At 51.3% G+C, this 140,626-nt stretch overlaps 2 protein-coding genes across 10 annotated transcripts; both read right to left on the minus strand.

Annotated features, from left to right (window-relative positions):
* Positions 1–9,589: 9,589 nt before the first annotated feature.
* ARHGAP23 (Rho GTPase activating protein 23) lies at positions 9,590–90,897 on the minus strand. 6 transcript variants are annotated; one of them, XM_044939033.2, is made up of 24 exons: positions 90,751–90,897; positions 56,871–57,032; positions 54,335–54,362; positions 53,035–53,130; positions 52,841–52,919; positions 52,623–52,677; positions 48,501–49,665; positions 46,736–46,891; positions 46,413–46,524; positions 46,204–46,261; positions 44,638–44,781; positions 39,057–39,374; positions 37,712–37,773; positions 37,314–37,444; positions 36,643–36,770; positions 34,265–34,420; positions 29,242–29,320; positions 26,621–26,694; positions 26,261–26,350; positions 25,485–25,610; positions 19,342–19,383; positions 18,692–18,788; positions 16,592–16,623; positions 9,590–12,077 (listed from the first exon to the last, which is right to left on the minus strand). In XM_044939033.2, exons 1-24 carry the CDS (start codon positions 90,757–90,759, stop codon positions 11,049–11,051), a joined length of 4,428 nt encoding a protein of 1,475 aa, XP_044794968.2. In that variant the 5' UTR covers positions 90,760–90,897; the 3' UTR covers positions 9,590–11,048. The 6 variants fall into 6 exon arrangements, with proteins under 6 accessions (XP_044794968.2, XP_044794969.2, XP_025136028.3 ...); XM_044939034.2 differs by lacking the exon at positions 90,751–90,897 and adding an exon at positions 82,094–82,244 and having other exon boundaries at positions 39,057–39,125; XM_025280243.3 differs by lacking the exon at positions 90,751–90,897 and adding an exon at positions 82,094–82,244.
* Positions 90,898–101,979: 11,082 nt separating this feature from the next.
* On the minus strand, positions 101,980–139,360 carry SOCS7 (suppressor of cytokine signaling 7). 4 transcript variants are annotated; one of them, XM_045164802.1, is made up of 10 exons: positions 135,875–137,091; positions 128,487–128,551; positions 125,819–125,923; positions 125,252–125,353; positions 124,256–124,386; positions 123,617–123,785; positions 121,383–121,511; positions 111,612–111,747; positions 111,039–111,192; positions 101,980–107,602 (listed from the first exon to the last, which is right to left on the minus strand). In XM_045164802.1, the coding sequence occupies exons 1-9, from the start codon at positions 136,840–136,842 to the stop codon at positions 111,069–111,071; spliced, it is 1,929 nt and encodes a 642-aa protein (XP_045020737.1). In that variant the 5' UTR covers positions 136,843–137,091; the 3' UTR covers positions 101,980–107,602; positions 111,039–111,068. The 4 variants fall into 4 exon arrangements, with proteins under 4 accessions (XP_045020737.1, XP_045020738.1, XP_045020739.1 ...); XM_045164803.1 differs by lacking the exon at positions 125,252–125,353 and having other exon boundaries at positions 135,875–137,079; XM_045164804.1 differs by lacking the exons at positions 125,252–125,353; positions 125,819–125,923 and having other exon boundaries at positions 135,875–137,087.
* Positions 139,361–140,626: the final 1,266 nt, after the last annotated feature.

Consider the following 140,626-nt stretch of genomic DNA (forward strand, 5'->3'; position numbering starts at 1 on the left):
GGGAGTCGTGTGCCCCACCCCACCCGCTGCTAATGTGGAGCCCAGTGGAATTCGTACCTTTCACTTTGGTGCCAGCACATTTATAGGAGGAGTTGTGCGCAACGTGTGTGTGTGTGTGTGTGTGTGTGTGTATCCACTGGCACTAGTCCATTTATCGGTGTGCAGAGGAAGGGAAGCATGAGCACGCACAGACATGACCTCCCACATGTGTGTGCAGGGAGGCATGCCCACAGTGGTGCGTGTAACCAGCCTGGGCGTTGGCTCATGCGCACGTGCACCTTGGCGTGGAGAAGCCTGGTGTGTAAGAACGTGTGTAGTATGTGTGTGCAGACGTGGCAGCTGTGAGACCTGTAGGTGCACATGGAGGTGCGTGCGTGCACGTGTGTGTAGACCCCAAGTGTAGAAGCGCCTGAGTGTGTGTTCCCTCATCCCTGCACCCCTGGTTCTGGCTCCCCTCACAAGCCCCCAGCCCCTGGGCCCTCTCAAAGTCCCCAGCACGTCAAAGCCCCCCCAGCTGCATGCGCCTCACTGCTCTGTCCATCAGTGTGTGCTTGACCAAGAAAAACCAAGACGTCTGGGCGGGCCCCTGTACCTGGTCCCCCCAGCCCCTGCCCACTGTGCTGTGTTACTCGCATGGGGGGTTTCTCTCCCACCCCTTCCACAATATGCTGTTTCCCCAGGAGCCTCAGGCCTGAGGCTCTGCGAGGGGCCCCAGGTGGGAGCCCCCCAGGGCGGGCCCGGCTCACACCCCACCCTTCCCCCGTAGGGCCCATGTTGGTGTAGCAGCGATGACTTCTGTGGGTATTCTGTGACCTCTGTCAGTGTAACTTGACAATTTCTAAATGGAAAAGGGTTGCTGTGTTTTCTCTGTCTCTTTTTTAATGTCCCTTTTCTTCCCCCACTTTCCTGCTCTCTTTCCTTTTTGGTTTTTCTAGCTGAGTGTTTGGGGCTTAAATAAAACTTGTTTCTTTTTCCTCTCCTGGATCTCCTTCCTAGAGGCTACTGTCTCATTATTTCTCATCTTCACCCTGGAAGGTGCTGGGGCGGGTGAGGGGAGGGGGAATTCCTGGCAGCCAACTGCCTTACGACTTAGCGGGCAGAAGGCTTAGCAGGCAGAGTGCGAAGTGGGAGGGGTGGAATCAGGGCCCGGGTCGGGGGGCTGTTGCTGCCCGCAAGAGCCCTTGAGAGCCAACATCTGGACGCTGGAGAGGAACACGGCTAACTCCTGGGGTGCCAGCCCTCCACCATCAGCGAGGATGCTATGGCATCACTGGCACCGGCAGGCGACAAAGCCAGGCATGTTAGGCGTCTTTCCGACCATCATGCAGAACAGGCAGCATTGGAGTCCAGCTCTGCCTGACTCCAAAACCAATGCCTTCCCCCCAGAACTGAGTCCAGTCTGCTTACCTCCAGCTGTTCCCTGGATCAGGCCTCAGCCTCCTGCCCTTTGGGTGAGCTGACCCTTTAATGGTCTCCATCCATCCTGTTAAGAACATCAGCTTTCAAACTGTTTTTTTCAGCTGTATCTCAGTAGGAAATCCATTTTACATCCCAGTGATTTAGACATGTCCACATGTACACAAACATCCACATATTTAGTGAAATGGCACCCGCTGTATACTATGCTGACTTCGCTGGTGGCTCAGATGGTAAAGCGTCTGTCTACGATGCGGGAGACCCGGGTTCGATCCCTGGGTTGGGAAGATCCCTTGGAGAAGGAAATGGCAATCCACTCCAGTACTATTGCCTGGAAAATCGTAAACATTTGGTCACAGCCCACTCTGGATTTCATGACCCTTGAAAGGGTCAAAACCCACAGTTTGCAAAATACTAGTCTGAAGATTTAGCCTCAGTCACATTGCATTTCTGCTTTGTCCTCCTCAAAGGTCACTGGTTCCTATTACACCACGGTCGCCTCTGAAATTGGAAGACCCCTGACAGGAGATTTACCCTAGATGCTGGTTGGCTGGGGCCCTGGACCCTGACCCTACAGCCAGCAAGCTGCCTGAACCCTTCCAGGCTACCACGTCAGAGTCTAGCCTGCCCTGCCCTCAAGTGGGCCAGCTGACCCGCTTTGGTTTTGCAGGTTTCCCTGGAATTCTGAAGGCTGTGCCGCTGTCCCAGTGTGCTCTAATCATCCTCGAGGCTGCGCTTCTAGGCATTCTCCAGCGTGGCCGAGACCTGGGGTATTATTGGGTCACCTCTACCTCCTCCTGTAAAACCATCCCTTCCATCCCATGAGATAATTACAGTGGCCTAGAACCACCCTTTTCCAGGCCTCGCTGGAACCCATCACAATTAGGTTGAGGATGTGCTTGCTGTCTTCAGGGACTGCCCCCTCCCTGGGTCACCCACCTGCCATGTAGCCCTTGAGGTCTGACTGAAAGTCAGACCCCACCCCTTTTGTCCTTTTTAAAAGGCAGCAGATCTTGCCTTCTCTCTCCCATCCTATTTCCAGCAAGCTGGGCAAGTAGCCAAAATCCCTTCATCTTCCAGAATCACCCCCATTCACCAACAGTTCAAGATCAAGTCGTAAGTGGGACCATCAGTGCATGGCAGGAGTTAGGCCAGGCGCTTCATTCGTCCTTCAAATACCTCCCAGCTGTCTACTCCTGGCTGGGCACCGCTTACTGATTCACTGGGACTATGACTCAGTGCCTAGGAGGAGACCCAGCCAAAACAGAGGTTCCTGAGCAAAATCACGACAGACAGTGAGCTGTGCCCCAGGAAGGCAAGCAGGCCTGCCAAGGCGGTGGCTGAGTAATGAAGACCACCGCCGAGAGTGTGACCAGAGGCCCTGAGGTCACACTGAGGGCAGGTCTTCAGAATCGACAAGGGGACTGTCTGGGACCTGGTGGCTGGGTGTCCCCCACAGAAGGCCCTGAGGTAGGAAGTCATCTGTGGGTTCTAGAAAATGAATGAAACCCAAGTAGACTGAGAATTGGCAAGGGGGCGCAGCGTCACAGGAGGTCTTGGTCTTGGGCAAATGTAGCAAGGAAGGCAAATTTCTTCTTAGGCCATTGAACCAATAGGAGGGTCAAGTCAGAAGGTGACATGATCTGACGCTGTTTTTCAGAGTTTACCTATGGCTGTGGTGTGATGAGGTAGGGTGAGGGTGGGGTGCAGATGACGGCTGCCCGAACTCATTCACAGTGAACAATCTGATGGCTGAGGGAGGGGAACTGAGTCTTAGAGACTTTGTAGCTACAGAGTGATGGAGCTAAGACTCAAACCCATGACCCATCTCTCCTGTTAGCCATGCTTTCTTGGTGCTTTTAGTACTCATCATTACACATATTACGGACTTCCCAGGTGGCTCAGTGGGTAAAGAATCCATCTGCAATGGAGGCAATGCAGGAGACGCAGGTTCAATCCCTGGGTTGGGAAGATCCCCTGGAGACGGACATGGCAACCCTGTCTAGTATATATGCCTGGAGAATCCTATGGGCAGAGGAGCCTGGCAGGCCACATGGATGCAAAGAGTTGGACACGATTAAAGCAGCTGAGCACACAAACACACGGATTAAGTGTTCATTTAATCCTTACCATATGGGCTATTGGTGTCATTACCTCCTGTCTGCTGATGGGGAGAGTGACTGAGCAAAGGATTTGACTGACCTCAGGTTGGTCTCAGAGCCAGATTCTAATTGATAGTAGAAAGGGGGCTTCTTTACCAATAGGAACCTGGGAAGTCCACATATTTTCTCCCTCAGCATCTGCACATCTCTGAGTGCCCTGGGAGTGTTCTTCCTCTTTGATCTCTGAGTGGCTTAGTTGTTAAGTCACTCAGTTGTATCTGACTCTTTGCGACCCCGTGGACTGTAGCCCACCAGGCTCCTCCATCCATGGGATTCTCCAGGCAAGAATACTGGAGTGGGTTGCCATTTCCTTCTCCAGGGGATCTTCCTGACCCAGGGATCGAACCCAGGTCTCCTGCATTGCAGGCAGACGCTTTAACCTCTGAGCCACCAGGGAAGCCCCTGAGTGGCTTAAGTGACCCTAAACTCACAGGGCAGCAAAGCATCCTTTACTGTGCCAGGGCCTTGGGCCCAAGGCCACCGTACCCATTAGCTGACATAGGCTCCCTCAACATTCTCTAATGCCGACTAGTTGACAGCACTCTTAATGGCATCTGGCAAGAAGCTCCACCCCATATTCCTGGCCACGTGCCAGGAATTTCACGCAAATCCACAGACTCTCTGCTTCAGCTCAGACCCACCACTGTAGTCCTTCCACCTGCCCATGTCAGAAAAAAATCCTTTTTCCTTTAATTCAACCCAAACAGATGTGGAGTTTTCTTATGAAGTATATGTCTAGCCTCATGCCAGTACACAGTGTCTTGATTGGTGGTAAGTTTTGAAATTGGGAACTTTCTTTTTCAAGATTGTTTTGATCGTTCTACGTCCCTCTCATTTCCATAGGAATTTTAGGATCAGTTTGTCAATTTCTGCCCAAAAAGACCAAAAAATGGGGATTTTAATAGGCAGTGTGTTAAATCTGCCAATTTAACAACATAAGATCTTCTAAAACATGGACTATCCATTTATTAAGATCTTTTAAAATTTCTTTCAATGATATTTTCATTTCCTTGGTATAAGTTTTGCACTTCTTTTATTAAATCTATTCCTACATATTTTATTATTTTTGATGCTATTATAAATAGAATTGCTTCCTTAATTTCATTTTTAGATTGTTCATCACTTATAAAGTGGGGTGAGTGATAAAGACTTCTTTATTGAGCTACAATTGACATACAACGTTTGTCAGTTTCAGGCATACAACATAATGATGCAATATTTGTGTATATTGTAAAACGATCCCCACAGTAAGTCTAGTTAACATCTCTCACCATCCATAGTTAGAGAAAATCTTATTCTTGTGATGAGAATTCTTAAGATTTTCTCTCAGTAAAGATTTACTCTTTTGCTTTCCACTATGCAGTACAACAGTATAATTAACTATACTTGCCGCACTATACATTACGTCCCCAGGACTGACTTAAAATATAACTGAAAGCTCGTACCTTTCGACTCCCTTCTCCCATCTCACCCCATTCCAACCCCCGCTTCTGTCAACCACCATTTGTTCTCTGAGATTTTTTTTTATTCCACATGTAATGAGCGCATATGGTATTTGTCGTTTCTATCTGACTTGTCTCATGTAGCACAATGTCCTCAAGATCTATCCATGTTGTCGCAAATGGCAAGATTTCTTTCTTTCTATGGCTGAATAATATTTCATTTTATGTATATACAATGATTTATCTATTTATGGTATTTGGGCTATTTCCACCTTTTGGTTATGATGAACAATACTGCTATAAACATTCAGGCACAAGTTTCTGTTGGGACATATGTTTTCATTCCTATTGAGTATAAACCTGGATGTGGAATTGCTGGATCATATGGTAATTTTATGTTTAATTTTTTGAGGAACCACCAAACTAGTTTTCATAGTAGCTGTATGTCTTGCACTGCCTCCAGCAATGTTCCAGGGTTCCTATTTCTCCATATCTTCAGCAACACTTGTTATTTTCTATTTTCTTGATTTAATCTATCCTGGTGAGTGTGAAATGGTATCTCATTGTGGTTGTGATTTGCATTTTTTAAATGACAAATGAAAATAGAAAAAAAGAGAAAATTAATTAAAAATTATAAAACTAAAAGTTAGTTATTGGAAAAAAATTGACAAAACTGATAAATACCTAGTTAGACTGACCAAGAAAAAAAACTAAATATTTGTCAGTTTTGTGGATCTTCTCCAAGAACCAGCTTTTAGTTTTATTGGTTTTCTCTATTTTTTTATATTTTCTGCTTCATTTATTTCCATTCTTTATTATTTCCACCCTTTGGCTTGTTTGGGGTTTAGTTAGTTTTTCTTTTTCTAGTTTCTTAAGATGCAAGGTTACGGTGTTGATTTGAAATCTCTCTTTGCCAGTATGACATTTACAGATATAAAGTTCCCTCACGAGCTAATTTAGCTGCATCCCATAAGCTTTGACATGCTGTGCTTTTGCTTTCATTTATCTTAAAGTATTTCTAATTTTCCCTGTGATTTCTTCTTTGACTCATTAGATATTTAAGAGTGTGCTTTTATATTGCCACGTTTGTGAACTTCCCCAAACCTTCTGTTGCTAACTTCTAACTTAATTCCCTTGTGTTTGGAGAACAAACTTTGTGTGATTTCAATCCTTTTAAATTCATTAAAATTTAAATTGTAATTTAAATGTTCTGGGCATGTTTTATGGCCTAGCTCTTGGTCTATCCTGAAGAATGTTCCATGCACACTGTTGTTGTTGGGTGGAAGCTTCTTTGGAGATTGTTAGATCTAGTTGGTTCACAGTATTGTTCACATTTTCTACTTCCTTATTGATCTTCAGTCCAGTTGTTCTAGTCATTATTGAAAGTGACAGTGTCCGACTATTGTTTTGATTTTTGTTTGCTTGTTGGTCACACCACACAACTTGAGGGGCCAAGGACTGAACCTGTGCCCTTGGCAGTGAAAGCATGGAGCTCTAACCACTGGAATTTTCTCCAACTATTGCTTCGAATTGTCTACTTTCCTTTCAATTTTGTTAGTTTCTGCTTCGGGTTCTGTTGTTAGAAGCATATATTGTTGTTGTTCAGTCACTCAGTCATGTTCCAGTCTTTGCGATCCCATGGACTGCAGCATCCCAGGCTTCCCTGTCCTTCACCATCTCCCAGAGCTTGCTCAAACTCATGTCCATTGAGTCGGTGATGCCATCCAACCATCTCATCCTCTGTTGTCCCCTTCTCCTCCCACCTTCAATCTTTTCCAGCATCAGGGTCTTTTCTAATGAGTCAACTCTTTGCCTCAGGTGGCCAAAGTATTGGAGCTTCAGCTTCAGTATCAGTCCTTCAAATGAATATTCAGGATTGATTTCCTTTAGGACTGACAGGTTTCATCTCCTTGCAGTCCAAGGGACTCTCAAGAGTCTTCTCCAACGCCACAGTTCAAAAACATCGATTCTTCGGCGTTCAGCTTTCTTCATAGTCCAACTCTCACATCCATACATGCTACTGGAAAAACCATAGATTGACTATACGGACCTTTGTTGGCAAAGTAATGTCTCTGCTTTTTAATACGCTATGTTTGTCATAGCTTTTCTTCCAAGTAGTATGCATCTTATAATTTCATGGCTGCAGTCACCATCTGCAGTGATTTGGGAACCCAAGAAAATAAAGTCTGTCACTGCTCCCATTGTTATCACATCTATTTGTCATGAAGTGATGGGACCAGATGCCATGATCTTCATTTTTTGAAGATCATTTTTTGAAGCATATATATTTATAATCGTTTTATCTTCTTGGTAGCCTGACCCTTTTATTCTTATAAAACATCCTTCTTGTCTCTAGTAATGATTTTTTTTTTAATCTTTAAAGCCTATTTTATCTCATACCTGTATAACCACTCTGGCTGTCTTTCATAACTCTTTTCATCATTTCGTATCTTTTTCCATTCTTTCACTTTCAACTATTTTGTGTCTTTGAATCTAAAGTAGCGGTTTTGTGAACAGCATGTAGTTGGAGCACGTTTTTTACTCAATTCTGCCAATCTCTGTCTTTTGATTAGGGTGTTTACTCCACTTACATTCAATATAATTACTGATAAGGTAGGATTTATGCCTGCCATTTCGCTGTTTTTCATATGTCTTATGTTTTTGTTGTTTTTCCAGTCCTTGACTCATTCTCTTTTTTGTGTGAAACATATTTTCTAGTGTACCTTTTTAATTAGCTGTTTTTTCATTTATAATATTTTGAGAGAGTTATTTTCTTAGTGGTTGCCCTGGGGGTTACAATTAGTATCTTAAGTTAAAACAGTTTAGATTAATACTAACTTAATTTTCATAACATGCAAAAGCTTTGCTTCGTTATAACTCCATTCCCTCCTGACTCCTTTATGCTCTTATTACCATAAAAATTTGATCTTTATACATTATAAGCCTGTCAATACAGTTTTGTAGTTATCATCTTATGCAACTACCTTTAAACAACAGGGAGTTTGTTTACAAAGGACAAACAATAGAAGAATTACAAATAAAGATGTTTATGGGAATTCCCTGGCAGTCCAGTGGTTAGGACTCCCTGCGCAGTCCTCCAATGGAAACTGTAGAGGGCATAAATTCGATCCCTAGTTGGGGAACTAATTCCACAAGCCATGTGACATGGCCAAAAAATAAATTAATTAATTAATTAAAATGTTTATACTGCCTTTTATAATGCCTACATGTTCCCCTTAATGGTGTCCTTTATGTTTTCATATGGATTCAAGTTACCATCTAGTGTATTTCATTTCAGCTCACCGGACTCCATGATTTCTCATAGGGCAGACCTGCTAATGAGAAATTGCCTGCTTTTCTTTACTGGAGATGTCTTCATTTCTCTCTGGTTTTGAAGAAAAGCACAGGGTTTTGATCTGTCGTTGTTTAGTTGCTAAGTCGTGTCCGACTCTTTTGTGACCCCATGGACTATAGCCCGCCAGGCTCCTCTGCTCGTGGGATTTTCCAGGCAAGAATGCTGGAGTGGGTTGCCATTTCCTCCTCCAGGGGATCCTCCTGGCCCAGCGACCAAAGCTGTCTCCTGCATTGGCAGGCGGATTCTTTACCACGGAGCCACCAGAGAAACCCGGTTTTTGATCTGTTCTCCCGCAAAGCCTACTATAGCATGAAGGAAGGCCAGTGGGCAGCAACCCTGCCCTTATGGCTTTCTGGGCTTAGATTTATCCTGCCTTCACCGCTTATTAGCTGTGTGACCCTGGACAAGTATGTCATCTCTCTGTGTCTAGAGTTTCCTCACATATACAAATGGAGACAACAGTGTTGTGACCATAGCTCCAAAGAGTTTTGGAGGATTAATTAAGGACATATAAAGCCCTTGGAGGCTGGTGTGAGCCCACAATAACACTAGCTCTTAGCCCATGTGCCAATCAAAAACAACCTCTGGGATAGAGGTGGAAGAAGGAAGCAGATTTCAGTGAACCACTAAGCTCTTCCCAGTTCCAAGCTCCTCCCTAGGTTCTCTTTGATGACTGTCATCTGTTTTTCCTACAGATGGCTACTAGCGTCATCAGAGGCAGCCTGAAGCTGGCAGGAGCGACTATAGAGACATGACATGGATGAAAGCCCATCCCAGGTTGTAAGCTTACATATGTGAATAAGACAAAGGGCGATGACAGCTGGCCAGGAGGGAGGACCCTGGGCTTCCCCAAAGCCTCCTCTCTGCTGGCCAGCACCTCTGGACCATTCTGAAGGTCCAGACAGCCCTGAGAAGGAAGGTGCCTGTGCCCTTCCTGGTCTCTGCAGGAAAAGAGAGCAGGTGCATGAAAATCTTCTGCAGTGATGAGGGTCAGCACCCTTCCGTCTTACCTTCTGTGCCCAAGTCATTGCTCAAGCCAGTCTCCGAGGACACCTCCAAGCTACCAGGAAGCAGGGGTTTGTCTCCACTAAGTCACCACCTGGCCCGGCCCCACTGCCCCTGCTCCGTGGGCCAGGTACCTCACTTTCAACCCCTCCCAGCCCCACTCTGTCCCTCTCCTCCCTCCCAAACAAGTGAGACAGCTGACTCGTGCCTCAAGGAAGGCCATTTATTTCCAAGATATAGACTATACTGTTCAGACAGGACTTTTCAGAAGCAGGAAATCTTAGTTGGCGCCTAGAAGAGGTGTGTCAAGGACACAGTGAAAGGAGACATGCGGACTTGGGGCAGAGGCTTATTCAACACTGTTACAACACTTTTTTAAATGAGCAAAACATCTTTAAAAATCCTTATAAATTCTTTATAATATGTTACACATTTAGAGACAATATTTACAATAAAGGATGAGGGAGGGAGGATCAAGAAATCTACTTTACAGCAAATCTTTGCATAAAACAAGAGGACCGATAGACGTGGCAGTGGGTTCACAACCCCCTGGGCTTCCCTGGGATGAGTGAGGACATGGGTGGAGAGGCCTGTGATCTGAGATCTATTTACAACTGTGGGGGGAAGAGGGCGCTGGGTCCTGGCCTTCCTGAAGGAGCAGCCCAGCGCAGATCCCATCCATCTATCTGTGTGTGTGTGAGAGAGAGAGTGAGTGAATGAGAGTGTGAGAGACAGACACTTAGACATCAAGGATGTTTTCTACCCTCCCTCTTAAAGGGAAGAAGGTGGGGCCCGTGTGCCTGAGCTGTGGAAGGAGCAGGCGCAGCTGGAAGAACAAAAAGCGGCAAGAGGTCTAGCAGGGGGGACTCTGGACCCTCCCCATGGTCTGGGGCACAGGCAGCTCCCCACGGTCGTAATGTAAAGATTGGGAAAAGGTTGGTGTGGGGAGTAACCCTGGTAAGTGTCAGTCCTGCCTCTGTGGAGGGGCCCCACCCCCCTTCTCTGGCTCTGACAAGCAGCAGGGGAGCAGGATCCCGTGTGCAGGGAAGACAGGGAGCCCTGATGGGGCGGGGGAGGAAAGGGGCAGGAGTGGCAGGAGTTGCTACTGGAAACACTTGGACAGTGAGAACACACACTCACACACACCACCCCGCCCCCACGGACACTATCGCCCCACCTCCTCTCCCCCAATATACATACACACGCACCCCCGCCTTAGCTGGCAGCTAGGGGCTAATGCGGGAGGGGAGGACAGAGGAAAGGCGTGAGGAGCCAGCATCACCCAGTGTCTTCTCCTTAGTCTGAGCCTTAGGGGCTCCCTATCCACACCCCATGGGCCGATAAGGGTCCCTAAGTGCAGACACAAGGGCCCAGAAGGGCACACTTATCCAGGGGACAGAGACCCTCACAGCTCTGCACGGAGCCCCAGTAGCCTAACCCTTCTCGGTCTCCTCAGCCTCGGAGCCCCTGCCTTCCACTCACACTCCGTGTCCAGCCCTGGCTTCTCCTCTGGCCATTCCCGACCAATTCCAGCGCACAAACCAGAGACGCGGCCTCAGCGCCCCCACTTGCACCCGGATGCTCCTATGGGCGACTAGAGAAGGGGTGCAGGCAAAGACGACTCCTGGGAAACCGGGGCGGGGAGGGGGGTGACCGGCGCGGTTGGTGTCACAGACACTGATGGAGGCGGGAGGCGGCCGAGCGGCGCGGGGCCTGGCTCTGCGGGGCTCCCGGGTCCCCGGGCGCGGGCGGCAGAGAGGCGGCGGTCGACGGGGCCCGCGCCTTGGTGGACTCCAGGCTGCTGAGGCCCGAGTCCTTGTTGTCGCTGTGCGCCCGCGGGCCCGCGGACACCGGAGGACCCCCGCCTCCCAGCTCCTTCCACTCGTTGAAGTTGAGGTCGGTCAGCGGGCTCTGCACAACCACTGTGTGGCGGCGCCAGCTGCTCCGGCGCCGCCGCGTCTCGGGGGACAGCGGCCGCCGCAGCCGCACGGCCAGCATGTCGTCGGCGGTGCCGCGGAGGCGCAGCCGCAGCGCCTCGAGGCGCGAGGGCCGTGAGCCCAGCGCCGCCGCCGCCGCCGCCACGGCCGCCGGGGGGCGCAGCGACTCCTGGCTGCTAGATGAGGCGGAGCCCGGCAGCCCGGAGGCCGCGCCCGCGCCCTCGCCGTCCGCGCGGCTCCGGGCCAGGCGGCGCCGCGCCAGGGTGTCGCCGGGCATCAGGTGGTGCGAGCTGAACGAGGGCCGGCGCGCCGGGCGCCCCCCGGACCCCGCGCCGCCCTCCGTGTCCGTCTCCACGTGGCTCAGCTCGCTGCGCTCGTCGTCCGCCTCGTCCCCCGCGCCCGCCCGCCGGCCCCCGGCGCCCGAGCACACGCTGCGGTCCATGGTAGACAGGGTGGAGTAGCCCGAGACGATCGAGCGCGTGTCCGCGGCCGGCCGCTCCTCCGGCGCCGCCGGGGGGCTGAGGCGTCCGGGGGCCTCGGGGGCGGCGGCTCCCGGCCGCTGCCCCTCCGGCCGGTCCTGGGCCCGCGGCGCCGGCGCCCCCGCCTCAGGCTTGTGCGCTTCCTGCTCCGAGTCGTCGTCTGTGCTGCTGCCCAGTCCCCGCGCCTCCCGCCGCTTCTTCCGCTTGCGGTTGACCGCCGAGATGAAGGAGATCGCCAGCATCTCCCGGGTGTACGGCTCCTTCTTGGGGGCCCATGAGCCCTGTGCGGGAGACAGGTCAATGTGCCGGGGGCGCCCTCCAAGCTCCAGACCCTACATCCTCCCACACCACAGCACCTAATCTTGACAGGGCCAAGCCAAGCCCAGCACCCCCACCTGCACCGTCCGCTGTTCCCTCCCACCCCCGGACGGAGGTCCCAACCAGATCCGCTCTAGAGCCTACCACCCCCGCCCCCTCAATTTTGAAGCCTCCTTGGCGCCTCCTCTGGTCTTAATCCAGACTCGGCTTTTTCCTGCGAGCCGGGGGCTGGTTTCTCACCTCGCCCCAACTTTCATTCCATTTTCCACATCCAGTGTGGCATAAATCCTTTTAGATTCAAGCTCTACTAATAATAGACTCTAAACAGCGAAATGACACTTGACAGTTTGAACCCATTTCACGTATACTATCCTGGGTTATGATGCCAGAGCCTGCACCTTTCTCTGACCATAACTCTTCCTTCCCTTCCTCTCCACTCAGTCTCACCAGGAAACCTGCCTTTCCACCTACTCAGTAGGAACAGCCTCTCTGTGGCAACCCACCCAAGTTCATGTCCCTTCCCACCACACCCTAAGCATTTCTGTGGTCCCACCAGCACCCCGCTGGTGGCTCAGATGATAAAGAATCTGCCTGCGATGCAGGAGACCCAGGTTGGATCCCTGGGTCAGGAAGATCCCCTGGAAAAGGGAATGGCACCCACTCCAGTATTCTTGCCTGGAGAATTCCACGAACAGAGGGCTACAGTCCATGGGGTCGCAAAAAGTCGGACAGGACTGAGTGACTAACATTTTCACTTTTTTTCCCCACCAGCTCTCCACCTCCACAATCCCCAACTCCAGATCAATCCAACCACCAGTTCGGCTGCCAAAAGTGGCTTAAGAATCCTGCACAACCCGATGGTTTGGATTGAAGCCACTCCCAAATTGTGATTTACAGCTGCAACGTGGGCAGCTTTCTGCCACTGTTCTCACTGCTGAGCCCGTGGGTGGTTTTTGGTCCTGGCCTTCCATGATCCCCTAGCAGAGCCCAAGCTGCCCATCACTGCCTCCTCCACCTGGTTTTTAATCCTGCCTTTCTGGCCTCTCCTCTGTCTCCTGGGAGGCTCGTTTTCCTCTTCCTACCCCTTAAGAAGCCATGTTCTCAGGGCTCTGTTCTCAGCCCCTTGTTTCTTCTCTCTCCCTGGGAATATCCTGCCCCCGAGGTCTCTCTCTCCAACACCAAATTCTTTATTTCTTGAGCTCCATCCAGAACTCCTCTTCCAACTGCAAATCTGCCTCTACCAAGGGGTCTGCCAGCACCTGAAACTCACCTACCTGGAGCCACATTACATTCCCTACCCCTGCCCTAGACTGCCAACATTCGTGTCCTTACCTCAGGTGACTCTGACTCCTCCCTCTCCCCTCCTCCTTCTAGATTCTCCAGAAATGACTCCCAAAGTGGTTCATCCCCATTATCCTGTGTTCAGACCCTCACTCTGCCTTTTCTAGACCTTTCTGCCCTCTCCAAATAGGATTCCCTGCCTCCACCCTTGCCTCATCCTAGCCCCTCCTCCTCAAGAGCAGTCAGTCCTTCTAAGGCAAGGCAAGAATCTGACTGCCTCCGGCCTCTGCAGGACGAGATCCCCATGAGGATAAAGCACAGACACAGGGCCCTCACAACCTGCCTGAGGCCTCTCTGCCCTGACCCCAACTAAACACAGCCGTCACTCAGGCGGTTCAGACCCTTCCCTTGATAGGCCTTGCACTTTAACACTGGAAGCCCTTAGTCGTGCCCCACTCCTCACCCTATTTATGGGATGAACTCTTAAGTCCACCTACTAGGCACAGCGCAAACACAGCATCCTCTGTACAGCAGCCTCCCACCCAGCTCTCCCTTTGGCTAAGCTGGGAAATCCCTTCTCTACCTGTTACATAGACCTTTGAAAATACACATACAGCAGCTCTTTCTCACATCAGAATAGCTTTGTTTCCACATCATCTGTATCAAACCCTGAGTCCTTTCTCAAAGGCAAGGTCGTGTGGCTCATGTTTGCATCCATGACTCCTAGTACAGTGCCTGTCACATAAGAGGCACTCGAGAAATGTTCAGTGATTAAACAAATAGGTGAACGAACGTAGGAAGCTCAGTAGAAGCAGATGCTGGGACTGGTCCCCTGCTGGGCTGGAATGAATGACCTGCCCTGCCACCCCTCTCACAGGCCACCTTCTGTTGCAGCCACAGTATAACAGGCACACCTCAGAGATACTGCAGACCCAGTTCCAGACTACAGCAATAAGGCAAATACCGCAATAAAGCGAGTCACATGGATGTTTTGGTTTCGCAAAGCATATGAAAGTTCTGTTCACACAGCAGTCTATTAAGTGGGCACTAGCACTATGTCTAAAAAAGTGTACGTAGCTTAATTTAAAAATACGTCATTGCTGAGAAACACTAAACAATACCTGGGCCTTCAGGGAATCATAATCTTTTTGGAAAAGTAACATCAAAGATCACTGATCACAGAACACCATAATGAATGTAATTATCATGAAAAAGTTTGAAACAGCACAAGAATTATCCAAGTGTGAACAGAGACACAAAGTGAGCAAATATTGTTGGAAAAATGGTGTCAACAGACTTGCTCAACATAGTGTTGCCACAAACGTTCAATTTGTTAAAAAAAAAAAAAAAAAAAAGTGCAGTAGCCGTAAAGCACAAAGCAAAGTGTAAGAAAACGAGGTCAGCCTGCAGGGGACGGAGACACAGCACTGCCTCCCATGACCGCCGCCCTCTCTCATATCAGTTAGCTCTGAGAAAACCGGAGTCTGCCAGGGATTCAGGATTCACAGGCCTGCGACTCCTGGGCCGCGGCTGCCCATGTTGTGTGACTCTAGAAGGCACCGCCTAAAGCTGTGTGAGCTGCAGCACTGCTACAACCAGCGTGAGGCACATGGCGGCCTCTTCCCCGGCCTTCCTTCCTGGCCTGTGCTCTCTGGGAGACTTGAGAGACCGCTGGGCTCGTCTGATCAAATTACACTCTCATCCTGGCGAGTTACAGAAGCAATGAGGTCAGAACGGTCACTTCTAGGGAATACAGAGGTCAGCAGGTTGACATAAAGGTTGAGGGGCCAGTCCAAAACAGGAAACCAGGGGTCTGGCATGAGCAAGGGGTTGAGGTGACAAGGAACTAAATTCAGGTCACTATAATTAATTTGCTCCCTGCCATATAAGTCTTGTGATGAAGTGAGCTCCCTGTCGCCAGAGGTGTGCAAGCAGAGGCTCTATGGAGAGGTTACAGTGGACTTCTGCACTAGACTAGAGCAGCCTTCCTTCCTTCTGGGCTTTCATCTGACATATAATGAACTAATGAATATTTATTATAAATAATGAATATATAATATATGTTGATATATAATGAATATAATGACTAGATAACATAATGTGCTTGGTGTCAGGCACACTGATTTTGCTGGGACTCAGCCAGTGCTTAGAGATCCAGAAAGAAATAAGCCCAGTTTGACCAGACAACATTTAGCTGATTTCACCAACTACCATGGACAGAACTGTTCCCCACCCCCAAATTCATATGTTGAAGCCCTAAGCCCCCAGTGTTATGGTACTTGGGACATTGGGGAGGTAATTTGGTTTATATGAGGTCAGGAGGGTGGGGCCCTTATGGCTGCATTAGTGCCCTTATAAGCAGAGAAACCAGAGAGCTTGCTCTTTGTCTCACACGCACACCTGTTCCCTTTCTCTTTGCCATATGAGCACATGGTGAGAAGGCAGCCATCTACAAGCCAGGAAGACAGTTCTCACCAGAAACTGACCATGCTAACACCTTGATCTTGGACTTCTAGTCTCCAGAACTGTGAGAAAATAAATTTCTGTTTACATACCCCTGGCCTTCAAGCTCTAACCTAACAGTCGAGCAGGGCTCATCTGGGGCAGGCATCCTTGCCCTACTGGGCAGGCTCTGGAACAGGCAACTAGCTGCCTATGAGACCTGGTTCAGAGAACCAGCTTAGGCTTCATTGTTTTCAATGTCATTGATTTCTGTTCTTATCTTTATTATTTCCCTTCATTTGCTTTGGGCTCTGCAAAGACCTTAAAAACAATCATTATATCACTTATAGTTGTTGTTAACCCCATTTATGAGGGTAGATATTATCCTTATAAATAGTATGAGGAAGCTGAGGATCTTAAAGAAGCTAAATAACTTGCCTAATGTCCCAAAGCTACTAAGTGGTGGAGCCAGGACGTGGGCCCACAATTGTCTGTGCTCCTAACGAGTAGGCAACACTGCCTCGGGCCACCAAACTCCCAAGCCAGAGCCTCTACTTCATCAGTTATCTCCCCAGGCACGCCAAGGTGAGCGACCTCAGCTTACCCTGGACACTCAGGTGTTTCCCACCTTCCTTCCCAGTGACTAGCAATCTTCTTCAAGGTTCTAATCACAACTCTCCCAACTGTTGTGACCAAAAAGCAAGTGGGCTGGCTTGTACAGGGATATAACTTTCAGAACCGCTCTGGCACTTACCTTAGACTTGGCTGAACTACAGGTGGTGGAATCTGTTGGTAAGAAACAAAGGAAAAATGAAAGTTGGACTGGGCAAGAGAAGGCTGATTCTTGTGAACACAATTCCCTCTCCTCAACGGCTTCAGAAACCAGGGAGTTCAGAAACCTGAGCTCTCCCCAGGTCCTGGGAGCTCGGTGGACTTCTGATGTCATTTCCTGGGGGATAAGGATGGAGCGGAGAAGGATGTCAATCAACCACTTCCTTTTGAAGCAGGAAGTGACATCAGGCCCCTGGACCTGCATTTGCCCAGGGTTAAGGGCAGGCGGACTTTTCTTTGGCCTCTCCCCTCCCCTCGTGTCCCTGTTACTCTGAAGCACTAGAGAGAAAACGCCAAACATCAGATGCAGTTCACAGAAACCACCACAACACACAGCAAATCACAGATGCTCTGGAAATATGGAGACCACACAGTGCACAGAGAGGGGCGCTCTGTACCTACCCTCACCCACCCCCCCACCCCCCCCACCCCCCCCACCCCACCCCCACCCCCCCCCACCCCACCCCCCCCCCACCCCCCACCCCCCCCCCCGACATCAGGGACATGAGAGGGCAGAGGGACCACGTGAATGATGGGGCACAGGGCAGACAGGAAATGGGAGGGGCAGGAGGTAGGGAGGGCTGGTGATTACAGCCTGGAAAGCGTCTACCTCCAGACCAGAGGTCAGGCTGTCCTCAGGGGCAAAGCCCCTGTTTATTATCAAAGTTATGAAGGAATGCGGGTTCCACTCCCTTATTAACACTGGGGTGGGGAAGGACCCAGAAATAAGTCTTGCAGTGCTGTCCCCAGGACTGGGGAGGGAGCAGGCCCACCCAAGGATCTCTGGGGGTCTGAAGGGGGGCAGGTGCGGTTAATCCACACTCTCCAGCAAGCAAGTTAGATGCCTCCTCCCCAGCCCTCCCCTGCACACAGTGAGAGCAGATGGGCTGACCACACAGCGACACACACGGGCAGGAGAGTGGCAGCAGGTGATTAGAAGAGACGGGGGGCTCCTCTTGGCCATCCCCACCCCACGTCCTCTGGCCCCCTCCCCAGCCTGCCTCTTGCAACTAGGGGTGCTGTGGTATGCCTCTGTCAGAGACACAAGGGGGGAGGTCACCCACAGAGTGGGGAGTTAGTGGTTAGAGCCAGAAGGCTACCCTCTTGTCCCTGGACTCCTCTACTATGACAGCCAGACCCCTGGGAGCAGGACTAGGGGCCGAGTGACCAGGCTCTGATTTCAGGAGCAGGAAGAGCCAGCCTTCAGAGGCGGCTGACGCAGGAGCTATAGATGCAGAGAGGCTTCTGGGGTGGCATCACTGAAGTCTGGAGATGCTGGGTCCCACTACCATCCAAGCCTCCTCCACCCAGATAATCAGAAGTGGCCAAGCTCAGCACAGAGAGAAAGCCATAGAGTGGGGGGGCCGGGGGGCTGTGGAGGGCAGCCATGTGGTGCCCAGGCTTCCTGGCAAGGGGCCCCAACTTGGCTCTAGCAAGTGCTTCCTTCCTCCTGAGAAGGGACTTTCCGATGGGAGGCCGGTACACTGTTAACAAGCATGGGGAGCTGGACTGTTGGGGAGAGGTCCTCACCGCCCTGGACGGCTCTGCCTGCCCCCCGCCCCATGCCTGCCCAGCCTTCTTATAATCACCCGCCACTGTTAGTGACCGAGGTCGCAATGCCACACTGTACCCTTTAAATCTCCAACAGGTCCGCTGGAGGAAGGAAGGGAGGAGAAGAGAAGAGCAGGATCCAGGGGATGGGGGGAGGGCACAGGGAGAAGAGGGAGGAGGGGAGGAGGGGTGCAAGGAGAAAAGGAAGAAAAATTAAAAAGAGGCACGTGCCCAGGACACAGCCCTCGAGAAACGAAAAGCTCAAGAAAGAAACCGGTGAAAACAAAGGTCCTACCCAGCCCAGGGCAGCCAAGGAGGCGGAAGCCCCCGCCACAGCCCAGCCCAGTGGTGGGGGCAGGGAGGGGCCCCGTGGGGCAGGAGCAGGGCAGCTGGGCGCCTGGCCAGGCATCTGGGACCCTCAGGAATGCAGATCCCATGGCCTCTCCACCCCTTCCTGGGCCCGTGCTCTCACCTGAGCCCGGCTCTCCAGGCGGCACTGTCCTGCCAATGTTAGGCAGGAGGTACTCGATGTTTGGCACTGACTGAGGCTCCTTGTCATCCACAGGGGTCTGCAAACAGGAGAAGGGTCAGGCCCACAGCCTCAGATGGGCGACTGCAAGCCCCTCGGAACGGGGAACCCTGAAGACAGGGCACAGGTCTCCTCCATTAGAGAAGGCTCAAGGAGTGTCCCCTCATCAGTCAGGGACTCCAGGGCAGTCCTACATGTCCCTGCCTTCCCCAGCACCTTGGCTGAACCCTAAAGGCCGAGCTGCTCCCTCCGCTGAGGGTAGGATCTGTGTCTCCTCCATTAGACTGGACCTTCCTAAGCCCTCTATCCTCCTCATAAGATTGGAGGGCATGGTCCGTCTTTGCTACTGGACTCAGATTCCTTAGGGCACGGCCTCTATCTCCCCCTCAGACCTGGGGTTCACGAAAGTGAGGGCTGTATCTCCCATCAGACTGGAGGCTCCTGAGGAGAGGGCCTATGCTTCCTCCAACAGACTGGGATGTCCTAAGGGCAGGAACCTTCTCCCGCTTCAGACTTCCTGCCCACCCCACCCACCTGGGATGAGGGCCCACCACCAACCTGACCCCACCCCACGGCCCCTCTGCATCACTCACTCTCTCTCCCTTGTCCTCGCTGTCGCTGAAGAACCAGTCTGACTGCAGAGGAGACAAAAGGAAGTGATGGAATCAGCGTGGGAAGGAGCTGAGGGAAGACAGGGAGACAAGAGCTCCCAAACTGCTCGGTTCAGAGGACCCACTCAGGCACCTGATGGAAAAGTTGGGACCCAGTGTGGAAAGGAAACACAGCCTGGAGTGGGAGAGGGTCCGAGTACAGAGAGATGCCTGGCTCAGGACAGCTTCTCTCTGCCTGTTTTTCACCACGCACGGTCCCTGCGCATCACCACAGCCACTCCCTATTGCAAACCAGAAGAGAGGGGTGCAGCAGCGCCATCTAGTGCCAGCGAGTTACGCTGCAGGGAGAAAGCCAGCCCCTGCGGCTGTAGCTGTGTGCATCCCACCCCAGGCTGGGCTCCACACCAACAGGGTTAGTGCCCCCAACCCCCGATAAGGCAAGTGCCAACAGTGAGGTGTCAGGAGGCTCCCTGAGGGTCAGGCAGGCAAGGGTGTTCTCATATGTGCCAAACAGAATAGAAAATAAAAATCCCACTCAAATATATTTTGATGATAACACCCTAAAAGTTTGCTGAAAAACACAAACATTGCTTACATGTGAACAGGTATCAGCCTTAACTAGAACTTTCGGCAGCAACAGATACAAGACGACACGAAAGTAATATTTTTTGATGTGTTTCTGAACTAAAATTTAAGAGATTTTGAATCTAGAATTTTATATCTTGCTAAACTCTCATTTAAATTTGAGTGCGAAATAAAGCTATTCTAACACATCAGAAAGTTTGCTACATGAAGATTCTCTTAGCTGAGCTCATGAGCAAGTAAATAAATAAATCCAGGAAAGAGTAGGAAGTTCTAAGAAGTAAAGAGGGATAATAGTGTAGAAAAGTCAATTGTTATCAAACTAAGCAATGATCGCACACACACATATACAAACAGACACCAAGTATACCCGTGACAACGTGGACTTCAAATTCATAGGGAGGAACCAGTGACAGGTGAAAATATACTAAGGTACTTGACTCTTAGATGTGGTGGAAGGAAGACGTGGATACTGATAAACTTTAGAAATTGATAGTAAAAATTAAACATGACTACAGGCTTTTTGCAATTGTATCATTCAACATAAGTATGGGTTTTATAAATTGTGTAAGTTTTATATCAGGAAAATAAAATCAACCCATACAAAGGTAGGAAAGACCCAAAAAAGCAAATAAAATGAAAATGTAGTAGACAGGAGATGCCATTTAAGATGGCAGAAATAAGTCCTGACAGTACAGAAATTACAAAAAGTAAATGAGCTAAGCTCACTAACTGAAAGTTAAAACAGAGGGAGTATTATTTATATTTATGGGTATCTTTATACTTAAAATTAGCATGTAGAAGGTGGATTGAAAAGACACGCATTAGCCTATTTTAGAGTGGTAATTACTGGGGGCTGCTGAGTGGGCTTTGGAATGAAGGGAGGAAACAAGGAGACTTGCAAAGTTGATTATGACCTTGGGTCATGAACTTCAGTTATTATTCATCATAATCAGGCATATGATTAACTCAAATAAGCAGCGCAGAACAGGAACAAGGCAGAGACAGAGGAAAAAAGAGACACAACGAGGGGGAAATGCAAGATCTGGAGTCGGTCACTCCGGGCTCCAGTTCACCTCAGGTAAACCACCTCTCTGAGTCTACTTACTTATCTTTAAAATGGGCACGATACATGAGTATCTACTTTGAGAACTGTGCTGAAGATTAAAATAAAATACCATATGGCCATTATCAAAAAGACAAGAAATAACAAGTGTTGGCGAGGATTTAGCAAAAACCCATGTGCGGTGTTGGTGGGGATGTAAAGTGGTGCAGCCACTATGGAAAACAGTATGGAGGCTTCTCAAAAAATTACAAATAGAATTACCATATGACCCAGAAAATTCACCTCTGGGTATTTATCTGAAGGGAATGAAAACATGTATGCACCTCCCTGTTTGCTGCAGCCTTATTTACCATAGCTAAGACGCGGAAGCAACCTAAGTGTCCATCAATGGATGAATGGATAAGGAAAATGCAGTCTATATACCCAGTGGAATACTATCCAACAATAAAAAAGAAGGAAACCTTGCCATTTGAAGCAACACGGATGGACCCTGAGGGCATTATGCTAAGTGAAATTCAAAGTCAGGCAGAGAAAGATAAATCCTGTAAGATCTCACTTACATGTGGAATTTGAAAAAAAATAATCCAGGCTCATAGATACAGACAACAGATTGTTGGCTGCCAGGGGAAAAGGGATGGGGAGGTGACTGAAATGGGCAAAGGTGGTCAAAAGGTATAAACTTCCAATTGTAAAATGAATAAAGAAGTCGTGAAGATGTAATCATGGAGACTATAGCTAATAATACTGTATTGTATATTTCAAAGATGCTAAGAGAGTAGATCTTAAAAGGCTTCATCAAAGAAAAAATTTTCTACGTATGGTGTTGGACATGAGACTTTTCGTGCTGATCATTTCACAATCTATACAAATATTGAATCATCATTTTGTATACTTGAAACTAATATGTCAATACATCTTAATTTTTTAAAAAAGCGAAAAAGAAATACTGTATGTAAAGCATTTAGTACAACACAGTAGTGTATAATAAATGTTAGCTATTACTAAAAGGTGCAGTCCCTAGAGACAGACTGTCCAGAAGGAGCCCTAAAAACGCAGCCTCTAACTCAGGTTTAAGAGTACCTGAAAGTGCTCTGAGAACCTGGAAGGCTACAGGAAGCTTCTGGAAGTCTATGGGAAGCTTCCGGATGGCCCGTGGTTCTCTGGAAGAATTCACACTAGCTCAGGCCGCCCTGCTTTTGCCCATGCTGTTCCCTCTGCCTGGAATGCTCATTCTCCCTTCTCTGCCTGGCTAACCCTAGTGCCTTTCAGGAACTCCCTGACTCTGGTCGCGGCCCTGCACCCAGGGCTGGGCTGGGTCCTTCCCTGTGGCTTCCCTGGACACAGCCCAGAAGTGCTGCCTTCACTGGGCAGCGTGCCTTCAGGGCAGGGTCTGAGCTCCATTCATCTCTGGGCTGCCAGCACCTGCATTTGTATCTGGTATGGAACGATGACATGATGGTGATGAAGGCAATGGCGATCAATAAGCTAACCCTTGCATAACATTTACTACCTGCCAGGCACCATTTTAAGTGCCTTCCAGGTAATAACTCATGCAACCCTCACAATAACACTGCGAGACAAACAGGTGAGGAAACAGAGCCACAAAAAGGGTAACTAACTTGTCCAAGGCCCCACAGCATATAAGGGGCAGAACCAGGGTGCAACCTCAGGCAGACTGCTCCAGGGGCAGTATCCTGAGCCCCTGCATCAGTACTTCTCAACTAGGGTGACTGTGCCCCTCCAAGGGGGCATTTGGTGATGTCTGGAGACACTTTCAATTGTTACAAGTGGAGGGAGGCTCCTGGCATCTGGCCAAGAGATGCCACAAAACATATTATCAGCCACAGGACAGCCCCCAACAATGATCTGGCCCCAAAGGTCACTAGTGCCAGGTTGAGAAATTCCAGTGCATGCACAGTAGGAATCACCACGTTTGCTGAGTGAATAAATGAACAATTGCCTCAGCATGGTCTTTGTTTCGGTTTCGGCTGGCTTAGTAATCATGGGTATGAGCTGGCTGGTGACTTGCTGCCGGGTGGCTGAACACTTAGGTTTGCTCATAACTCAGCCATATCTTGCTGTGGGACCCTGAGCAAGTCACCATTCCTCTTTAAGCCTCGGTTTCCACCTTCTATACAATGTAAGGTCAGGTCTCATAACTTAAGGCCCCTTCCAGCTCTGCTGTCCAAAAATTCCATGGAACACAGGAGCCCCAGGCAGGGAGGCAGGGGTGGTCACAGCTGAACCTCCCAGTGGGACGGGAGGTCAAGTCACCCACAAACTCCAACCACCCGCTCACTGGCCAGGGGCTCAGAGCCAGAACAACTGCTGCCACAAGTTCTGCCCTGCCTGGGCTCGGGACTACACTGGGATTACCCTGGCTCAAGAGTCTCTGTGCTAGACAGACTGGCCAACTTGGGTAGGTGGGCTCAGTGGGCTCAGTGTGAATGAACAGGCAGCTCACTTTCTTGACAACTGACAATCATCCAGGGCTGATTACTTTAATGCCAATGGAGCAGAAAATGGAGAGGTGCATGTTTGGTCATTCCCCAGAAATGATTTCCTCAGTGGGAATGCCCAGACTGGCATAACCTCAACAACAATTCATTTATTTATTCATTCATTCATTCAACCAATACTGAGGGTTCACTCTATGCCAGGCACAGGGTCAGTGCTGGGGTTACACCTATGAAGGAGACCAAGGTACTCCACCTCCCCCACCCTACCCAGAAAAGATGCTGCCACTGGCTGGGGATGTCCCCCTGAGACCCTAGGGTAGGGAAAGTGGACACACTTTGGGCCTCCCATCTCCCTGAAGGTCCTGACACCCCAGCTGACCAAGGCTTTGGGTTTCTTTGGACTTCGCTAGGAGTCAGGGGGCCAGTCTCCCTCTCTTCCTCACTACCTTCCCCACCAAGCATACACTCATGGGGGCTGCATGGGTTCCTCGTTTGGGGAGCTGAACTTTTCCAAGGGAGGAAAGCTTCCCCAGACCAAGGCCTCATCAGGATCCCTGACACTGCCCAGCAGCCTTGGCCTCCCCAGCAGCACTGGAGTGGGCCTCCGGGCTGGTGGTCCCAATGTTAGAGTGAGAACAGGCCTCGACATACCCTCCTATGGCTCAGAGCTCTAACACACAGTGAAGGAAGGAAAGGAGCAGGCAAGGCCAGCCAGCATGACCAAAGTCTACCCACGGCCTCACTCAGCTAACTCTGACCACCTCGCTCACTCAAAAGCCAGCTCTAGGGTGGACCCAGGAGTCGGCCCTCCCATTCAGTGGGGAGTAAAGCAGAGGAGTTGGTCCAACAGACCTGCCTTCAAATCCTGAGGCTGCTACTTAATAGCTGTGTAATCTTGAAGAAACCACTTTGCCTCTCTGAGCCCCAGTTTCCTCATCTGTAAAACAGGAGTAACATGACCTGGCTTATTCCCTTCCCTAAAGTGTCTATGAGGTGGGGGAGCTGAAGTTCCTTTCCCTTGTTTGTTGTTGTTTGTTATGTATATGTGCTCAGTTGTGTCCGACTCTTTGCAACCCCATGGACTGTAGCCTTCCAGGCTCCTCTGTCCGTCGGATTTTCCAGGCAAGACTACTGGAGTGGGTTGCCGTTTCCTACTGCAGGGGATCTTCCTAACCCAGGAGTCGAAACCACATCTCCTGCATTGGCAGGTGGATTCTTTACTACTGAGCCACCAGGGAAGCAAACCCTTTTTTTGACCAGTTGCCCATCTTATTTCTCCTGGCAGGAGGGTTCTGATTCCATTCTTTGTGGGTTAAACCACAGGTCCCACCTAGATTTGGAAATGGAAAAATCAATGATTCATAAAAACATCTCTGAGTGCCCCCAGAAGGGGGCAGTGCTGACCTGGGTTTGGCGCTTAAAAGAAAAAAAAAAAAAAAAAAGCCTCCTGCGCCTTCTGCTGGCCATTCTGGGTTCTCATCCTGTGGTGGATAATATGACTACTTAGAAATCACAGGCTCTTGTGGGGCCTCCAGGCAGCCTTAAGGAGGAAGGTGACCAGCCCAAGACACGGAGACCACACAGCCAGATCCTGCCGCAGCCCATCATCCACCCTGCCCCATCTGCCTCCCATCCCCCAGGGAATCGCCATTTTTCCCCTAAAGTCTCAGTGGGTCCGCAGGGAGAGTGCTGTCCCATCTGTCCGCCCGGTTCTGCTTGGACACCTCTCCCGCGGGTCACCTGAAGGCACCCCCCTTCCTTCACCCTTTCTGCCTCCAACCCAGCAGCAGCTCTCCCTGACCTTCCTCCTCCCTCTGTCCCGCACACACATCCTGGAAACTCAGCAGCCTCCTGGTTCTCCCGCTGGGGACAGGCATTCAGGATTCATACCCGCCTGGCCTTAAAGTGCGGGCTACTGCTTCTGAAGGGCCTCCTGCACCCCCGGAGCATTTTCCACATCCTTCCCTGAGCACACCCACCCCAGCGAGCAGGAGCCAGGGCGCAGGGAGGCCACTTACATGCTGGATCAGCGTCTCCACAATCTTGTAGCGGTCAGGCATGTGGGTCACCATATCTGCCATGTTGTCCTCAGACGTCCTCACCAGCGTTGGCCCGAAGACCAGGGCTAAGTTCCGGGGCTCCATCTGGGCAGGGGAGGGAAGCGGATCGGGGTTAGTATCCCTGTGAGCTTTGACCTCCAGGCCCCTGGGCCTCCCCGACTCTGGGCCCCTCTGGCCCCCAGCCCGACCACATCCTGAGCTGGTCCTGGCCTGGGGCCATGTGCCTCCTTGCTGGGCATGGAGGTGCCTGGTAAGTAGAGAATAGGCCCCACTCAACCCAGGCCCAGCTCTCACAGGCAGTTCCCCACCTGCACACCCGTACTGTCTAGCAATGGGAGAGGCCAGAGTGAAGACCCACTGGACGTCCCCAGGGTGTTTTGGACTGGCAGGAATCCTGTATGTCCCCTCATTCTATCCCCCTGCAGAACTAGAAGATATAGGGGTTTGCTTACGAAAACGCAACGCAAGGGACCCAAGCTCAGTCAGAGGGTAGATTGCACCAGACAGAGTCTGAGGCTCTCCGCCTCTGAAGACCCTCAGAAATTCAGGAGCCGGCTCAGGAAGAAGTACTGGCCAGTATGTGGGGGCAGCGGGACAGAAGGACCCCCTAGGTCGGAGGGCGGGGCCAGTGAAGCCTGAGGTTACCTGACCTGGAGGAGCTTACTGAATAGAATATACTGAGGAGACCCCACTAGGCTTCCCTCCCCCACACTTCAAACTAGAGCTGGACCCACCTTGTTTTTCTCCGAGTGGTCGGCAATGGTCTTCAGATGACTCACGAGGAATTTGAGTGTTTCATAGTAGTGTCCTGGGAGATCCCGGATCTGGGTGGGAGAAAGAAGGGGCATGGGACCAGGCTGTGATGGTTTCTGCCTCCCCACCGCCCCTCAAAGGGGCTCCACTGCCATATTTCAGGGGATCTGGAACCCACTCTCTAACTGTCCCCCGGGGATAGATGGAGGAATTGAGGCCCTGAGGGGAGAAGGGCTTGCCAAAGTCACAGGGGAAGCTGGTGGCACTGGGCTTGGGCTCCTGGGGGCGCGGCACTCGCCTGTCCAGTCTGCCCTTGGCCCAGCAGCAACCCCTCTCCTTACCAGCTTCCGCAGCGTCTTCAAGCGCTCCCTCGAGTCTTCAATGCGATTGGCTTCGATGAAGTCATTGTATTTGTCTAGAACAGTGAGGATTCTTTAGAGAGGGGGGCTTCCGGGCTGAGGAGGCCCTGCGGGGAGGTCATGTTTGTGCTGAGGTCATTCAGTTGGTGCGAGGGGGGCTCCAGGGCCCTGAGTTCATGTGACCAAACCCACCGCAGCTGCCCTCAGGGGTACGCCTGACCTGGAGAAGCCCAGGTGTGCTCGTTTGGGAAGAAATGAGACCTCAGCTGCCTGTTGACCCTGGAGAAGGGGTCCCTGCCCCAGGCTCCAGGACAAGGACACCATGAGGTTAGAAGAGAGGTTACCTAGAAAGAGGGAGGGCCCTTTCAGCCTCCAAACACCCCTCCCCATCTGTATCAGGGTTCCCCCACCTCCCCTCAGAAGAAGTCCACGGGGAACTTTAAAAAAGGGAACGTGGTAAGTTCATCCTGAAATACATCTGGATGAGAGAATGTGCAAAGACAGCCAAGAACATTCTCCAAGGGAAGAATGATGAGGGAGGACCTGCCTGTGAGAAACTGACATGGACTAAAACGATCATACAGCTCAGGCAACGTGACGCTGATGGAAAGGGGAAGAAGGGTCAGAACTGAAAGGAGGGAGACAGGCCCTGTGGATCTACAGGAAAAAGTGTGTCCGATTCTTTGCGACCCTCTGGACTGCAGCCCGCCAGGCTCCTCTGTCCATGGGATTCTCCTGGCAAGAACACTGGAGTGGGTTGCCATGCCCTTCTTCAGGGGATCTTCAAGTCAGTGGGGAAGGATGGTGGTGTCAATAATGTCCCGCGGACTATTGGCTATCTTGTCGGGAAAATAAATCCATTTCTAGCTTACGTAATATACAAACAAATTTAATTGCGTTACAGAGTCAAAAATAATACTTATTCAAGTATTGGGAAAAATAAGAAAATATTTTTATAATCATAAGGTATTCTTAAACACTGTTTGTGTACGTATCTCAACACAGAATCCATTAAAGGTTAATCTCCTAGTAATGACAGAAGTGAAAATGAAAACAACGGTGAGATGCCATTTCCCCTCTCTGATCAGCAAAACTTTAAAATATTAATAACATCATCCAGTGTGATGGGGACGTGGGAAAGTAAAGTATCTTACACCACCAGCGGCAGTGTGAGCTTGGGTCAGCTCCTCGGCATGCAGCTTGACTTTAGCTTTCAAAAATGCTTTCCAGGACTCTGACCCAGCGAGTCCATGTCTAGGAATCTACCTCTGGAACCCTGGTCCAGGCATGCAGGGACACAGTCTAGGAAAATCATTATAACATGTATTGAAATAGCAAAAATGTGAAGACAATCTAAATATCCATCAGTAGGAGAGTGATTGAGCTTCCCAGGTGGCTCAGTGGTAAAGAATCTGCCTGCCAAGCAGGAGACACAGGTTTGCTCCCTGGGTTGGGAAGATCCCCTGGAGAAGGAAATAGCAACCCACTGCAGAATCCTTGGCTGGGAAATCCCATGGACAGAGGAGCTTGGTGGGCTACAGTCCATGGGGTACCAAACAGTCAGACACGACTCACCAACTAAACAACAAGGGGAGTGATTAGACAACTTACTGTCTATTCAGGCTGGGAAACACTATGTGGTTGATTTAAAAGGAAAACAAGGTCGAGCTCTTTGTACTGACACGAATGAATCTCAAAATTAACGAGCCTCCTTCTCCTGAGAACCACGCAAGCAGCGGAGCCACTCGCTCACAGGACTCCTGACAACTGGCTATGTCTGTCTTGTCCCAGCTCATGTCGGTGATAGCAGATTGGGATCCTGAAGCCAGCCACAGCAGGAGTATCTATACTATAGAAACTGGAAAGTGCTATCATTGCAGCTTTATTCCTTTCAGAGCCAGATAAAACAGCTACCAGCATCACCCAACTGCAAGCCCTATGTAGGCACGTGTGTCTTTGTCACACGTGTAAGAGGAAAAAGGAAAGTGAAAGTCGCTCAGTCGTGTCCAACTCTTTGTGACCCAGGCCAGAATACTGGAGTGGGTAGCCTTTCCCTTTTCCAGGAGACCTTCCCAACCCAGGGATCCAACCCAGGTCTCCCACATTGCAGGAGGATTCTCTATCAGCTGAGCCACGAGAGAAGCCCCATGTAACAGGGTCTAGAAGCGAACACAGTGCACTGTTAACAAGGAGCTCAGCAAACGGCCAAGAGCTGGGCTCTGGGGACAGATGCCTGGGGTCGAATTCTGGCTCTGACACTTGCAACCTCTGTGACCTCGGGCAAGTCACTTAACCTCTCTGTGCAGCAGCTCCCTCATCTATGGGGTGGAAATAATAGTACCTCCTCATGGATTTGTAGGGAGTAGTGCCTGGCACATGGTAAATGCCCAGAAAATGTTAGGATAATCTCTGTGGACAGGAAATGGGAAAATGACTGTGTCCATTTTATTTATATCGGTACTGATGAAGTTTTTTACAAGCATGTGTTTCTTTTGTATTAAACCCCCAAAGTAAAACCACACACTCAATTTAAAAAGCAGTCAGGATGCACCATAGACAGTATTCCCTCCCCCTTCCATCCTCCACGTCCGCCCCCAACTCACCGTCGGTGAAAAGAGGCTCAGGTAGCTTTCGGAAGAAGGACTTGAGCAGGCTGCTGATCACGTTGAGGTCTTGCCAGCGCTGGGGAGGGGGCAAAGACATAAGGCTGCAGTCAGGCCCTGCCCCGGTGCCTACGCCTCCATGCTGGTCCAGCCCTAGAGCCCAGTCCAGCCTGGTTCTGGCCTTCTCTGGGATCTACTGATACCATACCCAGCTCTGCCCAGACCAAGGGTCACTGGGCTAAGAATACCCACTACAGCAGAACAGAGTCCCCAGCCAGGTCCAAGCCCCTTGAGCCCCTAGCCCCAGTGCCCCTGCTCCAGCCAGCCCAGTGGGCTTGGACATTTGTCCCTCCACAGAAAGAACATACCTTCCCTGGTGCAGGCACTGTGGGGGACAGAAGTGAGCAAAACCCACCCCCACATGAGCCTGCCTATTGGACCTGCTGGTGCCAACTCCTGCTGGTCTAAATCACGAATTCTCAAGAAGGGACGTTGGAACTGTTTGGTTTTCACAACTGGGGCACGCCACTGGCATCGAGTGGACAGAAGCCTGGGGTGCTGCTAAACTTCCTCCAGTGCACAAGACAACCTCCCACAAAAAAAGAGTTATTCTGCCCAAAGTGTCAAGGTTGAGAAACTGGGCTAAACAAATGGTTGTTGAACACAAGAATGAAGAATAGCCGGGTCAGTGTCCCTTCTGTGCACCAGGGGGCGCCATCACCCAATGCAAAGTCCTCCCTGGATAGGAACTGCTCAGAATAACGCATGTTCAGAAAGCAACAGAATCCTCGAGCAAAGACACACAACTCAGCAATATAGTACTCATTACAATGGGTCCATAGCTCAACACTTTTTTCTTCTTAACTGATAGTTAATTGAATTTCCATCGACAAGCCCAAGTCCAACAGGTTGCTACATGACATCCTCTTTCCTGCCCTACACCCCAGGTCTGCCAGGGACAAATACCACCAGTCTGCAGCTCAAACTTCTGGCTCCTTTCCTACTCCTCCTTCTTCCCTCTCGTGCAGCCAAGTCCTAGAGCTGCTCCCATCCTCCTCATCCCCCTTGGACCACTGAGTCCTCCTGACCCCCTCTCCCACAAGATGGGTAATTTCTTCCCTAGACATCCTGCTCTGGGCCTCCTTAGTTTACATCCACTCAAGTGAAGTGAAAGGTGCTTAGTTGTGTCCAGCTCTTTGCAAGCCCATGGACTATACAGTCCATGGAATTCTCCAGGCCAGAATACTGGAGTGGGTAGCCCTTCTCTTCTCCAGGGGATCTTCCCAACCCAGGGATCAAACCAGGGTCTCCCACATTGCAGGCGGATTCTTTACCAGCTGAGCCACCAGGGAAGCCCACACACCCATTAGGCATACGCTAAAGCCCTGCTTCTCAAACCCTACTCTCATTTATGCCTCCCCAACTGAAGAACCATCCAAGGCTCACCACTGTCCATTAGCTCAAGGTCAAAGGCTTTAGTGAAGCCACCAAAAGCCCTCTGTCCTCGGCCCTGGGCCTCACCCTCCCCACTGCCAAGCCCAAGAGGTGGGTCCACTCTCTGTTCTGACACTCAGATCCCTCTCTGTGATACACAATCTGGTCCCTAATGAGAACCAGCCTTTTCTCTTGTCCACTATTTCACATGTGCTCATCTTGTCTCCTGAGTTCCTTCCCAAGGGCAGAAAGACTGTCTTATGTCTTCACATACAGCTTCAGAGTATGTGACTCATAGGACTTTACTGCCCAAATTCATGGTTTTCTGAAACATCTTTTCCAGCAGAGTATCTTTTGTCCAGTAAAATGATCCAAGAAAACCCAATGTGAAAAAAATCGACATTAAAAAAAACAGACAGAAGGACTTCCCTGGTGGTCCAGTGGTGCAGAGTCCGCCTGGCCATTCAGGGGAGAGTGGGTTTGATCCCTGGTCCAGGAGGATTCCACATGACGCGGGGCAAGGAAGCCTGTGTGCCATGGCTGCTGAGCCCACGTGCTGCCACTACTGAAGCCAATGCCACTAAAGCCTGAGTTCCCGAGGGTCCCTGCTCCGCAACGAGAGAAGCCCCTGCAACGAGAAGCCTGCACACCACAAGGAGGAGATGCCCCTGTTGGCGGCAACTAGGGAAAGCTCACCCAGAGCAACGAAGACCCAGCACAGCCAAAGATGAATAAAAAGAGACAGAGCAAAGCAGGTTACTCCAGTTCAGGCAGGGACGCAGGTCCTGACCTGCCCTCAGCCTCCCACAGCACCTCTGGGGAACCTTAGGATTCTGGGAAACACTGGCCCTACTGCAAACTCTTTTTTTAAATGGAAATGTTTATTTGGATATTTCCCCCAGTTTTATTGTGATATAATTGACATTTAAACTGTTGCAAACTCTTTTTTTTTTTTTTGGCTTAAACAACAGAAATTTCTTTTCTCACAACTCTGGAGGCTGGGAACTCTAAGATCCAGGTGCCGGCCCATTTAGTTTTTGGTGAGGGCTCTCTTCCTGGTTTGCAGGCAGTCACCTTCTTGCTGTGTCCTCACGAGGTGGAGAGGGTGAAGAGAGGAGCTCTTCGGTGTCTCCTTCCACAAGGACACTCACTCTATCATACTGCAGCCTGACTTTATTTCCCCATAATTACCTCCCAATAGGCCCTACTCCCAATACAGTCATGTTGGCAGTTTGGGTTTCAATGTATGAATTTTGGGAGGACATGATTCAGCTCACAGCACAAGAGAAAGGGGAGATGATAGAGTAGAATTCTGGAGGAAATACCAAAACAGGATTGTGAACACAGAGACATTTCTCTCTGTGTTTCTCTCTATAGCTAAAAAGGACAAGTTGTAATGAAAGCACAGAAACATTTTTAGACAAGACAGACATTTTGGGAGTTTGCATTAGATGGCCTTGACCTCTGGAAGGCTGTACCCTTCCTCCCCAGTCTGCTGTTACCCACCTTTCAGAGTTATTTGACATTTACTTTATATACTCTGTCCAGGATTTTTAGATGTAATCACTAGGAAAAACTGGTCAGAGTGTGCTTTCTCTATCTTAACTGAACCAGAGTCCTTCTATGTAATTTTTTTCCTGCTTTAAACATGTCTTATCATGAAAATTGAGATCTAATTGATGTTCAGTATTATATAAGTTTCAGATGTATAGCATGTGTGTGCCAAGTTGCTTCAGTCATGTCCAACTCTTCATGACCCCATGGACTGTAGCCCACCAGGCTTCTCTGTCCATGGGATTCTCCAGGCAAGAATACTGGAGTGGGTTGCCATGCCCTCCTCCAGGGGATCTTCCCGACCCAGGGATCAAACTTTCGTCTCTTACATCTCCTGCATTGGCAGGTGGGTTCTTTACCACTAGCGCCACCTGGGAAGCCCCCAGGTGTATAGCATCAGTTCAGTTCAGTCGCTCAGTTGTGTCCAACTCTTTGCGACCCCATGAATTGCAGCATGCCAGGCCTCCCTGTCCATCACCAACTCCCGGAGTTCACTCAAACTCATGTCCATCAAGTCGGTGATGCCATCCAGCCATCTCATCCTCTGTCGTCCCCTTTTCCTCCTGCCCCCAATCCCTCCCAGCATCAGAGTCTTTTCCAATGAGTCAACTCTTCGCATGAGGTGGCCAAAGTACTGGAATTTCAGCTTTAGCATCATTCCTTCCAAAGAACACCCAGGACTGATCTCCTTTAGAATGGACTGGTTGGATCTCCTTGCAGTCCAAAGGACTCTCAAAAGTCTTCTCCAACACCACAGCTCAAAAGCATCAATTCTTCGGCACTCAGCTTTCTTCACAGTCCAACTCTCACATCCATACATGACCACTGAAAAACCATAGCCTTGACTAGACGGACCTTTGTTGGCAAAGTAATGTCTCTGCTTTTGAATATGCTATCCAGGTTGGTCATAACTTTCCTTCCAAGGAGTAAGTGTCTTTGAATTTCATGGCTGCAGTCACCATCTGCAGTGATTTTGGTGTATAGCATAGTGATTCACAATTTTTAAAGGTTATACTCCATTGTTATTATAACATGCTTCAAACTCTTAAGTGTGGTTGTCAGATCCCTTCACAAGCTAGTCTTGTCTCATCTGATCAGCCACCCACATTGCTGGCCACTCCAGCAAACACCATATACTCCCTTTCTTTTAACCAGGGGTCTGCAAACCATGGCCCAAAGGTCAAATCCAGCCAATGACCTGTTTTTGTGTGGCCCTCGAGGTAAGAATGGGTTTTGCATTTTTAAAATGTTGTGAAGAAGGGCTTCCCTGGTGGCTCAGTGGTAAAGAATCCACCTGCCAATGCAGGAGATGTGGGTTCAACCTCTGAGCCAGGACGATCCCACGTGCTGTGGTGCAAATAAACCCGTGTGCCGCAACTATTGAGCCTATGCTCTAGAGCCCAGGAGCTGCAACTCCTGAGCCCATGAGTCCTAGACCGTGCGACGTCACAAGAGAAGTCACGGCACTAAGGAGCCCACACACCACGACTAGAAAGTAGCCCCACTCGCTGCGACTAGAGAAGAGCCTGGGCGGCGATGAAGACCCAACACAGCCAAAAATAAGTAAATAAATAAACAAATAAACGTTGTGGAGCTGAAGAAGGAAGAGAACAAGGAGGAGGAGGGTGTACAACAGGCCACATAACCAAAGCCTGGAACACTCGCCACCTGTCCCTTTACAGAGACGGCATGGTGAGTGCCAGCAAGCCTCCAGGGCCACGCCTTTCCCCAGGCCATTTCCCTGACTGGAGGGCCCTTTCCTGGCTTTCCCTGGCTTTCATGAACTCTACTCATCCTCCAGGCCCAGGCCCAAAAACCTGTCACCCGCCAGCCTCTGCTTCAGGGCTCCCAGGCCCTGACCGCATCCACCTGTTGGGCTACAGCCGGGTTGAGGCCCATCCCTGCGGCTGGTCTGCAAAGGCAAGTCCTGTCGTGCCCATCTTGGTGCCTTGGCCCAGTGCCAGGCACATCACAGGGTACAATGAACACACCACACTGGCCCCCTTCCATGGACCAACCCCTGAATCAGACTCACCTCATCCTGCAGGTTGATGTCCCCGGGGCCACGGTTGAGCTGTTCCTGCAGGCTGGACACCACTGCATTGTTGCCTGGGACTCGGTAAATGCCCGTGGACTCCAGCCCCCGTGCCTCCACAATTCGACAGCATGCGGCCACGATCAAGGGGACACGCTGGAGACACAGGCAGGGCAGGGGTGTTAGGCAGGGTAAGAACAGCATTCTCTGGGAAAGGATACTTGCAAATGATACGACTGGTCAATGAGGGATTAACAGCCAAAATACATAAACAGCTCATACAACTCAACATCAAAAATACAAACAACCTGAGAATTCCCTAGCGGTCCAGCAGTTAGGATTCCATGCATCCCCTGCTGGGGACCCAGGTTTGATCCCTGGTTGGGGAACTAAGATCCTCCAATCCACAGGTCAAGGCCAAAAGCAATACAGATGACCCAATTTAAAAATGGGCAGAAAAACCGAACAGACATTTTTCTAAAGAGGAAATGCAAATGGCCAACAGGCACATGAAAAGATGCTCAACACCGCCAGTCATCAGGGAAATGCAAATCAAAACCACAGTGAGATATCGCCTCAGACCTGTCAGAATGGTTGCATTAAAAAGACCACAAAGAACAAAAGTTGGCGAGGATAAGAAGAAAAGGGAACCCTTGTACACTCTTGGTGGGAATGTAAATTGAAGCAGCCATTGTGGAAAACAGCATGGAGATTTCTCAAAACACTGAAAATAGAGTTACTATATGACCCAGTGCTGAAGAATTGATGCTTTTGAACTGTGGTGTTGGAGGAGACTCTTGAGATTCCCTTGGCCTGCAAGGGGATCCAACCAGTCCATCCTAAAGGAAATCAGTCCTGAATATTCATTGGAAGGACTGATGCTGAAGCTGAAACTCCAATTCTTTGGCCACCTGATGCAAAGAACTAACTCATTGGAAAAGACCCTGATGCTGGGAAAGATTGAAGGCGGGAGGAGAAGGGGATAACAGAGGATGAGATGGTTGGATGGCATCATCGCCTCAATGGACATGAGTTTGAGCAAACTCTGGGAGTTGGTGATGGACAGGAGACCTGGTGTACTGCAGTCCATGGCGTCGCAAAGAATCAGAGATGACTGAGCGACTGAACTGAACTGAACTGATTGATGACCCAGCAATTCCGCTCTTGGATATATATCCAGAAAAAATAAACCACACTAATTTGAAAAGATACATGCACCCCAATGTTCATAGCAGCATTATTTAAAGCTGCCAAGATATGGAAGCAACCTAAATGTCCATCAACAGATGAATGGATAAAGAAGATGTGGTACATGTATACAATGTAATACTGCTGCTGCTGCTGCTAAGTGGCTTCAGTGGTGTCCGACTCTGTGCAACCCCATAGACGGCAGCCCACCAGGCTCTGCCGTCCCTGGGATTCTCCAGGCAAGAACACTGGAGTGGGCTGCCATTTCCTTCTCCATTGCATGAAAGTGAAAAGTGAAAGTGAAGTTGCTCAGTCGCGTCCGACTTGTAGGGACCCCATGGACTGCAGCCTACCAGGCTCCTCCATCCATGGGATTTTCTAGGCAAGAGTACTGGAGTGGGGTGCCATTGCTTTCTCCACTACACAGTCATAAAAAAGAATAAAATTTGCCATTTGCAGCAACATGGATGGACTTGGAAAGCATGATGCTCTGTGAAATAAGTCAGACAGAGAAAGGCAAATACTGTATATCACTTATATGTGGAATCTAAAAAATAAAATAGTGAATATAACAACAACAAAAAAGCAGGCTCAGAAATGTAGAGAACAAAGCAGTGGTTATCAGTAGGGAGAGCAAAGCAGGCAGCGGCAAGACAGGGGTAGGGGATTCGAGGTACAAACTAGTGGGTATAAAATAAGCTACAAGGATATATTGTACAACACAGGGAGCATAGCCACTATTCCATAATAATGCTAAATGGAGCATAGCCTTAAAAAATTGTGAATCACTACATTGTACACCTATAACTTACATAATATTGTACAACAACTATACTTCAATGAAATACAATTTAAAAAAGAACAGTATTCTCCACCAGTGGGCCAGAGGTGGGGAGGACAATATAGGGGTAGAGAAAGGGCAGAACCCCATGGAGGGTAGTTACTAAAGGCTCTCGCTGCCTCCAGTCTGGGAGCCAGAAATCACACCAAAGCCTTGCCATGGTCTGGGAAGGAGCACCAGCTGGGAATCAGGGACTCTGACTCAGCTCTGTGCTCCCTCCCTGAGCGGCTTCCCCAGCTGTGTCCATAAGATGAGGTGGAGAGCTGGTTCCAAGGTCCCTGGCAGCTCTGAGCCTCTGTGCCTCAGTCTCCCCACTCCCCTCTGGCCCTGGAGCACGGCAGGAACCCACCTGGTTCTCTGTGGCTGGCTGGCACTCCTCCAGTCGGACACCAAATGCCCTGGGCGCCGCCTTCTTATTCTTCTTGATGATGCTGATGCCCCAGGGGGTTTTGGAGGTGGAGACACTGTCATCTGGCGCTGGAGGAGGCAGAGAGAGCCAGGGTGAGCTAGGGGCCCAGGGAGGGGCAGCAGCCACACTCGGTCACAGACACTTGTACATCACATTCACACACTGGACGTAAGGGGACTCCTTCAGAAAGGCAACCAGGATGCTGAGGGCTGATGGGAAATTATACTATCCCAACAGAGAAGGCCAAAGTCATGAGGGTGTTCACCCTGGGGAAGAGAGGCCTCAGAGTAATAGGGGACTTCTGTATGGGCTCAGGGGCTGACAACAAGGTGGGAGCCACAGATTCTGGTACAACCAAAGAAAGAACTTTCTAATGTTCAAAAGCGTGTGAAGATGGAAAAGGCTGCCTCCTGCTCCTGAAGGACACAAGCAGAGACTGGAGAACCAGCCAGCTGGGATGTCCTGGAGGGAAATCAGGCTCCAGGCCCTTCCACCCCTGAGACCCTCAGAGCCCCCAGCCCCTCACAGGCATACACACATGGGCAGATACATGAAGATAACCATGGCACACACCCACATGCATACCGCCCCCTTAGCAGCCACCTTCCTACCCTTGCTCCCGGCAGGCTGGTCCTGAGTTCTGAAGCCACGTGCCGTACTCTGTTTGAGGAACTCAGACTTGAGTCCCCCCAGGCCACGAGAGCCTTTGGGGGAAGAATCAGCTTTGGGCCCAGAGCTATGGCTGTGTAGGAAGAGGGGAGAGGTCTTCACTGGGGTGGCCCTGCATGCCACCTGCCCTGGCCTCCCATCTCTTCAGACCTCTCCTCCATCCCCAAGCCCATTCCCCCCATGCCCTTCTGGGGACTGGAGGCCTCAATGCCCCTCTGCCCTCCCTGCCCCCAAGAGAGGGCGATTCAGGGGCTGCCCTCAAGTCTGGAGATGGGCCAGGAGAATGACCTCTGCCTGGGGTGTTCCCCACCCCATGGCCAGGACAAGGACTGGGCCTTACCTCACTTTGCGATAATCATTAAGCTTCTTGCTGATCAGAGCTTGGTTGGCACAGCCGGGGTCCTGGAGGAAGGAAAGGGAAAGCAGACCCCATCAGTGCCCATGGCCAACCCACCAGGATTTCTCCCTGGCCCTTGCCTCAGCTTTGCCTCCCCTCTCCTCCATCTGCCAGCTGGAGGGGACAGACCCCGGAGCAAGAAAGACCAGGGCCGGACTCCCGAGCACCCCCTCACCAGCCGTGTGACCTTGGGTAATCCACTTAACCTCTCTGAGCCTCAGTCTCCTCCTTGGAGAGATAATATGGCAACCTCAGGGTTGGGGTGCAGAATTATGCATGCGGCATTCATCACAGTTCTGGCAAGGCACAGCCCAGCTGCCCCAAGAGGGGCAGCTGTTGCAATAATGCAGGTGACGTGGGACCCCCAGCTCATACCCTGCTGGGGACAGCCCAGCCAGTCCCCACAGAGAAGGGCCCCAAACTTCAGGTGCTTTTCTCCCTGCAGCGAGGACATTGTCCTGGGGCAGCAGAGCTCAGTGAGATGGTGGGCCTCGGTGGGCACTAGGAACCCCTCCTGTGGTCAGAGCAGGTGAACGCTGGACCAGGGCCCAAGCCCACCATCCTCTTGGCAGAGGCCAGCCCCCAGCTCCCAGCCCAGGACCCTCACAGAACTTCAGGTGTACAGAGGCACACTTGTGCAGCCACCCGGCAGCTGGAGTGAGTGGAGGCAGATACTCCACCCCGGCCCCTGGCGTGCAGCGCCACCGTGGAGGGGGCACCATTTAAAACTTCTCCTGGATTCCCTGCCAAAGCCCTTGGCTCAGCCCCTGCTGCCTGCTGCCAAAGGCCAATCCCCTTGGCCTCCTCCCAAGGTCAATGTGTTTTTGCCCCTGCAGAAAGGCCAGCCCTGGCAGGGGGGTCCCCTACAGCTCTGGCCCACGGGGACCTCTTTCTGTAATACATTTCACAGGAGACCCCCCTGCCTCCCGAAGCTCCACAAAGAGGCTGAGGTTTGGCCTGGACCTGACCTCTCTGTGCCAGAGCCTGCCCAAGGCAGTCATAACAACGATGATAATAATAATAATTACTGTCACTCTGACAGCTATTATTGTTACTGCCAGTCATGGAATACTAAGGACGCCAGGCCCTCTGTGAGCCACTGGCCCATGCATCCTCTCTTCACACCAAACCCTGGGCGGGCAGAGTCGCCAGGTATACTCCTGTTGGCCCATTTTATCCAAGAGGGGACTGAGGCTCCGAGCGGCGAAGGGAGGAGCCCGGTCGGTGAGAGGGGCCCGGGTCCTGCCCTGCCCTCCCTGGCCCGCCTGGGGCCGGGCCGGGCCCTCACCTCGCCCTCGGCCCTGCTGTTCTCTCGGATCGCTCTGATCCAGCCCAGCATGTCATCCCGGTCCTCAGCCTGAAAGAGATATTCACAGAAGTCAGCGGTGGTCAGCCGGAACACGTGCCTCCTCTTGGTCTCGCTGTAGGAGATGTCCACCAGGCAGGAGCCGATGCAGACGGGCGCCGCCTCGTCCTCACCTGCGACGGCCGCCGCCGCCCCCGCCGCCGCCGGCCCGGGCTCCCGCCGCTCCTTGCTCAGCGAGAGCGAGCGCGCCCGCAGCGCGGCGTACACCCGCTTCCACTGGCGCAGGCCGCCGCCCGCTTTCTGCAGGGAGACACGGGGAGGGGGAGAGAGGGGAGGGGGGCGGGGTGAGAGGCTGGGCCTGCCCTACCCGCCCCAGAGCCCGAGGGGGCCCTAGGAGCTGCAGGCGGTGGACAGCGGTGTGCACCCCACCCCACTGCCCGCCGGGAGCCCCCTGCTCTGCGCCACTCCCGCCGGCGCCTGGGACGGCCTCCTGCACGCAGTCCCCCACCTCTCTCAGCCCCGCAGCGGCCGGGACACCCCTACCCATCGTTCTCAGTGCCCTCAGAGGGTCCCCAACCTTCTCAAGTGCTAGCATCGGCGCTCCTGCGGCATCGGCAATGCCCCCGGAGAACCGGCAGGGGGCTCCAGAGAGCAATCAGATCCCTCCACCAAGCAGGACCCACCTTCCGTACAATCCTCCTAAAGCCATTGGGGGCCACATTCTGCTTCCCTTCGCGGGCAAAACTAGTCAGAAGCTGTCAACCACGCTTGCTCTCCCTGCTTCTCTGCCTCTCACTCAAGACTCCACTCCCTCTCCTCTTCCTGGGAAGCTGCCCCCCAGGCCACCTGGGCTCAGTACTGCGAAAGCTTGTGGCAGCGTCCAGGCCCTTCTCAGCCCTTTGCTTGGCCTCTTGGTGGTATAGGACCCAGCCAGCAGTCATTCCTTCCCTCCCCAAACTCTCTCTTGGCATCCAGGATCCTATGGTTTCCAGTTTTCCTCCTAATTTCACTGACTCCTTTTCTACTCCTCCACCCCACCCCTCATCAACCAACATCCCCTACACCAGCAGTTCTCAACCAGGAGATGTTTGTCTGGAGACATTTTCAGTTGTCACACCTGGGGAAGTGCTATGGCACCTAGTGGGCAGAGGCAGACTGAGGATGCTGCCAAGCATGCTGATGCCAGGCCAACCCCACAGCAAAAATTCACCTGGCCCAAAATGCCAACAATGCTGAGCTGAGCATCCTTGCCCTAAAGGAGGGGGCGCTCCAGAACTTCGTCCTGGGCCCCCACCCCCTGCCCACCTCCCCCATGACATCATCCACGCCTGTTTTTTAAAATCTTGTCTGTCTGCTGATGCTGATGCCCAGTAGTACCCATGGCCCAGCATCTCCCCAGAGCCACGCTCCGGTACCTCCCACTGTCTGCTCAGTGTCTCCACCTGCGTGTCCCACAGGCACAGCAGATGCTGCCTGCTCACTATGGGGCACTTGATTTTTACCGTTCCCCTTCCATCCATCTTTTCCAGCTCAGTAAATCCACCTAGTTGTCCAAAAACCTGGGAATTGCTCTTGACGCCTCCTTGTTCCTCAACCTTGACTCCAACCCATCAGGAAATCACAACTGTTCTGCTTCCAGAATATCACCTCTCTCCATCTTTCCTGCCATCACATCAACATCTCTTCCCTGGACCACTGCATGAACCTTCACAGTTTCCACTCTCCCTCCTGCAACCCACTCTGCAAGCAGCAGCTGCAGCCATCATTTCAAAATGTAGATGAGATCCTGGCTCCCCCTGCTTGGCACCCTCTCATGGCTTCCCATCACCGCTGGAATCAAATCTAAGGTCTTTTATGATCAGGTCCCTGTTTCTCCTAACCCATCCCTCTTTTTTTCTCATGATGCTGAGCCACAGGGGCCTTTTCTACTGAACAAGCCAAGCCTTTCCTTTCTCCAGATCTTTGCACATGCTATTCCTTCTGCCCAGAGCCCCTGGTTTTTCTTCCTCATGTGGTTGCCTCCTTCTCACCCTTACAGTCTAAGCTCAAGTGTTACCAACATCACCTTCTTAGCGAAACCACCTCTAAGCACTTCTCCCCTAATGGCAGCTCCTCCTTCCTCCCCACTTAAAGGCAATTACATCGCCCTGTTCATCTTCTCTGAATGCCCACCGCAGCCTCAGGTTACTGGCTATGGGCAGCTTTCTCCGTATCGGGAAAGCTTGGAAAAGCTCCTGAGTCAGGGAACTCATCTGCCCTCTTGCCTCCACACTCCAGAGCCTAGAGCCATGCTGGCACAGGGGAAGTGCTCGTCGATATTTACTGAGTAAATGAATTTGTCATTCTCGGAACGACACCCTGCGGGCTGGGGCTCCATCTCCCCCATTAGATTGAGGGCACCGTTCCTCTGGCTCACGGCCTACCTACGACTCTTCAGCCAGCAAGAGCCTCTGTCCTCAGAACAAACCAGATGAGGAGACTTCAAGGCTGGCAGGTAAACACAGCCACGTCTGGCCATGAACCCTGCCCATCATCCCATACCTACTGGACCCAGGCAAGGATGTTCAAAGCAGAAAACAGCAGGGCCCTCCAAGAGAAGTTTAATGTCAGAGTGAGATGGTGACAAGGAGGCCCCTTGGGACTAAACCAGCTAGATGACCTTGGACAAGTCAGGCCCCCGCCGCTAGCATCAGTATTGCCATATTGGAAAAGTAAGAGGTGACCCAGCTCCAAGGTCACATCCAGCTCCAGTGCTGGGTCTGGCTGCAGGGATGTCACACCCACCCATCCCATCCTCTCACTGATAGTCAGTGGCCTCCAAAGGAGCTGGGGGCCGGGGGAAGGCTGGACTTGGCTGGAGCAGACAACATCTGCCTGGCAATCTGGATCCTGGACAGACCGAAGCGCCTGGGAGGGGCCAGGTCCCTTCCTTGCCCAGGAGATCCTGCGGCTGGGCTGCCAGAGGCCTCCCAGAGCGGGGGACAGCCCACCGTCAGGCAGGAGTCAGCAGCTATCACCTCCAGCCTTGGGCGGGACCATCTGTCCACACCTGCCCACTCCTCCTTGGTCTCCATCCTCCGCTTCCTCCCGAGGCCCAGCCGTCTCTTGCTTTCTCCCTCAGTATTCCTGCGCCTGTGGCTGCAGACACTCGTGTCCTCTCTGATGGACAAGCACCCTCCCCACGTGGATCTCCCTCCTGATGCCGCACCCTCAGAGCCTCTGTCACGAGGACACCTCCACCGGGGGATGCGCCAGGGCCTTCAGATGCCATAGGCCCCCAAAAAACCTCTTGGCTGCCTCTCCCCAGACCTGCCCCTCCGGCTGGGGGAAGGGCCCCACCATTCACTGACCCTCCAGCCCAAGCTGGGACGCCAGGAACCAACACTGCCTCCTCCACCTTCCGTCACCTCCCAGCCTGCAGCCCGCCCAGCTTTCCTTCCCCCTCGCATCTCTCTAAATTGTCCCCTCTCCTCCGCCCCGCTCCCCTCGCTCACCTGGACAACAGCAATGGCCTTGTCTCCGCCTGTCACAGATGCAACACTTACCTCCTGGGCTCCCACCTCCACCCCACCCCCTCACCTGCAAAGGCTTACCCCAAGGGATGGGCCTGCAAGTAGGCAGGCACCCACCTCCACACCGGCCTTCCATCTCTTATCCCGGCTCCCAGCCACCCAGAACCCCCTGCCACCTTCCCCCCAGACTGCCCAGGAGGGCGTCTCCCCTGTCAGATCACACCCTTCCTGCTTCATAGATCCCTAGACACCCTTCACAGCTTTCCAGACACCCCCTCCCATCCCACTGAGGTCAGGGTCATAGGTTGCTACGCACTGCTCTCCTGAGCCCCCCATCACAGCAGTCAAGCACTGTGCTTTCTCCACCCAGCATGAACCCCAGCAGGGCAGGACTGGCCTGGCTCCTTCACCCCTGAATCTGTAGAACCTCAGCAGAGAATTGGAGCCGAGTAGGGCAATGGCACCCCACTCCAGTATTCTTGCCTGGAAAATCCCATGGACAGAGGAGCCTGGTGGGCTGCAGTCCATGGGATCACACAGAGTCAGACAAGACTGAGGCGACTTGGCAGCAGCAGGCTGTCCAGCATCATGAACAGGCCAGACAAGGGCACAGAGGAGTGCCAGCCCTGCCTGGACTACACTCTCACTTCACTTTCACATGGGCCCTTGGAGAAGAATAACACTGTCCCCATCTCACAGATCAGAAAAGTGAGAATTGGACATTAAGGGGGTTATCAGCTGCCTTGTGCCTGATAAGTGGCTGGGTAGGAATTCCAAGTGTGTCTGACTTTGAAGCTTAAGTTCCCGCCAGGTACAAGATACCCTAGAAGGCAGGATAGAAAATTCAAACAATAGCAATAAGCAGAAGAGCAGCTCCCGAGGGCCAGGCACCCAGGTAAACTCTTGCTTAGATCATCTCATTTAATCCTCAGCAAAGATGCACGATCTGGGGATTAGCATTCATTCCGCTTGCAGACGAGGAAACTGGGTCATAGGTCAGCGAGCAGCCTGAGCTTTACCAGCAACTCGCAGCACAGTTATGAGCCAAGCCCAGGTTCACACTAACCGCCCTGCTCGGCTCGGCTCTGCCTGTGCTGCGGGGAGGCACAGCAGTGGGGTGGCTCCTCCTCCTGCTTCTGCAGCCCATGGTGCTGCCTGGAGCCAGAGTTCGTACTCCACAGATCCAGGGGCTCCACTTTGCCCCTTGGGATCCTGCTTGCTCCCCCGCCCAGGCCCAGGCCCCCTTCCTCTCTCACCTGAATCTCCATAGCAGCTCTTACTTGGCCTTCTTACCTCCCTTTGACCCTGTCTAATTCACTCCCCCCAAGAAGCCCAGTGGAAGAGGCCCCAGGGGCTTTTAGTTGCCCCTTGCTGCTGTTGTTCAGTCGCTAAGTTATGTCTGATTCTTTGCAACCCCATGAACTACAGCCCTTAGTATAAAGCCGCCATGGCTCAGATGGTAGAGAGCCAGCTTGCAAGGCAGGAGACCTGGGTTTGATCCCTGGGTAGGAAAGATCCCCTGGAGAAGGGAATGGCAACCCACTCCAGTATTCTTGCCTGGAGAATCCCATGGATAAAGGAGCTTGGCAGGCTACAGTCCATGGGATCTCAAAGAGTCAGACACAACTGAGCTACTAACACTTTCCAGGATAAAGACTAAAACCTCTGATGGCCTTGAAAAGGCTGAACTCTGCTTTCTTCTGGGGCTTCAGCTCCCCTAACAGAATCACCCTGACCTTGCTCTGTCATTTCCCATGAGCCCCAGTGGCCATTCTGGGTGTGATCTGCCAACCAAGGATCAACCATGGGATAGTACTGTCAGAATTCCAAGCACAACTTGATCAGATCCACCCACAGCAAAGACCGTCTCTCTGATGAACTCTTTTTCATGAGTTCTTTAGGATCCCTGGGAAGTTCTTCCTGGCATCTAACCTCTACCCCTCATGCGGCAGTCTTAGCTCCAGAGGCAGTGGGTGGGTGCAGGAAAAACTGGAGAGTTCTGCTGGAGCCAGCTTCCATCCACCTCCAGCTCATTCCTCCAGCCATCTTACCTTCCCTTTCTTGGTGAGGACCTGCTTATAATACAACCAGCCTTCTCTCCTGATGTCGCTGAAGGTTGCATCTGAGAGGTCAGAGGTTGAGTGTCGCTTGGAAGGAGCGTCAGCATCTTCGGAAGTGCCCCAGCTATCCAAGGACTGCAGAGAGACAACAGAGAGCAATTTAGGGTGGCTCCCACAGTACCAGCATCTCAGAAACCCCATGGACCACTTGCAGCCCCACGGGCCTGGTGTGTGCTACACTCCTCTGTGCTGTGTGGTCTCAGAGGCCTTGCTTGCCCTCTCTGATCCATCTGTGTTGCTGTCATGAGACGTATGTGGTGGGGAAGCCAGAAAGGAGGAAAGGCTATGTGACCTGCAGACCACCTGCCTCAGCACATTTAACTTTATAGACTTGAAGGAATTAAGGAAACAGGGGAAGTGATTGTGTCCGCATGGAGTTACATAAACAGGGGAAGTAGGAACATCAACAAAGACTGAGTTAGTGGAGCAGGTGGTCATGCCCACAAGGAGTTAACAGAGGAAGTGACAGTGTCAGCAGGACTCCAGCAATAGCAGTGACAGGTGGACATGGGTTCAATCCCTGGTCTGGGAAGATTCCACGTGCCAGGGGGCAATTAAACGTGCGCGCCACAACTGCTGAAGCCCGAGTTCCCTACAGCCCAAGCCCCGCCACAACGAGCCTCTGCAGGAAGCCTGCGCACCACAATGAAGAGCAGCCCCTGCCCACCACAACCAGAGAAAGCGCTCACACAGCAACAAAAGACCCAGAGCTGCCAAAAATAAGTAAATGTTTTTTAAATAAATAAAATATTAAAAAAAAAAACACTTAAGGCCATTTCAGAACTGATCCTGTGTCTCCCAAGGTCCTGAGGCTGGAAACGTTGGCCTCTCCGTCACTCTCAACCCTGTGTCCCTGCTGCCGTTTCCAGGGTATTCGCTGTCCCCTGAAGACACCACACAAATACCGACCCAGTGCCTCCCAGCGTGGGCACTGTGTTAGACACCCAGCAGGGTCAGTGACTAAGACAAGTGAAACCCCTGCCCGCATGGAGCTTACATTCTAGCTGGGGAGACAGGCAAGAAAGGAGATGAGTCCATAAAGTGCTCAACAGGGGAAGTGCTCAGAGGAAAGCACGGTGGTGGGGGGAGGCATGAAAGTCAGGGCTAGGCTGAAATCTGACAGAAGGCCTAAAAAAATCTAGAGAAAAAAAGTAAATCTAGAGAAAGTGAAAAAGTGAGTCCTGCGGCTATGGAGGTGGGCATGGAGAGGACCTTGTAGACCAGAGGTGGGGGCTTGGCAGGACAGTGCAAAGGCCTTGGGAGGGGGGCTCACAGTGTCTTTAGGGGATGACAGAGCCCCCAGAGAGGGTGGGTCTCATGGCTGGCACAAAGTGAGTGTGGGGAGAGCCAAGGTAGGAAGGAGACAGGAATCTGGGTGACCCATTTGGGATCACAGGAGTCCTAGGCCAGGCCCTGCTGCCAAGGCTAGGCTCCAGAGCTGAGGGGTGGGACACCCCAGCCCTCTGACACCCTCACCAGCTCACACGTGCCACTCACCCCATCAGTGAAGAAGCTTCGAAGCATCCGCAGGCTGGGCACGCGGTTCGGCAGGCGCCTAGCGGGTGAGGATCAAGGATGAGGCATATGAGAGGCACCGCTTGGACCTCCCACAAGTTCCAAGGATCAAAGGTCCTGCAGGGGGAAGCCCACTGCCCCCGTGTGTAGAAGACCCAAGGGCCAAGAGCCCTGCCACACCCGGTCCTCACCGCAGAGCCCGGCCCTCGTCCCGGAAGGTGTTGAGCCCGTCGTCGCAGGACTTGGAGCGCTCGGTGGTGATGGCCAACAAGTAGGAAGAACGGCGGCCGGCCTTGATGCTGCCTGCAAAGCCGCCCAGATCAGCGGGGCAGCGGAAGGGGCTTCCCCAGAGCCCTCCCATCCAGGCAGGGCCCGGGGACCTGGTCCCCAGGGGACCCCAGGAGAAGCAGAAGCCAATCGGGGGAGGCCAGCCATCAGGCAGTGGGCCCAACAGGGACCAGTGGGACCAGGCAGCAAGGGAGCGGCTGGGGCTGGGGTTGCGGGAAGCACTCACTGCAGTCCTGGGAGTAATGGCGGCCGAGGGCAAAGGTGAAGGTTGGGGAGGATGGGCTGGTGCCCAGGACAGGGGCGGAGTTCATGGCGCTGGAGACCACAGCAGAAGCAGGGACGTGCTTGGCTTGGAGGTCAATGCTGGGGCTGGTGGGCTCGTCTGCGAGAGCAGAGGGAGCGGTGGGTGAAGGTCCCAGAAGCCTGAACCTGCCTGCCACCCCAGGGCCCCAGCCTCACAGCCAGGCTGGGACCATATCCCCAGACTCCAAAAGCCCTCCAGGGCCCTCCTGGCAACATGCCCACTGCCAAGGGAACTGAGCCACCACTGTGGTCACGCAAGCTCAGCTTCAGCCTCCTCCATCACACTGAGAGCACCCAGGAGTGGGGGCAAGTCACCCCTCTTAGACCTGGCTCCTAGAGGCAGGAACTGCATCTGCCCCACCAGACTGACGGCTCTCTGAGGCCATAGAGTGTGTCTCCCCCATCAGACTGGGAGCTTCTTGAGGATAAGGACCATCTATCTCCCCCACCAACTGGGGGCTCCTTGAAGTGGGTGCCACGTCACCCCCTTGGGCTGGAACTACCTCCTAACTTCAGATTGGGAGCTTACTGAGACGAGAGGCTGTGTCTGCCCTATTAGACAAGGCTGGCTCAGCGGACTTGGGGGCTGGGGTGTGGGGGGCAGGTCGTGCCTCCTCTCCTGGCCTGGGGATCTTCCCCAGGGTCACTCCCATGGCTGCCCTAGGGTGAGCTCACCACCCTCAGGTCCGGTTACCACCTCTGGGCTCCAGTTCCATGATCTTGCAGGCCAGTCTTCCCAAGCCCCCAGACCCAGCCCAGCTGATCATGCTCCCTCATGAGCACCTCTTATTCAGCAAACCCGAAACCTTTTCCCGTCTCGCTCCTTTTCTTTCCTGATACAGAGGTGAGGCTCTACCCTCCAGGAAGGCCAGAAACCTGGGAATCACCAACCCTTCCGCTATCCCGTCTCCCCTTTACGCATCCATTCCTAACAAGTTTTCAGTATTCCCTCTGCTCTCAAAGTAAAGTCCGAACTCCTCATCAGCTTATGGGCCCCTCCCAACCCATGCGGTGACCTGGAAGGACATCCTAACTCACACTTCGGGGTTTTTGCACATTCTCGTCTCTCTCCCTGAACTTTCTTCCCCTGACTAACTCATTCGTCTTAGCCACAATCTCCTTTCTCTCCTTGGCCACTGTGCCCCAGCCCAGCCCTTCTCCGTCTCTCAGCGCTCCCCAACTCCTATCACACACCCATTCACCTGGATCGTTCTCGTCTGATCGTACATTCCCATGGACCATGCGCTCCAGGAGAAGACAGAGCCTAGCACAGTGCCTGGCATAACTCGGTGCTGGATGCGTGGAAGGAGGGAAGATGGATGGAAAGAAGAAAGAGTGAACGGAACAAAGGAAAGATAAAGAGTGGAAGGAAGAGTGGAAAGAAAGAAGAAGGGAAGGACAGGACAAAGGAGGCCAGAGACGGGGAGGGAAAGAAGGAAGGAAGGAAGGGAAGGAGAGACAGGGGAAGTAAAGGTGGATGGAAAGAAGACTGGACGCGTCAACGAGTGGAGGAGGGATGACGGGATGATGGGAGAAAGATGGATGGACGAATGGATGGATGGCCACAGAAATGAGTTGATCCCATCAGCACCCACCCCAGAGTTTCGCCCTGGTGGCAGGTAGGTGGAGGACAACAGGGACACGGAAAAGCAAGTCTCCCAAGACAAGCCACCCGCACCATCACTCACCGATGAAGGGAATGGAAGCCAGAGAGTCTTCAGTAGTGGCCAAAGGGGCCACCTTCCTGGCCGGGCGTTCCCCTCGCCCACTGGCCTCTGGCTCTGGGGACTCGTCACCAAACCCAAGGTTCATCTGTCTTGCGGGGGGCAGCTGGACCTTGCGGCCCGTGGGAGGCTTCTGCCTCAGGATCACTTCATCACGGCGATCCTCGGCGGGAGGCTCCGAGGCCCGGGTGCTGGGTTCTGGTCGGACAACTCTTGGTGGTTCAGAGGCCTCCGGTGGGAACGGTGAGGGGGACTGGGCCAAGTTGAAGGTGGGCAGCCCCCCAAAGGGGGAGTCCCGGAAGGAGAGCGCCTGCAGGAGGCCAGTCCGGCGCTGGAATGATGGGCTGTAGCTCCGGTACCCAATGTACCCGAGGTCGTCCAGGCCCTGCAGGCCAGGCGGGGCTGGGGCCTGGGGCCCGGGCAAGTCCCTGGGTGCACAGGCAGGGGTGCGGGCAGACGGTCGCTGGGAAGCCCAGCCGCAGCGCTCAAAGCGGGGTGACACCAGCGCTCCTGGCCCCAGCGCCTCGGCAGAGCGGGTGGCCCGGCTCAGGTAGTCGTCTGAGCGTGCTCGGTGCCAGCCCTCCTGGCCCAGCTGGCTCAAGGCACCCTGGGAGGTGGAGCAGGGCCAAGGGCGATGGGCAGTCACCTCCTCCAGTCGGTCCTGGGAGGCACTGCGGGCCCGGGGGGGCATGGCGGGGCACCGTCTCTCCCCCGCCCTGCGGGGTACCTGGTTCGACAGCCAGTTTGACAAGGCCTGCTGGCACTCCAGTCTGCTGGGGGGTGCCCGGCTGCCAGGCTCCGGGAAGGCACGAGGCATCCGGGGCTCTGGGGGTAGGCGGGGGAAGGCACCAGGGCTGGGGCGGGGCTGGCTCATCCCCAAGGAAGGGTGGTCCGGATGGGAGCGGGCGGTAGACGGGATGCGGGGCCCCGGGTCACTCCAGGCAGCAGGACTCCGGGGGTCACCGGGCAGTGCTGAGAGCGGCTCAGGAACCATAGTGGCCCAGGTGGAGACCCGGGCTGGCGGGGCGTAGGTCTTTCGGGGGTAGCAGATCGGGGGTGGCTCTGGGATGCTCCGGGCCTCTCCAGAATACGGCTCGTTCCCCTTCAGGTAGGCGTCCTGGGAGTAGGCCTGCCCGGGGACACAAAGGCAGGTGAGAAGGGCTGAACAGACCCCACAGGGCAGGGTTACAGCAGCCCCTGGAGGTCAAGGCCCCCCAGAAAGGGGCCTGAAGGAAGGGGACCAAGCTGTGGGGGGCGGTCCTGAGAGGGCGGGGGTAAGAAGGCATGCTCCAAAGAGAGTCAAGGAGAGGACAAAGAAATAAGAGGCCTTTGAGTCTTACACACACACACACACATACACACACACACATTCACTCAAGAAAGAGCCAGGATTTTTCTAAGGCTTATGACAAGGACTGCCTTTAGCCACAAACATTCCAACATCTGTTTTCTGGGGTCCTCCCCTCATGCTGGCCTCAGCCACCTCCCTGCTTTCTTGTGTCCCATGGTGCCCACAGACCCTCGGGCGGAGCTGGGAAACCCCACCAGAGACCAGTCAAGGTGGCAGATGACAGGGGAGGGAGCCGCCTAAGGGGTGTGTCCAGGGTGGGGTGGGCGGGGGCTGGGAGAGCCCAGCTGTCCCTCCATCCCCCTGGACGGGAAGCTGAGGGCCTGGCTCCTGGGCCACTGGGGGGCGGGGGAGGGACTTGCTCACCCCCTGCTTCTCTGGACCAGGCTTGAGGGAGAGGCCAGACTGGTTGAGGGACCTTGCGCCACCTTCTGCCACCCCGGCCCTGGAATTTGGCGCTGGGAGCTGAGGCTGACGCTGCATTGCTGAGGAGTGGCAGGGCCAGCGCCCAGGCCCGGCCAAAAAAGGAGGCAGCCCCCAGGGACAGCGGCCTTGTGGCCCTGGCCTAGCCTGGCCCCTGAGGGGCTACCCAGGGGCCTAGCTCAGCGTGAAGTATCAAAAAGGAGGGTGAAACCAAACCCCCCCCCCACACACACACACACACATCACAAGGAGACCCAGGAAAATACACACCCAGAGACACTTACACACACACAGAGAAGCACAATGAGACACACACACACAGTTAACTACAGCTCCAATCCCGGGCACACACATCACGTGACGAGGGTGAGTAAACCACACCCCGTACTCAGCCCCCTTAGGACCCACACACCAGCCAGGACACTCACGTACCTCTCCCTCCTGCCATCCTGCCGGCTCCCCAGACTCCCCGCATCACAGCCGCTGCGGTGGCATCCCGGCCCCCTCCACCCTCCCCGCCCTTGCTAGCCCCCGCTGACCACTGTGCCGGCCCTGGCCTCGAGGCCCCCCAGCCTGCCCTCCCGGCGACTGCCCTCGGCCCCCACCGACTCTCTCTCGCAGGCGGGCGGGAGGAGGAGGGAGGGGAGGATGGGTGTGGAGGGGCCTCGCCGCGTCGGCGGTGGCGTCAGCAGCTGCCGCAGCCCCATTGGCCTCCAGCCTTGGCTCCCAACCACAGGAATGCCTGGGCCCCACCCTCCAGCTAGCCAGGGAGAGGGGGGCCGGCAGAGGCCCCCAGATGCTGACAGCTGGGGCTGCTTGCCCACCCGAGCTGGGGCAGCAGAGCTCAAAGCTGTCGCCCCACCCAGCCCAGAGGAGAGAGCACCGCCCTAGGTCCCGCCCGGTCACACACAGTCCCCCATCCCACCACAGCACGCCTGCCTCTGCCTGGAAAAGGTGCACACGGGCAGGGCCTTTGAGACTTGGGAAAAGCCGTCCACCTACCTCTCTGGGCCCCCATCCATCCCTGCCTCCCCCTCTCCAGGAAGGGCAAGGGGACTATCGAGGTCATGGGGTGGAGGTTCCCAGAGGGGCATGGTGCCAAGCATGGCACTGAGATTACAGTGATTGTGAGCGCACATCCAGGGCAGAGGCCAGCACGGCGGCTCCCAAGGCCTCCAGGCTTGGCCCGCAGCCCTCTCCTGGGGGGCAGTGACCTTGGGGGCAAGCAAGCTGGCTTCTGGCTGGCACCCATGAGACCAGGGAACTGGGCACTGGGCAGAGAGGACTGCTCTGGGCTCTGGGTCAGAGCTGGGAGGGAACAGAGAGGCAGCGTGTGTGTTTGTGTGTGTGCACATGTCAGGCATGGAGTGTGTGGCACAAACGGGTACACACGTGAGTGCAGGGCACATTGCGTGCCACATCTGTGGTGCCTGTTCTGTGGGCAGTGGGGTGAAGGCAGGGGCGTCTGCACCGCGTATCATGATTGGGGAAGTTCGTGTGGTTGTCGCACTGCTGAGCGCACACGCCACGGCTGGGATGGAGCAGGCTGGGATGTCTGTGGGCACATGTGTTTTGACAGCAGCAAGCATTCGTGATGTCCTAAATATTCGTGCCACAGGGGTGAGAACCCCGAGTGTGTGCTGTGACGCATGGGTGGCGTGCTGTGGGGATCCGAGGTGCTGAGGAGTGTGTGGTATGCTGTGACGCCCGTGGTCGTGCGTGTGGGGTAGTGGGTGCCTACCTACTGAGGGGTTGTGTGTGTGGTGTGTTGTGTCTGGGGTGTGTTATCACATAGGACAGGCTAGATGAAGGGTGGGCCACGGGCTGTGTGGTGTGGCTGTGTACCGAGTGTGTCTGCTTGAGCATGGGGTGGTCCGTGGTATGCCATGTGAATGGGAGCACACAACAGTATTTTGTATGTGTGTGTCTGTGTGTGTATGTATCTACAGGAGACGTGCTCACACGAGGCCAGGTGGGGAGAGGGCAGGGAACAGACATCTTACAGGAGCCACAGGAACGTGCCAGTCTGGCAGGGCCTGCTGGGCCACCTTCCTCCCAGATACCCTGGCAGGAATCCTGCCGGTCAAAGCCAGTGCCCGCCTCCCCCAACACAGCGCAGCCCTGAATGAAGCAGCCAGCAGCCCCAGCCCAGGGACGGGCCTGGCATCCCCAGTGGGGCAGTGCCAGGCTGGTGGTGCCCCCACACTCTCTCCTCTGCTTCCCAGAGGGGCCAACATGGGAGAGAGGCCAAGGAGAAGGGCTGTATCCCGCCCCGCACCCAGGGTCCTCCACTTCAGAGAGCGGGGAGGACTCACCAGCTGGAGGATGTCCTCGTCCTTGGGCATGATGGAGAGTTCCAGAGTGTCATCGCTACGGAGACAGGGCAGGGGGTCAGGCCAGGCTGAGGCAACAGGGTCTGGGAGAACAGGGATCCTGGTCGCCAGGGCACCACCAGGGCCGAGGGGGAGGGTGTGGAGGGACTCGGGGAGTGGGCTGGGGGCTCTGAAGGGATAAGGGAGGCAGGGGCGCTCACCTATTCTGGATCAGAGCTATGACCTGGGAGTAGGTCTTCCCAATGACGCTCTCCCCATTCACCTTCACCAGCCGGTCTCCTGGGGACCAGGGGCATGGCCACAGGTGAGCAGGTCAAAGGGTGTCAGTAGCCCCACCCGAGACCCCCTGCATCACATATGGATGACAATGAGCCAGGTAACTGGGACAGCGCACCTGTGCGAAGGCCCGCCCTATGGGCGGGGCCATCATCCTTCACGTTCTTGACAAAGATGGTGTCCATGGGCTCCAGGCGGTGCCGGGGGGAGGGTCCTGTTGAGCATCAGTCAGGTTAGCTGGGGATGGCTACTGAAGGTCACACTCATGCACAGCTACACACACAGGGGACACACACTCAGAGAATGAGCACACTCACACGGACACAAAACAGAGCCACACATCCACAGGGACACGGACACACAGGATCAGACAAAACACACTGCTGGGAGGATGAAAAGCTACATGGGCGCATGGAGTCACCCCTTAAATGGCTCCTATGTCCTAGCACCATGCTAGAAAGTAGACCTCAGAGGAAGCACGGACGTGGCCCCTGCCCTTCCCGAGCTCATTGTCTAGTGGGGCAGACAGACAGGCGTGCACACACGCACACACACAAACATCACAAGACAAAAGAAGGGTGCCATAAAAGGCCAGTGGGGAGAGACACCCGCACGCTCAGAGAGTGTCCACATCCAGACCCAGGGAGAGCTGAGCAAGGCCCTGAGGCTCACAGACACCCTGACCTCCCACCCCACTCCCTTCCCCAGGGTCAGGGCTGCAGAAGCCCGCAATCCCAGGACTGGCACTCGCTCCCTGATGACATCACGCTACATCCCAGCATTACTCCTCTGCTAAGTGCTGTATCCATCAGAGAAACAGGCCTGCACTAGGCCGGCTGGCTCCTCCCCCATCATAGGCCTCTGCAGTGGGGATTCAGAAAGACAGAGTCCCCACGCGCGCCCAGTAGAAGCCTCAGCAGCAGACAGGGAAGCCTGCCTGTTCAAGGTCTGCCTTGAATACCCTGGGAAGCCATTTGGGAGAGCAAGGGTGACAGCCAGGGGAGTTAGTCTCACGTCTGGAAACAGAAGGACCTCAGGGCCGCCCTTATACCCCGAGAACCCTAGTGTCTCTGCCCCCAAGGACAGCCCTCAATTAGCCTTCCCACCCCCAGGGCCCTGCAGGTCCTGCCTGAGCTTCCATCTAGGCTGGGAGTAACTCTAGGGCAGGGGCCAGGGCTTAGAAACCCATCTGCTCCCCAGAACACCACCCCCAGAGTGAAATGGACAGGTCTGAGGAAGACAAATGTGGAGAAAAGAGAGGGCGCAGAGAGTAAGCATATGTGCAAGTGGATACACAGGAAAGAGCAGACAGGGGCTACAGTCAAGGGCAAGGGTGCAGCAGAATCCACGCCGACTTGCAGAAGAGGGCCAGACACAGAGCGGGTCCCCAGCCCAGCCCAGCCCCGCCCACTCCTTACCTCCTCCTCGGCCTCCATTCTCTTCCTCCTGCAGGGGACAGAGGCGGGTGTGGGCCCTCGGCAGCACAGGGGGAGGCCCAGTTTCGCCGGCGTGGGCCCCTTCAAGCTCCCCCACCCATTAGCCTCCCCTCTTATCATCCTTCAACTAGCCCAGAAGCCAGAGGGGGAGGGAAGGGTGTCCACAGGGAGGTCACGTCCCAGGCAATGTCCCCCGGTCACAGGAGCCCTCTCTCATGCCTGCTAGTCCTACCACATCAGCAACTCAGCCATCTGAAAGCCCCCAGCCCAATGGGGGACTCAGGACCCCTTCCCTTGGAGAGCTCGAAGCCCAGTGGAGGAGGGGCCAAACCCACTGACACACAGGACCCAGGCGGACACAGATAAGCAGGCATGACAAGTGTAAACAGTGGCTATCAGCTCTCAGAGAATGGGGAGGAGAGGCCTGATTAGTCCCTCTGGGAGGGGGCGGTTTAAGGCAAGCTTCAGGCCAGCTGAAAGAAGGCATTGGGGTGAGGTGAGCAGAGTACGCAGGCACTCAGTGGCAGAAATAGGACTGGGTCAGCTGAGCTGAAGCAGAAAGAGAGTCAACACCAGCAAGTGACAAGAGTCAGACTCAAGCTTTCAGGTCTGAAAGGAAAGAACGAGGGAGCCAGTGAAGTTCTTGAGTGGGAGAGAGTAGATAGGAAAATGTTTCCAGCATCTAGGTGCAGGGCTAAGAAATGGCCTCAAGGAGACCCACGAGGGAGGTCTCTGGGCTCATCCTGGTGAGTGAGGAGGGAAGGGCACTGCATTTGGGGAGAAATCGGAAAAAGGCAAGAAGAAATCAGAGAGACAGGCCAGGCCAGCGGGGTGCAGCATTTTCCAACTGGATAGGACCTTTGGGGTCATCTTGTCTAATCTGTTCCACAGATCACCACTTTACAGACGACAGGGTGTGATTTGTCCAGGGCCACTCAGAGACAACAGAGCAGCCAGTGCTAGACCCCAGGAGTCTGGGGCACCTCAGCCAGGACAGGAAGCCGCGGGGCTCTGCTGGAGCACGGTCCCTTGGCGCCCGCCTTACTGAGCGGGGCGCGTGCCCGCTGATATGAGCTGACAGCACTGTGAGCGGTGGCAGCGGCAGATGGATGCATCTAGACGGGTGAGCGCCCTGCAGGCTCCCAGCCCTGGGCATGTTCTGGAAAGGGACGGAGCCCGTCTCTGGCTTGCCCTGCCCTGGGGTCTTCCACGTTAGCAAGGTCTCTCTGAGACACAGGCCGACCACCCAGCCTAGACCACTTGAGCTGCATCTGCAGGGCCACCCTCCGGAGGTCCCCTGAGAGAAGGAGGAAGGTCCAGAAAGGGGGGACATTCTGGGGAAGGAAGGACCGGAGGTTCCTGGGAACTGGGAGGCTGGTGTCCTCGGGCATAAAGGGTGAGGCGGTGCCCCTACCACACACCATCAGCCCCTCTTACAGCCAATGAGAAGATCTGGCTCACACCCAGACTCAAACACGGGTGTGAGAGCTATGCAGCGACATGCACACATGAAGCGTATATCTAGACACATGTCTAGATATACACACATGTGTGTACATGACTAGCATACCATGCACGCATGTGTGCATACAAAGAAACACGAGCAGGCACACGGACCCAGGCAGAGAAATCCAATGCCTTGGTTCTCTGGCAGGTGGGACTAAGCTCCCTGTCCCTCAACAGCTGTGCAGGCTGGTCCCAGCCCTGGGGGAGGGGAGAAACAGGTTCATGGGCCCCAAAATAAATCGTTCTCCCCTCCTGCTGGGAGAGAGGAGGGGAAGGGAATTGGGCCCTCCTGGGGAGTCCTGGTTCCTGCCTAGGCCCCCCTCAAGCCTTCCGGTCAGGGACCACCCCCTGCCCCCAGCCCATACCGTGGCTCGGTTTGAGTAGCCCCAGTTCCTGTACTCAAAGAACCTGATATTTATATTAGGCCTGGAAGGGTTCCTCGGAGTCAAATAGATAAATGCCCTCAGGTGACAGCAGCAGACATGGAGCCCAGAGAGGGTGAGACTACCCAAGATCCACCGGGAGTTAGGAGTTGTACCAGCACTGGGGCCCAGGTCCCCAGCCCAGTACAGGGCTCTTTCTAGGCCCAGAGCTGAGGCCAGCAAGGGCCGGGGGCGCTCTGGGAGGGGCCCCGGAGTTGTGTGAGGATGACTGCCCTAGAGCTCAGGCTGGGGAGGGTCAACTAACCCAGCTCAGAAGTGGCAGGTAGACAAAGGGTCCTTGGAAGCCCATCTCCTGAGAAGCTGTTCACTTTCCAGAGGCCGAGAGTCCCGGGGTTGGGGGAGCATCCTGACTCCCCCACCTCTAGCTCCTTGCCCCAAACCAACCACCCCATTCTCCTTAGAAGACTGAGCCCAGAGCGGATCGGGGGCTTGTCATGCCACACAGGTGACCCAGCCAGGGCTGCCCCTGCCTCTCGGTGACCCTCTTCCCCAGGCACAGAAGCACCCGGAGGAGAGCACAAAGGAGTTGCCCTGAAGCTCCCTCAGGGCGGGCAGGGGTGCGGGCCTACCTTTAGGCTGCAGTGCACTGCGGACTCAGGCGGGTACACGATGAAGTGCCGCAGGGTGAAGCCGAAGCCATCTTGGAGGCTTTTGCGCAGGAGCAGCGTCCGTGGGCCCTGCCAGGGGAGGGGGCGCGCAGGAGAGCACCCATCTCTCGGGCCCAGGGGCAGCTGCGGGAGCAGAGCGAGCAAGGGTGAGATGCCAGTCCACACACAGCCTCCTGCAGCCTGGAGGACCTGGGGGGACGACCAGGGCGCACCGACCCAGCTGTGCCCAGACCCCTGCTCCCCTGTCTCTTCCTCTCCCACACTCATCAGCCCAACAGCTTCCTTTTCCTTTTCTCCTCCGTCCCCTCAAGACACCTATGCGTCCAGGGAAATGAGTGCAGTAAGTCAGGTGTCCGTTCTGTTCAGTTCAGCCGAAGCTCACCGACTCTGGACACACAGCCTTCCTGCCTGGGAAGTGCCCGCTGCACAATCTCACACACGCACACGTGCACGTGGACACGGGCACAGACACACCCACACACACTCATGTAGACGGGACACACCACAAACACCCAGACAAGAACGCTCATGTGCAAAGGTGCAGGCACACCGATGAGCACACACATGTTCACGGAGACACAGACATGCGCACACACACACATAGGCACAGACAGACTGACACACACATGCATCCTTCAAGAGCAGCAGTAAGAAGACGCGAGGGACCATGAGTCCCAAGGGACAGTCCGCTGAAGGGACCGAGCCCAGTTCTGGCTGGCTCACCAGAGCTGAGTGGAGAGCTGGGTTGGGGAGACACTCCGCTACCCTCTGGCCACCCCACCTGAGTACTTGGGATTCCCCGAGATGGCAGGGCAGAGGGTGTCTGAAGAGGGTTTGGGGGGCACATGGGTGTGTTTATGGGGCAAGAGGGAGAGAAGGAGGTTAGTGCCTGAGAGGAGGCTCCCTTCAGGTGCCCTGCTCAGACACACAGGGAAAGTGGGTGACAGGAGGGCGCCAAAGTGAAGGGCAGTCTGCCTGCTGAACAGCCAGGACAGCTCCCTCAGGGGTTCATTAACCCCTGATCTCAGGCAGCCTAACCTACCTGGCGCCCCTAATCCAAACCCTTCAGAGGGCGAGAAGCCCCTCCCCTCCCTCAACGGTCCTCATCCCCTGGCTCTTCCTTGGCACCAGGCAGGAGGGGACTTCAGCTGCAGAAGAAAGGCGCAGCTGGGTGCAGAGGGAAGAAGACTCTGGGGCAGGAATTTTGGTAGGAATTTCACTACGAAATCCCCCTTGCTCCCCACCTCGAAACTGCAACTCTAATGTACTCATCCTGAGAAGCCCCTGCCTGCAGCCAGCCACCCTCCAGGTTATACATCTGGCAGAAGGAGTGGATCCTGTGCCCAGCCCGAAGCTAGGGATTTCTACGTGGGGTAGGGGCTGGGCTCCATGGGGCAGGAGGTTTGAGGAGGGGATATCCTCAAATCTCAAAAGATTAAAGTGCCACAGAAGTAACAGGCTTGCTTCATACAGTTCCAGAAGACACAGCCAGGTGGAAGATTTGAGAAGGCCAAGCTAAGCTCTTAGCCAGGGATATCATTCTAATCATATACATCTGGAAAGTGACCCAGATGGGGCTGTGAGCCCTCTGTCCTCACAAGGGCTCAAGTGAAAGCTGGACGACCCCCATCAGGGAGGCTGTAGGAGGCCTCCACCTTTTCTGGCATCAGGCGAAAGGTCCAATGATGCCCCCTCAGCTCCTTCCACTTGTGGCTATAGCCTGGACACTCCCACTGAGCCCCACACCCCCACGGGGGTCTGAGGAGCCCAGAAGAGAAAATTCTCTGGGAATTCTGCTGAGATCTGAAAGCCCCTGGATTTCCTATCTCTGCTGGTTTGGCAAGGAACAGATGAGGAAGAGAAGAGGGCCTCCGGGGACCCTCCACTGCCCCCTCCTACCAAAACCCCTGCTCCTGCCTAGCGTGGAGTGCCTCCACTGCACGTCCTCCACCGGGCTCTGAGCTGAGGCTGTGCACAGGGCCTATTGTTTTGCTGGTGTCCTGGATTAAGGTTTAAGCCACCAGCTGCCCCAGTGATGAGAAGTGACTGGGACAGGTCCCCGCACGCCCCCCGCCCCTCCCCCAGCACACATCCTGCCTGGAGCTGCCAGCTGCCTGGGGGTGCCACTCCCTGGGGAGGAGGGGCCAGTAATCAAGGGCAGTGGGCATGCCTCTCTCTCGGGTCCTCTCCTCACCCAGGCACCACTGGCGCTCCCTCGCTTATCTCTGCCTCTCTCTTTCCTCTTTTCCTTCCTTCCAAGGCCCCTTCCCCCATCCCTGCCAACTAGGCGCCTGAGAATGTCATTGTGGTAATCCCCCTGCCACAGTAACCACAGCCCTGCCTGAAGAGGAGCTGCTGCAGCCCCCATTAATGACCAGATTTGGCAGCCTGTGGGAAGTTCTTCCTTAGGTTTAACCTCAGTCCTTCATGCTATTACACATGCATGTTCCCTCTGCTTTCCTCCCATCTGGGACAGCACTGAGTCTTGCTCTCATCTTGATGGGGAGGGAGGTGACAGATGAGGAAACAGAGAAGGGACCAGCAGTGGAAAGTCATTAGACTGGGAAGAGGTACAGCTCACACACACATCCCCAATTGTGCTATCTGAGGTAGGTACAGAGACAAGAGGAAGGAGAGCAGGCTCAGGAGACACAGGGACATCACCAAGTAATGCCCCCTAGCCCAGATCCACTTCCAAACGCTCCCACCCTCAGGTCAGGAGAGACATCCAGAAATTCCCACTGATGGTGGGAGAAGGGCAGGTGGTCCCAGGGTCACAAATAAGACAGAACTGGACATGTGATGGGCTGGCAACACCAGGAGCTAGAACCCAGGAGTCTGGCTCCTCCCCTCCCCCAGGAGCATAAAGAGGTCATTGCGGGGAGCACAGCGTTCACGCTGGGCATGGTGCCCACTGTGACTCACACCCTGCCAGCCTGGTCGATCTCGGACCTCAGAAACACTGTCCCCACCCCCACCCCCCCCCCCACCCCAGCCATGTCAGTTCTCACCCTGAGGTCACTCATTACCTCCTTGGCCTGCTTGAAAACCTTGTGTGTCTCTGTGCCCAGGTCCCCTCCCAGGGAGAGGGCAGAGTTCTGACTCAGGGTCACTGTCAGCCCAAACTCTCCAGGATTCCATGCCCTGGCATCTCTTCAAACAACCCCGGTCCCTTCCATCTTTCTCCCACCTGTAAACCAAGAGGCTTGAGCCCGCTGCAGGCCACCACCACACTGGGGGTTGTCATCCAGCACCCCCAGAAAAGGTCTCAGCCACCACTCTGCCGCCCTCACCCGCCTTCCAGGGCATGGGTCCCGGAAGCCTGGGCTCCTCGGCCCCGCTGGCCCCCGCGGCGCTCACCCTGGCCGGACGCGCCCCCGGCGCGCGGCGGTCGCTGTGGCTGAGGCAGGGCAGCCAGAGGCAGCGCGGCTCCGGGGCGCTGCAGTCCACACCGACGGCGCGCTCCCAGCGCCAGCCCCCGGCCCCCGCGCGCTCCACGCGCCACACCGCGCTGCCCACGAGAGCCGCGGCTGGCGGGGGCCCCCGGGGTCGGCCGCCGCCCCGGCCCCAGCGCGCCGCGGGCCCGTCTTCCGGAGCCCGGCGCGCCGCGCGGGGGCCGGTGGCCGCTCCTCGGCGCCCGGCGGGCGGCGTCCTCGGTCCCCTCGGCGGCGGCGGGCGGGCCCCCGGGGTCCCCGCCCGCCCCCCAGAGCCGCGGGCCCGGGGCCCTGGGGCCCCGAGGGGACGGACGGCCCGCGCGGACGGCGGCAGGACTGCTGTAGCGGCTCCGCACCTCCCACGCCTCTCCGCCGAGGGCGCCTGAGCCCGGACACGCCGGCGAGTCGCGCAGGGCAGACGCCTCCCCCTCCGGGGCGGCCCCTGTCCGCGGCCGCCCCATCCCACACCCACCCACACACACACACACACACACCCACACAGGAGAGGCCCTGCGCAGTGCCCCCGCAGTCACACACTGCACACCCCGTGCAGGCGCGCGCGCATGCATATACACACACACACTCACGCACACACCCCACTCACAGGAAAACTCTCCGTACCCGCCCGCACACGCTATACTCCCAGTCCAAAGCTCACGCATCTTGCTGCACCCCAGAGAAATACATACTCGCATGGGAACACATGTAAACACACACCCAACCCACCTCATCACACACACATCTAGGCACCCCACACCCTCCTCCCACAGGCACACTCATTCTCCCTATGTCCACATGCCCCACAGAGACACACACACAAGCACACTACACCCCTCATACACATGGTGTGCATGGACACCCTTCTTTATGCACACACGCTTTGGACACCCCCCAAGGATATAATGGCCCCCACCTCCCACTGAGACACATTTGCAAGCATATCCACTGTGCCCTTAAAAGCACGCCAGGCCCCCTCCTACCCACCCATACCTACCCACACTCACACACCCCACAGGGAGACCCACAAAACCCACAAAGGCACACGCCTATAGGACTTGTACACACTACTCAGCACAGCCACTCAATGCATTGCTGCTGTGCCCCCTCAGGTCTCTCTCTCTCTCTCTCTCTCTCACACACACTCACACTCACACGCACTGCCCTGCACAGGGAGCAGCTCATACCACCCCGTTTCACGTCATGTTGTACACTTCCCACCACCAGCCATGGGAACGCGTAGCCGCCCCTCTTCCCTAGGGCCCCCTGCCCATTAGCTCGACCCAGAGGGGACACCAAAGCTGACAGTGGGCTCCAAGCTGGCCCCCACTTCACCCCCAGCACGCGAGTCAGACAGGAAGCCAGAGTCACGGCAGACCCTGTCCTCCGCCCCTTCCTGCTCCCTCTCTTCCCAGGCCCCTTCCCGGGTGGGGCTGGCAGAGGCCTTGGCTAGTAGGTGTCACCACGACCATTTCTATGCACTTGACTATTCAGTGTGGTCTTGCCCCACACAGCGCTCACTGGGGCCTGGGGCCACTGCCCTGGCCCAGTTTTCAGAGAAGGAACCAACAGAAACCCAAGAGCACCCAGTCTGTGAGGGTGGCACTGGGACTCCAAGTCCAGAGCCCCTTCTTTCCAACCTTGATCTCACCCCAAAACTCTAGCCAACACCAGGGAAGGAAGGCTGAGGGCAGCAGGGAACAGACCAGCCAAACTCCGCTTTCAGATCTAGGAGTCAGGGAGGAAGAGGCATAGGGTTGGGCCCTTGCAGGGGAAGCCACCAGAAGGGAGAACCAGGCAGAAGAGCCAGCATCCCTTCCCTCCCTCATCCCCATCACCCGCTGTCCCGGGAAAGGACAGGCCAGGATGGAGAATCACCTGGGAGGCAGAGGAGAGAGACAGAGGGGCACAGGGAGGAGGCAAAACCAAGGGGCAGAGGGAGGAGAAATAAAGGCCCTCGAGGGTGGGCAGGAGCGAGGGAGGAGGCGGAAGGGTGAGGGTGAGGCGTGTGGGGCCGGGAGCGGTTTTGTTCTCCTGTTTCCTGTTTGCTGCTAGCTGGGCCCCCAGTGCAGGAGCCAGACCCCCACCCGTTCCCTGGCGGAAGCCAGACAGGAAGAGGGAGGCTGCCATCAGCGCTGAGTCAGGAGGGCTTGGGGCAGAGCTGGAAAGGACCATCCATGGTCTAGGGGAGCAGGACTCCTGGCACCTCCATCAGCAAGCTCCCCATCATTAGAAAAGCAAGGCTTCTGGGTCAGGACCACTCGTGCCTTTGTCTTGCCCTCCAAAAGCCAGGGCCTCAGACCACCTGGACTGCCCAGATGTCCTCGGACTCTGCCACCCCAGATGAAGGGCTATGACCATAGGGACGTCCTGACTCAAAGCCTGACCTGCTTTCCCAGAAGGCAGCCAGTTAGTCCCTCCAGCTGCCTGATTGCCTTTCCTCTTGCTGCAAGTCTGGTCCCTGGTTCTGAGAAAATGGGCTCACTCTCCCCTCTCGTACCCCATGGAGTCTCTCATGGCCAACAGGTGCTGACGTGTCCGTGTGTCCAGATCAAGAGCCCACCTCCTTCCCTCGAAACGGGTGAGGGTTCTGAGAGCTGTGGGCAGAGGCGAGGTGGACAAGCAGCACCAGGTTTGTGTTCCGGGCTGCAGAGACCTGGGAAACACAGGCCATCTGTGACACCCGTCTCCTGGCAGGGGCAACAAGGCCCCCAAAAGCAGATAGCAGCCTCCTCCAACACAAACCGACACCTTCCCCACCCCACCCTCTCCACCCAGCTGCCTCGGTAGGGATGTCAGGTGCTGGGTACACACGGTAGGGCCTAGAAACCTATACACAGCTTGAATAAATGATCCTCCAGGCCTGGGGAGCTTCTCAGCCACCTCCCCCATTTCCTTTGGGAAAGGAATGTGGGGTGGGCCCCAGAGTGCAGTCAGGGAGGGGGCCAAGGGCTGGGAAATACCAGGCGTAGCTGAGATTCTATTCCAAGCCTTCCTGCCTGGTGTGAGTCCTCCCCTACACCCTCCCGGCTTCCTCCCCCCAAATCAGGAATTACCCCGCTGAGCAGTCTCTCCCATCATCCTCTAGTTTGACCAGCTTGCAAAATCCATTCAACCTTATCTTCCTGAAGGTCCCTGGGGAAGGCTTGGGGACTACACTCCCAAAGGGAGGGCATCCAGTCTTCCTCTCTCCAGATGAGATCATCCTTTACTGTTTGAAAGCACTTTCACTTTATCTCATTTGATCCTTACCCTAAGAACTGGATATGTGAAATTGTTTTTACACCCATTTTTCAGATGTAGGAACTGAGGCTCAAAGAGGACAAATAACTAATTCAAGGCTGACTTTTATTTTTAAGCTGGGACCATCCTGGGATTCTAACTGACTCAAATCTCTTTCCATTATCCCCTTATTTATCTATTCAGGAACTTGAGTGCCTGCTGAGGGCCAGGTGCTATGCTGGGGGCTGGGACACCTTAGAACAAGAAGACAAATGCAGACCTCACCCTCAGGGCACTTACAGTGCTATCCTAGCTCCTGAAATCAGGGGGCTCCAGTTCTAGATTCAGGCCCAAGCCAGCTGCCTTCACCCCCACCAACAGAGACCCCCCTCCCCCCCAACACACACACCAAAGGAGGCCCTGTGTCAGGGATTCAAGGCTTCTCTCTGGAAGGGGACAGCTTGTTTGAGGGTGGCGTTCGGGGCCTCCCAGGTTAGCCTTTGAACCAGAGGGTGGACAGGGCTGGTGGAGGGGAAGGTTGCAGGGGCCAGTCTGACAACCGGGAGCTGGGGAGAGGAGAGTTCCTGGGGCCCAAGGGTCAGGTGAGAGGAGAAGGAGGGAACGGATACTGCTGAAAGGCATGTGGTTCAGGAAGTGAGAGACAGGGGTCTCTGGGTCAATTCGCCTGCTTTTTCTTCCTCTGGCTTGCTTAGTGCCTCCTCCCAGAACATAGGCTCCAAACCCTGAGACATGCAATGCAACCACCCCAAGAGAATCATGTGGAATTTCCAAAGGTCTGACTGGTTCCATACGCCCGCTGCACACGACCAAACTGGGACCCACTGACACAGGCTGGGACCTGGAACCCTTTGCTGCAGTGCTTGCCCCTGGACAAAACTCTCCTCCAGCAACAAAATGCAAAGAAACTATACGGGACTAAAAATAACTGTACACTTTCACAGTTGGGGCAAAATTATGGACTAAACATACAAAGAGACCAAAAAAACCCAATTGCCACTTTTGAAGAGCCCAGAAGAAAAGCAGGAGTTGGGGAGAAAAAGAAGGGTATTGAGAATGCCCTCTATACTCAACACCACCAGAGGGGTGGGCAAAATACCTAAGACACCCCTCCAGCCTGACTCTTGGACACACCCCACCCCTCCCATCAAATAAGGAACAAGCCTGCCCCTTCCTCAGGTAGCAGCAAGCAAGGGGATTTGTTTGTTCTCTCTAGACCCTGCTGCAGCAGGGGCCCTAATAAGGCCTTGCCTGAATTTCTTGTCTGGCTTCTAGTCAATTTTTATTGATTGGGGAAGGCCAAGAACCCTGGTCGGTATCACCATAACCACCCCACAACCTCACATACAGACAGAGCAAATCCTCTGCCAGCCGGTCCATCCCAGGCATGCTGGCAATGTGATACCAAGGCATGCTCGCCCGCCCACGCCTGGGCCTCTGACCCCTGCCCCAGTCTCCTCGCTCAAGGGCGGTTGCCCCCTCCCTCCTCCGCCACCCTTCTGCCCCACTCGGATGCCTGCTTCTCAGCACCGCTTGTGTGCAGCCTGACGTGCCCCAACAGGCGAAGCTGACAAGCCGGCCAGGCAGGCCCGGGTCTCCCCAACATTCTTCAATGTGCAGATAAGCCCGCGTCACTGGGAACCTGAGGACCCCATACTCGGTCTAGCCTGCAGGCAGTTGGGGAGGTGGCTCAGAGGGTCTCTCCCTATCCAGGGTCAGTCTTGCCCTGAGTGGGGGTGTGGTGACACTCCTCTCCCACTCTGAAACTGGGCCCCAGGAAGGCTGGGGGAGGGGAAGGTGAGAGAAAAGGGAGGAGGAAGCACTGTGATGCCAGAAATCCAGGAGGGCCCGACAGTCTCAAGAGCACCCTCAAGGAGCACCGAATCCCCCGAGTTCTTCCAGTGGCAGTATGGCTCGGGCTTAGCGCGTGGACTCCAGGGCCCTCTGGAATCCAGAACTTCTGGGTCTGGGTCCTGTCTCTACTACTTCCTGGCTGTGAGACCTTGGGCAAATTACTTAACCTCTTTGAGCCTCAGCTCCTCACCAATAAAAAGAGAATGACACTTAAGTTCCACCTCATAGGTTGTTGGGAAAATTAAGTCAATTAAACGAAGTCCTGAGTAGGAATTCAATAAATGCAAGCTTTTGTTTGTTGCTTTTTCTTTTAAAAGGTCTTTTTATTGAGGTATAACTGACGTGTAACATTATATTAGTTTCAGGTATACAGCATGATCGGATGGCTATTCACATACTGGATATTCACATATATTTTGAAGTGATCACTACAAGTCTAATTAAACATGTTACCACACTTTGCAGATTTTTTTTTCCTGTGATGAGAACTTTTCAGATCTACTCTCTTAGCAACTTTCAAGCATGTAATACTCTATCATTAACTATGGTCACCATGCTATACATGACATCCCCAGAACTTTACTTTTTGACTCCTTCCACCCATTTCACCCACCCCCCACTTGTGGCAACCACCAGCCTGTGAACCTGGTTTGGTTTTTTTTTTTTTTGGTTTGTTTGGGGGGTTTTCTTTTTAGATTCCACATATAAGTGAAATCATACTTACAGTATCTGTCTTTCTCTGATTTATTTCACTTGCCCTCAAGGTCAGTGCAAGATGTTTTCAGCATCTTTTGGATATTTACACTCTCACACACCCAACCACACTCACATTCAGACATACAAACAGCTCGGCCCCACGTACACAAAGGCACAGTGACACGTACAGACCCAGGTGAACCTATTCACACGGGCATCACCATCATCTCCACTGCCAGCCCCCTACGTGCCCCACCGCCCCCTAATCAGCAGGGAGGACTCATCAGGAGCCCCCCCACTTTTGTAGCAGAACTTCCTCAGGCCCTGAGCCTTGTCTGTAGGCCCTTTGGGAATGAGGAAGGGGCGGCCAACACGAGACCCCAGGACAGAGCCTGCTCCCAGCAGACAAGGAGCATGGCGAAGGTGCCAGGCTGGCAGGGCCTCCTCCCAGCAGGAGAGCCAGTGCCCTCCTCAGGGACACCAGAGGGAGGGGTCTTTCCTCATGGTGGGAAATGAGCACTTCCAGAGCAGGGTGAGTCTGGAGCCAGCCACAAAGTAAACAGCGGGGCCATTGCCCAGGCAACCGTGGCCCCGGCGTGGGCCAGGGCGCACCACAGGCCCTCTCAACCCCTGATTTACTCCACTCAGCAGCCCCTCGACTGTCTCAAGGCATGCCCTTTCGGTGGCCATTCTGATCTCTGGGCCTGTCTGGGGACTCGTCAGAAGAAGAAGCCGTGCTTTCTCCATCAGATGGGGCTCTTTGAGAGCAGGCTTGTTGTTGTTCGGCCCCATGTTAGTCCAGAGTCTCTTCCCAGCAGTCAAGGCCTGTGTCCTTCCCTCAGAGAGTGCTCCAGGGCCTGGCCTGAGTCTCTCCCACTAGACTGAGAGTTTCCTAAGGATCATAGCTACTACATTTTCAGAAATGTATTTGTACGGCTAAAGTGCTTTGTCTGTAGTAGACTCTCAAAAGCTATTTGCCAATGGTGAGAATGTGGACAAATTCGAACTCTTGTGCTTTGCTGGTGGGAATGCAAACTGGTTTATTTGCATTTGCAGAGACCGGACATGTGGACATAGAAGGTGAAGGAGAGGAGGGGATGAACTGAGAGAGTGGCGTTGACACTACCATGTGTAAAACAGATGGCTAGCAGGGAGCTGCTGTAAAACACAGAGCGCCCAGTCCCACTGCTCCGTGATGACCAGGCAGTGGGGTGCGGGCGGTGGGAGGGAGGCGCCAGAGGAAAGGGATATGTGTATACTTATGCCTGATTTCTCCTATTGTTCACCAAAAATCAACACAACATTGTAAAACAATTATATTCCAATTTTTAAAATTGTAGAAAACAATATGGTGGTTATGGAAAAAATTAAACACAGAATCACGATATGACCCAACAATTCCACATCTGGCCATGTACCCAAAAGAAGTGAAAGCAGGGACTCTAACAGATGTACAATGATGTTCATAGCACCATATTTCATAAAGGTTCCCTTTATGGAAAGGTAGAAACAACCCATTACAGATGAATTGGATAAACAAAATGTGATATATATATATATATATATATATATATATATATACACACACACACACAATGGAATTGTATTGTCTTAAATTCTGACATATGCCACAACATGGACGATCTGTGAAGACATTGTGAATTGAAAGTGAAAGTCACTCAATCGTGTCTGTGACCCCATGGATTGTAGTCCACCAGGCTCCTCTGTCAATGGAATTCTCCAGGCAAGAATACTGGAGTGGGTTGCCACTTCCTTCTCCAGGGGGTCTTCCCGTACCAGGGATGGAACCGGGGTCTCCTGCATTGTAGGCAGATTCTTTACCATCTGAGCTACAATGACCCGTGAAGACATTATGTCCGTGAAGACATTATGCTACGTGAAATAAGCCAGATCAAAAAGACAAGTACTGGGGCTTCCCTGGTGGTCCAGTGGTTAGGGCACCACACTTTCACTGCAGGGGGCAGGGTTTGATCCCTGCTCTGGGAACTAAGATCCCACATGCCACGTGGTATAGTCAAAAAGCAAAAAAAAAAAAAAAAAAAAAGAGAGAGAGAGAGACAACACTGCTTTAAAAAGGAAAGATAAATGTTGTATGATTCTGCTTATATGAGACACCTAGATTCACAGAGATAGGACATAGAATGGGGGCTACCAAGGGCTGGGGGAAAGGGGAATGTAAGTTACCCTTTAGTGGGTACAGAGTCTCAGTTTGGGAAGATGAAAAGGTTCTGGAGGTTTGTGGTGGTGACCACTTCACAACGATGTGGATGGACTTAATGCCACTGAACCGCACACTTAAAAATGATGAATTTTGAGCTGCCTATATTTCAGCACACACCAAGAAAATGGCAAAGTCAGAATTCAAATTAAAAAAATATATATTACTGAAAGAAAATAGAACAAATGAACGGGTCCTCCAATGGGGCCCAGGAGCAGGCCCTGCCCACAGTGGATGCCCAGGACAGCTGGGCACCTCCTTCGGGGAGAACCTTTCCCTCCCACCCCTTTCCACTGTGTCCTCTCAGAACCTCCATTGTCATCTCTGGGGCCCTAGTAGTCCCCATGCAGGGGGAGTTCTCAGGCCCAGGGAGTCTGAACCTCGCACACAGTTGATCCTTGGCATTGATGAGGACCTACCATATATCAGGCTTCACTGGTGGCTCAGACGGTAAAGAATCTACCTGCAAAGAATCAACCCAGGGAGCCAGGTTCGATCCGTGGGCTGGGAAGATCCGTTGGAGAAGGAAATCGCAACCCACTCCAGTATTCTTGCCTAGAGAATTCCATGGACCGAGGAGCCTGGTGGGCTATAGTCCATAGCGTCGCAAAGAGTCGTACAGGACTAAGCGACTAACACTTTCACTTACCATCTATCAGAGGCCAGACAGACGGATGCAGTGTCTTGAAATGCCACATTCCAAGGTGCCAGGACCTTGGAAGAGCTTTTCTAGCAATGTCAGGCTGAGTATGGGGCTCCATATCCCCTGAGGTCCGACCCTGCCCTCAACACACACGTCTTTCCCAAGCCTATGTACATATGTTTACATACCACTTGTAACATGTACACACACACCAGGGTGTGCACAAAGAGGCAGATCCCTGTTCTCCCATGCTCTCTCAGGCACACCCTCCATGAAAACCACGCCCGCACGCTGAAGGATGCAGCCTTGGCAGAGACACGGGCAGGTCCCACATGCGGCAGAGCCCCCTGCTGGCCCAGGTCTGGCACACTTATCTCCTTCACAGCCCAGAGTGGGCAGGGTGCCCTCATTCCCTCCACTCCCCTTCCCTGCTGCATTGTCCAGGCCCCTAACCAGGCCCCAGGGTCAGACTCCCCGCCTGTTACAGAGGACCAGAAGGACAGAGCAACTGTGGACCCTTAGGAAGGGTCTCACTTTGGTTGATCAAGGAGGCCTAGAGAGAGGCCAGAGCCCTTTCTCAGACTAGATTGTGTTAGGGGCAGCCATTCCTGAAGGCCAGAAGATGCCTGCAATGACTCTTCCCCAAAGTCATCATATTCGTTCTTTGACTCCACACTGAAAAGCTCATTTCAGAGGAGACTGGGGGAGAACCCTGGGCGTGGCTCTTCCTGTGGTCCCCTACACCTCTCTCCAGAAGTTCTTCCTGTTGTCTGACCACTTGGGCAGAGACAACAGGTGCATCCACTGGTTTCTTTCAGGGGAGCGTTCAGTCCAAGTCAAGCTGAGACCACATCCCCTCCCAGGGCAGGTCTCAGCAGATTCTGAAAGTCTACCCAAAGGCACATGGGGCTCCCTACAGGGAGAGGTTCTCAGCTCCACCCCTGAAACCACCCACCCCCTCAGCCCAGGCCCTGCTCAACCTGCCCAGGTCATCCTACGCCCAGCACACAGGCAGCGCCCAGCGCACAGGCAGTGTAAGAGCTGAACCTCTCCCTAATCCAGCCCATGTTGGCCCGAGGCAACTGGAAGGGTGGAGGGGACGGTGGCTCTGCAGGGACAAACAACCTCCCCTGGCTTCTGCCAAGGAGGGAGCCGGGATGGTTTCTGGGATGGGCTCTGTGGTCTGAAGAGGACAGACGGCGGCATTGCTTTCTGCCCCAGATCCTCCCCCTCACCGGGTGCCGGGCTCTGCATTTGGGGACACTGTGACAGCCGCAGCAGTAATTAATATTTGTTGAGCCCTTACTATAAGCCAGGCACGCGTCACATGCATTACCTCATTTAACAGCAGAGCAGCTTCTTAGGATAAGCGAGACACACACCCACACACCATCTTGGCCTCTTGGGCCCCCCACCCAGTCTGGTGCTGAACTAAATCATAGGGCACCTAAGGGCACGGGACAGAAGGCTGGTGAGAAGGAGACTTCTGGCCCAGCCTTGAGAAAGCTGACCTGGAGAAAGGGTCACACTTGCCAACGGTTTTGACTCTAGTCCTTTTCTGGCTGTGTCCTTGATTTCACACAGGTTTTCTTATTTCTTCAGTTATAAAACAAAGGTAGGTATAGCAGTCTGACAAAGTTGCTGGGAAAGCATCCTGGGAACCGATAAGTGGGAGGGGTTATAGCCCTGGCCCTACATCCCACCATCCGAGAGTGGACTCTGTTTCCCAAATGTTTCCTGAGTCCACCCACTTCACCATGTCTACCACTCTACTCAAGTCTCTGTCACTCCTCTGGCCCCTGACAGTCCAGATGCATTGTTTTAATATGAGGACCACCAGGCCCTGTGCAATGAGCCTCTGGGTTCCATGCCCACCACACCCCCTTCCTCTGTGCTCGGGTTACCCTGGCCTCCTTCCAGTTCCTTTGAAGACTAGGCACCCTTCCAGCCTCAGGCCCTTTGCACATGCTGTTTCTGGAATGCTGTTCCCTTTCCCCCAGCTCCCTCCCTGCCTCATCAACCCACACCCTAATTAGTTCCAACCCACTCTGCAGTTCTCAGCAAAAGAGTCACTCCCCAGAGACACCACCTCTGGCCCCCAGACCAGGTCAGATCTCACAGTGCTCTCGAGATGGTGTCTATATATTTATGAGGTTCTTTTGACCAACATCTCCCCCGGGGGCTGCAGGTTCTGGAAGGTTCTGGGACCGTGTCAGCTCCTGGCCTAGTATGGATGCTCAGCACACTTGTTTCTGAATATTCAGGAATGAGTGAGCTTCTCCTCAGAGAGGGTGGATGGTTGGCAAATCCCCATTCCCAGGAAAGGTCTGTCTGGGGCAGAGGCTGCTTCAGATCTTTGTCCATCTTCTTGTACTCCCCCGCCCCACCCCACCAACTCCTTCCTCAGTAGGAACCAGATCCAGAAAGTGGGGGTGCTGGAAAAAGAGAGTCAGGGGTGGGGGGAAAAGGGAAGCTGCTTCATCTCTTTTGCAGGGTTCACTGTCCCCTTACCCCAGCTGGCCAAGCCCTTGTCCACTCAGCGCTGGCCCACCACACCCACAGCTCTTGCTCCCTGGAATTTAACATTTGTCTTTCCCTCCCCCACCTTCCTTTAACTTCTCCCTTACCCTCCAGGTCTCAGCTTGACTGTTTCTGAAAAGCTTCCCGGACTGCAAGCTAAGGGACTTGCCAGGGAGCCACGGCTAGCAGCAGCACAGATTCAAGCCCAGGTCTGTCTACCGGCAGAGTCCAGGCTCTCAGCCACCTCATCACACGCCTCATTACTACGTTTCTCCCTTGAGGCCCGGCTGAGAGACACGCCCCCCTCCAGGCCTCAGTTTCCTCCCGAGGGTTCGGCTTCAGGAAAACCCCCAGACTTCAGGAAAACAGGCAGATAGAAAGTGGCGGAGGAGACACAGGGAGAAGTTCGAGGGGAGGAAAAAGTGGAGGGAAGGAGGAGCGCAGAGGGTGGCAACCTCGGACCAGCCAGACGTGAGTAACGCCAAGTATGCGAACTACGCCAGCCCCTGAGCTATGAATAGGGCGGTCAGGCTGGCCGCCCAGGACGGCCCTTCACTCCCGCAGCCCCCGAGCCCAGCCCTGCACCAGGTCCCGAAATGGGGAGGAGGCCAAGGAGTCACGCTTGGGGGCGGAGACTGAATGGCAGGATCCAAGAGGTGTGGTCATGCAGATGAAATGCAAATAGAGAGCAGCTGGCTTATCTGATTGGTGAGTCTCTGCCCTTCCGGAAGCGTGCTCCGAATGGGCTCTAGCGTCGCTCTGGGCTCCCGCTCACACTTGTGGCGGTCGCGGTTCCCCAGCGGTCCTGCCGGTCACCCCTTGGATGAGTCGCAGTGATATGTGCAACCTCTCACCTTACCTCTGTCGAGGCCCTGGTAAGGCTCTGCGGTTGAGACACCATTCCCTGCCCACCTCAGGGCCAGGTCAGCCTCTCCTTCTTGGAGCTCATATGTCTGACAGCTGGGCTTTTGGAAAATTACAGCAGCCCATCCCTGCCTCCCCTTTTCTCATCAATGACCAAAGTGGAGAGCACACTGGACCAGGAACAGGAGACTCAGTCCCCAGCCCAATGCAACCCCTTGTGTGCCCCCAAAAGATTCAGTCAACCTCAGAGCCTGGCTCCTCTTTCTTTCATTCTGGCATGATTGACTAGATGTCCCCAAGGGCTAGGAGTCCAAGAGACCTAAGATCAGGTCCCAGCTGTGTGACCCCAGTCAAGTCTCTTCCCTCTCCAAGCCTCAGCTGTGAATGAGGTCCCTGAGAGGGCTCAGTGTGGAGTGCCTGGCACATAGGAGTTTGTTTTTTTTTTTATAAATCTTAGTTCAGTAGTTCACAAAGGATTTTTTTTTTAAGTTAATAAAACAGTTCCTGATTTTATGAAGAGACAGACATGAGAGAAAATTTAAAGGCTGCAGAGCATAGTGTTTAAACATTCCTAAACAAGATTCAGAAGAATCTGGCTTTGAACCCCAACCCGTTTCTTGGTCACACTTCCTAGCTGTGTGTCCTAGTTACTAACAAGTTACTAACCTCTCTGAGCTTCTGTTTCTGCATTTATAAAATAGAGATACTGTATTCCCCATAAGGCTGTTGTACACATTAAAGAGATAATGTGTATAAAGTGCTCAGTACAGCAGTGCCTGACACTGAAATGTTCAATAAATGTTAGTTGCAACCAATACTCCTAATGTTATTATTATATGGTTTTCACAAGGCATTGTGAAGTACTATGGTAACTTTCAGTTCATCAGTCAACAATATTCATTCAATTTCACTAGGTCTAGAAGCTGGAGATAGAGTAGTGAACAAGACAAAGCCCCTACCCTCGTGGGGCTTAGAGTCTAGTGCCCAGAGGAGGAAATCCCCTTATATTTGAGGAATTGGTGGCTGATACATATGTGTGTGTGTGTGTCTGTGTGTGGCAGATTTACAGAGAAGGATATTAGAACTGGACATTGAGGATAAACAGGAGTTTGAAATGGAGAAGGCAAGGCAGTTCTATCAGACAAGGGGAAGAGATGGTATGGCATGTTTCTGGGAAGGGGAAGAGGGTGACACATTCTGCTCCCATCCTGTCCCCTCCATCTCCAATTCCACATTCAGCCCTCATCAACTCTCACCTGGCCTGCTTCCTCCATTTCCTGACACCTTTCCATGGCTCCACAGTATTGATGGGAGCAAGTCAAGTTCCATAATATGGCATGAAGGATCCGCCATGAGATGGAGAAGAGGGCCAGAATCTGGCCCTCATTGGCCTTGACAGTCTCAATCTCTCTTTCTTCTCAATCTTGCACTCACTGGCCCCATTAGAGGCCAGGCTGTTTGATACCTCCTTGCCTTTGCTCATGCTGGGTCCTTCTGGCTAGAACGCCCTTCTCTCCCTTCTTCACTATCCCACTTGTCCCAGCAGGCATCTTTCAAGCCTTGGCAAGCCTCACCTCCTTGGGGAAGCTTTCTTCCCTTCAGAGCTGGAGCATCTTTAGCGGGGCAGGGACTCAGCCCACGTTTATTGATGGAGCCCTGGGGTCCTCCATACCACTCATGAACAATCCCAGACACAGAAGGAAACCCTGTGCATGCAGGGTCACAGAGAAGCAAGACATAATCATGCTGCCTGCATCCACCACCTTTCCTTCATTATGCCAGCCCCTACCTGGACTTCAAGGCTCAGCTGGGGGCAAGGAGAAGTGGCCACCTTTCCAGGATGGGGACTGTGCTCCCAGGCTCTTTCTTGTCTGGGCACGTAGCCATGACACACGATAGCCTTAGTTAGAATTCAGAAAGACCCAGATTTAAATTTGGATGCTGGATGACCTTTGGTGGAGTAATTTAGCCTCTCAGGGTCTTGGTTCTTTTTATTTGTAAATGTACAACCACTTCATGACAGTCCTTGAAAATTGATCAGAAGAGGTTTCACCAAAGAATTCTCAACAATAGATTTGGAAAGAGGAGATGAGAGAAAGGAGATTAATCATATCACCAACTGGTTTTTAACCAGTCCCTACAGAAATTCTACCCAGTGGCACAGTTTCCATCTTTCAACTCCCATCATCACTTTTGTGACCACATTTACACTGAAATGATGTCGTGGTGAAGACACCATTTGTATCTTCTGTAGGTCTGTCTCTTGGGTTAGATCTGGCCAGTTTTCATGGTAATATTTTTTGGGGGTGGCAAGGGGTGTCTGCACTGGTGGATAGTATATGTGCACATCTCAGAACCCCTTACAAAACCTTAGTGGAGCTTTTGGCTGGTGGGGAAGCAGACAAGGAACCTCTTGAGGGCAGGGCTGTTTCATATTCATCCACAGAGAGAGCCTGGAACACAAACAGTGCACAGGAAACGGCCACCAAATGAACAAAGTCCGGTCTGGTCTGCATTAAGACCTCGCCACTGCCTGATTTTCCCAGGCACTGAGCCTCCAGTTCTTGGCGTCAGGTCCTTCTCCTGCCCCAGGCTGAAATTAGGGAGAGGGACACTCTCATGCAAGCCAGGCCTGGGAATGTCCTCAGCACCCTGGGCCACACCCAGTCTCAGAGAATGCTTTCCCTAGCACTGTGGGGATCTAAGCACCTGGAAACCACTGGAGGAGGAAAAGGTCCCAGTGGGACAGGGAGGGGACCCGTTTTTCTTCCCACCAGCAATCCTGGCTTTGCTGTGTGACCCCCATTGCCTGACTCCCACTCTCCCCTCTTGGAGACATGCCATCCCCTCCTGGGCTGTGGGTCCAACCTTAGCTGCCCCCTTATCCCCTAACCCCCACCAGGTGCTGCAGGGCAGAGGGGGGCACCAGGTGCTGCAGAAGCAGCCAAGGGCTTCATTAGAGCTAATGAGGGCTCAGCCCTTCAGATGCCAGTGCAAGATACAGGAAAGTACCAGAACCACCCGCAGCCCCTCCATCATGGCCTGGTGCTCAGCTCCCTCCTCCCCTTCTCTTGGGGAGGAACCAGGGGCCACACCCTCGGAAGAGGAAAGGGAGATTTAGAAGTGTCTTCCCAAGTACAGAGAGTGCCGTGGTGCCAGGGGAAGATGGGGATGAGGGGCCTGAACCAGAAAAGAGCCTCAAGGTGGGGGAGGGGTCTCACCTGGGCTCCGAAGGCTCCACGGTCCACAGCTCAGTCCAAAACAACCCACCAACAGACACTCGCCCCTTCCTGTCCTCCCTTTCATGGAACATAGTGGTCAGAGCTGGGGAGACCATGGGCTCTTGTCCACTCCTCTTGGGTCAGAACTGAGCAGCCTGAACCTGCTTCTCACCTGGCATCCAGCCTTCCTCTTCCTCCCACTTTTGGCTGCCCCTTCCCCTCTGCTTCTAGCCCCTCGGCCTTGGACTTTCTCTAGGCCCAGAGGTGGGGGCAGCCTCTAATATCCATTCTGTTTCAGAGAATGCTGGAAACTGCGGTGGCGGGTAGAGGTCTGCCCTGCAGCCTCCCCTTCCAGCCTTTCGGGGGCTCTCAGACACAGCCTCTAAGTCCTGCATCTACACCCAATTCTCTCCAAGGAGCTCTCACACACTTTGAGGAAATTAAAAAGGAAGAAGCTGCAGACTTAGGAGCCCACAGTCAGATAGAAATCAAGCTAGGGACTGTTGGAAACCAGGCCAAAATGAACTCTGTCCTCCCCTAATTAACCCCTACTTGGCGGCCAAGACCCTGGAGCGGCTGTCCTTCCACATGGCTCCCACATGTCCCCCCAGTCTGGCCACATTCCTCTGGCCCACACACCTCCCACCAGCCCTCCCACCCGAAGGGCCCTGCGCCGGGTCTGTTTCCATCCTTGGCTGTGGGTCTGTCATCCCCGTGCTCCGCCCCAGTTCTCTCCTCCCAGGGACTCAGGCTGAGCTTTGAAAGGGTCACTTCAAAGAGGACCTGCCTGCAGAGGGCCCAGCCAGACCCAGGGCTGGCTGCTGGGCCAGATTCCCGGTGGCCGGGGACAAAGGCCCCACTGTTTCCCCGACCCCCGGACGCCCCCAAATGCACTGGGCATGAGAAGTCTTTCTTTCCCCAGTTCTGTTCCTTGGAGGCCCCGGCTCTTTGCCACAGGGAGTGGTCCTGATCCCTGGTCCAGCTAAGTCTCGAGGGTGGGGAGGTCAGGGAACTACCCGTTTCCCACCCCCACCATTCACCCAATACCTTTGGGCAGCCAGGATGTGGAAGCAGCTTTGGGCTGACTGCAGAGCCCACGGTCCAGACACCTCACTGCCTCTCAGTCACCAAGCCCTTCCCAAGCCACTTCTCACACCCATCAGAACCATACCCTTCCTCCCAGGCCTCCTCCAGGCAGCCTTTCAGGATTCCCTTTCCTCAGAGGTGCCTCACAGCCCAAACCACAGCAGCCAACCTCTCACTCTTCTCCCCAGTTCCTGACAGCAGGGACCACATCTCACCTGCTCCTCTAATTTCTTACCACACAGCGCTGATCCCAAAGCAGGGTCCTTAGGTTTTTCTGTGTTGACTCCTCACCCAATGCCTGAATTCTCTCTAGTCCAACCTGTGCTTGCTTACCTCCACTGGTGGGGGCCTCATTACCTCCAAGGACAGCTCTTCAGATTACTCCAACCATACAGGATTCTCTTTATTGAGCCCAAAGTGTGTCATTTTCATTTCTATCCACTGATCATTGTTTGTTTAATAACAGCTTCAGCTAATAGTTGCAATTATCAAATGTCATCCACCAGGTAAAGTATTACCTCATTTAATCCTTTCAACAATTTTGAGGGATTATTTCAGGGACAAGAAAAAACAACTAAGTGAGTTGGCCAAGGTCATACAATTACTAAGGGGTAAAGCTGAAATTTGAAGCCCCTCAGGCTGAAGGCAAGGCCAGACACCCAATGTGCCTCCCAGCGCACAGAGGCCACGCCAGACCTGGGGCTCTCGTCTCCCGCGTGGCCTGTCTATATTAGAAGGCAGACCACACTCCCCACACTTCTTTTTTCTTAGTTAGCTCCCACCAGCCTTTGTCAGCAGATGAAGTGTGGCCTGCAGATAGCGACAGTTTGATGCTAATTCAAAGCAGTCCGTGGGGAACAGAGGGAGTCAAAGGGGAAGAAGTCACCTGCCTAGGGGTACACAGGCTGGAGGAGGCTGGAGAAGGTGGCCTTGGGCTTCAGGTTTACAACTCGAGGTGACTGGAAACACAACACCCCTTTCCATGAGAGATGGAGAATTGTAGTTGTGCCAGGCCCTGTCCCAAACCTGCTACTCCGTCCACCCTCCAACTTGAAAGGGAAGGAATCTTCCACCAAGATGGTACACTGGGCTGAACATCTCAGGGCCAGAGAGATGAAAAGGAAACAGCCATCTTTAATCCAACCTGTAGTCTTTTTCCCACCTGCCCGTTGCTCGGCACCACTCCCTTAGAACTCTGGGGGAGGAAAGGAGGGAGCGAGAGCAAGAGAGAAGTCAGAAAGCTGGGGGCCCCCAATGGCCTTGGAGGGCAGGTGTGATAGGGTGTGGGTGAGCTTTATTTTTTTGGCCATGCCACACGACTTGAAGGATCTTAGCTCCTGTCCAGGGTCGGGGGTGCAAGCTCCTAACCACTGGACTGCCTGGTAAGTCCCCAGGGTAGGCTTTCCTTTCCTCTCCAGGTCTGGCTCAGGAAGTCCTGGCACAGAGAATAAGATGATGCATCTCTAGGCTACCTTCCCAAGACTCTAACCCAGTTACTTCCAAAGGATTAGACTACAGGATTCCATGGTTTTTTCCCCACACAGTCGGTCAGTCAGTCAATCAACAAACATTCTCAGAGCTCTGGCTGTGTACCAGGCTCTGTGGACACCAAGATAAACACAGCACCTCTGGGGCTGCTGGAATAAGCATGGTCAACTCCCTAGCTCTGCCACTTACTAGCTGGGTGACCTCAGGAAGCCATATAATTCTTTGTGTCCGTGTCTTCATCCGTCACATGGGATGGGGACAATGCACCCCCGTGGAAGTGGTGGCCGTGATTATTTTTCTTGCCCTCAAATAACTCCAGTCTGGCAGGGAGACTGATGTGTAGACCAAGCATCCCGATGCTGGGCAGAACTGGCACAGAGCACCCTAGAGGTCCAGGGGAGGGGCTGCTCCCCAGCCTGCATTTCACAAACATTTATGGAGGGCTGGCAGCTCTGTGCCAGGCACTGTGCTGGCCACTGGGCACACAGAGATGAACAGGACACATTGTCCACTTTCCCTGCTCCTCCCTGCCCTCCCTTTTCCCTCCCAGTGTCAGAACCCTGCACCAGAATGGGGAACCCAGGACAGAGCTGTGTGGGGAAAGGCACAGGCCGGGAGCCTGGGAGTCAGGACCCCGGGGTTCCCATCCACCACTCTCGGGTTGTCTGGCCTTGGCCACTCTCTGGCCTCAGGCTCCCCACTGCTGGACAAGATGGGCCCTCTGGTCCTGACCCACTGTGACAGGTGACAAGCTCCACCCCGACAGAGATTTCAGCTGGCCCCAGAGTCCATCCCAGCCTGCTGTCCCACTGAGGCAGTGAGGAGGAGACGCCAGCCTGGCACTGACTGGCACTGCCCTGCTGACAAGCTGGCACAATTTCACATGAAAGAGGGGGGCCTGGATCTAAAGGCGGGTGTTTGAAGGGGGTGGAGGGTGCTAGGGGAAAGGCAGAGCCAGCTCCCACAGGCCCTATTCATGGCTCTCTCTGGGGAGGGAGAGAGAGCAGGATAATTAAAACCAGGCTTTGTCCAAACCCCTGACCAAGCCAATATCTCACCTTTGAACCCCTGCAGCCAACAGAGCACAGCCGATGCCCCTTTGGAAGGAAAACACCAATGAACCAAGCCACAGACCAAATGTGGTGGGTTGGCCTGGGGTGGGATGGGGGGCTGGAGGAGCAAATGAGCCGATTCTTCACCTATCAAACACAGATGGACACCTGAGGCTTGGCCATCCTGAGGCATCTTGTCCCCGTTTCTGTCTCAGCTGAAAGACAAGCCACCAAGCTCCAATCCAGCAAGACATTGACCTTGATCTTGGCCTGTATCCAAGACAGACCCAGATTCAGGGTGGGAGTAACAGCAGACAAGTCAGGTCGTGAGACGCAGGGTAGTGGAGTGAGATCATGAACTTGGGCCAGACTGCTGGGTCCCTATCCTGGCCCTGCCACTCACTAGTAATGTGATTTTGGCCACGCTATTGGTTCTCTGTGCCTCAGTGTCTTCAACTGAAAAGTGGGGATAATAAAATAATAGTACCCAAATTACTGTGCTTTTGTGAGGTCTAGAAGAGGTAACATAAATCCTGGCCCAGAGAAATTGCTATCTATGTCTTAGCTATCAGTTCTACTATTAAAGCAACTCCTCATCCTTACAACACGTTTTTTTTTTTTTTTTTTTTTATTCAGGCACTAATGTATATGCTCATTTGAGTATATTTGCATCTCCCATGAATCTCTCCAGATTTTTACACTGTAATCCAACATCATAGGAGTCTACCTAGCCCGCTACACCACAGGAAACTTCCCTGCATGATGCTCCAGGCTAGCCTGGGATGCTACAGCTTATAAACTTCTCCCTAGAAGTTCTCCCAAAGAGCTAACTGCAGTCCTTTATTTAGTAACTTATTCCATTCTCCTTTGTAGACTCTCTTTTAATCTGATACATCATGAAGTCCTTAAGTATCTCTGCAATACAGGATGAAGCAATAAATGCCGCTGCCCACTCCTGCACTGTTCTGTAACCAGCACCCTTCCTCATCCCCCACTCAAAGTGCTGCACCCACAGGGGGCCAGTCAGGCCTCCTGCACCCCTGGCCCATGAGCTCAGAGCTGGCCTGAGGCGGGAGCACAGACATCCCCATCCAGGCTGCCTAAACACAGGGCCTATTCCCAGGTCGGGTCCCTTTCTGCTTGAGCTGAGATCCTCAAAAGCCTGCCCCATTCTCCATGGTGTCCCAAAGCCACCTTCCTAATACTACCCGCCTCCTCAGAGTTTCATCTTGTGCCATGACTCCCGTCAGAAGATCCGGCACTATTGTATAGTCTCAGCCCCTAATATCCACCCTACCTGCTCCTGGGGCTTGGCTTTTGAGGCCTTCATATCCAGCATTGAAGGATTTATGTATTGAAATCTAGGGTGGACCCAAACACTTTCTGAGCAAGTAGAAGAGTCTGGGGCTGGTGGGGCCTTTGGGCTGTGTTTGGAGGTGAGATGACTGGTTATGTAACTGAGATTCAAACTGCATGCCAATGAGTGCATCTCAGTGAGAGCGGCCACTCTGAGGAATGGGGTTGTTGCCCTGGCAGAGGGGGACAACCCCAGGGGATCAAATGCCATCCACCCCCAGCAGACAGGGTGGGGCTGGGGGTGGAGATAGTAGGGAGGGGGTGGGGATGAAATAGGTGGTGGAGTGTGTGGAGGGGGCGATCCAAGGAACTCAAGGATAATGACCTCCACTTCCATCCCCTGTCCATCCTGAAATTCAAGTTTGTAATTAGGAAACACTTTTGGCTGAAAGGTAGAGGGGGAGTCGGGGATAGAGATGCAGATTAAGGGAATACTGTGCACACATCCAGCTTCTGAGGTACACACCTTTGCTCAGAGATTCCAAAGCACCATACCCCAGCTCAACACTGAGCAGATGGTTGGGGAGAATAGCCCTACATCTTCCAGCAGCGTTAAAAGAGCAAGAGACCTCTGCCCAGGCCTTGATCCCAACCTGGACCCCCCAGAGAACTTTTTTCCCCAGCTCCGAAAACCACTAACCTGTCAGTGTTCAACTCTTCAGCTTGGAAAGAGGGGGGTTGTTTTGGGGTGGTGCTCCAGCAGAACTGGGCAGTCAGGCTCAGAGGTATGGAGGGGGCTGGCCCCAATGGAGCCCGAAGGCCCCTGCTGGCCCCTCCCCAGCCTCAGCAGCTGGCAGATGAAAGAAACCAAGCAAAGCAGCCCAGCGCTGAGTAATGCCCCTGGCACCCCGTGCCCAGACCCACCCACAGCCAGCCTGAGAGGGCAGAAGGGAGGGCAGCTGCGCCTGAAGGACCAGGGGTCCCAGCCCTGTTTCTCTTTCCCAGGACCCAGTGGGGCGGTGGACCCGCGCCGGGCAGCTTGTCGGGTGGCCCGGCCCGGCAGGAGGGGAGTGTGGCCCAGGGAGGGGGTGTCCGGCCACAGTGGCCAAGGACATCCCGCTCTGGGAACCCCCTCCCCCACTCCCTCTCCAGCTGTGCCGGGGCCTCGCCAACGGAAAACGAAAACTCGGGCAGAGGAAACGGCGGCAGGCGCCCCGCCTGAAAAACCCGGACAAAAGGCGCGGGCCTCCCGCCCTCGCTGCCCGGCCGCCGGGGGCCTGGCACCGCTGCCCGGGTCGGTGCCCCTGGCCCTGGCAGCCCGGTGCGCGTCGCGACCCCCTGACTACCTTCCTCCTTCCCGTCCTTTGCCCAGAGCAGCTCCCGCTCCAGCCCCCTTCCCGACCACCAGCGGATGTTTCTGCGGCCGTGCCCCGCGGTGCCCGCGCGGTGTGCCCCAGGCTGTGCCCACGGAACGGGGACGCCGCGACCCCAGCCCTGCTGCCACCTTCCCGGCAGCGCCTGGATCCGCCCCCTTTCCTGGATCAGCGCCCTCACCTTGGGGGGCCGGGGCTCCGGGCGAGGCGGGATCCCGACCAGGCAGAAGGCGACTCCATTCATCGGGCGGCAGGGGAGGCTCTGTGGCCAGGGCACTGCTGGGGGCGCAGGCAGGGACCCGGGAGGGGCGGGACCGAAGGGGCGGGGTCGAACGCGGAGGGTGGGGCGTCTCTTCGCTCCACCCCCTGCGCTCCAGACGGGGCGCACCCTCTGCCTCTTGCTGGGTTACAGATGCGTACCGGAGGGCTGAGGTTGGGGCTGTCGCTGACAGAGCCAGCAGAAGAGAGACGGTCTCAGGGAGACAGTTTGGGCTGGCCCAGCCCAGAAAAGACGATCCAGGCAGGCCAAGCAAAGAGGATACGGGCACAGAACACCGGACTAGCTAGCACCGAGAGAGGGAGGGAGGGAGGAAGAAACGGAAAGGGAAGCAGAGAGAAACAAAGCCAGACAGAGATGATCAGAAACAGAGACGGAGAGACTCAGAAAGCAGGAGAGAGGCAGAGACAAGATAGAGACAGAGAGAGGTAGAGAAAATCAGAGACAAAGATGAAATGACTCTGGTTGGAAGAGAGGGAGAGACAGGAAAAAGACTTAGGAAGCCTTCCATTCACAGACCCATGGCAGTTGAGACAAGGGCAGAGATGGAGGAGGGGGAGGGGGAGGGGGTGAGGGTAACAGGGGAGCTTTCAGTTTTTATGCTCCTCAATCTAGGACTCCCTTCCTAGTCTCAGCTCATGCAGGCAGGGTTCAGACCCCCACCCAGCCAGCCTGTGGCTCACGCCCTTAGACAGCTCACAGATCCACTCTGCAGTGGGTGACAATAAAAACAGACTCCAGGCCTTCCAGTCACAAGCTCCCACAGCCTCCTTTCCCAGCCTCATTCTGAGCTGGGCCCAGTGAACAAACCAGGGTCCTGAGTCCATTTCTCATTTCCCTGCCCCCCAGCAGCCCATGCCCTGATGACCCTGGAAGGGACAGTCTCTCAGTCTTTAGTTTCTGCTGGAAAGTTCTTTCTGCTGTCTAACAACATCCCTCCTACCTCCTTTTATTTTACAGCCTATGCTACCTCTTTCCCTTGCCTTCTTTTTTTTTTTTTTTTTTATTTTTATTTATTTTTTTTTTTTCCCTTGCCTTCTTGTAGTTCTAAAGGGCTCCTGTACTTCTTCACCCAGATTGTGAAGAAAGGAAGGCAGAGGCCACAGATAAATAGGAATATGATTTGGATGAAGAAGGCAATGAAAGTGGGAAAGCCAACTCTGCCTACTGAAATGTCCCACCCCCTCTGGGGCAAGGAGCCTCATAAAACCTATTTGCTCTACCATCACCACCCTGCCTCCTGAGAGCCGATCAGCCTCAAGCCCTAGATCCTCAGGATCAAGGACTCGGACCCTATAAGGGACAGTGTTGTCCAGACACCATCTAGACCACCCCTACTCCTATAAGCCTCAGGAAGGAGGTATTGACTTGTTAAGTCTTTATGTTTTAAATTCTCTGGCAGTAGAAAAGGATGCTTTTGTAATGGTGGTGGGGCAGTTAATGACTCCTCTTCCTTCCTCACCTCTCTTCATCAAGGTCATATGCAGCGGAATTATGCCCCACTTCTGAGAAGTCTTTCCTGCTATCTAACTGTAACCCATCACACCGCCTGTATTTTCTTGCTTAGTCTTCAACCAGGTCCCTCTGTCTGACTTTCTGCCCTGAAGCTCCAACAGTCCAACGCTGGCTCAGGGGTTCTTTCCTCTCAAAACAAATGGGTTGTCTGTGTAAGGGGGGGAGCAGTGGCATCTGAGATCCAGACTGGACTGAGGGTGTGGGGAAGGGGGGAGGGTGGCCCCTGGGGTACCCCTGACTCACTTTTTCCAGAGCTTCATGCCCTCAGACACTGCAGGAGGCGGTGAGAGGAAATGAGCTCACACTGGCCGGCAGGCAATTCCTCCCTCCACAATGCACTGCGCTCACCTCCCCCACCCTCTCCCACTTCCCAGAAAGTGGACTCTTCCCCCACCCTGCTGCCCTTCCCACCTCTTCCTGCACCTTCACCTGCACCCCCATCCCGTCCTGCCCTCCCCCATCCATCTTCTCCAGCATCTCTCTCATCTTTCCTTTTCACCTCGGTTCCCCATCCCCTCTGACATCTGTATCCCATTACCTGCATCCCACCATCCTCCCTGGAATCCACTCTATTCCTGGCACACTCTCTGGGGAATAGGGCAATAAAGTCCAACATGGGATGGAGGGTGCCCCTCACTGAGGATCCTCTTTATACTCCTCCCTTTCTAAATTCCTCTCTAAGCCCACTCAGCTTCTTTCCCCCTTCACAAATGTTTATTGGGAGTCCTAATATACCCTGCGGTAGGAGAGTGGAGGTGGCCCCTGGGGATAGGAGATAGGCTTAGCTCCTTCCCTTTAAGAGTCCTGGTCTTACCAATCCTGACTCTAGTGTGAGATCCCAGGAGAGGAGCCATGGAAGGCTGCAGAAGCAGAGGAAGGCTTCCAGAAGCAAGCGGCTATGATCTTTGGAAGGTGTCATGGATGGGACAGGGTGTGGTGGGCCATGGGAAGAAAGAAGATTGTGGACAAAAGCAGGGAGGCAGGAGAAAGCAGACTCCAGCAGTGTGTCTGGAGCCAAGTGAAAGGTTCGTGGGCAGGAAGCACGGAGGGATGAGGAAGGAAATGTGGGTGGGGATGTCACCGTGGAGTGACTGGGTCTGAGGCACTTAGATTCCAGCCTAGCTTGCAGCAGGGATTTAAGCAGAGATGTGCCAGGGCCACTGTAGCATGACGTGGGAAAGAACGGAGGTTGCGGGGGCGGGGGGGGGGGGGAGGCAGTAAGGAGCCAGGGGTGGGGGATCAGATGGGAGGGCCCTGCACTTGGGCAGGGGGCACCAATCATCAGAGGCCCCTGGGTCTTGTTAACCAACTACGTATTATGGAAAGGAAATAGAAGAGTCTAGAACAACTCCCAGTGGGCTCCCCTTGTGGCTCAGCTGGTAAAGAATCCGCCTGCAATGCAGGAGACCTGAGTTCGATCCCTGGGTCAGGATGATCCCCTGGAGAAGGGAACGGCTACCCATTCCAATATTCTCGCCTGGAGAATTCCATGGACTGTAAAGTCCATGTGGTCCCAAAGAGTCAGACATGACTAAGCAACTTTCATTACACTTCAGAACAACTCCAAGTTTTATGGCTCAGAATATGATATATTAGCTGTCTAGTGTGTTCTCAGGGAGAGGGGACATGCCAGGCACTGGGCTAAGTAATCCTTTGTATATCTTATTCCAATTCAGCCTTATAAAGGGTCTATGAAATAGGTATTATCTTCATTTACAGATAAGGAAGCTGAGGCCTAGAGAGCTTGAGCATCTTACCCGAGGCCACCCAGGATTTGAACCCAGGCATTTGGGCTCCCCACTCCAATATTCTTGCCTGGAGAATTCCATGGACAGAGGAGCCTGGTAGGCTACAGTCCATGGTGTCACAAGAGCCGGACACAACTGGGCGATTAACACACACCATTTGGACTCAAGTCCACACACTTAACATACAGGCTGTGTTGCTGGTGGGGTAGTGATTGGCAGCTTGAACCCTGGGTCCTTCTCCCTGAAGAGGGGCGTGAGCTAGAGACATGGCTTTGGAAGTCATTCATGGATCAGGAGTGAGGTTCGGATTCTCCAGGGACACTGCAGAGAGGAGATGAGATGTGGGAGGGGACCCGAGGAGCACCCACCTTTCAGGGCAAGCAGGAAGGAAGAGGCAGCAAGGAGGATTGAGGAGAGAGAGCTGGAGGAAGTGGTACTGTGTCCTCGAGCAGGGGACAGGCGGGGTGGAGGCCAGACTGTGCAGTGAGGAAGAGCATCAAGTGTGAAGAAGTGGAATTGGGCCACTGAGAGAGTTAGCAGGAAGGGACAGGGGACAGCACAGGTGAGTGGGGTTGAGGCACAGCTCCAATTCCGGGGGAACACTTGAGCAGGCTTTTAGGTTGGGGAGCAGGAGCCAAGGGAGAGAGAGCCTGAGGGGGTGATAAGTGGAGTAGAGGAAAAGGAACCCAGCATCCTGCCAGTGGAAGAACCTGCCTTCCCCAGACCCAGGCAGGGCTAGGAGAGGAGAGTGGGGGGAAGTCAGGGAGTCCCCAGACCAGAGCATTCCAGGGCCAGGATCAGGCCTGGCCTAGGAGCCGTTGCGGGGTTTTATGGTGTCATCAAGGAGCCCCGAACCAAGAGCACATTCAAGTTCCCATCCTGCCCACATAGTAGCTGAATGTCTTTGAAGAAAAGTACATACTCTGAGCCTTAGTTTCACCCTCTGTAGATGAAAACAATAGGCCTTCTCCACCAGTCTCCAACTGAGAGGTCACATTTGATAAAGAATCAAAGCAATGAGTGGAACACTATAGGGGTGATGACCATAGGGGTTATGGTCATAGGGGTTATAGGCGTGATGAGCCAACATACACCTGGCTACAGCTTCCGGCCTTTCCACGGAAGGGGAGAGAGCACCCCCTGGTGGAGAAGGGTAGGAGGGCAGGAGTGGAGGAAAGGGCTGAAGAGAGACCTGACCTGTTCCTCTGGCTTTCAGCCCCCAGGTTTTCTGCTTGTTCCCTTGAAGCAACTCATGCCCACCTAAATTTTCATCTCCAAGGAAGGTGGTGGCCCATAGGACCTCCCTGGTGGTCCAGTGGCTAAGATTCTGAGCTCCCAATGCAAGGGGTCCAGGTTCAATCGCTGATAGGGTAACTATTAATAGATCCCTCATGCTACAAATTAAGACTCTGCATACCACAACTAAAGATCCTGCATGCCACAATGAAGATCCTGGCACAGCCAAATAAATTAAAATATTAATTAAAAAAAGAAGGCGGTGGCCCAGTCAGTCAAGTTCAAAGACATTTATTGAGCTCTGGCTACATGCAAACTGCTGTGTGGGTAGCAGGGAATGGGCCGACCAGGTGATGTGCTTGTCCTCAAAGAGCTCACTTTGCAGGGAGGGCAACAAGCACAGCAAAGGTTGCTGGGATGGTGTGCTGGGATGGTGCTACAGAGCACTGGACAAAAACAGGGAGGCTTCCATAATGAGGGGAGAAGGCAGAGACCTTGGGAGGTCGTGTTTGGCTTAGACCTTGAAGGCTGATAACAGACAGGTGGCAGGGAAAGGAGGCCTGAAGGCTGAGAGCTGGGGAAGGGTGGGGGATCCAGCTCTGGCAGAGCCCCAGGCATCCCAGAGAGGGGACCTCAGACCTCATCAAGTCCCTTGAATGGTGTAGGGTAGGACCTCAGTCCACTCGAGTCCATGCCAGTCCTCACCCTCATCCCTGCTGCCAGGTCCCTGAGGAATCCTGGACAAGAGGGATCCCATTATCTCAAAGTCCTTGAGGAGGGAGGTACAGCCCTCTGGCCAGGCGAGGGCTGAGAGACATTGGCAATCTGCCAAACAGCTGGGGCCCTAGTCCAGCAACTTCTGGACCTCTGACCCTGGTGGAGAGAGAGGTGGCTGCTTCCCTGGGCCAGCCGCAGGGCAAGCAAGCCACACTCTGTGAACCCTAGTATCAGGTCGGGTGTGGTCAAAAGACGCCCACCCCTGCCACTCTCAACTGGCAGCACCCCCCCCCCAAGGGAATCATGTTGGGAAACCTACGTCATAGTTTGGCCCTGGGCTGGGGTCTCAGCCCCACAGGCTCTCCACTGCGTGATACCGGGCCGTTGGCCTGGTGGTGAGGACTGTATGTGTGTGAGTGTGTGTGCAAGGCTAAGAGACAACTGACGAGGATTGTGACACCACCTAGCAGGGGCCTGAAAACACCAAGACGGAGAGGAATGGAGTTAAAGTATGTTGAGCACCAACTATGTGCAAAGCTCTTTGCAAACATTATTTCTTTACCAACATGACTCCCCATGACAACACTATAAGGTAGGTATTATTAGTTTCACTCTATAATGAAGCAACAGGCTCAGAGAGCATAAATAAATTGCTGAAGTCTGACGCTGAGCCTTTACTCTTTCTACCAAGTGTGATACCTCTGGGAGGAGCTAGGCCAGGTTGTCCCTTTTAGCTCCAGGATGCTAAATTCATGGTTCTAGGTGAGGGCTTTTAACTGCTACTAGCAACTGGCTTGCATCCCTGCTTCTACAGGCCACCTGGACCCTGCCTCACACTACCTGGCCCGTGCACATCCCTGCATGGAGCAGGGTTTGCTCCACTCTCCTCCCTGTCTCTCTGCCCTTCTGGGAGGACGAGGGGTGGTGAGAGGAGGAGAGAGGAGGGGAATGTAGAAGCAGGGAAGACATGGCGGGAGGAGAGGAACAGAGGGGAGCAGCGAAAGGAGTTGGGGAGGGGTGGCTCCCACCTCCCCCTGGAAGCTCCGGAAATCCCTGGCAGCTGCTCCCCTCTCTGTCTGGCACCGAGCCAGCCCGGGGAAGGAGTGAGGGGAATTAAATGGAGGGAAAAAGAGGGGCAGGGCACTGACCACAGAGGGGCAAACCCCTCTGTCCTGGCACTCACTCCACCCGGCCATTCCAGCCCCTGTGAGAGATTCCAGGCATGCTCCCCTTTAAGGAAACCCTCCATGCCAAAATCCACACATACCAAACAGACACATCAGGGCGGTCCTTACACTATAAAAGGATTCTTTGCTTTACAAGAGGGCTCCGCACATGGGAAACTTAAAATAGGAGCTTCCCCTGGGGTGGTGAAAGCAGCTCTGATTTCAGAAGCACCCCATACACCCCATGCTTCTGACACATTCAGGAAGCTGGCGACACCCACAGGGCTGGTAGGGCCGCGGCTGCCTCCAGGCGCTGACATCAGTGTGGGCACCTCCACGGTTGTATTGATCATCAGAGTCCCCTTGTGGAGTGTGGGGGGGAGGGTGTGTCACGGTCCAGGGGACAGGCTGCCTGCTGCGCTTCTCAACAGGGCTGTTTTAGGACACCTAGAAGGGACTGGAAAGCCACCGCTCAGCACAGCTGGCAGGGATTTCACCGAGAGGACAGATGTCCAAGGGCTCCCAGTGCCCCTTTGATGTCCTGACTCTCCTCCGTGTTCTGTCCCTTCCACAATGCCAGGACACAGGAGAGCCAGGCTCTGCCTCTGGGAATGGAAAGCAGCTGACTCCCAGAAGAAGTACAAAAGGCGAATGGAGGACCAGTTCAGACTGAGCCACAGGCCCACTGAGATGTGTTTAGGGTCCTCCAGGCAGAAAGCAGTGGCATTCCCTAGCCTTACCTCTCCTTTCTTTAAAAAAAAGAAATGGAGATGAAATTCACATAACATAAATTTAACTATTTTAACGCAAGCAATTCAGGGGCACTTAGTCCTGTCTCCCCAACCCCTGCTTTTTTGTGCTCAGAGTGGAGTTGAAGGTAGAGTCAGTAATGACAACAGCAGAGAATGACGAATCCCTGCCACGCCTGGTGCTCCAGGGAGCTGCCACGGGCGATTTAAATTAACAGCCAAGATGCCCAGCAGACCTGGAGAGTAGACCAGCCCACAGCCCTCCCCACACATAACGCCCAGCCCAGGGAAGATGCCGAGAACCCTTCACGACTCCTCAGAGCCTCCCTCCAACCCCCAGAACTGAGACGCACCGCATCCCCTGACTCATCACCCTCCACCCCTCCACGCCCCTTCTCACCACCAACCCAAGAGCCCCTCTGCCACAGAGGGGAGGGGTCTCAGAGCCCAGGCCCCAGACACAGCTTTAAGCTGAGCCTGGGAGCGTGGACATGTAAAGGCACACGCAGGAACAGAAAACCTTTCCACTCCAGACCCCACCCCAAGACGGCTCACTGAGTTGTGACCAGGAAGGGAGCAAGGCAGCCCCCTCCCTGCAGCGCACCTCAGGATGCTGCCCCTCTTAGAACTGGGGGCAGCAAGTCAGGATAGAGGGAGGGCCCCTCCCACACACTTAAGGGCACGGCCCCTCTTGTCCAGGGTTTACTGAGCTCTGGAGGGAGTGAGGTGCTCTGACCTAAGGGGGCCATCACCGGGACCCCTCTGATGGAGACTGTGTGAAAGGAAGCCACCCAGGGCCTGGCAGGGGCGGCTTGTCTGTATTTGGGGGGCATGTGGACAAGCTGCCCAGCCCACCCCGTCTCTTCACTGCCATGAAATGGTGACAGCAGCTGCTGGAACTGGGACTGGAGGGGAGCCTGGTGGGAGAAGCCCCTTGATGTGCAAGGGCGGAGGGCATGGTTGTATCGAGAGGTCCCACGGTGGGGAGGGGACAAGGTCGGGAGGGTCAGCGGTAGTTACATGCCCTGGGAGCCACCCCCACCTCTGCCATTCCTCATTATGCAGAGCTGACTAGGATCCTGGAAGGGGCCGGGACCTTATCGAATGGGAGGGGAGCTTCTAAATGTTCTCCTTCTGGAGCAAGGATGGGGAGCGAGGGAGCGTGTGAGCCCTCGGTGAGCGCCTCCCTCTGTGTCAGTGGTGGGAGAGTACTCGTGTGTGCGTGTGTGTGTGTGTGCGCGCGCGCGCACCAGCTCTATGTCACACCAGCCCTATCCCCTCCCCAGAGCTCTGGCCCCGCCCGGAGCTCCAAAGCCCCAAACCCCTCCCGCCGTGTCCTTCTCAGCGCGCCCACCCTCAGCCAGTCCTCCCGCCCCCCGCCCTTCCCCCCCAAGACACGCACCCGAGCCCCGGGCCCCGCACCCGCTGACCTGCTCCATGCTGTTGCTAGCTACGCAGTCCTCGCCGCGCCAGCCCGGTGGGGCGCAGTGGGCGGCGGCCCCTCCATGCGCCCAGGCGGTGGTGCCGCAGCCGCACCCGGCCACCGCCGCGCGCGAGGAGCGCCCGGAGTCCGCCACTCAGGCCCCGCCCACAGGCCCCGCCCCTCCCGCCCCTCCCTCCACCCCCCACCCGAGGGTAGAGGCGTCGCGCGCGCGCATACACACACACCTTACACACCACACACACACACACACACACTCCTCACACATCCAGGGGCACACCCCTGCCAGCTTCTCCTGTTCTGCCTGTCCCGGGGGCACTGTTAGTCCCTAGAAGATCGCCTCCAAGGGAAGCCCCGCTCCTCATTTCTGAGGTTATCAGAGTCGGAAGGGCCCCACCCCTTATTTTACAGAGGCCTCAGAGGGGCTGGCCCAAGGTCACAAGCAGCTTGATGACAAAGCTGACCCCCTGGCCCAGACCACTGTGATTGCCCAAGAGCCGGCCAGAGAGATAAAGCCTGGACCACAGGGAGACCCCACCCTGATGAGCAGAGGTCTGAGCCCTGTGACCCCAGGAGGTCAGGAGCTGATGAGGAGAGGCCACTCCCTGTTGCCTCTCTTCATATGTGTTCTGAGGCCCTTGGGTGGGTGTGGGGAACAGGAATGGAAATTCCTGTCGCCTACCGTGTTCCCTGCCCCAGGCATATGCCAAGCAGAAGGAGGAGCAGAACTGTTTGTCTACTGCCAAAGAAGGGTCATCTGAAGCTCCAGACGCCAGTTGGGAACCTGCCTGTGGACAGTGCAGCCACCAACTCTGGTGAAAGCCAAGGAGGTGGCAAAAAGCCTGCCTCCCACACTGAGACCCCCCTGCCCCATCAGGGGTGGCTCACGACTGCCTGCTGCCCCTCCGTCCTGCCCCTGTGAGGGCAGGGCCACACCAAGGGGCTATCACATGCGCAGGCATGTGAGACGCAGGCATGCTGCCCAGGACAGGAGTGTGGAGTCCTGGGTGGACAGGGGTGGGAATTAATCTGCCCTGAGGTGGGCAGTGGGTCTGGGGCATCGGTGTCCAGGCGCTGGTGGCTCAACACCCCTGGGCCAGTGCCGGGAGGCATGAAGGGGATTGCACGCTTCCCACTGCACCCTGGCCTCTTTGTTAGCACCAGGGGGTGAGGGAGCAGAGGGCTGGAAGCCGAGATGGGGAGAGTTAAGATCTTCAGTGGGCCCAGACAAAGGGGGCTTTATAGGCTGGGTGTAGGGGGCATGCTAGGGGGAGGAATTCAGGAATGCAGGCTGGGGAGGCCCTGAGCCCCCCGGGGAGCCCAGTTTGGGGCTGGGGATGGACGCCCCCTGCCCTCCCATGCTTTGGCCCTGCAGAGCATTTGCTGCTTTGCTCCTGGGACTGCAGCCAGGAGTCCCGGCAGAACTTCATCCCCAGCCACCCCTCCTTTTGCGGATCTGGGGGGCACTACCCACACACTCCCAGTCTGCCCCACCCAGCTGGCAGCAGACTCTCTTGGCTTCCCAGCCATGCCCTCTCAGCGGCCTCGTGGCCCTGTCTGCTACCAGAGTGAGTGCCCTACCGGCTGCCAGGGGAAGGGAGGGACAGACTTGGTGAGGTCACAAGGCTATGGGGTCAATGGGGCCCTTTGTCCCTTCAAATGGAGTCTGTCTTGGGCTAAAGAGATGGGAGACAGAGAAGCATATTGCCCAGACCCTGACCTGGCCTCTCCCAGGCTGTGGTGGAGCTGGGCTCTAGGCTGTGGAAGGCAGGCTCCATTCTTCCCAGAGCCCTCTGGTTCTCTTTCAGGGCTGAAGTAGCCACTGGAAGTAAAAATTAGGAGGTGGAGGAGATGGCCCAGCAGCAGCAGCCGCCCATGCTGGCCTCTGAAACAACTGTTGCTTGGCCAGGCCTAAGTTCTGGGCTTGGGCTTTGCAAGGTTGAGAACTGTCTGTCCCCAAAGATGCTCATCTGGCCCTAAAGAGTGGACTTCTACTGGCCAAAGTCATGGTGTCTAGATGGCTAGACACCAAAGCTATTTTATCAATGCACCCTGAGCACTACAGGAAGCTTCACAGAGAATCCCAGTGCACCGAAGGGAAGGGATGATGCTGCTCACTGTCTCTGCCCCAGCCCTCGGGGTCCACGTGTGCAGGCCTCCCTCTTGTCTGGCAGGCTGGGTCTCTGACAAGCTCCTACTCCGATTCTTGATTCTACACTGGACATGGTTCAGAACCTTCAGCAGCAGTACCTCTGGGCGGGGCGGGGGGTGGGGGCCGGAGCCTAGCTCAGGTTGTCTTATTTTATCTGCTTCATAAGATTAAGAAGAGGACACTCTTATCTCTTGAAGAGTGTCTTGGGCAAAAACCTCCTTTAAGGGGGTAAAAATAAATATCCAAGTCTGGTCAGCGCCCTCCTTTCCATCTCATTGAGAAGTCAGGCCCGGGGGAAGCAGACTGAGATTCCAGTCCCGGGTCCGCTCTTCAGTAGCCCTGTGATCTCGAGCAGGTAATCTCGCCTCTCTGAGCTCCAGCTTCCACATCATGGGGTCGATGAAAGATTACATGAGATGGGAGTATAAAATGCTCAGTTCCCTGAAGGCCCCATAAATGATCAATGAAAGTTAAGTACCATCTACAAAGAGCTGAATGAATTAATCTCATGTCGATTATTATTAGCCTTAGTTCAGCTGGTGACAATTTTTGACCTTGTTCCCAAGTTCTGGGAGGCCAAATGCTGTCTACAACCAGGTGGCACCTGTCTTCAGCTGGGTGGAGGAACAGAAATGAAGGGCGGTTTCCAGCCTGGTGCTGATCCCGGCCCCCCAGCCTCCTTCTCTTTGCCTCAGCAGCCTCCAGGGCTCCCTGGGGAGCAGAAGGAGTGGAAAGGGAGCTGAGAGTCACCAGGTAAGGCAGACAATCCCCGGGTGCCAAGGGCCTGAGAAGAGAGGAAGGAGGAGGAGTACCCAGGAGAGAGCAGGAGATGAGAGGGGAGGGGGGCAGGGGGCGGGGGGCCTAGCTCCTCCACCTGCTGCTCTGCAAACAAAGCCAAGAATGATGCAATCCTGGCCTGGTGCAGCTGAGGCTACAAGGCCCTGAGAGGGAAAAGTGGGCGTGGGGGGTGGGGAGAGCAGAAGCAGCAGGGCAGATGCAAGGGCCCTATGGATGCTGGGCTCTGGTTCCCTTCCCAACATGTGACTCCTTCCTGTGGCTCCTGGCTGCCTCCTGAAGCCCCACACCCAGGGTCAGACTCCGCCCCAAAGAGTCACAGCTGCCTTCAGTGCAGGAGGCAGACATGATGCAACAAGGACATCATTCCACAAGGGGCGGGAGATGACAAGAGACCCAGACACCAAGTTGATTCGGAAGTTCCCATTGGGCCCTTCACCAGCAGGCCTGGGGCTGCAAGTCTCAGTGTCCCCTTCCTGCCTGGAGACAAAGGGCAGAATCCTCCAGAGAATGTGGGATGGGAAGGCCCAGGAGAATCTCACCCGGGCCCTGCACAAAGTAGTACATTTTTATAGAATTAAAGAAAAACCCAAGGCAGACAGTGATCCAGGTCTGGGTTCCCAATGCCAAGAGACCCTGGCATCCCCCTGGGGCAGGTGTACCATCAGCAGCCATCAAGCCATTGGGGGTGGGGGTGGGGTGGGAGGGTGCCTCCCCAACCTCGATGGGTGTCTGCCTCAGCTCCCCATTCTGTCTAGGAGCCAAGAGAACAAAGGTTTCCCCCTCTTCCACCTGGAGAAAAGGGGCTTGTCCCATCCTCCAGGGCCATGGGGAGGATGGGTCACCAGCCAGGGTCCCCAAGGGGACAGTGCATATTAAATGGGGGCAGCAGAAGAGGATGCTGAAACTGTGTTCAGAATATCTTAGCCCAACCTCCCCCCACCATCACCCAGACCTGAGGGGACAGCTGGGTGGCCTAGCCCAGAGCAGCCACTAGGCGGCAGGAAAAGCCCAGCAACTCAGCCAGCTCCAGCTGCTCCCACCACCTGCTCCCACCACCATCCCCAGACTCCTACCCACCCACAACCTCCTCTCCCGTCTCCTCCCTCCAGCCCATCCTCACTGCGCCTCCTGCCTCCCATGTTGGGACCCCTGAAGTCTTCATTCTTCCTTTTTGCCTTTGGGAAGGGGAAATGCCACTAATAGCAACGATAATAATTAGTGCCTGTGATTGTTTGAGTGCCGGAGGGGTCCCAGGCATTTCACATGCATTATCTCATCTACTCACACATGAGGTAAGTAAAAAAAAACTCTCTCTTCAAGAGAAGATAGAGAAAGCATAAATAGATTGCTCTCAAACCCAGGGTCCTGACTTGGGAGTGTTGTCTAGTGGGTGTAGGTATGGGGAGGAGGGGAAGGACCCCTCGGATGCATCTGAGCTGTGTCCTTACCACCCCTGCTCCCCTCCCCGACCTCTTGAGATTCTAGGAGGGTGCCTTAGTCTTGGGGTGAGTGTGAGGCTTGAAAACTTTACACAAGTGATTCAGGCTCACAGAAACCCCTCCCAGGCTGAGAACCACAGCACCCTCACCCCCTGGCTCTCCTCCAGGCTCCACAAGGCATTCTGGGCGCTCCCCTTGCATTCACAGGGCAGTGTGACTGCGCCCCATTCAGGCCCAAAGGCAAGCCTAGCCCAGAGGGCCTTTCCCCACTGCTGCTTCCACTTCCAGCCTGGCTGCCTTTGGCCTGCTCCAGGGTTTTCACAAACATTCACGGGGGCATCTCTTGGTATGCTGGCACACCACTAGGTTGCGGGGTGGAGGACAAGTTGAAGATGAACAACACAAAACACTCCTTCCGTGTGTTTCATTTGTCTAAAGCTGGTCCTCCCATCACTTCTACATATGGGGTCCCATCTAAAAAATAGCCTGATATCCAGAAGAAAAGGATATCCATCTCTACTGCTGTTTTCATCACATTAGGACATTGGAAAAGGTGGCAGTTACAGGGAAGGGGCACCAGGAGATGACACCCAATCCACAGTGAAACTTCTTGAAATCTTCTTTCTCTGCCAGTCTCTCAAACAAGATAGCTGCTGCCCGATGCCCCTGCTCCATTCCACATCTTCCAAACTCCCTCAGGCTCAGCTGTGAACCTTCTCATACTTAAGGATAAATTAATAATAATTTATTATTATTAATCAATTAATTAAGGATAATTTATCCTTTTCTAAGGATAAATCTAATGAGCCTCCCCTATTTTCCTGCTCATCCCATCACCCCTCATTATTGGCAGAATTAAGGCCCAGAAACAAAGCCATATTTCTCAGAAGGGGGAAGGGGGAAAGCCAGGGATGAGATGAGAAGCCTGTGTGAAGGGCACCTGAGGAATTCCCTGGTGGTCCAGCAGTTAAGAATCCACCTCCCAATGCAGAGGACACAGGTTTGATCCCTTATAGGGGAACTTTTATATGAAAAGGCAAAAAGTTATGAAAGATGAACTTGCCAGGTTGGTAGGTGCCCAATTTGCTACCAGAGAAGAGTGCAGAAATAGCTCCAGAAAGAATGAAGAGGATGAGCCAAAGTGAAAACAATGCCCGGTTGTGGATGTGACTGGTGAATAGAAGTAAAGTCCGATGCTGTCAAGAACAATATTGAGTAGGATTCTGAAATGTTAGGTCCATGAATCAAGGTAAATTGGAAGTGGTCAAACAGGAGATGTCAAGAGTGAACATCGACATTTTAGGAATCAGTGAACTAAAATGGACCAGAATGGGTGAATTTAATTCAGATGACCATTACATCTACTACTGTGGACGAGAATGCCTTAGAAGAAACAGAGTAGCCCCATAGTCAACAGGAGAGTCTGAAATGAAGTACTAGGTGCAATCTCGAAGACGACAGAATGATCTCTGTTCACTTGCAAGGCAAACCATTCAATATCACAGTAATACAAGTCTATGCCCCAACCACTAATGTCGAAGAAGCTGAAGCTGAATGGGTCTCTGAAGACCTACAAGACCTTGTAGAACTAACACCAAAAAAAGATGTCCTTTCCATCATAGGGGACCGGAATGCAAAAGTAGGAAGTCAAGAGATACCTGGAGTAACAGGTAAGTTTGGCCTTGGAGTACAAAATGAAGCAAGGCAAAGGCTAACAGGGTTTTGACAAGAGAATGCACTGGTCATAGCAAACACCCTCTTCCAACAACATGAGACAACTCTATACATGGATATCACCAGATGGTCAATACCGAAATCAGATTGATTATATTCTTTGAAGCCGAAGATGAGGAAGTTCTATACAGTCAGCAAAAACAAGACCAGGAGCTGACTGTGGCTCAGATCATGAACTCCTTATTGCAAAACACAGGCACAAATTGAAGAGAGTAGGGAACACCACTAGACCATTCAAGTATGTCCTAAATCAAATCCCTTATGATTATACAGTGGAAATCACAAATAGATTCAAGGGATTAGATGTGATAGAGTGCCTGAAGAACTATGGATGGAGGTTTGTGACACTGTACAGGAGGCAGTGATCAAAACCATCCCCAAGAAAAAGAAATGCAAAAGGACAAAATGGTTGTCTGAGGAAGCCTTACGAATAGCTGAGAAGTGAAAGGCAAAGAAGAAAAGGAAAGATGTGTGCATGTGTGTATCAGTCGCTCAGTTGTGTCTGACTCTTGCAACCCCATGGGCTGTATGTAGCTCACCAGGCTCCTCTGTCCAAGGGATTCTCCAGGCAAGATACACCCGTCTGAATACAGAATTCCAAAGAATAGCAAGGAGAGATAAGAAAGTCTTCCTAAATGATCAATGCAAAGAAATAGAAGAAAACAATAGAATGGGAAAGACTAGAGATCTCTTCAAGAAAATTAGAGATACCAAGGGAACATTTCATGCAAAGATGGGCACAATAAAGGACAGAAATGGTATGGACCTAACAGAAGCAGAAGATATTAAGAAGAGGTGGCCAGAATACAGAGAATTATACAGAAGAGATTTTAATGACCCAGATAACCACAATGGTGTGAGCACTCACCTAGAGCCAGATATCCTGGAATGCAAAGTCAAGTGGGCCTTAGGAAGCATCACTACAAACAAAGCTAGTGGAGGTGATGGGATTCCAGTTGAGCTATTTCAAATCCTAAAAGATGATGCTGTTAAAATGCTGCACACAACATGCCAGCAAATTTGGAAAACTCAGCAGTGGCCACAGGACTGGAAAAGGTCAGTTTTCATTCCAGTCCCAAAGAAGGGCAATGTCAAAGAATGTTCAAACTACCACACAATTGCACTCATCTCACACACTAGCAAAGTAATGCTCAAAATTCTCCAAGCTAGGCTTCAACAGTACATGAACCCAGAACTTCAGATGTTCAAGCTAGATTTAGAAAAGGCAGAGGGAACCAGAGATCAAATTGCCAACATCCACTGGATCATTGAAAAAGCAAGAGAATTCCAGAAAAACATCTGCTTCACTGACTACACTAAAGCCTTTGACTGTGTGGATCATAACAAACTGGAAAATTTTTTAAGAGATGGGAATACCAGACCACCACCTTACCTGCCTCCCGATAAATCTGTATGCAGGTCAAGAAGCAATAGTTAGAACTGGACATGGAACAACAGACTGGTTTCAAATTGGGAAAGGAGCACGTTAATACTGTATATTGTCACCCTGCTTATTCAACTTATATGCAGAGTACATCATGCGAAATGCCAGAATGGATGAAGCACGAGCTGGAATCAAGATTGCTGGGAGAAATATCCATAACCTCAGATATGCAGATGACACCACCATTATGGCAGAAAGTGAAAAGGAACTAAAGAGCCTCTTGATGAAAGTGAAAGAGGAGAGTGAAGAAGCTGGCTTAAAACTCAACATTCAAAAACCAAAGATCTTGGCATCACTTCATGGCAGATAGATTGGGAAACAATGGAAACAGTGACAGACTTTATTTTCTCGGGCTCCAAAATCATGGCAGATGGTGACTGCGGCCATGAAATTAAAAGATGCTTACTTCTTGGAAGAAAAGCTATGACCAACCTAGACAGCATATTAAAAAGCAGAGGCATTACTTTACCGACAAAGATCCGTATAGTCAAAGCTATGGTTTTTCCAGTAGTCATGTATGGATGTGAGAGTTGGACCATAAGAAAGCTGAGTGCTGAAGAATTGATGATTTTGAACCGTGGTGTTGCACAAGATTCTTGAGAGTCCCGTGGACACCAAGGAGATCTAACCAGTCCATCCTAAATGAAATCAGTCCTGAATATTCATTGGAAGGACTGATGCTGAAGTTGAAGCTCCAATACTTTGGCCCCCTGATGTGAACAACTGGCTCATTGGAAAAGACCCTGATCCTGGGAAAGATCAAAGGCAGGAGGAGAAGGGGACGGCAGAGGATGAGATGGTTGGATGGCATCACTGACTCAATGGACATGAGTTTGAGCAAGCTCCAGGAGTTAGTGATGGACAGGGAAGCCTGGTGTGTTGCAGTCCATGGGGTCGCAAAGAGTCAGACATGGCTGACTGACTAAGGGGAACTAAGATCCCACGTGCTGTTGGGCAACTAAACCCATGCAACATTAACTACTGAGTCCACGCGCTGCAACAGAGACCCATTGCAGTCAAAGTTTTTTAAAATGGAATAAAGTAAAACTAAAAAAAAGGAGGTGTCTGAGCTGAGCTGTTTAACTGCAGGCTTTCTTATCCGGTAGGGGCCAGTGTGTGGTTCAGTGCAACCTATGGTCACTGGACAAAGCCTGCTGACCCTACATTGGCAGCATCTTCCACCTAAAGGGCAGCATCTTTGTCATTCTCTCTGACACCACTGAGAGCAGGAGGAAGCGGTCCACATCCCCCTTGAGATATCTTACATTACAGCTACATCACTTACTCCACGCTCTTACTCCACCCACCAAAAGCCCAATCCCTTCCTTAAAATTCTCAAGAAGCCTGACATTTAAGGTCTAAACCCCCCATCCCCATGACTCCATACAACCAAACTGTCCTGGGCAAACGATGAAAATCCAGGTTCAAGGCTGGCTGACTAGGAAAACGAGCTGCACTCCTGGGAGGGGGGCTGATCGCACCTTTCTTCAAGCACCACCACCTTGGCACTGTGCCAGCCCAGAGGCAGGGAGACAGCTGAATAGCACACAGGTTCTGTCCTTCAGACCAGAGATTATAGTCAAGTAACTCCAGACACATGAACAAATATTTTAACACAGAAAGGAGCATTTGTTTGGCTGAGAGTGGCTGGTGAAAATTCCAGAGGTGACTGAAGGGAAATCCTTGAAGGATAGCAGTTCTTCAGGTGAAGAGGGTAAGAAGTAACGGTCCTCCAGGTAGACAAGACAGCATGAGGGAAGATGGAGTGTCAGGAGAAGAGATGCCATGATCTGGGAACCTCAAATCATGCATTGTGACCAAGTGCCTCCAGTGTGGCCGGAACAGGAGAAATGGCCTTGAAGATGAGGAGTTAAGGTTTTCGTATCTAGTTTAAAAGTCATCAGTGATTTAGGGAAGTGACTTAAGCACATCTTTATTCTGGAAGGACTGGAGAGGGGAAACAGGAAGCAGGAAGACCAGTTGGGAAGCTGCTGAAATTGTCCCGGTGAAAAAGGGGAAGGGCCTAAACTAGGGCATGGCAACGGAGGAGGGGTGAGTGACAGGTCCTAGCTTCAGTGGGGATTGTGAACAAGAGAGAAATTGCAGTCAAAATTCCTCTTGAGAACCTCTGGGGAAGGGGTTCCATTAGAGATTAATAACTCAGTTTTTAGTACTTCTTCAGAGCTAGAGTCAACTCTAGTGCCTTTGGCTGAGCACCAGAAGAAAACGGTTGGTTTTCAGAATCCGTATGGCACAAGATGCTTGCACTCTTGAGACTGGAGAGGAACCAAAACAGAAAATTCACTTTTTCCATCTCACCCTCAATCGGGGGACACAGATGCAATGGAGGAGGAAATCTGCACAGTTACTGCCATGTGCTTATAACTGAATTCAAGTAGGTTAGGAACAGGCATGGTAAGACACAACTGAGGTGAGACAGAATCAAAGTGGAAGCTGAAAGCAGACAGGAAACACAGCAATTGAAGGAGGTGGTTTCAGGTTTTGGGGGTGAGGAGGGAGGGAAGGGACTATTTTATTCGGGGCTTCCTCTTTACGAAAGAATGCCTTTTCTTCTATGGCTTTATCACTCAAGCCAAAGAGGCCTAGTACCTCTTTCCCAACAAACCTCACACATCGTCACTAATATGAACAGTGTTGATTTGAAATGATGAAAACCTATGTCTTCACTTTCAAGAAATGCTCGCTAACACTCTTGACTGTTGGTGTTGGCAGAGATCTTTATGATCGACAAACTGTATCCAAATGGGGGACATTAGAGCACTGCATTACTGATTCCAAGTTAAGCATTTTTCTTTGTAATGTTCCTCTTACTTCATAGTTTGGAGCATTTTTTCTTCCAAAAGGGAAGAGAACTTTCATCAGGAGTTCATGCCTTCACAGAATGGCTATCAACATTGCTAAGACATTGTTTCATCCTAATATGGACCTGTGACTTGGGAGTGAGCTGAGTGGGGCCAGCGGGGATCCTGAGACTCCTTCCTGGGGCACTCTAATCAACCCTAAGACAACGCCACAGCTGAGAACCAGGGTTTCAGCTCACTTGAGTGTGCTTTCCACGCTGGGATGCAGAGAAACTGCAGAAAACTCTCCAAAATGTGCCAAGGTTAGCACACCAGCCTTCTAAGTGGGGAACTTGGAGACAGACTGGGTGAGAAAGTTAAGAGGAAAGATTTGAGTGGCTCCAAGTAGCCACAATCAGAGAAACATTTCTAGTCCTTTCCTCTCCAAAGAGGACCGCTCAAAAGGGAGTAGGCTAGAAAGACAGGAGGGACACAGGTTAAACTCATGAAAAACCTTGACTGCCAGTCTAGATATAAACTAGGAATGTCCATTACGATATGCAGTATGAACTCCCCCAAAATAGAGCAGAAAGGCCCAGAAAGCTCTCTGGAATTCTCCTGCACTTCCTAGGGAAGGAGAAAGTAGCTATGAGCAATGGCCATCAGCCTCAAGAATTTTCCAATCTCTCTGATTCTGACAAGACCACTTCTGGATGTGATCTGTTTAGCTGACATCACAGGGATTCCCTGAGTGCCAGGGTGGGCCATCTGACCCTAAATGGGTCGTTATGGTGTGAGGAGTCATGAGATGAGAGAGGGACTGAGAAACAACCACCCAAATAACATGAAATAATTTCTAAACATTTTTATTTCAAATCTCTTTTCACCCCTTCCGCAAAAAGACACGGGTCAGTACAGCAATCATAAAAAGGAGATACAAACACAAGAGTCAAATGTCTCCCGCACTGACACTTTACAAAAAACCGGGAATTGTACATGGGTTTTCCAAACAGGACCTGCAGCAGCTACTAATGTCCCTTTACAAGAGTCAACATGCCTATTAATACAGTATATACAGACACCCCATTCTGGAACTAATCTACAGGGACATCCCAACACCCCCCATCTAGCCCCAGAAAAATACCAAAACACATCCAAAGTGCATTTGTTTTGTTTATATCAAAACATCTTTCCCTTTCCCCACCCCACCCTCAGACCCTCCCACCCCATTTAAGATTGGCCTGCAAGTCTATTTTAACCATTTAGTAATTTTTTATAGTTTATGAAAATAAATTATACAGCAAATATTTTAATAAATTAAGCACAAAAAGGTTGAGGAAAGGAGAAAAACTAAATGGGAAGACAAAAGCCAGGCTGCGCTTTGGCTTGGAGGAGGGTGGGGTGGCAGAAGAGGACGGAAGTGGTTGCAGGGGGATGTGGCTCCCCTTCTGGTGAAGAACTGGCAACCACCCCGAGCCCAGATTGACACCCCTCTTCATTGAGCTCCTTAAAAACAACCAGAAAATGTACAGCAGTGGCTGTGCCACGGGCAGCACCAGTTTGGGCATTCCAACAGGCCTGCCCACAGAGCGGTGCCTGGATTATGCTTGTCCCTTGGAAAAGGTTCTGGGCCTAACAGTGAGGGGCAGGTCCCTGTTCAAGGGAGCACCAGGGATGGAGTAGTCAGACCAGCCTTCCCGCTCCACCTGAACCGAGTAGGGGGCTTAGGATGCAGCTCGGTGCGGGGCTGTGTGGTTTGTGATCTCCTGGGGCAGAAGTGTCCTAAGTTCAATTACACTCCATCTCCAGGAGCAACTAGGATCGCAGTCCAGCTGCGAGCAGACATTCACTGCCCAGACTGGCTGCTGTTTGCCTGCCCCCTCAGCATTTTGAAAGAGGGGGTAGGAGGGGGGCGGAAGCAATTCCAGGTACCCTCTTAAGAAGATGAAATGGGCATGGAGGTATGTCACAGACTCAGCATGCAGGACTGGCTTCCTGGGAGGGGGACCAGAGCGGGAAGGAATGGGAGAAGGCGCAGAGATGGGAAACAGGAAGAATTCAGGGGCACCTACCAGGAAGGTCAAGAAGCATGAAAAAGACAAAGACAATATGGAATCTGTGTGTAAAGAAAGGTCTTTCCCTGGCAGATTATAGAGAATCGATAATTTAAATACAGTTCCTTACTCTATTTTTCTAACTGCAGCATCTGAGTCCCCAGTGCCTCTGTCTCTATGCTCCAACTCTCACCTCACACCTCCCAAGGCTTCACTCTTATCAAGGCCTCCTGCCATTTTGTGCTGAGCATGAAGACTTTAATGTCAAAACAGGATAGATCGCGGGGACTGGCAGATTTGACTTTGCCTTCTTGAGCTGTGTGGCCCAATAATCCTATAGCTATCATGGGGGGAGGGGGGCATGCTTTTTTTTTTCTTTTTCTTTTTTAATAAAAAAGGTTTTACTCCCCAGGAGCAAATAAATCATTTTGAACTACTGATAAACACTGCTGCAGTGAAAAGAAAGATGGCTCCATGTATGCAATAGCACAAATTCCGTGTAAGAACAGCTGTGTCGACAATTAGAGCTAAAAATCACTTCTCCACTTCCCCCTTCCCCACGAACCAAACCAAGAGGATTCCCATAGGGAAAATGTCTAACTCAAAAGCTCCTCCCTTAGGGACAGGGGCATGTCATTCTCTTAGAAGTGGACAACAAACAGCAGGTCTCCCCTCAGTGGGGATGCTCTCCACACCCCCATTAGTGGCAAGACTTCTGCAAATAAAGACACACACATACGCACACACAGAGACTTTCAGACCTCCTTCCAGCAGCAGAGCTGTATGTCCCAGTGCTGAGGCCTCTAACTTCAAGGCTCAACCCCTAGGGAGAGGCAGTAGGGCAGCGGGGAATCTAACCTAAGGGGCAAGTTCCTCCAATTGCCATTTCCTACCAGGGTCAAGGGTTTCAAGCAGGCCATGTTCTTCTGGGTCCCGGGGTGAGGGCTTCAAGGCTGGCACCCAGCTTTGCTGTAGTCTTTCACCCTGGATCTGGGAACACTAACCACCCTGCCTCTCGCCAGTTCTTTCTGGAAGCATAGGGGTTCTGTGGCCATCCCCACATCACTCCCAACCTTAATAAGGGGCTTGTGGAATCAGCCCCAGGGACAAGCATGAAAGCAGAAGAAACTATGGTGATGGGCTCCCCACTATGCCTCTGCCCTCATGAGGCTGGGAGCTGCCACCCAGGGCTGGCTTTCCAGGGTGTCACACTCACTGTATCTAGGCACAGGCAGGCAACCAGACCAAGGTCATCGCCAACTGTCCCTAAGACCTAGTCGTCACCTATTTATCTAGTCCCACACCAAAGACCCCATACCTCCTCACTCCTGTGTGACCACAGCACACGAAATTCAAGTAATAGCAAGTTGTAGCGGTAACTGTCACTAGATCACAGTGGTTCACACCTGTCCTGAGGAAGGTTACAGTAGATCAGTCATAAACAAGCAAAGGTTAAACAGGCAGATCCGAGGTACTGACATCACCTAGCCACAACCAATGACGGGTCCCTAGAAGTGAGAGCCTTTTCCAGTCTGTGAGTTAAAAATAAAACAACCAAAAAGGAATGAGTTCCTTCTGCAGACTGCTTTTCAATTAGCACTACACAGAACTGGTAGAGGGCCAGGGGTACGGCCGGCGGGTGAAGGGGAGGTGCTGACAACAGCCAGCTGCTCCTGCTCCCTCTCCCTGTTGACTTTGACCGGGCTGGTGCCCTTCCTCCTCACCTCTGGATGGAGCCTGTCTCCTCCGGCACAATTCTGTTCTGTAGCCACTCTACTGAGGAAGAAGTAGGGTATCGCCTGGGCTGTGACTCATGCACAGACAGATCACAGACACGGTCACCACCCTTCCCGGCAGGAGAAAGGATGGTGGTTGAGGGTGGGTCACGCCTCCTCAGCTGGTTTGGTTTTGTACCTGAGTACAGATTCTCCAGTGGAAACCGCTGGTACCACAATGGGTCCAGGGTTCTGCCTCCCTCCATCTGGCTAAGCTGAGAGCAGTGAAGCCCCAGCCACGGGCAGGGCAGGGGCCCCTGGCTGACTTCTGGCTCTGGGCTCCACCTTGCCATCATAACCCCTCAGCATTCACATCTACCTGATGACTAGGAAGTTTTGGTCTAGACCACAGCACAGAAAAAGTATTCTTTGATGCCACTGCTCTAACTTGGGGCTGTGCACTGTTCAGTACACGCTGTGCAGGTATCTGCTTGTGTGCTCTTGTTCCTGCATTTCTCAGTGTCCTCCCCTCACCTAAAAACCAAAGTCTCACAGCCCCAGAGCTTTCCTAGACCATCTGGCCTTCCATGATCTTACCCACTCTGAATTTCTTTAGAGCTAGCCCTCGATTCTCCTTTGCTGCGCTGAGTCATTCTCCAAATGTGGCCGTCACCTAAAAGCTCCCTTAGGCCAGATAATATGTCTTCCACTTCTTGTGTTTTCCACAGTAGCTAGCCTAGAGCTAGACAAGTGCACACTAAAACGTAATTTTTAAAAAAAAGATTTCAGATAGCTGCAGAACAGCCACTTGAGGATCTCAATAGATTCCAGTCAGTAGGCTTTTGGTGGGTGGCACTTTCTGCAAGATGGCAAGTTAATTTGCACATTCAAGAGGTAAGACCCATTGGTTAAGCCAATTCCTGGGATCACTATCTTAACTGGTTGGTAATACTACCACGACAGCCAAAGAGAGAAGAGGGGCCAAACAACAGAGCAGAGGTGGGCTGCGTTTATGCTACAAAGCTCATTTTGTGCGTTACCTCTTGACAGCCAGGTAACAATGCAAATTTCCACCCTATTCAGCTAAAAGGAGGAACGGTCATTCCACGCAGGACGTAAGGCAGAAGGTCGATGCTTCCAGGTGAGGCAGTCCTATAAACCACCAAAACACTGGGGCCTCACCCTAAACCATCAGGAAACCACAAACCTGACATTATTTCTCTCACTAGATGAGGCAGATAAAAACACAGGGGAACCAAAAGAGGCAGTCTACTGGAACACTTACTGCAAAAGAGTAATAAAGATCAAACAGCTCAATTTTCACATCTTAATGACAAACCTCTCCCCAGAGTAACTCTACAGAAAAGCAAACTCATACTGCTATGTGATTTGACAATGGCCCAGTTCAGAAAAGCACTGGAATTCTTCTCTCTCTTCCTCTACTTCCATCTGGAAAAGAGGCAGCTCTCAAATCAGCATCTGACAGACTTCCCAATCAAAGGAGGGCAAACAAGATCTAACTCAGGAAAATGTCTGAGTTGCTAGAAAGAACTCAGGAAAATAAACAAGCCTTTGCTCCCTCCTGTTTCAGACCAACCTAAGATGAGCTGTAATGCTGTCCTCCCTATCACTGATCTCAAACATCCCATTAAAGCTGAGCCATGAGGGAGCTTTCTCTAGGAAGAGCACAATAGTTTCCTTTCTCACCCTCCTCCACATTCCCTCTTACTAGCTGACAGACATATGGAGGTAAGGAACACTGACTCCTAAGTCATGGGTACCGTTTGCCATTAAAAATCTGGAAGCACGCTCCATTAACGGCAGCAGCCTGGGACTGGAGCTCTGAACTGCTCAGGTGATGAAAATACTACTGCCTTGACAGCTGGTAGAAGCAATAGAAATGATGTTACCATGACCAGAGTGAAATGAAGTTATCTCGAGGGAAGAGGTTGAGGGGAGAGGAACAGGGCTAACATGAAGTCATAGAATTCAGTAAAACAGAACGAATATAGCTTCTATGAGAGGTGATTCTGAAATTAGGTTCCTAAACCTTAGAAGGAAGGTATATGAGGAGTCACTACTTCCCCAGTGGGGCCACGTGCCAGGTTTTGTCCAGCATCTTCTATTTGAGACTATCCACCCTCCTTTCTTTCCTGCTCCTGCTAAAGCTACCCATGCTTACAGAGAAGCAGGTTCTCCTCAATTATAAACTCCCAACTTGATCTGCACTCTGACTCCTTTCCCCTTCTTCAAGGTCAATGTGAAGACTGGAATTCTGCCTTTGGCACCAGCTGAATGACCATCACTGGCAACCTGCTCTCCTCTCCTTCCCTCCCCAAGACCTGCTCACCCTCAGCACCACTTCCAATCCAATGGGCACAAACCCCAGTTGCCTTTAGGGTGAGTCTTCTGTACCAAGAAATGCAAATATACAAAACAAAACTTCTGAAAAAGGAACAGTGTTGAGACTTCTTCCGGTTTTCCGGGGAGTTCATCCAGCTCCAGGAGCACAGGGCTGGATGTGACATGGTGGAGCCCTGATCAGAGTCCGGTGGTGTGCTTCATCCAAGTCCCAGGGTGGCGAGGGGAACCAGTCTCTTGCACAGAGGATCCCAATCCTTCCTACTCCCTCCTGTTTTCCTCACTCTCCTTTTCATGGTGGCTTCATTTCGTTCTTTGAAACTGGAGCTTGGCAACCAAATGCCTAGGTTAAAAAAAGGGGAAAATTAGAGTGGCTCAATACAGTGGAATCAAAACGGAGTCACAGGCCAGCCTCTGGAGGTAGAGGAGCACAGCTCAAAGGGAGAATGGAGCCTGGAGAGCCCAGTGCTTCCACAAACACTGCAGGTGGCTGGGGATGCAGCGTGGCCTTTGCCATGGAGACCTGAGCAGCCTACAACCTGGTCACCAAAAAAGGTCCTAAAATGACAGATAAAGATGCCCCTCACACCGCTTCCCTTCTCTCTTTTCCTTTCCCCTTCATTTTCCATTCACTTTTCCCCTCTGCTTCTCCCCTAAGGCCCACCTGCTCTAGGGACCAAAAAAAGGAACTGAGTCCCTGGAGGAATCCCTGGCGAGTCAGGCTAGAAACAGCTGCAAGCCTGCGGCTTCTGGCCAGTGAAGAGGGCTGACAGATCATCACAAAGGCTGGTGTGGCATTAACCTTCCGATTCAAGAAGGGCACTGTGCCAGCTGTCACTCTGTCCCGTAACTCCAAGCGCCCTGGCAAGAAATTCTCCAGGAAACAGCATGCACAGACCAAGTGGCCACTAAGAACTCTGAAATTAAAACAAGTCTGACCAACGAGAAATCCTAATGGCCAAATTTCATAGCTTAAAAGGCCTTTCCCTTGGGAAGTGTTCCCAAGAGAACTTCCCTGTTTTTTCAAGGGGTCCTCAGAGCAAGCACAGCAGGGTGCTTTATTCTCTGCTACAAGCAACAACCCCAGTGTCACAGCAAAAAAGAGACCCCAGGAGTTCAGTGCAATCCTCTACTAATACATGACTGCCCCTCCACGCTCATGATCAATGGCCAGCCCCAGCCTATGCCTGATCATATCAGGGGTTTTGTACTTAGAGGATCTCTTGCCTAGAATGCCTGCTCCCAGGTCCTCTCACAGTTAACTCCTTGATATTCAAATCTCAGCTAAAATGCCACCTCCTCACAAGAGCCTTCCCTGATCATTCAAACTTGAGTATGAATGACATGTTACCACTAACCACTGAACTTCACTCAATTTCCCTCACAACATGTACAGTCAACTGAAACTAGCCTATTCCCTGACTCACTTGTTGCTATCCTCCCTAAAGAACTGCAGCTCTGTGAGAACAGGGCCTTTGACTATCTTGCTCAGCACTCTCTTCTCAATTCATACTGTCTACTTAATATATAGTGGTCTGCTGAATCAACAAATGGGGAACTCACTAACTCCTGTGGAAAACCATTCCATACTTGGATCTGTTCAAAAGGTTCTTCTAAAGATAAACTGAGGACTTCCCCGACAGTCCAGTGATTAAGAATCCAAGCTTCTGCTGCTTGGGGCACAGGTTCAATCCCTGGTCAGGAAAGTTCTATATGCTGCGCAGTGCGACCAAAAACAAAATAAAGTAGAAATAAAGCTGGAGACTGAGCTCTGTTTATAACTTACTCTGTGTTCCGGCCAGGCTCCCTGGAACCACACAGAATAAGTTTGATTACTCTTACGAAAACCTATCAAACACTTCTTTTGGCCTCCAAGCCCCTCTCACCCTAAAACTTCTCTGGTCCATGATAATCATTTATTCCCTGCATTATGAAGTGTGGACAGTCCCCACCATCCCTAACCTCTCTCTGAATATACATGTGCTCGTGTAGGCTCCTCCTAAGGCACAGCACCTACAGAAGCAGTGCTCTAATTGAACAGTGCCAATTATTCCTCAACAGTGCAGATGAGTAGGTGGGTCCCCCTAGTTCCCTACCCTAATCACTGCAAAGCCACCAAACAGAGAAACCCTCCTAGACAACAGAGCCCTTAAATGTTTTAGGAGACACTTCCGAGCGCACACAGCTTGCCAATACAGGCAAACCTCATTTAACTTGTTTCGCTGCGCTTTTACAAGTTGAAGGTTTGTGGGAACTCCACGTTGTCAGATGATGGTTAGCATTTTTTAGCAATAAAATATTTTTAAATTAAGGTATGTAGATTTTTTAGACATAATGCTAGTGCACACTTAACAGACCACAGTATAGTGTAGACAAAACTCTTTATATGCATTGGGAAACCAAAAAAATCAAGTGACTTGCTTTATTGTGATATTTGCTTTTTTCCAGTGGTCTGGAACAGAACCCGTGATACATCTCCCAGGTATGCCTGTAACTGAAGATTTGACACAGAAACTGCACATCCAGCCCAGGATCCTTTAAGTTAAAACTTAACTGCCTCCCAGAGTTATCATTTCTTGATCTCTCTTCATTCCTCTTCCCCTGCTAGTCCTGGCTCACATGCTCTCCCCTCAAGAGCACAGGATCAGAGACATCCAGAGCCAAGAGGAGACACATAGCTGGGGTCATCTGAGCCATGGCCCCAAAACACCCACGGAACAAAAACACCAGTTGTCCCTCTCTCCCATTATGAAGAGAGCTGAGAGGGTGGGAAGAGTTAAAGCCCCCTTTCCACTCTAAAGCTGTCCCACCTATGGGTTTCCCCCCTTTCTTCTGTATGGGGGATGGGATTAAAAACAGATGAGGTTAGAAGAATTCAGCGCTTAGAAAGGACACTCCCCACTGAGAGGGGTGAGGGTAGTCTTTGACCCCAGCAGTAGATCACTAGAACGTGAGATCTTACACATAACCCTTACTACCAAAATCACCACTTTCTGGTAATTCTGTTCCCTACTTACCTCTACTTTCAATATTCACATTAATGTAATTTAAGAAGACTTTTTTTTTTGGCTGAGCTCCGAGGCATGTGGGGATCTTAGTTCCCCAATCAGGGATCGAACTGGAGCCCTCAGCACTGGAAGCATGGAGTTCTAACCACTGGACCACCAGGGAATCCCCAAGACTAATTAGAATCTACCTGTACAAACCAGTATTCCAAGGTATTTTATGGGAAAACAAATAAATAAAACTCAGTATAGCAATGGGATACACTCTTACATAAATGAATCCCTTAGTTAATTCATTTATTCTTTTCACCAATTTACTTTTCAGTGGCCCAGATGGAATTTTAAACAGAACAGCAAGCTGTTTTTTCCTCATCCCCATATTCCAAGCCATGGGACAGTAGAACTCTCACTGAAGTGCATGCCTGTTGCAATTAAGGGCATTTTGTGTTCCCTTTGATGAAGTTTTCTTCCCCTTTGGTTTCCTGCTTTACATGTCATTTGTCCAAGAGCTGCACTTCTATGTCCTCCTCTTTATATATATTCAGTGATTAGCATGCATGTTGCTTTGCAAATACTCAAGCCTCTCTTGTCTATTTGTTCTTCTCCCCGCTGGGGTATGTGCCCCCCTGGGACTCTGTGATCAGATGTGGCAACTCTCTGGACAGACGCCTGGATTGGGGTATGTGCATGGGGTGGGAGGAAGGGGGCAAGGCCCAGTGCAGGATAACTGCCCAGGAAAAGACCAGGCTGGACAGTGAGGTGGAGTATGCATACCCTTGGTGGTGACCAGCAGGGGGCCCCTCGCTACGTGGAGGGTTCCAACACCTCTTGCTTCTGTTTGGAAATGAGCTGCGCTTCCTTTAGAGACAGGTATACCTCTTCCTGAGGATCATAGTAGTAGAACTTTCGGATATAAGAGATCAGAGGCCTACGAATAATACAAGAGGGGTACACACAAGTGTTATACAGAACTTAAAAAAGAAAGATCACTTTTATTCAACCCTCCCTCCCTTCTTTTCATTCCCTATATGGTTGAGACAACACCAAAGAGTCTCTGCCAACTTGAGAAAATTCCCACTTTCTCACTTATTATAGTTCTGTCTCCCTCACTCTTACCATCTCCACTCTACTCTTCACAGAGTCTGCACAAGGGAAAGTGACACATGCACACACCTTCCTCCTTCTTGGCTGTACTGTGACATTTCTAAGTTAGGTGCTAAGACACAGGAGAAGTGAAAAATGACGCCTCTGAGTTGCCAGGCTCTGCCTGTACACTCCACTTGCAGGCCTCACTGACCCTTTAAGTAACCCTCCATTCCTGCTCCGGCTCTAAACACCCCATCATACTTAGGCAGTGGGAGATCCGGGATGTGATCGATCCGGACGAGCTGTCGGATTCGGAATCGGCAAAGGTGCTGGAGGGATTTGACATTGCTGAATCGGGACACTGGATAGAGCAACTGGACTGGAGTTGGTGGCAGTCCTTCAAGAACAAAAACCGAGAGAAATATTCAGATGAGACAAGGCAGCTAACTATATATAATCTTCCTTATGAAGAGAATCCAGGGAACGGAAATGGTGCTTCTTTACAGTTCACATATGTCTTCTGTGCAAACACGCCCTTCCACAAAACTTGGTTTCCATAGTACTACCACCATATTTCATACTCAGGGGAGCCTATCCTCTGGCAGGGGGCTTCCCCAGCCTGACTTCTAACAACTGAAGAGTCTTGCTCTTCAAACAGCTCAATGAAAAATGTCAAGCTAGAGACTTTGCTTGGAGCCAAGTGGCCAATCTCAGGCCCAAGGACAACAGTCAAAGACATCCTTGTTGGGAATGGGAGACACTTGTTTAGCATCTAGAATATCTTGAAGGTGAGGACTCAAAAAGGCTGTTCAGAGGGGTCCCCACCAAATTCCAACTGAGAGACAGTAAGCAGAAGGCAGCAGCTAGGATCAAATTTTACAGGCCGGTCACACGGTCGCTTACTTCAAGCCTGGACAGTCAGGTTTAGCTACCTTTTACTCCCCGACAATTCTCCACCCCCACCAACCAACCTTCTTACTTCTGAAAATTTAGGTTGGGTACAGGAACAGAAAAAAAGATGATGATACTTTTTCTTTTTTAGATAAACAGCTTCCAAATAATATTCATATTGGTGAATTATTTTTTTAAAAGGTTCACTTTAATTGTGTGTGCTCAGTTGTGTCCAACTCCTTGCAACCCCATGAACTGTACCCCACCAGGCTCCTCTGTCCATGGAATTTTCCAGGCAACAATACTAGAGTGGGTTGACCATTTCCTTCTCCAACGGATCTTCCCGACCCAGGGATCAAACGAGCATCTCTTGCGTCTCCTGCTTGGCAAGTGGATTCTTTACCACTGCGCCACCTGGGAAGCCCAGGATGTGCCACCTGGGAAGCCCAGGATAATACTTTTAAAAGAAAAGCAACTACAGTAGCTTGGGCAAGCTGGAGTTGGTACTGTTCTGTGTACAAGTGCCTGCTGACTAAGGCCAGTCAGGCCCAACGGAAGCCCCACACTCATGTTTCATCACAGTATCAGCAGGCTCCATGCTGGGAAATTCCAACCCCCGGGGGTCAATGCCACAGAATGGAGACACCCACAATGGCAGGGACACTGAAACACGTTCAAGAGAATAAAGAATACTCTTGTTTCAATAAACAAAGGACTATGGAAGGTAAGCAAACTGCTCTCAGAAAGAATCTGAGTTGCAAAACCTTTGAAAGAATTCTTTTCTCAACCATTGTTGAATCAAATGAAACTCTGTAGACACAACTTGTTGGAAAATAAAATATCTATTTTTGGAGTTTAATTTCAAACAGTTTTAAAATTTTGTTTGAAGCCATGAGAAGAAAAAATTAAAGCTTGCAGATTGTCTCCCAAAGCCTTTTCATGGTTGTTAATAACAGACTTTCTAAAAAAATTAAAATACATTTCATGCTATATAAGTAAGCCTATCTTAAAATCATTTAGCTCAGTCTTCAAAGCTGTGCTCCCCAACAGATACCACTATTACCCGCCACTGCACAATGAAGAAACTGAGGCCTACTGAGCTTAGAGAATTTGCTCACAGCACAGAACCAACAGAGCTGGGCTTCCCTGAGCACTTGCTCTGTCTGAGGAAGAGTTTAGCCCAGGGAACCTCAAAGGAGGGCTCTCCAGGAGTCTTCCAGAGCACCTGCCCATGTGACTGTCTTAACGGGGGGTGCTGTCAAGACAGTCACAGCTTCTTGATTCAGGACCAGTCTCTCTTAGTCCTTGACTTCTCACCCCTATCCCTTCAAATCGAACGCTTATATTTTTAAAGCACTGTAACCCTCACCCTCAGGGGCTGGTTCCCCGGGGGGTCGAAACCAGGACTTTCTGCATGTAAAGCTGACCTGCTAACCACTACACGATGGAAACATAAGCTCAGATCATGAGCTCCTTATTTCAAAATTCAGGCTTAAATTGAAGAAAGTAGGGAAAATCACTAGGCCACTCAGGTATGATCTAAATCAAATCCCTTTTAATTATATGGTGGAGATGACGAATAGATTCAAGGAATTAGATCTGTAGAGTGCCTGAAGCACTATAGAAGGAAGTTCGTAACACGGTATAGAACGCAGTGACCAAAACTATCCAAAAGAAATGCAACAAGGCAAAGTGGTTGTCTGAGGAGGCTTTACAAATAGCTGAGGAAAGAAGAAACGGAAAAGGCAAGGGAGAAAGGGAAAGATACACCCAGCTGAATGCAGGGTTCCAGAGAATAGCAAGGAGAGGTAAGAAGCCTTTCTCAAATGAATAAGTAAAGAAACAGGAAAACAACAGAAGGAGAAAGACTAGCGATCTCTCCAAAACAACTGGAGCTATCAACAGAACATTTCATGCAAGGATGAGCATGATAAAGGACAGGAACAGTAAGGACCTAACAGAAGCAGAAAAGATTAAAAAGAGGTGGCAAGAATACACAGAAGAACTATATAAAAAAGATCTTAATGACTCAGATAACCACAATAGTGTGGTCACTCCACCTAGAGCCAGACATCCTGGAGTGTGAAGTCAAGTGGGCTTTAGGAAGTGTTACTATGAACAAAGATAGTGGAGGTGATGGAATTCCAGGTGAGCTATTTAAAATCCTAAAAGATGATGCTCTTCAAGTGCTGCTCTCAGTATGCCAGCAAATATAGAAAACTCAGTAGTGGCCACAGGACTGGAAAAGGTCAGTTTTCATTCCAATATCAAAGAAACGCAATGCCAAAGAATGCTCAAACTATCAAACAACAGTGTTCATTTCATATGCTAGCAAGGCTATGCTCAAAATCCTTCAAGCCATGCTTCAGCAGTATGTGAACCAAGAATTTCCTGATGTACAAGCTGGGTTTACAAAAAGGCAGAGGAACCAGAGATCAAATTGTCAACATTTGTTGGATCATGGAGAAAGCAAAAGAATTCCAGAAAAACATGTAGTTCTGCTTCACTGACTATGCTAATGCATTGACTGTGTGTATCACAAAAAAATATGGAAAATTCTTAGAGACAGGAATACCAGACCACATTATCTGTCTCCTAAGAAACCTGTTTGCAGGTCAAGAAGCAACAGGTAGGACTGGACGAGGAACAACTGACAGGCTCAAAATTGGAAAAGGAGTATGACAAGAGTGTATACTATCACCCTGCTTATTTAACTTCTATGTAGAGTACATCATGCGAAATGCCGGGCTGGATGAATCACAAGCTGGAATCAAGATTCCAGGAGAAATATCAAAAACTTCAGATATGCAGATGATACCACTCTAATGGTAGAAAGTAAAGAACTAAAGAGCTTCTTCTACTGCTACTGCTAAGTCGCTTCAGTCGTGTCCGACTGTGTGTGACCCCATAGATGGCAGCCCACCAGGCTCGGCCGTCCCTGGGATTCTCCAGGCAAGAACACTGGAGTGGGTTGCCATTTCCTTCTCCAATGTATGAAAGTAAAAAGTGAAAGTGAAGTCACTCAGTCATGTCCGACTCTTTGCAACCCCATGGACTACAGCCTACCAGGCTCCTCTGTCCATGGGATTTTCCAGGCAAGAGTACTGGAGTGGGGTACCATCGCCTTCTCCGAAAGAGCCTCTTGATGAGGGTCAAAAAAGGAGAGTGAAAAAGCTGGCTTAAAACTCAGCATTAGAACAACTAGGTCCAGGGTATCCAGTCCCATCACTTCATGGCAAATAAAAGGGGAGAAAGTGAAAGCAGTGGCAGACTTTATTTTCCTGGGCTCCAAAATCACTGTGGATGATGACTGCAGCCATGAAATTAAAAGACACTTGCTCCCTGGTAGAAAAGCTATAACAAACCTAGACAGTCTATTCAAAAGCAGAGACATGACTTTAACAACAAAGGTCCATATATACTTAAAGCTATGGTTTTTCCAGTAGTCACGTATGAATGTGAGAGTTGGACCATAAAGAAGGCTGAGTGCTGAAGAACTGATGCTTTCAATCTGCGGTGCTGGAGAAGACTCTTGAGAGTCCCTTAGATACCAAGGAGATCAAACCAGTCCATCCTAAAGGAAATCAACCCTGAATATTCATTGGAAGGACTCATGCTGAAGCTGAAGCTCCAATACTCTGGCCACCTGATGTGAAGAGATGACTCATTGGAAAAGACCCTGATGCTGGGAAAGATTGAAGGCAGGAGGAGAAGGGGATGACAGAGGATGAGATGGTTACATCATATCAGCAATTCAACGGACGCGAATTTGAGCAAATGGTAAGAGATTAGTGGAGGACAGAGGAGCCTGGTGTGCTGTAGTTCATGGGGTCCCAAAGAGTTGGACTCGACTTAGCAACTGAACAATAACAAAAGCCCTCATCCACCCACCCACACCACTGGTTGGCCCTCTCCTCATATACCATTAAAAAAAAATTCACACATGGATTTCTCTCCTGAATATATTTAAACTCAAGTGGTTTTAAAATAATTCTGGGTTCAAATGCCTCTTTGAATTTTACCTTTTCACTCATATGCTTTAAATATCAGATTAGATCAGATCAGTCGCTCAGTCGTGTCCGACTCTTTGCCACCCCATGAATCGCAGCACGCCAGGCCTCCCTGTCCATCTCCAACTCCTGGAGTTCACTCAGACTCATGTCCATCGAGTCAGTGATCCCATCCAGCCATCTCATCCTCTGTCATCCCCTTCTCCTCTTGCCCCCAATCCCTCCCAGCATCAGAGTCTTTTCCAATGAGTCAACTCTTCGCATGACGTGGCCAAAGTACTGGAATTTCAGCTTCAGCATCATTCCCTCCAAAGAAATCCCAGGGCTGATCTCCTTTAGGATGGACTGGTTGGATCTTGTTGCAGTCCAAGGGACTCGCAAGAGTCTTCTCCAACACCACAGTTCAAAAGCATCAATTCTTCGGCGCTTAGCCTTCTTCATAGTCCAACTCTCACATCCATACATGACCACAGGAAAAACCATAGCCTTGACTAGACGAACCTTTGTTGGCAAAGTAATGTCTCTGCTTTTGAATATGCTATCTAGGTTGGTAATAACTTTCCTTCCAAGGAGTAAGTGTCTTTTAATTTCATGGCTGCAGTCACCATCTGTAGTGATTTTGGAGCCCAGAAAAATAAAGTCTGACTGTTTCCACTGTTTCCCCATCTATTTCCAGTCTTTAGAAAATTACACTATGATGAACAGAAAGCTTTTGGAAGGTTGGTTGTAATACTGCTAAACTCAACATGACGTTTCAGAGACAAAAGTAATTTATGTACCTAATTATTTATTCCCAAAGACAGTACTATAGGACTTGTACTTAAAGAGGTCAGGATAATAGTAGCATACTATTATCTGACTGTTTGCTTACTTAAATTTTAATGACCATATATACTTGCCTATTTAATTGTGTTATTTTTAGACTTAGGTTCACAAACAGCAATTTGAAACCTGTTAATTCTCTGATATTCCCTAGTGTCAACTTGACTGTTCACTGTTTGCCCCCAAACACAGCAAACAATTGGAGCTCTGATATCCAAAGCATGTTTCACAGAAGAGGTCAGGAATGAAGATAAGTCCAACATAAGACACCAGTGCAGCTGAAAGGGAAAAGCAAGATACAACAGTGGTCATGAAGAACTTTCCTCTGTCCTCATGCCAGGATGCCATGCACAAATCCAATTTTCAGCCACTTTGCTCTTTTCTCTGTCCCCTAAAAGGACCAGGGTTAGGCATGAGGGCTTCCCACGTGGCTCAAGTTGTAAAGAAACCAGCTGCCAATGCAGGAGATGTAAGAGATATGGGTTTGATCCCTGGGTTGGGAAGAACCACTGGAGGAGGGCATGGCGACCCAGTCCAGTATTCTTGCCTGAAAAACCCCACTGACAGAGGAGCCTCATGGGCTACAGTTCATGGGGTTGCAGAGTCAGACACAACTAAAGTGACTTAGCACGCATGCACACAGGCATGATGAATCTCTTTCAGAAAAAAAGTAATAAGAATGTCTTTCAGGTCTTGAGCACCCAAACACCCAGGTCTTTCTCCCACAACAAACTATTCCCTGAAGACCAGAAATATCCAACCCCAAATGTCTATTAACAGGACTGAATTGAGAAATCTGAGATACAAGGAAAATATATCACTGAACAATTAATTATAGTCTTAATGATAGTACAAAAGAGGAAGCAATTGATTTCCTTAGAGTGTCTGACTCAAAGTGTGATAAAAAAACAAAAAATATTCTCTCTTCAGGCACTTCAGAGATGATGGAGATTCTTCCAACTAAGAAGAACACATTGAAGTAGAGTTTGGCTCTCACAGCATCAGAAGTTTTGTGCTAATCCAATCACATTCTCTTTTGGAGACTGCTGCTTGGTGTTAGGTGTTTAGCTTACTACTGTGAATCGGACCAGACTGAGATGCAATCAGCAACCTCAGATTTATCATGACCATGCTCCAACACTGTCATGAGAAAAGATAAGGGGCAAACCAAGCTCAGGGGCCATCCTTTTGACCAATGATCCCTCCCCCAACTGCTAATTATTCTACTTATTAAATTCTTTCTGCTCCTCACTTGGTGCCATCTAGAACTTTCATTAGGCCTGGCTTTATAATCCCTATAATCCCTGGCCTCCTTTTGCACCAGGCTGGATATGCTGCTAGTACATTCAGCTCTAGATTTGAGCCAGAAAAACCTGCCTCTGCATTCTGACTCTGTAATTCACTGTGCATCGGTTTCTTAATCTGTATTTTTAAAAAGATAAAAAAGGAGGGAGAGACTGTAACATTCCTTCAAGGGATCTCATAAAGGTTAAATGAAACAATACGAGCCCCTTGTAGGCAGTTACCAGCATCCCAAAGTCTAAACAAAAGGGCTCCTTTTACCATCCCCTGAGATATAATCCCTGGTATAAACTGACAGAGCTCAACCTAAATCTAATGACTACCACCTCCTCACGGGAATCCTCTCCCCTAATAAAGTCAGCCTTACAGAATGCCTAGACCGCTGATAAGCAAAGGGAGGCAGCAAACAATGGTAAAGGAGAACGCTGACCTGGCCTTCTGTGTCCCAATCTTTCAAAGAGAAGTCACTTATGGTCTAGGGGCAAACTAATTTGCTTTCCCTTCTCAATTTGATTACAATTTTAAGTGCAAATAGATATCCTACTTGTATCCTAGAAAGACACTCTCCACCGTGTTTATCCACAGATAAACACAATTCTGACTTCTTTATGTCCTCCCTTTATGCCAGGAAACTCAATCTGCAACTTGCTTACTGCTATTTTTTTTCCCATAGCAGAAGGTGGGAAGTAAAGCACAGGAGTTGGAGTCAGTTGGGCCTTGGTTTGAATCCTGGCTTCAGCACTAATTAGCTGAGTAACCTTTAGAGTAAGTGGCTTCACTTTTGAGACACCCTTAGTTTCTTCATTGACAAAATTAAAAAAAAAAAAACAAACTTTTTTTTTCGAGAGACCAATCTATTAGCTAACTTTGAAGCTGTTGCAAGAAATTAAGAGATATTTAATAAAGATCCTGACAAAATACCTGGCACATCGTAGGCAGGCACATAACAAATAGCAGCAACCACTACAGGTACTGACCTTCAGCAGTGTTAAAAATCTTACTTAAAATTTCTGCAGACAAGGCACATTTGTGGAATGAATGAGCTATACCTGAGGAGTCCAAGATTCCATGAAGTCTCTCAATATTCTACAAGTGATACATGCTCCAGACTCCCGAGTCCTCTGAGAGGATCCACCCACAAACAGAGATGACTACCCACCCTGTCCCTGTCAATCGCCACCAGGCTTTATATAGACTTTAACATGGGCTCTTGCCTTCTCTTCCTACCTGACCCCTTTTTGAAGCTAAGAGCTCTCTGAGGGTAGTGTATGTGCTCAGTCGCCTAAGACTCTTGCGACCCCAAGGGCTGTAGCCCGCCAGGCTCCTCTGTCCATTGGATTTTCCCAGCAAGAATACTAGAGCGGGTTGCCATTTCCTCTTCCAGGGGATCTTCCTAACCCAGGAATCAAACCTGTGTCTCCTACATTGGCAGGGGGATTCTTTACCACTGAGCCACCTGGGAATCCCTCTCTGAGGTGGCTTCCGCTGCTGCTGCTAAGTCACTTCAGTCGTGTCCGACTCTGTGTGACCCCACAGACGGCAGCCCACCAGGCTCCCCCGTCCCTGGGATTCTCCAGGAAAGAACACTGGAGTGGGTTGCCATTTCCTTCCCCAATGCATGAAAGTGAAAAGTAAAAGTGAAGTCGCTCAGTCGTGTCCAACCCTCAGCGACCCCATGGACTGCAGCCTTTCAGGTGCCTCCATCCATGGGATTTTCCAAGCAAGAGTACTGGAGTGGGGTGCCATTGCCTTCTCCGCTCTGAGGTGGAGAAGTAGCTTCTTTTTGATACTGAGTTTATTTGATACTGTTTATTAAATAAACACCCCCCCAAAGCCACAAACTCTAAAAATGGCTAGGCAGAATCAGTTCCTGTAAGAAAGGATTCTAACTTTTTCCATTTAACCAAGTCAACTGCATGAGACCCAACTGTGCTGACAGCACTGATGCAAGTAGTCGATGAAGTGCGAGTTAACAGCCCACACCCTGCCGCCTTACTGAAATCACCAGACCATAAAACACATTCCTGTAACCTGGCTCAACTGATGTTCCGGATATCATCTGATGTTCCGCCAGAGGCGTCCCTATAACTTCTTTTTAGAGCAATTTCTTGACACCCAGTTTAAGAATCTTAATCTGATTCAGTGGGAAAGCATGATGTTCTCATTTGAAGTTCCGTTTCTATCTTACAAATTCCTCATTTTACTTTTTTCCAACATTATAAAAGCAGATTCCTCCAAACCATCCCTTCAACCCAGCCTTCAACAAAGATGATATAGATACCCCCTATTTAGTGGGCAGGATAGGGACTGCCAATGCTCCCAAACCGAGACTAGTCTCTGAATTCAATACTGGCAGGGATACAGGACACAACAAAGTACTCTCTAACAAAAATTTCAGTACAAATGCACAGAATCCAGGGCAGACTGCTATTAAATTCAGCCTCCTTGACACTCCCATTTCTAGTGAAGACTCTTTTACTTTCCCAGTTTCCCATGAAAATGACCCTAGAGCTCTCTGTTTCACATGTAAATGTGAGATGCCTGGATCAGGAACAAGGAAAGACCTCTGAAAGTTAAACGTGAATACATGACACCCAGACATCAGAGGCAGGATCAGTTTTCTCATTCACGTGATCAGAGAAGCAAAGATTCCTTCTCAATATGTGTGTTAGTCAGCCGTGTCCAACTCTTCGTGACCCCACGGACTATAGCCCACCAGGCTCCTGGGGGATTAACGTATAAGGACAGGATATTACCCACTAGGCTCGAGGAAGAGTGGATGCTACAAGAGCCAGGAAAAAAAGCTTTAAGTGTTTCTGGTTTGGGGGTTTTTTGGGTGAGTGGGTGCAGGAGTGGAGGTAGAGATCCTGCACGATCATACTCAGTTAAATAATTAATATAAAGCTTTGAATAACTGTGGGAGAAGACGGAGGGGAGGGGTGGGGAGTGGATATTATGCTTGATCATACCCAAGTAAGCTAAATAATTAATGTAACGATAGCCTTACCTGGAACCCTGGATCTCAAGAAATAGAGAAACTTCCCATTCTTGGAGTGCATGATGGCCCTCTTAATGAACTCCACCACTGATTGACAGCGATCCTCAAACTTGGGATGACACCACAGGCTGAAGGTTCCTGCCATGGAAAGTTAAGGAGAGGTAAAAATGCAAAACTTACTTTAGGAAGACTTGAGAAGCTGGCTTGAACATTTTAATGATTTTCCCTCCTGGAAAAGTAGCTTGTGGTCAAGCTGAGTCAGAGGTCCCTGTTCCTGCTTGTTCTACAACTAATGGAAAGAAAGATGTTGCTTTTAATAATATATAAATTATGTCTTACAATGTTTCTGTTAAACAATAATAAATTTGAGTCAGAAAAAGATATAAAAAGATTTTGTTGAGTATGAACACTAATCTTTAAACCACAGACCATAAAGAAAAGGCAGCTATGCTAAAGTGAGTTTAAATGACATTCCTCAAGAAGATTTAAATCTTCAAGTATGCATAGAATAGGAAAGACAGGAACAGCGGTTTTGTGGATCACACTCATTCATGTATGTGTTAAGCACAAAAATCAAACTCTAAGTCTTTTCCTTCTGTAACTTCTAAAATCCCACACCCCAACATATTACAAAGATCCCACCCCAAACTTTAGAATCCCAAAGGCAAAAAGCAATCTGAACTCCCATAACTTAAAAAAAAAAAAAAAAAAAAAAAAACTTCAACTAAAACACTAAATCCAAGAGAGTCACAAAAGGAATACTAATCACTCAAGAGAACTGCAGATTTGAGAACCTTGGCTACTCTTTCGGGATCACTTAAAAAGATGAAGACAAAAAAAAAAAAAAAAAAGATGAAGACAAATGTTCCATTGCAAACTGGAAACTGAAAGGCCCAGGGCTTCTATTAAAGATTCCATTTATTCAAGGCAGAAAAGTTCCTTTGAACAAAAAGTAATTGGAGAACCATTTGAAAATACTCTGAGATAGGCATCTCGCCTATCGGGAACCTACAGGTCAAGCATTTATTCATCATTTCCATGGCCTAGTCATTTATAATTTCAATAGGTTTATAAAAGCACTTCACTCTGAAATGCTATTTTTGCGTTTTGTTTTGTTTATTCGACTTTTGCTTTTAGGAACAGCAGGAAAACAAGTAGCAGTCTACCCCACAGTTCTCTAATTCTCTCAAGTCTTTGGACTGAAGTTCCTTTCTCTTCATGCATCTTGAAAGCAGAGGTGGGGGCAGAGGAAACCATGGGCAAAGCTATGCTGACCTAAACAGCTACCTCTTGCCTAACAAGAGAAGGAAACCAAATTAATTCAGCAGAACGCGGCTGAGAGCAGGAAAGATACAGTGGTGCCTGAGAAGAGCATGAAAGAGCCCCTTACGTGAAATGCTGTATCTCATACAGTTCATTTAAGATTCATCACATGTGGGAAGAGCAAGAGGAATCGGAGGGGCAAGTCCATAAAACTCCCCAGAGTTCTCCACATTTTTAAAATCTGTAGCATATTGCAGGTATTTTGACAAAGTATGTGTTAGCCAGCCCCGCCACCAATAACCATTACAAGTTTGTGGCCCAAATCAAATACCAAATGTCCTGATGCAAAGTCCATCCAGACAGCAGTACTGAACAAGTCAGCTTCTCGACATGACTGGAATATTAAGCACAACCTGACCACAGAGGAAGACAGACGGTATGTTGATTCCACAAATTCTCATAGAGTTTTGATGACTATTTCCTACAAGACTACAAAGCTGACCAGGAAAAGACATAATTATCATTGATGTGACTGCCATGCAAAGAAATTCAGAACAGAACAGTCATAGGATCAACAAATTCTCCTCTTTATATACATGACTAATATCTCTAGATGGTAAGTTTAATCATGAACCAAAGCTTGGGAGAATCTGTCTCATGGTCCTAGGTTATTTCTTCCTGCTACGAAGAGAGTTTTACTGGCTTTATTCTGTTCTTCAATAGTCTTCTTCAGACTCTATTTAGGAGACAAGATGCTGAGAAAACTTTTAAATGGAACATGTATGTTCCTCACCATCCCCACCAATATTTCTTGTGATCGAAATCAGTGCCCATATATCAATATTCAGTTGAGTCCCTGAGATTTTCCTACCTACTCACAGTTCCATTTCTGTGAATCCTTCCAATGAGAAAATCAGATAGCAAAGGTAGAAAAAGCCAAAGGGGAAAGAAGGCTGCCTTCAAATGCCAGCACCTCTCACCTCTGTAGTGCTCCATTCTGGTGTGGTGAGTGATACCCTGTGATCGGAAACTGAGGCTCAGGATATAACGAGGATCGGAGCTGTCTCGTACCAGAAAAGAACCATCAGGCTTGCCTTTCAGCTTCATCTCTGCATCTTCCCAATTCATTGGCCCCCAGTACCAACCACACTATCAAAGAAGTGGCAAGGTGTTAGAACACAGAAACATCAAAGTTTTCAGCACAATTACTCTGACCACAAGAACCCCCCATTTCCAAAACACCGCAGTAGGCAGAAGCTGGTAGGAGTGCCTCAACCATTAGCAATGAATTCCAGGTTCATCACACTTTCAGGCCTTCAAAGTAACAGAAAAACTTTACAGTTCCATTACCAAAGCCCTACAAAGAAGAGACAAGGGACCTAGGTCAGCTTAGACTATGTAAATATTTCTCCATAACTTTTCTCACCAGGTTCAGATGTTTTTTTCAGATTCAATTTTACAACATCTCATAGAACTAATGATAGCAACATACTGTTTTGTCACTGTAAATACAGAAACAAGGAAACTACTCTTCCTCTAAAAAGAATAAAAGGGGAGCCTGGCTTAGAATTAGGAGAATGTGAGAGGAGGAAAGCTGCCAGTCCTCAGGCACCACCTACCTTCTCCAGCTCTCGAAGGCTAGCCGCAAAGCTGCTCGAGTCAGGCCGGTAGAGGGGACACTGGAGGTGCTGCGGGGGCTGGCTGTGCAGAGATTCAGCTGCTCGGATGGGAGCAATCCGGGGAAATGCATCTGCAGGGCAAGAGCGCAGTGGTCACATGTTGCTCCTTATCATTCCCAACCTCAAGTAGACCCTCCCTCCCCCCAAAACAGAGATGCTAACTGAAGACGGGCAAGGCATTAGAAGCTAAGCTGGAAAGGGTGGAAGCCAAAGCAGTGCGGAAGAGCTGGATGGGCTGGGACAGAAAGCTGTGTGGGCTCGTGTAAGCTGTGAAGGGTGGGTGGGGGCATTTAGCCCCAGGAAAGGGGGAGGCAGCAGCTCACTAACCTGACTAAGGCGACTACTTCAGGGCCTGCACCAGCCTAGAGCGATTCCAACTTCTCCCACCTCGAGGTGAAGTGCCGGTAAGGCAGCCTTGGAAATAGTGACTCACTTAACTTGCCCAGGAAGAGCAACGATTTTGCCAAGCAAGTAGATTTTGTCAGGCAAGTAGAAAAGAATGCTGATTTCATTCATTTTATTCCTTGGGCACTGGGGGCTGGTCAAGCAGGTATGGGCTACTGAATGCTTGGTACTTATTTACAAGGCTGCAGTAAATGCTAAAAGCTTAGAAAGATCACAGAACTTTGAAAACCAGCAACATATTAAACCTCCTACTGACTCAAGAATTGCAAACAAGTTTCAGTAGCAAAGAGACAAAAAAAATCCAACAGTCTTTTATCTCTACCAAAAATCAGATTTGCCTCCATAAAGAAAACAGGCTAAAATAACCAGTGCTTGGCCTCATTTCCAAGGAGTTCTGGTCCAGCCAAGGGGATATGATTTAAGCTTTCTCCTAAGTTCTTTTATTTCCATAAATAGATCTCTCCCATCCTTCAAAAGTGTTTCACTTTGTACTCCCCACTCTTGCAAGTCTTGCCTCTAAGCTAAGCTAACCTGGGGCATGGGGTGGAGGAGGCGGAGGTAAGGGGAAAGACTGCAGGGAAGACCCCATCGGAGCCACAAGGACAGATGTAGGCAGCGTCCCACTGATATCATCTAGAAGAGAGAACAAAAGCAAGAGGTTCAGAAATACAGGCAGAATGAGCACAGGGAAGGCAGAGGAGAGGGAAGAGGATCATCAGGCTGCCCTCGGGGGCAAAATGGCCTGAGCTTCACCCTGTCTTTTTTGCAGAGGGCCACAATCATCTTAATCTGGTTTCCTTTGCTTGAAAGTAGGAAAGTAAGGATATCCCCAAAGCTGCCCACTGGCAGCAGATTCAGAACAAGATAAATACTCTTTATAAATAAATAAAGATTGAAATAATATATGGACATTAGATGTTACAGCATGCAGGTAAGAGACCCACTTAACCACTTTGGAGATGAGAGGGGTGCTGAGAATGGGACAAGAAATATAATAACTGGGTCATCATTAGAAACCCAGGAGTCTGTTTGGTTCCTGGCAAAGAACAAAAGGTCGACAGAGCTCAGGGCAAGAAGGAAGAGGGGAGGAAACTATACCTAGGAGGCTGAGGCTTCTTCTTGGAGGAGGAGGGGGAGTTGGAGGGTGTGGAGAGGTCAGGCCCCGCTGAGAGATGTCCACGTCCACAAGTGACACTGTTTCACCTGAGGGATTCATGGAGCAAGCATGTTACAGCAGCACCTTGCCCAAAGCCAAGGCCAGGAAGCAAAAGGAGGCAGAGAGCAAGCAAGGGACGCCAGAGGTCCATGGCTCTCAGAAAGTTCAAAATCTAATGCTCCCACGGCTGGCCCCCCAGTCCAGACACCTGAGAAGTCAATTTTAAATTCCATTATTCCTTTACCCTGTTACAGATCAAGGATCTTTAAGACAAAATCATGGGATTGACAGTGGAAAAGCCACTATCGCTGGCTCTGCCACTGAGGATATAACCTTGAACAAGGAGTCTTCTTTATTCAAATGGAACCCACATCATTTATTTTTACAGATTTGTGTATCAATTTTTGCCTCGGGGAGCAAGGCAAGCAACTTTTTACAAGCCCAAATGGACACGGACAGCAAGCACCATTAAAATATAAGAACTGTTAAGCTGAATCCAGATAAAGGTCCCAATGTTAGCCCCAACTTCTTCCTAAATGGGGTTTTCCACATTGAGATTTTCCAGAATAGTCACTCCTAAGAAGCCCAACCATTTCAGGTATCAACTAATTCCTAACAGCTGAGCCTACAAAGGCTGAAAAGTGCATTTACAACCCTGATAATTAATTACTTCCACAGTCAGGCAAAAGTCAGGTAAGCTTAGAGGAAGCTTCTTAATAGGAACTGGGGCGGGGAGAGGTACACACGGTTTCTCTTACTTTCCAGCACGTTATGCAGTTCTGTTCTCTACCACATTCACTCCTTCTTGCCACCCAGCACAGCTACCCTCTCTCCCCATGAATTACCAGAGAATGAAGGCTATTTTATCAACCTTCTGTTGAAGGTCGCAAAGAGTCAGTTTGTTTTGGTAGATCTTATCCACAAGTCAGAATTTGGGATTTCTCTAATTTGGCCCTTAGGGTGTTATTTCCAATACCTTTTTCTTTTGTAGGAAGCTGAATTAGCCCCTAGCTAGAATCTTAATGTTTCCCAGTTAAGAAAATGAGGTAACAAATATTTCTAAAAGACCAGAAACTGGACATTCAGAATCTAATACAGTTTGTGGTGTTTTTTTTTTTTTTCCTCCAACGAAGGTCTTGAACACTAAGATAAGCAGAAAAGCTCTTCCGAAAGTCATCAGTGGAACTTCTAGGAATTCATCACACAGCTTAATTACTGAGGGCCTAGCTGCCCAGGGCTTCCCCTGTGGCTCAGCTGGTAAAGAATCTGCCTGCAATGTGGGAGACTTGGGTTCCATCCCTGGGTAGGGAAGATCCCCTGGAGAAAGGAAAGGTTACCCACTCCAGTATTCTGGCCTAAAGAATTCCATGGACAGTCCATGAGGTCTCAAAGAATCAGACAGGAATGAGCGACTTTCACTTTCACTTTAGCGGCCCAGAGCAATGCAATGAGCCCAGGTTTCCGGAAGGGTCAGAGAGGTCTAGCTTGTAGGTAGTATAGCACTTAAAGGAAATAATTCAAGAGAGCTAAGGTTCTTTGAAATAAGAACATGGGACCTGAAACTACAAATGTGGGTTTCATTACTTTAAAAGGGAAACAACTACTAACTAGAAAGACATTCTGCTACAGGGTAAGATCCTTTAATTCCTTGCTTGGGCTAAGAACAGAGGTCCTCCTTCTCCACTAGTGCCTATTACGGGCACCAAACTCACCTGTTCTGACAGTTCACAGCCGTCTACTCAGTAATGGGGGTTCTACTAGACTGTTGAACATTTTCCTGAAAATGTCCAGTCCCAGATCATAATTCTTGTAATCATCTTTTTCAAGGGACACAATATCCAAAAGAGTTTGAAACTAGGATTTGGGTTAAAGGATTCTCGGCCACACCCAGTGAGGAGCACTCAGTTTCTGAAACTCGAGGCTGGGTGCTCCAGATGTCCTTTTCTACAGCTCATTCAAGCAGAAACTCCACACCTGACTCACAGAACAAAAGGTTTCCCTCTCAGAAAAAGCTCCCCTTCAAAGAAGAAGGTGAAAGGATATTTGACCACTTTCTTACTTTAGCAACTGTGTTCCCTGCTGCATGAGGAGAGACTTAAATTAGATCCAATAAGAACTCTTAACAGCTGCAAGAACTGTTAGCTCCCAAAATGGGTAAGACAAGAGTTCATGTGATTCCCCTTTGCCCAAAGTCTTTAAAAATAGACCAGATCATCGTGGATCATGTTTATTAGATAATCCATGAACTCCCTTTGGAAGCAGGCACAGGAACTGTATGACTTCCAGAGTCCTTTATGTGCTATGAGCCTATAAATTTGTATTTCCTACTTTTAATTTATATGTGATGACCCTGAACTAAAGCCTGCATAACTGCCAGGGCCACCTAATTACCAGCAAGCAGTCTCTACCTCAAACTATAAAGCATCCAAAGTTAAGAACACATTCCACAACTTAAAAATAGCGTCACCCCAAACCCAGCAGGCAGGGAATGAAGAAAATAACTGCAGACATGCCTGCAGCTCCCTCTGCGATGCATCTGCAAGTGTTTCCTGACATGTCTCAGAACAGTCCTGCTTTTAGATGCTAGAGAAGAAGAAACAGATCACCTACCTGTGAACAGCGGGCTGAAGGAGACTGGAGAAAAGGCACTTTGAGTTCTTGTCAACCTGGGTTTCCTGAGGGGCAAGAGAACACAGAGAATGAGGCGGAGAATGTACACACATGCATTTAAATCACTGCAGTGCTCAATCCCAGATGCACTGAAAAATAAAGCAAACCCGAGTCACTGTCAACCACGCTTTTGTAATAAAGACTAAAATTTAAAGAGGGAAAAATAATTAAGGCGATTCCTTAGATAGATTTGGCTACAGAATTCACCAGCCTACAAAGCAATAAGAAATCTCTTTGGAGCTTTCCACACCCATTACCTTAAAAGAGTAAAACATCTTGAGTGGTAATTAGTAAGTCCATTTCTAGAGGAAGGAATTCAGATGCAGAGTTGATTCTCACAGGAAAGCCAAGAAAAAGGCTCTTGATCTGAACAGGTGCCACTTCAGAGCACCAGCTTTCCCTCTGGGCCTGCTCTTAGGAGCAGGAGATCCCAAAGTGAACCAGGCAAGATTTTTGGATTTGAGAACAGAACTACAGGATATACATGCAATCTTCAACCAGTAAGGCCTCTGATTTCTGCAAAATGCCCCCAAGCCATGGGTCAAAGCCAACAGCCAACAAAGGAGCCTCTTCAAGTTAAGATGCTCTGCCTGGCACCCAAAGAAGGTGCTGCCAGTCATGCCAGTCCCATCACCCCATGCCTGTTCTTGATGCTGCTCCCAAACCAGCTGGAAAACCCAGATCTCTGAAGACACACCAAAGGTACTTCACATTGCACCAATTTGAACTGGCTTTGGGTGAGAAATGAAATGAAAGGAATCCAAAAGACTGATAAAAGTCTTTCTGGCTAGGAATGTGCTAATCACCTCAGGATGACTGAACTGACTATAAGGGAACGAAGTGGAGGTGATGAAAATATGCTATATCTTGATTGTGGAAGAGGTTATGATTTTGACATCTGTCAAAATTAACAGAACTAACCAATAAAAAAAGGTGAATTTTAGGTGGTATATAAATTGTATCTCAATAAATCAGCCTTTAAAAAAAAAATCCACCGCCAAATTAAATGCCTGACTCCACGCCTTAGAGCTGGCTCACTTTCCAAAATTACTCTCACCCAAAGGTTTAAATAAAACTTCAACTGCACCAAGAGATGGGGAAAAGCAAAGAAAATCCAAAATGAAATCCTACTTTGAATTATTTGACTTTGGATGATCTTTATGCATTTATGTTTTAACACAGATGTCTGTGCTTCTCAGAACTCACTTCAAACAGAATTTCAAAACCATACTGTGAAGACCTTACTCAGAAATAGCTGAGATGCTGGATTCCCTTTCCTGACCCATCTCACACCCCCTCTGTAGCCGCCTCCATGCTGAGACTTGAGAAGTCTAAGGACGGTGCCGACTGTGAACGCCCCGCCCACAGCACACACAGGAGAGGTGGCTGCATCAGAAAAAGACAGGCGCACACACAGTCCCTCTATTTATAAAAGTTGCTTGTGGCAGTCTGCAGCTTAGTCCCAACACTCCAGAGGTCTGGGATGGAAAACAAATTCCACTGGACATTAACTTTAAGACTGAAGAGTGTCCAAGCTGATTTCTATTCGGTAACTTGCGGATACAACATTAAACTCAGCAAGCAGAAACCTGAAGCACTGGCCTCTCAGAGGGTTCACACCTCAGCCATTTGGCTGGTTGCCTCTTTTCAAAGAAAGCTGCAATGCTTTGCCATCTGCCCATGCTGAGGACGAAGCTCCTCGGTGCCAAGCGCTGAAGAACAGCAGCACCCAATGCACACATCCTGCCGAGGCCTCCTCACTCCAGCTCATCTTCTCCCCATCCCCGACATTTTGAAGAAGAAAATCACAGTTTCTAGGATCTAGAAAAAGAAATATATATGACTCTAAACCCAGGCAGAGCCATTTGAGCATCTCAGAATGGTTTTTGTCGGACAAATAAGGAAGCTTAGAGAGGTAGAAGGTCTAAGAGGCTGAAAGGCCAGTAACAAATATGAGTGCTTCCTTCTCTCTTTGGGGAGATATTGTCTAACTAAAAATCCAAAGCAGTTTCTGTCTCAAGGATCCTGAGAGCATTCTAATGGCAGTCATTCATGGAAAGACCAATCTAGACAACTATAAAAAACAAAGCAAGGCAATGATTAACATAAAATTGAGGATGGTGGTCACATGGGGGAGGGGGGGAGTTGTAATCAGGAAGCTACACTCAGGGGTCTTCAAAGATATTGATAACATGTTATTTGTTAAGCTTAGTGATGGTTACCTAAATATACATTTCATTATTATTATAGTATATACATTTTATAAATTTCTTTTTGTATATCTGAAACATTTAAAATGATAATCATTCTAAGCTAGATATGCTGTTTTTTGGAAAGCAACAAGAATGATATGGCTCCAGGTAAAATTTTTAACTAACCCTTCTATACGACATTCCCATATTCTTCTTCTGCTCCACAAATCACCTTGACAAGCATTAGGGTACAAAGTTAAGCCACTGTAACTCTGCCAGTGGACTACTTGCATCTTAGCAGCAGAAAGACCTGAAGGGTGATGTTGGGTAGGACTGGTGGGCTATGCCTCAGGTGGCAAGCGGAAGACCTTAGGTCTTCTCTGCGGCTAGCTATGCTTTGTGTCAGCTATGCACTGCTTGTGCTGCAGGTAACAAAGACATAGGATGTCTCTGTCCACTTCCACTCTGCAAATTACTAATTAAATGGCAACAGATCTGTGGGATAAAAGGAGTTAAAAACATTAGACTAGACAGGTTGACAACACACTGATATAACTACTGGCCACTTTTCAAATTCCTTGAAACCTAAAATACAAACAATGACATAGTAATGCTCTTTCTCTCTTGTCCATAAATCCCCTCTACAGTGTCCTAAGACTTACACATGTCCTTTGCTAACTTTTAATGTAGGATCCAAGTATCAGGTTTTGCAGCCACAATTTACTTCTGCCCCTGTTAAAGCACACAGTGCCAAGTCAGCCAGCCTGTGCCATTTCCAACACATCACAAGCCAGTGTCTGTTCATGTGCTACAGGCACAAAAAGCATGTGCTCGTTTTTAGTTCCAATACACAGACATCTGTGCAACAAGGTCAGATCCAAAACTCCACCATAAACCAACTAAAGAACCTATGGAGGGAACTTCCAGGGAAAAGCCCAGAGGGGTAGCCCAAGGTCTAAAACCTTAGAAATGATGTCAGTGGGCAAAATGTAAAGGAGTAAAAGACACAAGACTCAAAGGGACAGAGATTTCTAAAGCCAGGTTGCTCATTCCAAAATAGAGCTGCCAACCACAACCACTTCATGGAAAAATAGTTGAAAAGATCAACAGAATACGGACCCAAAACCTAAACACAAAGGCAGACCCTCTTCACCACACCATAAAATCATTTTTCTCTCAGTATGTCATGCTCTTTCTCAAAAAGACTCTCTCAGACCTGAAGACCCAAGAAAACAGAGAAAAGGGTTTCTCATGTCTGCCAGGTCTATCCATGACAGCAGGGCCCCAAACTGATGCCAAGGCAGCCTTTCTTTCCAAAATTGTATCTTTTTTCCCAAACAAATAGATAGGAAACCACTACAAAACTGTTCTCCATTTTTCCACCTCACAACTATGAAGACTGCCAGCAATAGCCTCAATCGTTAAGTAGGATTAAAAAAAAAAAAAAAAAACAAACCTTGAGAAATGAACAAGGTACCCATTTTCAACCAAATGTGTATTATGGAATGCTTCAAAAAAAGTCAGGTTGAATGCTATTTCTCACCAAATACAAGGGAAGACAATCGCTAAACATATGTGAACCAGACAAGGGAACTTCACTGGTTTTCCTGAAATAGCAATCCTATATAACACCGAAGCCCACAGGCATCAAGCCCAGCTCTCTGAATTTCAACATATGTGTCTTACACAGCCTAGCCCAGTTCTCCAGAACAGAAACCTGATGAGCTGGTGAGCCCATGTATTCCTTCACTTCAAGAGTTCTCTAAGTTAACTCATACTAGACCTCAGGACCTAAGACTCAGTGTATCCAGGAAGGTCAACTTAGCAGACTCCAAAGCATGTGAAAGGAACTAAAGTCTTGCTTAATGTTAAAATATGAGGGACTTCCCTGGTGGTCCAGTGGCTAAGACTGCAGGTGGCCTGGGTTCAATCCCTGGTCAAGGAACTAGATTCTTGTGTCCCGCAACTAAAGATAGCAGCCAAATAAATAAATATATATATATTTTAATATGGAAACTGTTAAGTCTTGTAAAATGATCATGGGGGACTTCCCTTGTGGTTCAGTAAGACTCTGTGCTTCCACCGCAGGGGGTGCAGGTTAGTTTCTCTGGTCAAGGAACTAAGATCCTGCATGCCATGCAGCGCTGCCAAAAAAAACAAAATTTAAAATAATTGTACGAGGGCTTCCCTGGTGGTCCAATGGTTGGGAGGCGGCCTGCTACTGCAGGGAACACAGGTTCAATCCCTGCTCTGAGAAGATCCCATATACCCTGAGGCGAATACTGACTCAGTGCTCCCGAGTCCACAAGCCACAACCACTGAAGCCTAGAGGCTGTGCTCCGGAACAAGAGAGGCCACAGCAATGAGAAGCCTGTGCACTGCAACAAAGAGTGGCCCCCACTCACTGAAACTAGAGAAGGCTCGTGCACAGCAAGAGAGACACAGCACAGCCAAAAAAAAAAAAGATTGTTGGAGATACTTTCTCGTGACAGCTGTGGGAAAGGCAAATACTGAGAAGAGCAAAGAGAATCATGCCTAGAGGTTACTGAAAAATCCCCAAATTATACAGCAAAGACTGCAGAGACTCATAATTAACTCCAACCAACAATAAGAAGCCAGGCATACACCTTCTGGCAAAGGGCTGACATTTCTCATGGCTTCCAGGTCCTACCAATCGAAACAAGAGAACAAGCTAAAAATCCAAACTTATCCTTCCTCCCAACAGGGCAGACTTACTGAGGTGTAGAGCCACAGAAATCACAACTACCCTGGCCAGACTTATCAAGTTTCTCACAGCTGCAAGACTGCCAGCAAGACTGGCACATAGTAAGCTATGGAAAAGCTAACGAGAAAATCTAACAGTACCAAATCCTAAGCATTTTTTAAAACTTCACCAGTTCTATTTTACTACCTCTCCTCCAAAGGCAAAAAATATTCCATCTCAATTTCTCTTGTCTTCACTCTATTCCTATAAGGTCAGGAACAAGACAGGAATCACTCCCATTTTACAGATTAAAAAAGGAGGGAAGCATGAAGAAAACAAAATCGGGCTGCATCTCACAGGTGATGTTGGAGTCCTACATGGAATCCAGATGTTCACATTCTCTGTACAACATGCTGCCTCTTAACAGCAGTCAACCAAACGTTCATACATGAATACCTAGCTCTTCTCCAATTCATCAGAAAAAGTTCTTGGACCAAGAAATGTAATTCTCCAGTGCCCTGAACTAAGCTTCTTTGCAGAGCTACAGACCAATTTGCTCTGCAGGAGAAATCGGTATTGTGCTTAGCGTGAGGGTTGGTGACAGAGCAGCCAATGACCATTAAATTCTGCTTCCAAAGGCAAAAAACCGTATAATGTTATATGCCTTTTCCTGTTCCTAATCTATTAGATGTTGCAGCTAATTTCACGCCACACCTCATATTTGGTGTCTCTGGAATCTTAGACCAAGTCCTGGTCAATATGGAACAAAGGCAGGACAAACCACAAGAAAATTAGCAATCTACCCTAGGTCATTACCCACAGCTCCAATCCTGCCCTGCCCCCAGCAAATGAAAATTTCATCTACACCGCTAAGTGGAGCATCGAATGAAGAGCCTACCAGAAAAAAGCCGCTTCAGCAGCCACATGCTTTTTCAGACCTGAGCTCCCAGCGTGAGTTTATTGGGAGGCAAATGGTGAAACATACATTTACCTGAAGGGACAACACGCCTCAACTTACTGGTTTCTTCAGGGAGTTTAGGTTTTGTCTGATCCCAAGATGAGACCCTGGCAAGCTGCTCAGAAAAGGCAACAAAATCAAACTGACCAGGAATTTCCTGGAGGTCCGGTGATTAGGACTCCACACTTCCACTGCAGGGAACACAGGTTCCATCCCTGAGTCAAGGAACTAAGGTTCCCCAGGCCATGCGGCCAACAAGAATAACAAAAAAGTGATCCCATACTTTCCTCTTGGAGTAAAAGTTCCTTTGAAAGGAGAAGTCCATGGATGAGTGATTTTCAGTCCAGATCATATGAGGGAGTTTTTTTTTAATTCAAATCTTGGGGCCGTCTGATCTTTTCCCAAAGCTCCCCACATGATTCTGGTGCACAGTAAAATTCTCAATTTGTCTACCTGTTTTTCAGCCTTGGGTTGTGGCTACTGGTGCATCTTATGAGCTGCACCAAAACCAATTCCAAACGTTCTAAGAACCCATTCAGCAGTGCAAACCACAATGGCAGTTACCACAAGAGAAAATCTAACACTGGATGTCAGAGAGCTGTCTGCACTTCAGAAATGCAGAAAAAAAATCTATGTCTAAGTTTGGAATTTTCATCAACTGGGGTAGAATTCATGTACAGGTGGCCCAGTGGTATAGAATCTGCCTGCCAATGCAGGAGATGCAAGAGATGCAGTTTCGACCCCTGGGTGGGGAAGATCCCCTGGAGCAGGAAATGGCAACCCATGCCAGTATTCTTGCCTGGAGAATTCCATGAACAGAGGAGCCTGGTGGGTCGCAGAGTCAGACAGGACTGAGTATGCATGCACATCATACTTAGAATTCTCATACAGGTTTGAGAACAAGGCTATTTTCTATTCTCACAGTGGTTAGCACACAGGCTTGAGATATCAAGAATTTCTAAGCAACCAATCAAGAACATTAAAATTTTGACTAGAGATGCCCAGTTGACTGCTGGCCTACAACTACACAAGTTTGTCACATCATTTGCATGCATGAGTGTGAAGGGGGGTGCTGGTACACAGAAAGAATAAGCAAGGTGGTCAAACTCAAACTTTCTGCCCCAAAGGCCACACCTTTCCAGCAAGCTTCCTGCCAGGGGTAATGGTAGACACATATCTTGAAAAAACTTTAAAAGCTGGGCCAGGGTGGGGTGGTTTCAAATCATCGCCCAACCAGAGAGATGCTAACCAGCTGAAAAGTGGGGGTGGGGGTGGGGGGGGAGTGAAGGCTGCTCCCACAAACAGCTCTGACCTTTTGGGCGATATTACCACCTTTAGCCCCAAGTCTCTGCCTCCTGATGAAGGCCACATGTTAAGAACTGTCAGGATCTTTTTTTAGCAGTAGAATAAAAGGGAAATGAAAAGAGAAAAGGAAGTTTGTCAGCCAACCCTAATGCCCGCGAGCCGGTCTCACCTCCCCGCGTCCAACTCCCGGCCCGCAGAGCCGCCCATGTCTGTCAGGCTCGCAGCTGAAGCAGCCAGCTCTCCAGAAGGCCTCTTGCCGGCCCCATCCCCACCGCCAGAGCCACCGTTGCAGCTCTTCGTGCGGAAGAGGCGACTGAGGCGGATTTTGAGGGAGCCCTTCCGAGAAAGGCCGGCGAGTGGCCGGAGGGGCCCAGGAGGCGGCGGCGGCGGGGGAGGCTGCTGCGGCTGCTCCCCTCGACTCAAGCGCCCGGGAGGGACCAAGTCCTGCATCGGGAAGGGCACCGGGGGTAATTCAGGGCCGGGGGGCTGCAGTAGAAGCCGGCCGCCCCCTCCTCCTCCGCGGCCCGGGCTGCTGAGCTCCTCTTCCGAGCAGCTGTTAGTCTCCAAGCTCTCTGCCTCCGACTCCAAGCCCTCCAGGACCAGCAGCGCGTCGCTCGTTTCCGTGGGGTCCTCCCCGGCCTGCGGGGCGGCAGCAGGCGGCTGGGGCTGCGGAGGGGGCGGCTGCGGGGGACACGGGCACGGGCAGCAACCCCCGCCGACCGTCTTGACCCCCGGCCCAGCCGGCTGCCCGAGCCCCAGAGCGGCCAACTGCGCCTCTAGTCCAGCCGCCGGGCCCCAGGTCCGCTCGAGCGCCAACCCCGGCGGCAGGGCCTTGGGGTCCAGCGCACAGCGGTGCCGGGGACACAGCAGTTCCGAGGGTCCCGGCTCCTGGGCCGCCTCCGCGTCCTCCTCCTCCGGCGGCCGACCCACGTTGCGGAACACCATCAGCTGAGGCGGCCTGGAGCCCCGCGGGCCGGGCCGCGCGAGGAAGGGTGGCGGCGCGGGGCCATGGCCCGGGGGCGGCGGCGGCGGGCCTGGCTCGGGGGCCGCCTCTCCATAGCCGAGCAGGCGGCTCAGGACGCGGTACGAAGCGGCCGCCGCCGCCGCCTCGCCATCCCGGAGCTCGGCCCCCTGCATCGGGGAGAGGGAGGGCGGGCGGCTGGGAGCCGGGCTGGGGTGGGGACTAAGCCGGGCCCCGCCGGAGCCCCGCCCGCCGCGGCCCCCGGAGCGACAGCGCTAACGGCCGCCGCGGCCTCTGCCTCATAGAGGGGGCGGGGGGCGCGCGGAGCCCAGCGCGAGCCCAGGCCGCGCGTCGCCGCCACCGAGCACCACCCCCAGATGGCGTCACTTCCGGGAGATGGTGGTCACGCCCCCTCCCCCAGGACTTGCTCGCCCTGGCCTCTTCAGAGAGTGACGTTGCGCGAAGCCTGGGCCGCTATTGGTCGTGAGCTGCTTCTCGCCTGGCCTTTAGTCCTCAACCCGACCCTAGTTTTTCACTTCCCGGGCGCTCTGGGCGAAACCACCCCTTCGGGTGAGGGTAAGGTGGGATGGCCCTGGAAAGCCTGGTATCGTCCTGGGAGAGAGCCGCTGGCTTTGGGAGGACAATACCTCTGGCTCTGGTCCTACCTATGCAGCTTGCGACGTGTGACCGTGGCCGAGTCATTTGTTCATTGACTGTATCCCCCCCTTGGCATCCAGCGAATATTTGTAGAATGACACGTGAGGAATATGTTCTAGAGCCAGGGCTGTGGTGATAAATGTTGAACAGCCGACTGTTGGGAAAAAAGGGGAATATATGCATATATATGTACATAAATTTATCATAAATTGTACTGAAGTAAAGGATATGTAACACAGAATTTACAAATAATAATGCACATTTGCAAATTCTTTATAACCAATTTATTCTCACAGAATACTTTCATTGGTTTTTGCCAAACTCCTATATGGGTAGCCAAACTGGTTTCGATTGAGGGGAGGAATGTAATTGCGACAAGGTTATTGGTTGATGTCCTCTGTGTCCGTGTAAGAAAAAAATGAATAAACAAAGACGTCTTAACTGTCAATTATGGGAGCAACTTCCTTGCTGATCAGAAAACAGTTTTCAAATAACTGAAAGGATGTTTCCTCAAGCTTTGTCTATCCAAAACGTAATGGCTACAGACATAATACATTCATTTAAAATCTGAATTATTATTCTTCATCACTTTCTTAAATCTAGATAGAGAAAGAACAATAAATCAAGTCCCTTTCTGTAGTGTTTGCCAATTCTATGGTGCAAAGATTCCCACCAAGGCTGGTTTCAGTCTACCGTCCTGACTTTATTGAATACAGAGAATACTATTATGTGGTAGTTTCATATTATTTAGTAGAAACAGTAATACAAATAGCCTCAAGAGCATAGGTAAATAGTAATAGTAAGATTATTAAGAAGTGATGAGTTTGGGGAATTTATTACCTTTGTTTTTAATACATTTAATTATGTTTGTATGATTTGATTTTCAATAATTGGCTGTGTTTAACAACTGGCTTACAGAATTTCTGAAATTTTAACAATTGTCTTTCGCAACCCAGTCCCACATCACCACTACACTTCAGTTTTCTCATCTGCAAACTCAGGATAAGGATTGCTCCTTTGCTTACCTGCAAGCATGCTGTGAAGATCAAATAAAATCAAGCCTGTGTAGAGGAGGTGTGACCGGAGGCAGGGAGACCAGTTTCTATAATCATCCCATGAAGAGATGTTGAGGGATGCAAAGGATGAGGAGGAAGGATCATCTAGCAGTATTTAGCAACTTTACTACCTGAAGGTGCATTAGGGGGTCGATAGTCTAGCCATCTGCTCTGAGTTTTACAGCCAGAGAGACCTTTTAAAACTGAATATTCGCCAGTAACCTGTGATTATAACCCTCTGTGGTTTCCCATTGTTCTTAGGCTAAAGATAGAACTCCTTAAGGAGGCCTATGGAGTCCTGTGTGATCCGACCCCTGCTTCTCTGGCCTCATCTTCCACCAAGCTCCACCTTGTTCTCTCTGCCCTACAGTTCCAGGAGCCCCCTGGGTCAGGCTCACACACTTTATGGCCATCACATAAGTGATTCCCTTTTCTTGAAAGGCCTTTTCCCTCCGTTTTTTGCTTCCTACTCATCCTTCAAGTTAAACTTACTCCTTTCTACCTCAGGGAAATCTCCTTGCCTGGGTAATTCCTCTTCACTGAGTTCTAAGACTACTCTTTTGTTGCACTTAATTGCACAAGTGTGATTTGTCATCTGTCTGTGGAGTTATTTGATTTAAGTCTGTCTTCCCTACTAAACCATCAGCTCCGTGAGAGCAGGGGTCTAGTTTGCTTTTTGTCCATCATGGACTCTCCAGTGCCAAGGACTGCCTGGCACAGAGTAGGCCCTTGATACATGGAATGATTGTTCCATGCTTGTAAGAGACTCCTGATACAAATTGATCTCTGATTCTGCACAACAGAATTAATAACCTCCCTTGCCCATGAAAAAAACTGAAGTTACTTACCTAAGGTCACACAGTCCATAAAGGTGCAATGGAATTCAAAACCAGTTCTGATCCCAAAGAGTATATTTTCTACCCTCTCTCCCTCAGCTCCCTCTTAGGTGTCACTTAAGTTTCTGGAGAAAAGAAGAGAAATTGTTATAGGATCATAGAACACCAGAGGCCAAAGAAGACCATCCAAACAAGACCCCAGTCATTTCTGGAAAATTCTGGCTGGGGAACAGATTACCCCATCAATGCAAGGTCTTGAAGCTCTGCAGCACCCTCTGCTGTCCAGCTAATTTCTTGGCCCCAGAGGGAAGCCGGCCATGTCTGCCCCCTGGGTTATCTCCACCAGCCCAGAACACACAGAGGCCAGGGCAAGGAATGCTGCCTTTCTCCCTTTCCCTTAATATCCAGGCCTGTAGCCCAGTTCCTGGAAAAAATATCAAAAATTAAGTTCCAAGTAAAGGAAGTGGAGAAGGCAATGGCAACCCACTCCAGTGTTCTTGCCTGGAGAATCCCAGAGACGGTGGAGTCTATGGGGTTGCACAGAGTCGGACACAACTGAAGCGACTTAGCAGCAGCAAAGGAAGTGTATTTTTGTGTGAGTTGGATTTGTGTGAGTATGTTTTGGGTGGATTTTGTGTCCACAGATACCTTTTTCTTGAGGGCTATATAAGTTGTCTCTGCAGTGGTACAACCCTAGTTTTAAAGGTTTGCAAAGAACAACACAGAGAATCTAAACCAGTCTTGAGTTCACGCAGTCATTCAGCAACAGCTTCAGAAGTGCAGTGATGAGTGAAACAGGCATGGTCTCTGCCCCTCTGCAGTTTGCCATCTAGTTTGAGTCCTAGTCCTGCCACTTCCTGAACATATTACCAAGAGCAAATAATTGGTGTTTCATTTGTAAAAATAGGTCAATCCCCCCTTGATGGGGCTGTCGTAGGGATTAAATGAAAACTTGCAAATGCTACGTGCGTGTGTGCTAAGTCACCTCAGTCGTGTCAGACTCTTTGCAACCCTGTGGACTAGAGCCCACCAGGCAGGTCGGTTCTTTACCACTAGTGCCACCTGGGAAACAAATGCTATAGTGCTATACAGACATTATTTCTTTTTTTTTTCCTTTTTTTAAGGTTTATTTATTTTAATTGGAGGCTAATTACTTTACAATATTGTATTGGTTTTGCCATACATCAACATGAATCCACCACAGGTGTCCACGTGTTCCCCTTCCTGAACCCCCCTCCCACCTCCCTCCCCATACCATCCCTCTGGGGCATCCCAGTGCACTAGCCCCAAGCATCCTGTATCATGCATTGAACCTGGACTGGCAATTCATTTCATATATGATATTATACATGTTTCAATGCCATAACTTCTTGGAGGAAAAAACAACTATTATGTCTTCACCAAAAGTGTCC

The sequence above is a fragment of the Bubalus bubalis genome, chromosome 3 (assembly GCF_019923935.1).
Source record: "Bubalus bubalis isolate 160015118507 breed Murrah chromosome 3, NDDB_SH_1, whole genome shotgun sequence".
NCBI lineage: Eukaryota > Metazoa > Chordata > Mammalia > Artiodactyla > Bovidae > Bubalus > Bubalus bubalis.

Bases quoted from the DNA above. Each gene is read 5' to 3' on its own strand.
- SOCS7 (XM_045164802.1), bottom strand. From the start codon at position 136,842: ATGCAGGGGGCCGAGCTCCGGGATGGCGAGGCGGCGGCGGCGGCCGCT. The intron at 125,354-125,818 runs GTATAGTTTCCT...TCTCTCTTCTAG, and splicing joins AAGAAGCCTCAGCCTCCTAG to ATGATATCAGTGGGACGCTG. The intron at 111,193-111,611 runs GTATGATGGGGT...TATTATTCGTAG, and splicing joins CCGGATCTCCCACTGCCTAA to GCCTCTGATCTCTTATATCC.
- ARHGAP23 (XM_025280243.3), bottom strand. From the start codon at position 82,156: ATGAATGGAGTCGCCTTCTGCCTGGTCGGGATCCCGCCTCGCCCGGAG. The intron at 36,771-37,313 runs GTAGGAAGGTGG...TGCCTCCTCCAG, and splicing joins CCAGCCTGCCGGGAGCAAGG to CGCCAGATGACAGTGTCTCC. The intron at 19,384-25,484 runs GTAAGTGGCCTC...TCTCCTCTGCAG, and splicing joins TGGAGACGCTGATCCAGCAT to TCAGACTGGTTCTTCAGCGA.